The sequence below is a fragment of the Antechinus flavipes genome, chromosome 1 (genome assembly GCF_016432865.1).
Source record: "Antechinus flavipes isolate AdamAnt ecotype Samford, QLD, Australia chromosome 1, AdamAnt_v2, whole genome shotgun sequence".
Taxonomy (NCBI): domain Eukaryota; kingdom Metazoa; phylum Chordata; class Mammalia; order Dasyuromorphia; family Dasyuridae; genus Antechinus; species Antechinus flavipes.
Window position 1 is genome coordinate 476,356,383 of NC_067398.1, and position 144,179 is coordinate 476,500,561.

The window sequence follows — 144,179 nt, forward strand, 5'->3', positions numbered from 1 at the left end:
CTGAACTTTCTTCTGCGACCAGCCAGCCAAGTGGAATATATTCTGGAATAGATCTTTCTTCACTGGCCTTATATCTGACTCTTCTGAGAGAATGGGATTATGGGTTTTCTCCCATAGTGCTCTCTGGCCCTAAGAGCTTTAAGGGAAGTGTGAATTCACAAAGGTACAAGGTTTACTTTGTGAATCTGGCAAACTTGTGAACTCCGATGAGTAAAGGTGTAAACACAAGCATTGTACTAATTAGTTCTACTAAGTACCTTGTTTCATGTTGTGGCCCAAAACATCTTCTTGTAAGATTAGATCAACTCTAATTAGTTAGCAGTTTGTAAAGATTCCAACACTTCACCTCCAATCCGCCTCTGCTAGCTGGCTTCCTGTCTGCCCATATTGTTATCACAATCCTTCTTCACCTCTTCACTTCAATAAAGATTGAAGATTTTCCCCTTAACCTGAATTCCTGACTCTGGCTGATTTTAAATACGCGGTCATCCTTAGTATCAGTTCAGATCAATAATCACCCAAAATACAGCCAGGGATTAAAATACAGTCTTTTATTGTCTCTTCCAAAATCTTATCTCCTTCACTTGGGGCTCAGCAAGTTTTCTGGAGGCCTTCTCTCTCCTTGGTTCCAAGAGCTCTTGCCACTAGTCCTTTGCCTCTGCTCCCTTCTTTTTTTTTTTTTTTTTTTTAATAACTTTTTATTGACAGTTCTCATGCCAGGGTAATTTTTTACAACATTATCCCTTTTACTCACTTCTGTTTCTGATTTTTCCTTTCCTCCACCCCCTCCCCCAGATGGCAAGCAGTCCTATATATGTTAAATAGGTTACAGTATATCCTAGATACCATATATGTGTGCAGAACCAAACAGTTCTCTTGTTGCACAGGGAGAATTGGATTGAGAATGGTATAAATAACAAGGTTTTTTTTTTGTTGTTGTTGTTGTTGTTGTTGTTTGTTTGTTTGTTTTTTCAAGTGAAAAGATGGACATTCAAAGAAATAGAGGATTTTCATGTATTTTTCATGAAAGGACCAGAGCTGAACATATAGAACTCAAGAGGAGCATAAAAAGGTAAAAAGAAAAAGGAAATAAGAGAAAAAAAGAAAAGAAAAATATTTTAAAAATTAAAATTGTTTACATCTTCAAATATAGAACTCAAGAGGAGCATAAAAAGGTAAAAAGAAAAAGGAAATAAGAGAAAAAAAGAAAAGAAAAATATTTTAAAAATTAAAATTGTTTACATCTTTATTGGGAAGATGAAATGCTTAACTCTTGAGAACTTCATATTTGTTAGAGATATACTTAGAGGGGTTAAATATAATTTGACTTCATTGTGGTGAAAGGGGGAAAAAAGAAACTAGGATAGGAAAAGGGAATGTACTGGCAGAAGAAGAAAGGGAAGATAAAAAAGGGGAAAATTATATCACATTGAAAGGCAAAAAAAGATCCCTTACAATTGAGGGAAAGAAAATTAGGAGATAAGCATTGTGTGAATTTTAATCTCATCTGATATTGCTCAACGAGAAAATATCAGACATATTTATTTTGATTTCCACCATATAGTGAAGTAGGAGGGGAAAGGTGAAAAGGAAGGGGGAATCTAATAGAATGGAGAACAGAAGTAGAAAGGGAAAAGGATAAGAAAGGAGGTGGGACTGTAAAAGGGGAGGCAAGATTGAGGGAAGGGGTGATCAGAAAGAAAAACAAAACACTGGGGAGAAGGGAAAGGGAAAAGGAAAGACAAATTCATAACTTTGGGAAAATAAAAGGGTGGTAAATAAGGTTAGTAATTTTAGCTATAAATATGAATGGAATGAAAATAAAACATAAACAGAAGCAGATATAAGACTGAATTAAAAGCCAGAATTCTACAATATGTTGGTTACAAGAAACACATTTAAAGTGGAATGATTCATACAGAGGAAAGGTAAAATGTTGGGGCAGAATCCATTATGCTTCAAATGAAGTAAAAACATCTAGGGTAATGATCCTGATCTCAGATCAGACAAACAACATTATATCTAATTAAAAGAGATAAGGAAGGAAACTACACCTTCCTAAAGGGATCCATGCATAATGAAGTAGTATCAATACTAAACATATATGCACTAATTAGTATAACATACAAATTCCTAGAGGATAAGTTAAGATCCCTGCAGGAAGCAATAGCAAAACCATACTATAGTAGAGAATATCAAATTTGCACTATCACAACTAGATAAATTGAACTACAAAATAAACAAGAAAAAAATTAAGGAGATGAATAAAATGTCATAAAAGTTAGTTATGATAGACCATTAGAGAAAATTGAATGTGGACAGAAATTAATATACTTTTTTCTTGATGTTACAGGAAACCTACTAAAAAACTGAGCCAGTATTAGGTCATAAAACCCACAAAATCAAATGCAGAAAGGCAGAAATAGTAAAGGCATCTTATTCAGATCAAGATGAAATAAAAATTACAGGTAATAAAAGGCCAGAGAAAATGATTTAAAAATTAATTTGATACCACTACACACCTGTCAGATTAGCTAAGATGACAGGAAAAAATAATGATGAATGTTGGAGGGGATGCGGGAAAACTGGGACACTAATGCATTGTTGGTGGAGTTGTGAACGAATCCAACCATTCTGGAGAGCAATCTGGAATTATGCCCCCAAAATTATCAAATTGTGCATACCCTTTGATCCAGCAGTGTTTCTATTGGGCTTATATCCCAAAGAAATACTAAAGAAGGGAAAGGGACCTGTATGTGCCAAAATGTTTGTAGCAGCCCTGTTTGTAGTGGCCAGAAACTGGAAAATGAATGGATGCCCATCAATTGGAGAATGGCTGGGTAAATTGTGGTATATGAATGTTATGGAATATTATTGTTCTGTAAGAAATGACCAGCAGGATGAATACAGAGAGGACTGGTGAGACTTACATGAACTGATGCTAAGTGAAATGAGCAGAACCAGGAGATCATTATACACTTCGACAACGATATTGTATGAGGACATATTTTGATGGAAGTGGATTTCTTTGACAAAGAGACCTGAGTTTCAATTGATAAATGACGGACAAAAGCAGCTACACCCAAAGAAAGAACACTGGGAAACGAATGTGAACTATCTGCATTTTTGTTTTTCTTCCCGGGTTATTTATACCTTCTGAATCCAATTCTCCCTATGCAACAAGAGAACTGTTCGGTTCTGCAAACATATATTGTATCTAGGATATACTGCAATATATCCAACATATAAAGGACTGCTTGCCATCTAGGGGAGGGGGTGGAGGGAGGGAGGGGAAAAAAAATCGGAACAGAAACGAGTGTCAATATAAAGTAATTATTAAATAAAAAATTAAAAAAAAATAATTTGAAATTTAAAAAATCTAATCTTAAAGAATGAATAGGTGAAACAAAAAATCAGAGACACAAGTGATACTTTCCTCCAACGGAATAACAATAATTAGACAACATACTAAAATCTGTAGGAAGCAGCCAAAGTCATTCTTAGACAAAATTTTATATCTCCAGATGCTTACTTGAATAAAATAGAGAAAGAGAAGATCAATAAATATGGCATACAAACAAACAAGCTAGAAAAACAACAATTTAACAACCCCCAATTAATTAGCAAATTTGAAATTATGAAAATAAAAGGGGAGATTAATAAAATTGAAAGTAAGAAAACTATGGAGTTAATAACCAAAAAAAAAAAAAATGGTCTTATGAAAACACCCAGGGAAATAGATAAACTTGTAGTTAATGCAATTAGAAAAAAAAAATCAAATTGTGAGTATCAAAAGTGAAAAGGGCAAACTTTTCACTAATGAAAAAAAAAAAAAACAAAACAATTTTTAGGAGTTGTTTTGCCCAAGTGTATGGCAGAAAATATGACAATCTTATAAAAAATGAGTGAATACTTACAAAAATGTAAAGTTCCAAAATTAAAGGGTCAAGAGGAGGTAATAAATTATTTGAATAGTCCCATTTTAGAAAAAGAACTTGCACAAGCAATTAACTCCCTAAGAAAAAAAAATACCTAGGACCAGATGGATTTACAAATGAATTCTACTAAACATTTATAAAATGATCAATTCCAATCTTATATAAACTATTTGGAACAATAGAAAAAGAAGTAGTCTTACCAAATTACTGTTATAATACAGATATGTAGCTTATACTTAAATCAGTAATGTCAAAAGAGAGAATGAAAATTATAGACCTATTTGCCTAATGATTGTGGTTGCAAAAACCTTAAATAAAATATTAGCAAAGAGATTACAGCAATTAATCCCCAGAATAATACACCATGATCAAGTAGGATTTATTTCAGATATTCAGGGTTGGTTCATATGAGGAAAACTGTTACTATAATTCATTTTATCAATAACCTAACAGAAATTATATGATTATCTCAATAGATGCCTAAAAAGCATTTGACAAAACCCAACACCATTCCTTTTAAAAACGCTGGAGAGCATAGGAATAGAGTTTTGTTTAAAATGATCAGTAGCATCTATTAAAATAGATAGTTTTATAATCTATTTATAAATCTCTTTATAGGTTTAGATTCATAAATAGATTATAAAACCATCAGCATGATGAATGTTGGAGGTGTGGGAAAACTGAGATACTAATATATTGCTGGTGGAATTGTGAACTAATCCAACAGTTTTGGAGAACTATTTGAAACTATGCTCAGAGGGTTATCAAACTGTACGTATCCTTTCATTGAGCAGTGTGTCTACTAGGCCTTTACCCCAAAGAGATTATAAAAAAGAGAAAAGCACCCACATGTGCAAAAATGTTTTTGGCAATCCTTTTTATAGTGGCAAGAAACATGAAACTGAATGGATGTCCATCAGTTGTAGTATGGCTGAATAAGTTAAGGTATATGAATATTATAGGATATTATTTTTGTATAAGAAATGGTCATCAGGATAATTATAGAGAGGCCTGGAAAACTTACTCAAAATGATGCTAAATGAAATGAGTAGAACCAGGAGATCATTATACACAACAACAACAATATTATATGATAATCAATTCTGATGGATGTGGCTCTTTCCAACAATGAGATAATTCAGGTTAATTACAATAAAATTGTGATAGAAAGATCCATCTGCCTCCAGAAAGAAGACTGTTGGGACTGAATGTTGATACAACATAGTGTTTTCATTTTTTTTCTCTTATTTTTTTTCCTTTTTGATCTGATTTTTCTTGTGCATCATAATTGTAGAAATAGCTATAGAAGAATTGCATGGTTAACATAGATTACTTGTTGTCTAGGGGAGCAGATGGGAGAAGGGAGGGAGAAAAAAATTGGAACACAACGTTTTGCAAGGGCAACTTTTGAAAATTACCTTTGCATATATTTTGAAAATGAAAAGCTAATAAAATATAAGGGGATATATATTTCCTGAAATTCTGGACCTCTGTGACACAGATGCAGCAAAAAAAAAAAAAAAAATCATATGTTGAGGACCAATTTCTAATGAAGATCATGACCTTCATATATTCTTATTAATGGAAGACATGTTATTGATTATGTCAAGATTCAAGATATAGAAGAGCCTTCTGGAGAGATCTCTCATAGCTCAAACTAGTTTGGCCCAATCATTCAAATTACAAAGTTGAGAGTTAAACAATGTTGATTATTCCCATTTCAGAGAATCAGAGAGAAATAGAAAGTGCTTTTACAACATGAATTAATTTATTCATTAAACATGTGCATATATGAATGCATATAGATGGGTTTTTATATGTCCATCCATGTACATATAATGCATATGAAAAATGATCTAGATCCACCCTTGAAAAGAAAAGAATTGAAGCTGGCTTGCTTTGGGGAAATTGAAAAGCACTGTTATAGATCCCAAATTTTCCATAACAGAAAAACCTCATTTTAATAATAACTAAAAATGCTTAGACTAAAATGTAACAACAAAATATGTGTGGCAAAGTTGTAATTGAATTCTCAGATTTTAAATGGAAAACAAAGAAATCAAAGAAAAACTCAGTTTCTTTAGCACAGTTTTTAAACAATTTCCAAATTCCAGGGAGCTTCTCTGCTTTGTATTCTCTCATTGTCTGAGTCCTTCATTCCCTTCATTCCCTTTTCAACTGTTTTCTCTGTTCTTAAACAATTATAAAACAGAGGAATGCTACTTCAGCTGCATAGCTATTTCCAAAAAGTCACTGGAAGCCAATTTATAAAAATAGTCTTTAAATGTGAGTCCTGTGTTCTGAGTAATTTGAGTGATGATGACCATTAGCAATGCAAAATAGGAATAAAAAATAACTATACTCCTGAATGCATCCTTTTCTATACCAATGTTTTATCCCCATCCATAATTTATTCCCTTTAGAATACTTCAAAAGCAAACTGAGTCCTAAAAAGTGCACCATGTAGAATGTATAGAAGACTTAAATTATTAGAAATGAAAGTACACTAAAACTAGAAGGTGGAAAACAAAAACTAGCCTTAAAAATGTAATTATTAGCAATCATATAATTGTTTATGATTCAGGAAGTAAAGATATATCATCTTACTTTGATACAATTATCTTCAAGGCACTGTTTGAACATCTTGATACTACAATGTATAGAATGCTAGACCTGGAATCTCAGCCATACTAATTGATCTGATTTAATCTGTCTCAGCCCTCTAGTTTAGGTCTGATATTAGAACAAAATGACACACTTGAAAGTCTTTCAAAAGTTTCTTACAATTAACATTTTTGTGAGTTTATAAGTAATTGACAAAAATACATTTATTTGGCATTAGCATGAAAAGGATATTAAAACATGTTAAAAATTGAAGACACCTAGAGTTAATTCAGATAAGTAAAATTCCTTGCCTGCTTCCTCCACTTAGATCTAATAAACAAAGCTCTGAGATTGTCTTCCTCCCTTTAGTTTCCTCCTGATCTCAGTACTCTAGCAATGAAGAAGTGGTAACAACATTTGAGTCCGTACATCCTAGAATCAACAAAATATTTTCAATACCTTTTATCAGAAGACCAGTTTAAAGTGTTAATGCAAGCTTTTAACAGTTTTGTCTTTACACATCTTTACACACACACACACACACACACACACACACACACACATGTGCGCGCATGCACTAATATAAGAGAAACACTAGACATAATTCTTAACATATGTAATCATTTTATTCATAAAAATGTGCAAATAATAGAAACAATAAGAACAAATCACCATCTGAGACTTAGAATTTCTAGTAAGCATCTTGAATACCAGGAAAGTTTCCCTTTCTGTCCATCCAAAGTTCTTACATCTCTCTCCAAAGTGACAGTCACTGATAAATCTCAGTTAATTAGCACTGTCATGAAGCAAAGTCAGATTTACTCATGCCTCAAATGTAGGGAAGTACAGGCCCAGTCCTTGTTAGTACCTAAGACAACTTGATGCCTGGTGATGTATTTTTATTAAGCTTATAGCCCTCAGTGTTCTGAGTTGTTTACTATGTAATTTTATTAGGGTTTTACTTTTTAAAAATACTAATAACTTTGGTTAAAATATGTTTTTTATTAGTAGCCTAAATTATCAGATTCGTTGATCAAGTTCATTAAGAATAAACACATTTCATTTACTCCATCAAGCTACATAAGTGCTTATCTTATTATTAAAAAAGCAACTTATAGAAAAATTATTCAAAAAACCTTAATCATAAAGTAGAATCAGTTATTCTAATAAAATGAAATTGATTTTTTTCACTAAAACTAGTCTAATCTTTGTGGGAAAATTAGTTAAAATAGTATCACCAAAAATGCACAAAGAAAGTCTTAAATAAGAATATAAGTTTATGTTATACCCTGAAAGGTATCGTAGGGCTAGAGAAATTAAGTGACCTATATAAAGTGACCTAGTTTCTCGGTGTCAAAGAATAGACTAGTAGACATATCTCTTATATCCTGATTCAGTAATCTACCAATTCTATGATACCTGTCAGTATACTATAAAGAAAACTTGAATGAACAAACTATTTAGTATTGAACATAAAGATTTTGAACTCTAATGAAATAAATTCAAAGTCATAGTGGCCAAGATAAATTGTATTATTATAACACTTGGGAAAAATCTTGTAATTAAATTTTAAAAATAAAAATCATTATCCTTATACATCCTCAGATTTTAAAATATGTCTTTCAACATTTAATCTAACTCTTATGGTGTGGAACTGACCCTGAGTTCTTAAAGGCTATACCAGTGGATTGCAAACACCAGCATAATCAATCAAGGTGAAAAGATTTAAATTTTAAACCTTGTACTAAGCATTTCATTTGTACTAAACAGTAACCTAGAACTTTTCATAGAATGCTATGATTGGTAAGATTAATGCCAGGTGATAAATATGGGGAAAGATATAGCAAATCAAGAGGACCATATACACAATTTTTGAGAAAGTTCTGATATTTATCTGAAAAGGAGAATACAAAAATATGACCTAAAGAATCTTTTTTTTTAATATTGAAGTAAAAACTTTTATGTGAAAATATTTGTTTGTAAACATATTTATGTAAATCATCAGTCTTTTGGAAATGAACAGTTGAAAACTGTTTTTATACCAAACCTTGCAATTGCTTTTGTGGTTCATTGCACAGAATAAATAGCATGCAAATGATTGTTGGGGGCATATAGCAGCTATCATATATCTCATCTAAAATCACTCATTGTATTCCCTGAATTGGCTATTAGAAAGCTTTTTAAAGATGTCTTTTATATATTATAACTGAGTGAAATATAGATAGATTACTACTCTTCTAATAAATAAAATTTGAGCTTGAATCTTGCTTCTCACCCTTACTAAGTATGTTTTCCTGAGCAAATAATTCAAGCTCTATCAGCCTCAGTTCATTTTTTAGATAATAGGTGTAATGAATCACTAGTAAATTTATATTTCCAATCTCCTTACACTTTACATCCTTCCACATATTCTATGATCCAGCTAAATTGGTCTTCTGGTTCTTCTTCTTACATAATCCTTCATCTATGACCATCATCTCTTCATGGGCTATCTCCCATGTCAGGAAAGTTTAAGATGGTACATTAAATATCTTCCTATAAAATTCAACTAAAATTTAACCTTCTGCAAGAGGCTTTTCCTGTCATCCCAACAAAGTCTAAGTTCTTCCATCTATGAGAAAGAAAGATAGACATCCACCCCCCATGCATACACATAGAAAGAGAGAGGGGTAGGAAAAAGGAGAAGGAAAGTGAGAGGGAGAGACAGAGATTCAAAAACACACACAGAGAGAGTTACAGATAGATGGATAGATATGGATTAATATCTTGTTTATCCATAGTAACAACGAGGTTTTTTATTAGTGTGAACAATGAATCTAGATATGTGAACATCAATTCAAATTCACACTTTTGGAAGGCAAAAGTAAAATTAAGTAAAATATAATAATTGTTTTTAGATCAGTGAAAATATGTAATGTAAATCTGAATAATTAAACCATTTCTCCCTTTATTTGTACTAATAGAAATCTGCTAATATTTGAATGTTATCTCTAGAATTACAAGGCAAACTCTCTGAAGATGGAGAATGATGATAGCTTTTTCATTGTTTCTTGTTCTCACCATTCCCCCAACAGTACTGTGAATAATGCATTTTAGATGCTCAAAAAAGGTTGTAGGGTAACTCACTGGGGTGTTTTGAAACTCAAATGAGGATATATATAGCACATGCCTTGCAAACCATAAAGTTTTATGTATATATCTGTATCTTTCTACATATATATTAGCTATTATTGCTATATGGATCATAATGATAGGAGAAGACAATCTCCTCTAGTTCTAGTTTTGTTATAGTTATGCTGAGACAATGTGATGAGAATCAGGGACTCAAAGATGGAATGGCTCTTAGAAATGCTCAATCAAGCTCCTTGATTTAAAAATGAAGAAAATAAAGCACAAAGATGTCGTATATGTAAAGCACTTTGAAAAGCTTAGCGTGCTATGTAAATAGCTTTAAACCCTCTACTCAAAGCCAAAGCTTTAAGGTACTCATAGTATTCATGAAATAAAAGTTATGGCATCAAAGTTAAAAGATCTAGGTTTTCATTCTGTCTCTCATTTACCAGTCCTATGACCCTCAATAAATTATTTAACTGTTCAAATGTTAAATATCCTTGTTCATTTATTAAATAGTATTAGAGGATTGTCATATAACTTTGTAAACAATAACATTATATATAAATTGTTAACAATTTATTGGTTTCAAATATTTTATTTATTTCTTAAAATTTATTTAATATTTTCCCTTGTTACCAATTTTTTAAACTTTTATTTTTAAAACATTTGAGTTCCAGATTTTCTCCCTCATACCCAATCCTTAACTCTTATTAACCTGTGAAATAATGCAAAATAATTTCCAGAACATCCTCCAAAGAAGAGAGAGAATGATTCAATCTGTATTCAGATAGAATCATTTCTCTGGGCATGAAGAGGATTTTAAATCATTAGTCCTATAGATTAATTGTGGATCATTGTATTACTGAGAATGACAAAGTCATTCACAGCTGATCATTTAAGAATATTGCTATTACATTGTTACTGACTACTCCAATGTTTTAAAGTCCTCTGTTTCATTGAATAACCACCTTTTCCTTTGAAGGATTATACCCAACAATTTTTAGTTGGGTAGGTGATTTTTGGTTGCAATCCTAGCTCCATTGCTCTCCAGAATATCATATTCCAATCGTACCAATCCTTTAATGTAGAAACTGAAAAATCTTCTTTTATCCTGATGTGGCTGCTGACTATTATCCTGACTGTAAATTGTTTGTTTTGAGATGCTTGCAATATTTTCTCCTTGACTTAGGAGTTCCAGAATTTGATTATAATATTACAGGAATTTTTATTTGGGGACTTTTTTCAAGTATTGATCAGTAGATTCTTTCCATTTCCTTCTGATTCTAGACTATCAGGACATTTTTCCTTGATAATTTCTTAAAAGATGGTGTCCAGACTGGTCATGATTTTCAGGTAGACCAATAATTTTTAAATTATCACTCCTAGATCTATTTTTCAGGTCAATTATTTTTGTTTATTTGTTATTTGTTTTTTTCAAATTGTCCCCATTTTTTTTCTTTTTTATTGTATCTTGATTTCTCATAAAGGTATTAGCTTCCATTTGCTCAATTCTATTTTTTACGGAATTATTTTCCTTAGTGAACTTTTCTATGTTCTTATCCAATTGTCCAATTTTGTTTTTAAGGCATTCTTCTCCTCATTAGCTTTTTTCTATTTTCTTTTGCACCTCTGTTAATTCTTTCCCTATTTTTCCTCTCTCTTTTATTTGATTTTCAAAGTTTCCTTTGAAGGAGCCAAGATGGCTGAGAAGGCACATACGACTTTCTAAGCTCCTCTCATTCCCCTCATAACCAACTATTTAATTCAGCCTCAAAAATAGCTCTTCACTGCTTAAATTCATGAAGATTAGAAGCACACAATTTACCAGCAGAAGATAATCTGGAAGATTGCCAGGACAGGTTTGTCCTGAGGGGCTGGGAACAGAATAGCACAGGCAAGGAGAAACTAGCCTCCTGAGAACACCAGGGGTGGGGGTGATCTCTGTGGCTAGCAAAGTTATAGAGATGACTCTGCTATAGGCTAACTGCTCTGTCTTGATTACAAAGCTGTAAACTGGCAGAGAAATTAAAGCCTAAAACAGAGGGTACTCTAAAAATTGCCAGAACCTAACAAGATCTGGCTGTAACCACTCAAACCCAGAAGTGACCCAGGCAGACCCTTAACACATCCTTGCAGCCATATCCTGCAGTTCCAGGCTTTTGCAGGGGCAGTTACAAATCTGGATGGCAGAGGGACACAGCCTGGACAGCCTCTAATCTGCACAGTGGGGGTCTTGGCCTGGGGCAATAGAACTTCCCCAGAAGACTGTGCTTCCCCGGGCAGAGATACATCCAGTCCCTGTTGGGCCATTCACTACTCAGCTGTTAATACTCACAGTCCCAGGGCAGGCTTTGGCTTGGGATAGTGAAACTCTCACTGCTCAGCATCTAGCCCCAGGGCAGTCGTTATTTCACACAGCAAGGGTTCTTTGCAAGGCACTTTCCCAGCTCTGCCCTGCAGGCCTGGGTTACTCCCTGGTGGGGAACTCTTTCCCAGAGCACTGCAGTACCTCACTGCTTTTTGTAGCCTGGTGGCAGGACAGCTACCTCTCCATACACCTATCACTGCTCTGCAGAGGAAGCTGGTAATCTCCTGGCTCTGAAAGCAGACCCTACAGGGTTTAACAAAATTAGTAAAAAAAAAATCAAAAGTATGATTGATAGTTCTATACAGAAAGAGAGCAGCTTTTCAACCCTGAAGAGACTAATAGCAGACAGTCTCCAGACAATTGTTGGTTCCCAATACAAAAGGCTCTCCTAGAAGAGACTATTAAAAACCTTAAAAGAGAACTAGAAGAAAAATGGGGAAAGGAAAGAGAAGCTATGCAAGAGAGCAACAACTTCCTGCAATGTGAATTGGAAAAGGTAAAAAACTCCCAAGAAGTTCAGGGAAACAGAATTTATGAATTGGAAAAGGTTAAGAATTCCCAAGAAAGTGGGATTTGTGAATTGGAAAAAGAAATTAACTCATACACACACACACACACACACACACACACACACACACACACACACACACATATATATATATAGTGAAATGGAAAAAAAATTCCATAGAGCAAAACAACTCATTTAAAAACTCAATTGGACATATACAAAAAGAAGTAAAAAAAAGCTAATAAAGAAAATAACTCACTAAAAATCAGAACTGAACAAATAGAAATGACTGATGCATTGAGACATCAAGAATCAATCAAGCAGAACCAAAAAAAAAAATGAAAGATTGGGAAAAAAAATGTCAAATATTTACTTGGAAAAACAACAGACCTGGAAAATAGATCTAGGAGAAATAACCTGAGGATCATTGGACTACCCAAAAATTATGATGAAAAAAAGAGCCTATATATTATTTTATAAGAAATCATCAAAGAACTGTCCAGAAGTGATAGACCTGGAAGATAAAATAGGTGTTGAAAGAATTCATCAAACACCTTCTAAAAAAGAACCTAAAAAAAAGACACTGAGGAATATTGTGGACAAATTTCAGAATTTTCAGACTAAAGAAAAATATTAGAAGTAGCCAAGAAAAAATGATTCAAATACCAGGGTGCCACAATAAGGGTCACACAAGATCTGGCTGTCTCAACATTAAAGGATCAAAAGGCCTGGAATCAGATATTCCAAAAGGCAAAAGAACTTGGAATGCAGCCAAGAATAAACTACCCAGCTAAGCTGAGCATTTTCTTCCATGGAAGAAGATGGACATTTAATGAAACAAAGGAATTCCATTTGTTTCTAAGGAAAAAAACAGACTTAAACAAAAAATTTGATCTTCAACAACAGGACTCAAGAGAAGTAGAAAAAGGTAAAAGGAACTCTTGAGAACTGTATTTCTGTTGTGCATATACATAAAAACCATAGGTATAATTTGATTTTACTGATATAACATAAAAAAGGACTTCCGGTTAAGATGGCGGAGAGGAGGCTCACAGTTGCATAAGCTCCACGCTTTCTCTCACTATCCACTTCATTACAAGCCTCTGAATCAATGCTTGACTGAAAAAAACCCACAAAAAGTTACCAAGAGAAGCCATCCTTGAGATCCGCCAAGAAAGGTCTGTCTTTACTGGAGGGCTGGGGCGGTTTTAGATCGGGCACAGGCTGAGGGCAGCGGCAGTGAGAGCACGGGAGCAGACTGGAGAGGGGTGGAGAGTGATCGTAGCCATTTCTGCAGGGAGAGCTTCGCTACAGGTTTGGATAATTTCCTCCGGCAGCAAGTCAACAGCCCAGCAGAAAAGCTAAAAACACCGGGCTGAAGAATACAACCGCAAACAGCTGAAGTCTCTCAGGACCTGCCCCCCCCCCTTCCCCCCCCCTCAGTGACTCAGCACGCTCTGGGATCTCAGAGCGCAGGCGCAGCACAGTCCTGCTAGTGCCTCACTGCTGCCACCTGCAGTCTGTAGAGGAAGCTCGATAACACACCCAGCCCCCCCCCCAAAGAAAGACTCCAGTTTTTTTCTGTTTTTCTTTGGTAGTTTATCTCTGATTAATAGACAGAATGAGCAAGAAGCTGAAGAGGACTTTAACCCTTGACAGCTTCTATACAGATAGAGAGCAGACTCTAAATCCTGAGGAGACTAAAAACAGGCAGTCCCCAGGTGATTCCCCAAAGGAGGAGATCGGCTGTTCCTCAGCACAGATGAACCTCATAGAAATGATTAAAAAGGCTCTCACAAGGGAGCTAGAAGAAAAATGGGAAAAGAGTCTGGAGAAAGTTAAAGAGAGAGTGGATAAAGAAGTAAAATCCTTGAAAAATAGGATTAGTGAACTGGAAACAGAAAACAGCTCTCTAAAAAACAAAATTGGCGAAATGGAAAAAAATTCCACAGAACAAAAGAACTCAATTGGACAATTAGAGAAAGATTTTAAAAAAGTGAGTGAAGAGAATACTTCACTGAAAATCAGAATTGAACAAGTGGAATTGAATGACTCGAGGAGACAAGAAGAATCAGTCAAGCAAATCCAAAAAAATCAAACAATGGAGAAAAATGTGAAATACCTTCTGGGGAAGACAACAGACCTGGAAAACAGATCCAGGAGAGACAATCTGAGAATCATTGGACTCCCAGAAAAACATGATGAAAAAAAAAGCCTGGACACTGTCTTCCAGGAAATTATCAAAGAGAACTGCCCAGAAGTCATAGGAACAGAGGAAAAAATAAACATTGAAAGGATTCATCGATCACCCACTGAAAGGGATCCTAAAATCAAAACACCAAGGAATATAGTGGCCAAATGCCAGAACCCTCAGGTGAAAGAAAAAATATTGCAAGCGGCTAGAAAAACCCAATTCAAGTATCAAGGAGCCACAATAAGGATCACCCAGGATCTGGCAGCATCCACATTAAAAGATCGAAGGGCCTGGAATATGATATTCCGAAAAGCTAAGGAACTTGGTATGCAACCAAAAATAACTTACCCAGCGAGAATGAGCATCTTTTTCCAGGGAAGAAGATGGACATTCAACGAAGTAAGCGAATTTCATCTATTTCTGATGAAAAAACCAGAACTTAACAAAAAGTTTGATCTACAAATATAGAACTCAAGAGAAATCTAAAAAGGTAAAGATTAATCTTGGGAACTATATTTTGACTATATAGATGTATAAAGAATACATGTATACCTTGTTCTAGAAATTGATGTGGAAAGGACATTGTACCAGAAAAAGGGTAAAGTGGGGTAGTACATCTCATGAAGAGGCATAGGAAACCTATTATATCTGAGAGAAAGAATGGAGGGGGATGAATATAGTGGGTATCTTACTGCCTTCAGAATTGGCTTTAAGTGAAAAATCTTAAGACATATTCAATCTATGGTGAAACTTCTCCCATCTCATTGAAAAGTGAGAAGGGAAAAGTGGAAAGGGAAGGAATAAGCTAAGGGGAAGGGAATACGGGAACTGGGAGGGAAAGGGGTAAGATAGGGGGAGGAACTCTAAGGAGGGGGGAGGATACTAAAAATGGAGGGCTGTGAGAAGCAAGGGGTGCTCACAAGCTTAATACTTGGAAGGGGGGAAAGGGGAAAGAAGGGAGGAAAGCATAAACCGGGGTTAACAAGATGGCAAGTAATACAGAATTGGTCATTCTAACCATAAACGTGAACGGGGTAAACTCCCCCATAAAGAGAAAGCGGTTAGCAGAATGGATTAAAAGCCAGAATCCTACAATATGTTGTTTACAGGAAACACACCTGAAGCGGGGAGATACATGCAGGTTAAAGGTAAAAGGTTGGAGCAAAATCTACTATGCTTCAGGTGAAGTCAAAAAAGCAGGGGTAGCCATCCTGATCTCAGATCAAGCTAAAGCAAAAATTGACCTAATTAAAAGAGATAAGGAAGGACACTATATCTTGCTAAAGGGTAGCATGGATAATGAAGCACTATCTATATTAAACATATATGCACCAAGTGGGGTAGCATCTAAATTCTTAAAAGAGAAACTAAGAGAGCTGCAAGAAGAAATAGACAGTAAAACTATAATAGTGGGAGATCTTAACCTTGCACTCTCAGAATTAGATAAATCAAACCAGAAAATAAATAAGAAAGAAGTCAAAGAGGTAAACAGAATACTAGAAAAGCTAGATATGATAGATCTCTGGAGAAAATGTAATGGAGACAGAAAGGAATACACTTTCTTTTCAGCAGTTCATGGAACCTATACAAAAATTGACCATATATTAGGACATAAAAACCTCAAACTCAAATGTAGTAAGGCAGAAATAGTAAATGCATCCTTTTCAGACCACGATGCAATGAAAATTACATTCAACAAAAAAGCAGGGGGAAGTAGACCAAAAAATAATTGGAAACTAAATAATCTCATACTAAAGAATGATTGGGTAAAACAGCAAATCATAGACATAATTAATAACTTCACCAAGAAAACGATAATAATGAGACATCATACCAAAATGTATGGGATGCAGCCAAAGCGGTAATAAGGGGAAATTTCATATCTCTAGAGGCCTATTTGTATAAAATAGAGAAAGAGAAGGTCAATGAATTGGGTTTGCAATTAAAAATGCTAGAAAAGGAACAAATTAAAAACCCCCAGTCAAACACTAAACTTGAAATTCTAAAAGTAAAAGGTGAGATCAATAAAATTGAAAGTAAAAAAACTATTGAATTGATTAATAAAACTAAGAGTTGGTTCTATGAAAAAACCAACAAAATAGACAAACCCTTAGTAAATCTGATTAAAAAAAGGAAAGAGGAAAATCAAATTGTTAGTCTTAAAAATGAAAAGGGAGAACTCACCACTAACGAAGAGGAAATTAGAGCAATAATTAGGAGTTACTTTGCCCAACTTTATGCCAATAAATTCGACAACTTAAATGAAATAGAAAAATACCTCCAAAAATACAGCTTGCCCAAACTAACAGAGGAAGAAGTAAATATCCTAAACAGTCCCATCTCAGAAAAAGAAATAGAACAAACTATCAATCAACTCCCTAAGAAAAAATCCCCAGGACCAGATGGATTTACATGTGAATTCTACCAAACATTTAAAGAACAATTAACTCCAATGTTATATAAACTATTTGAAAAAATAGGGATTGAAGGAGTCCTACCAAACTCCTTTTATGACACAGATATGGTACTGATACCTAAACCAGGTAGGCTGAAAACAGAGAAAGAAAATTATAGACCAATCTCCCTAATGAATATTGATGCTAAAATCTTAAATAAAATATTAGCAAAAAGATTACAGAAAATTGTCACCAGGATAATACACTATGACCAAGTAGGATTTATACCAGGAATGCAGGGCTGGTTCAATATTAGGAAAACTATTAGCATAATTGACTATATCAATAACCAAACAAACAAAAACCACATGATCATCTCAATAGATGCAGAAAAAGCATTTGATAAAATCCAACATCCATTCCTAATAAAAACACTTGAGAGCATAGGAATAAATGGACTTTTCCTTAAAATAGTCAGGAGCATATATTTAAAACCATCAGTAAGCATCATATGCAATGGGGAAAAACTGGAACCTTTCCCAGTAAGATCTGGAGTGAAGCAAGGTTGCCCACTATCACCATTATTATTTAATATCGTATTAGAAACACTAGCCTCGGCAATAAGAGTCGAGAAAGATATAAAAGGAATTAGAGTAGGCAATGAGGAAACCAAACTATCACTCTTTGCAGATGATATGATGGTATACCTAGAGAACCCCAGAGATTCTACCAAAAAGCTATTGGAAATAATTCATAATTTTAGCAAAGTAGCTGGCTACAAAATAAACCCCCATAAATCCTCAGCATTTTTATACATCACCAACAAAACCCAACAGCAAGAGATACAAAGAGAAATTCCATTCAGAATAACTGTTGATACCATAAAATATTTGGGAATCTATCTACCAAAGGAAAGTCAGGAATTATATGAGCAAAATTATAAAAAAGTCTCCACACAAATAAAGTCAGACTTAAATAATTGGAAAAATATTAAGTGCTCTTGGATCGGCCGAGCGAACATAATAAAGATGACAATACTCCCTAAACTAATCTATTTATTTAGTGCTATACCAATCAGACTTCCAAGAAAATATTTTATTGATCTAGAAAAAATAACAACAAAATTCATATGGAACAATAAAAAGTCGAGAATCTCAAGGGAATTAATGAAAAAAAAATCAAATGAAGGTGGCCTAGCTGTACCTGATCTAAAATTATATTATAAAGCAGCAGTCACCAAAACCATTTGGTATTGGCTAAGAAATAGATTAGTGGATCAGTGGAAAAGGCTAGGCTCACAAGACAGAATAGTCAACTATAGCAATCTAGTGTTTGACAAACCCAAAGCCCCTAACTTCTGGGAAAAGAATTCATTATTTGATAAAAACTGCTGGGATAATTGGAAATTAGTATGGCAGAAATTAGGCATGGACCCACACTTAACACCATATACCAAGATAAGATCAAAATGGGTCTATGACCTAGGCATAAAGAACGAGACTATAAATAAATTAGAGGAACATAGAATAGTTTATCTCTCAGACTTGTGGAGGAGAAAGAAATTTGTGACCAAAGATGAACTAGAGACCATTACTGATCACAGAATAGAAAATTTCGATTACATCAAATTAAAAAGCCTTTGTACAAATAAAACTAATGCAAACAAGATTAGAAGGGAAGCAACAAACTGGGAAAACATTTTCACAGTTAAAGGTTCTGATAAAGGCCTCATTTCCAAAATATATAGAGAACTGACTCAAATTTATAAGAAATCAAGCCATTCTCCAATTGATAAATGGTCAAAGGATATGAACAGACAATTTTCAGAGGATGAGATTGAAACTATTACCACTCATATGAAAGAGTGTTCCAAATCATTATTGATCAGAGAAATGCAAATTAAGACAACTCTGAGATACCACTACACACCTGTCAGATTGGCTAAGATGACAGGAAAAAATAATGATGAATGTTGGAGGGGATGCGGGAAAACTGGGACACTAATGCATTGTTGGTGGAGTTGTGAACGAATCCAACCATTCTGGAGAGCAATCTGGAATTATGCCCAAAAAATTATCAAAATGTGCATATCCTTTGATCCAGCAGTGTTTCTATTGGGCTTATATCCCAAAGAAATACTAAAGAAGGGAAAGGGACCTGTATGTGCCAAAATGTTTGTAGCAGCCCTGTTTGTAGTGGCTAGAAACTGGAAAATGAATGGATGCCCATCAATTGGAGAATGGCTGGGTAAATTGTGGTATATGAATGTTATGGAATATTATTGTTCTGTAAGAAATGACCAGCAGGATGAATACAGAGAGGCTTGGAGAGACCTACATGAACTGATGCTAAGTGAAATGAGCAGAACCAGGAGATCATTATACACTTCGACAACGATATTGTATGAGGACATATTTTGATGGAAGTGGATTTCTTTGACAAAGAGACCTGAGTTTCAATTGATAAATGACGGACAAAAGCAGCTACACCCAAAGAAAGAACACTGGGAAACGAATGTGAACTATCTGCATTTTTGTTTCTCTTCCCGGATTATTTATACCTTCTGAATCCAATTCTCCCTATGCAACAAGAGAACTGTTCGGTTCTGCAAACATATATTGTATCTAGGATATACTGCAACATATCCAACATATAAAGGACTGCTTGCCATCTAGGGGAGGGGGTGGAGGGAGGGAGGGGAAAAAAAAATCGGAACAGAAATGAGTGTAAATATAATGTAATTATTAAATAAAAAAATTTATTAAAAAAAAAAAAAAAAAAAAAAAAAAAAAAAAAAAAAGGTTTAATTCAGAATAAAAAAAAAAAAAATCAAGAAAATTTGTTAGGATAGATGTTTTAAGTAAACCCAAATTCTTTTTACTCAAAGCAAGAAAAATATTTTAAAAACTATAAATGAAATGGATTCAAACTCTTAACATGGTATAAAGCAGCCTGAAAAAATACCAAAAATCATTATGTTTATGATGCCAAAGAAATTGTTTTTTTAATGTATAACCTTTTAACTTTTCTACTGCACTGGTTTTGATTATATATGTATCTATCACTTCCCATTTGCTGCCTCTAGAAGGTGAACAAAGGATATATGTCCCAAATAAGAAGTTCTTTTTTTTTCTTCTTCCAAATAATAAGTCTTGTAGCTTTCTCTGTCATTACAAATGATTATTTCTACACAAATCCTGGGAGAACATAACTGGTTCATACAAGTACAATCTCCTTACATTTCTTAATAAAAAATATCATGAACTTAAAAGCACGAAAAAAAAAAAAAAAAAAAAAAAAAAAAAAAATAACATAAAAAAAGGGAAGTAGAAATGGAAAGGGGAGTATCAGAAAAAGGGAAAGGGGGAGCTAAAAAAAGGGAAACAACATGTGACTATGAGGCAAAGGAAACCTATCATATCTGAGGGAACTTAGACGGGGGAAGAACATTGTGTGAATCCTACTTTCATCAGAATTGGCTCAAAGAGGAAATAATTGACATATTTGTTTTAGAGAGAATCTTCTCTCACCTCATTAAAAAGTGGGAGAGGAAAAGGGAAAAGGAAAAAGAGTAATAAGAGAAGGGTACAAGAAAGGCAGAGGGATTCAAAGGGAGGAGGGAGAGTTCCTAAAGAGGGAGAGCTGCGTGACACAAGTGGGACCAATAAGTTTAATTCTAGGGAAGAGGGGAAAGGAGGTAAGAAAAAGAAAAGGATAATCTGGGGATATTAGAATGGCAGGAAATACAGAATTAGTAATTTTAACTATAAATGTGAATGGGATGAATGCTCCCATAAAGAGGAGGTGGACCGCAGACTGGATCAAAAATCAGAACCCTACAATATGTTGTTTACAGGAAACACATTTAAAACAGGGAGATACATACAAAGTAAAGGTAAAAGGCTGGAGCAGAATCTATTATGCTTCAGGTAAAGTCAAAAAAGCAGGGGTAGCCATCCTTATCTCAGATCAAGCAAAAGGAAAAATTGATGTCATTAAAAGAGATAAGGAAGGAAACTACATCTTGCTAAAGGGTACTATAGATAATGAAGCAATATCAATATTAAACACATATGCACCAAGTGATATAGCATCTAAATTCCTAAAGGAGAAGTTAAGAGAGTTGTGAGAAGAAATAGACAGCAAAAGTACAACAGCGGGAGATCTCAGTCTTGCACTCTCAGATTTAGATAAATCAAATCACAAAACAAATAAGAAAGAAATTAAAGAGGTAAATAGAATATTAGAAAAATTATGTATGATAAATCTCTGGAGAAAACTGAATGTTGATAGAAAGGAGTATACGTTCTTCTCAACAATTCATGGAACCTACACAAAAATTGACAATATATTAGGACATAAAGACCTCAAAATTAAATGCTGGAAGGCAGAAATAGTAAATGCTTTTTTTTTTTCAGATCACAATGAAATAAAAACTACATTGAACAACAAGTTAGGTGTAAATAGACCAAAAAGTAATTGGAAACAAAATAATCTCATCTTAAAAAAAAAAAAAAAAAAGAATGATTGGGTGAAACAGCAAATTATAGACACAATAATTTCACTCAAGATAATGACAAGAATGAAACATCATATCAAAACTTGTGCAATGCAGTCAAAGCAGTAAGAAAGGGAAATTTTATATCTTTAGAGGCTTACTTAAATAAAATAGAGAAAGAGAAGAAGAGAAAGAAAAAGTTGGGCTTGCAACTAAAAAAGCTAGAAAAAGACCAAATTAAAAACCCTCAATCAATTACTAAACTTGAAATTCTAAAATTAAAATGAGAAATTAATAATATTGAAAGTAAAAAAAAAAAACTATTGAATTAATAAATAAAACTAAGAGTTGGTTTTATAAAAAAAAAAACCAATAAAATCGATAAACCTTTAGTAAATCTGATTAGAAAAAAGAGAGGAAAATCAAATTAGTAGTCTTAAAAATGAAAAGGGAGAACTTTCCACCAATGAAGAAGAAATTAAAGAAATGATAAAGGGTTATTTTGCCCAACTTTATGCCAATAAGTTTGATAACCTAAGAGAAATGGATGACTACCTCCAAAAATAGAGGCTTCCCAGATTAACAGAGGAGGATGTAAATTGCTTAAATAGTCCCATTTCGGAAAAAGAAATAGTACAAGCTATTACTCAACTCCCTAAAAAAAAAAAAATCCATAGGACCAGATGGATTTACTTGTGAATTCTACCAAACATTCAAAGAACAATTAGCCCCAATCCTTTATAAACTCTTTGAAAAAAATAGAGAATGAAGGAGCCTACCATATTCCTTTTATGACACAGACATGGTACTGATACCTAAACCAGGTAGGTTGAAAACAGAGAAAGAAAATTATAGACCAATCTCCCTAATGAATATTGATGCTAAAATCTTAAATAAGATGTTAGCAAAAAGACTACAGAAAATCAAACCCAGGATAATACACCATGATCAAGTAGGATTTATACCAGGAATGCAGGACTGGTTCAGTATTAGGAAAACTATCAGTTTAATTGGCCATATTAATAACCGAATTAACAAAAACCATATGATCATCTCAATAGATGCAGAAAAAGCATTCACTAAAATCCAAGATACATTCCTATTAAAAACAGTTGAGGGTATAGGAATAAATGGACTTTTCCTTAAAATAATCAGTAGCATCTATTTAAAACCAGCAGTAAGCATCATATGTAATGGGGACAAATTGCAACCATTCCCAATAAGATTAGGAGTGAAACAAGGTTGCCCACTATCACCGTTACTATTCAATATTGTATTGGAAATGCTAGCTTTGGCAATAAGAGTTGAGAAAGAGATTAAAGGAATAAGAATAGGCAATGAGGAAACCAAATTATCACTCTTTGCTGATGATATGATGGCATACTTAAAGAACCCCAGAGATTCTACTAAAACATTATTCGAAACAATCCACCCCTTTAGCAAAGTTGCAGGATACAAAGTAAACCCAAAAAAGTCATCAGAATTCTTAGATATCACTAACAAAACCCAACAGTTAGAGATACAAAGAGACATTCCATTTAAAGTAACTACTGATTGTATAAAATATTTAGGAATCTATCTGCCAAGGGAAAATCAGAAACTTTATGAGCAAAACTACAAAACACTTTCCACACAAATTAAGTCTGATTTAACCAACTCGAAAAAAATATTAAATGCTCTTGGATTGGGTGAATAAATATAATAAGGATGACAATACTACCTAAATTAATCCACTTATTTAGTGCTATACCAATCAGACTCCCAAAAAACTCTTTTCATAGAAAAAATAACAACAAAGTTCAAATGGGAAAACAAAAGGTCAAGAATTTCAAGGGAATTAATGAAAAAAAAAATCAAATGAAGGTGGCCTAGCTGTACCCGATCTAAAATTATATTATAAAGCAGCACTTACTAAAATCATCTGGTATTGGCTAAGAAATAGACTAGTTGACCAATGGAATAAGTTAGGTTCAAAGGACAAAACATCCAATAACTTTAATAATCTAGTGTTTGACAAACCTAAAGACCCCAGTTTTTTTGGGATAAAAATGCATTATTTGACAAAAATTGCTGGGAAAATTGGAAATTAATATGGCAGAAACTAGGCATTAACCCAGACTTAACACCGTACACTAAGATAAGGCCAAAGTGGGTTCATGACCTAGGCATAAAGAATGAGATTATAAATAAATTGGAAGAGACAGCATAAGATAGTTTACCTCTCAGACCTGTGGAAGGGGAAGGAATTTATGACCAAAGAAGTACTAGAGATCATTATTGACTACAAAATATAAAATTTTGATTATATCAAATTGAAAACTTTTTGTACAAACAAAACTAATGCAGACAAGATTAGAAGAGAAACAATAAACTGGGAAACCATTTTTACAGTCAAAGGTTCTGATAAAGGCCTCATTTCCAAAATATATAGTGAATTGTCTCTAATTTATAAGAAATCAAGCCATTCTCCAATTGATAAATGGTCAAAGGATATGAACAGACAATTCTCAGAGGAAGAAATTGAAACTATATGAAAAGATTCTCCAAGTCATTATTAATCAGAGAAATGCAAATTAAGACAACTCTGAGATACCACTACATACCTGTCAGATTGGCTAGAATGACTGGGAAAGATAATGCGGAATGTTGGAGGGGATGTGGGAAAACAGGGACACTGATATATTGTTGGTGGATTTGTGAATACATCCAGCCATTCTGGAGAGCAATTTGGAACTATGCTCAAAAAGTTATCAAACTGTGCATATCTAGCAGTGTTTCTCTTGGGCTTATACCAGAAAGAAATCCTAAAGAGGGGAAAGAGATCTGTTTGTGCCAAAATTTTTGTGGCAGCCCTGTTTGTAGTGGCTAGAAGCTGGAAAATGAATGGATGCCCTTCAATTGGAGAATGGTTGGGTAAATTGTGGTATATGAATGTTATGGAATATTATTATTCTATAAGAAACGACCAGCAGGATGAATACAGAGAGGACTGGTGAGACTTACATGAACTGATGCTAAGTGAAATGAGCAGAACCAGGAGATCATTATATACCTCAACAATGATACTGTATGAGGATTTATGCAATGGAAGTGGATTTCTTTGACAAAGAGAAGATCTAACTCAATTTTAATTGATCAAGGATGGACAGAAGCAGCTACACCCAAAGAAAGAACACTGCGAAATAAATGTAGACTGCATGTATTTTTGTCTTTCTTCCCAGGTTATATTTACCTTCTGAATCCAATTCTTCCTGTGCAACAAGAGAACTGTTCAGTTCTGCACACATATATTGTATCTAGGCTACACTGCGACATATTTAACTTGTATAAGACTGTTTGCCATCTGGGGGAGGGGGTGAAGGGAGGGAGGGGACAAATTGGAACAGAATTGAGTAAAAGGGATAATGTTGTAAAAAAAATTACCCAGGCATGGGCTCTGTCAATAAAAAGTTATTTAAAAAAAAAGTCTCCTTTGAGCTCTTCCATGGCCTGAGCCCAATTTTCATTTTTCTTGGAGGCTTTGGGTGTAGAACCTTTGACCTGTTATCATCTTTTATGTGTTTGTTTTGTTCATTTTAGTCACCATGATAACTTTCAATGATCAGAAACTTATTTTCTGCTCATTTTCCTATCCTATTACTCTGCTTTTAAATCTTTGTTAAAATAGGATTCTGTTTCTGGGGTGGAGAGTGTGTTGTCTGTCACAAGCTCCAAAGTTTTTGTGTAGCTATTTTCAGAAATCCTTCTAGGAATCTGACCATAAGTACTCTTTTCTGCCCTGGAGCTATTAGTTGTGTCCCCCCTCCCCACTGTAGCTGTTAGATCTAGTGTGTTGGTGGAGGCTAGGGCTCTCCTGATTGGATCTTCAGTGACTGGGTGGGACAGCACATCAGACTTTCACTCCATTGCCCCTCCACTGACCTTAGGAGTCCTCCCTGATGTTCCTAGGCAGAGAGCTCCAGAAGCTTTTAGCACTATTGCTGATTCAGAGTTCCTGTCTCATTGATGCTGGGGTCAGGGCCAGAGCTGGGGCCAGAGCCAGACCTGCACTGGGATGGCGCACGGGCCTCTTACTCTCTGAGCAGAGAGATCTGGAAACCACCAGTAGTGCCTTTGATTTAGTACTGCTCCATCTTTTTGGTGTTCTAATACTTTAAAATCTCTTTATAGTCATTATTTAAAAAGAATTTGGAGCAGTTTGGGGAGAGGTTAGGCAAGTTCCTCCCTTTACCCCTCCATCTTGGCTTTGTCCCCTCAGTCAAAACATTTTATAGATAAATAATAAATACATGATTATTATTAAAGCAGATAAAGAAATAGTAATCTATCACTAAGTGTAATAATGAAAATTAACTTACTATAATATCTTTTTAAAGTGACAAAACATGTTAAGCTTAAGTCCTCTGTGCTAAGAAATTTGAGAGAAAGAGTAGTACATAAACTAAGAAACAAATTTACAAATCAACCAACAAGATTTAGGGAAAAGAAGATGTCCTGAGGCTAAAACTCACTCTAGAAATTGGTGCTATGCCCAGCATGTTATTTGTAATGACTGAGAGCCAAGCATTTAGCAAATATGAAAAATTTAAAAGAAGTTTCACAGAAATCTACCCTGGAGATCTCAAAAAAAAAAAAAAAGAGTTATAGCCAATTTTAAAAAATCACAATTCCAAGCCCCAATAAGAGAGTTTCTTCCTATGTTGTTGGAAAAATGTTTTTGTTGAAGGAGGGAAAGGAAGAGAATAGGATAAACCACTTTATTTTTTCAAGAAAAATGTCTCATACAATATAGCTCAGTGCCAGTAGGATTGCATTTAAATTATTTATCAATTCTAAGAAGACATTCCATTTAGTAGAACAAAGCACATTGAGACTCTTTGAAAAGACACTCTTCACATGTACAATGAAATCATTCACATCTGGATGTCAGAAATATCTATTGAAAGCCTTGTTCATAAGTATTTAAATGAAGAAAGATAGAAAGTCTGAAAAGCTCTTTCTATCTTGCTTGTCAGACTCTTGGATGTTGTATTGTCTTTTGCAATTTTGTTTCAACAGTTAACTTTCTCTCTTGTATCTTTAAATATCACCACTTACTCTTTTCCTTTTGTATTTAAGTATGCTAAGAATTCTTTTATGTTAGAAATAGGGAGAGATATCTGTGATTTCCTTTATATAAGGAAGTCCCAGATAATGAATTTAGGCCTATTATTGCAGTTTAGCTCTCTTGCAACTACTTATAGCAATGTCTACTTCACTGAGTCATTTGCCCAGGATCACGTCTCAGGTATTTCTTGAGCCCAAATCTGCTTGGTTTTGAGGTAAATTATCCATATAATATGCCAGGCTTCTATTATCATTTATCTTAAAAACAAAACAAATAATCTTATCCTCAAATCATCTTTTAGAATAATATATCATATAGAATTGTTAATTTAATTGTGAAGTTGTTGAAAGAATAATAGTCAATATATTTATTGGGTTATAAAACTGTGAATACACCTTTATTAAGTAATCCTTCTACTAATAGGTATGTATCACAAAGTTAACAAAGAACAAGGAATGGATTTTTATGGACAAAAATATTTACAGTGACTTTGTTTTGCAGTGGCAAACAATTTGATGTTGGGAAGATGTTCATCTATTGGGAAATAGCTGAATAAATTGTGATATGGTATTGTGAAGGAATACCATTGTACTATAAGCAATGTAAAGCAAGCTAGTTTCAGAAAAAAAATATGGGAAAGCTAATAAACTGATGCAAAATTAAGTGTTCAAGATCTAAGATGACATGAACTCTAATTAACTCTCATCCAAAATTACTTTAAAACACCTCCTCAAAAAGAATTCTGAGACAACAGAAGCAACAAAAAGACAGGATTAAATCAATTTTCCAGACCAAGATTAAATGTAATATCAGCCAAAAAGGCTTGACTCACTGGTGTGAGAGTAGAATACAGGGTACACCATAAATAAGTAGCAGCAGGACTTGAGAGCAACTGAATCAGCAGTGGCAGTGTACAGATTTCTCAATCTACAAATAATAAAGTACAAATAGTGTTCAGAAGAAGATAACAAATTAGCCTTTGCTGATACTGAAAGCAGGACTAAATTGCATATCCTAAAAGCCATTTGGGGTCACAATCCTAGAGTAAGGAAGAACATTAACAGGAACAAGCATGCTGCTCATAGTTCTAATGTAGAAAAGAGTACTTGTGGTTACTCACAGATCATAGCAGTCTGCAAGATATTAGTGACCACAACACTCCTTAGAAATTACAAACTTGGAAAAACTGAAAATTTATAGATCCACCAAACATATTAGCAATATGAAAAATCTAAAACTGGAAAAAAAAATTGCAGTTTGCTCTCCATCAAGGGAGAAGAGCCCAAATTTAACATTAAGTTAAAAGTTAAAGAGATGAGCTAGAAAAATAAGCAAACAAACAAACAAACAAAAAACACATCTTACCATAAAAAATTATTACGTTGATAGGGAAGATTAAAACTAAAAAGAAGACAACGGTGTCAAAACAACTGCATTCAGATTCTCAAAGGAAATATAAATTGGTCTTAGATTTATGAGGAATTCCAATAAAAATACAAAAGGATTTAAAAATCAAATAATAGAGAGAAAGAAAATTTTGAAAAAAGAAATGAGTAAAGCAAGGAAATCATGGGGAAAGAAACAACTCATAGGTAGAAGAGGCATTAAAACTACTGAAGTAAATTTTACACATGCACACACAAACACACACACACTCCAAAATTATCCAAAGGAGAGATGAGGCATAAAATCTCACTAAAGAAATAATTTCTTTAACATGAAATTGGGAAAGTATAAGCTAATGACTCCATGAGACATCAAGAAACAATAACAAAATCAAAGAAAGAAAAATAAAATAAAATATGGGCCATGCTGTTGGTCTGGAAAATAGATTGAGGAGAAATAATTTAAAATAATTGGACTATATAAAAATGAACAAATAAAAATGTCTAGACATCATATTTCAAGAAATTATTATGAAAATGTGTCCTGATATTCTAGAACCAGAGGGTAAAACAAAAATGGAAGGAATCCATTGATCAATTCTTCAAAGAGGTCACAAAATTAAAACTCCCAAGAATATTACTGCCAAATTCCAGAATTCCCAGGTAAAGGAGAAAGTATTGCAAGCAGCCAGAGTGAAACATTTTAGATATAATGTAACTACAGTCAGAATAAGGCAAGATTTCACAAGTTACATTAAAGGAATAAAAAGCTTAGCATATGATATTCTGAAAGGCAATGATGATAGGCTTGGAACAAAGAATGATCTACTCAACAAAAATGACTTTAATAAGTAGTTTTCTTCTTTATCTCTTTTAATTAGCTATATTTTCCTTTGGCTTTGTCTTAGCTCAGGACTTCTATCCCTGCTATTTTTTTTTAAACTTCAGCTGAAGCATAATATATTCTGCTCCAGACTTTCATCTTTACTTTGTGTGTATCTCTCTGTTTCAAATTGTCTTTTATAAAAAACATATCATAGGACGATGTTTTTTAAGCCATTCTTCTTTCTGCTTTCATTTTGGGAAAGAGTTCATTTCATTTGCATTCACAATAATGATTGCTCTTTATGTATCTCCCTCAATTCTATTTCCCATCCCCAATTATATTTTTCTCTCTCTTGATACTTATCAAAAGAGTTTTACTTCCAAATACTGCTTTGCTTAATCTGCCTCCTTCCTCTTCTTTCTCTTTTCCATACCTACTTCTACCCTGCCTTCTGTCAACCCTTTTATCCACCTGCTCCTACTTCTTTCACCTTTCTTTTCCTACTTACTTCTAATATAAAACAAATTTCTCTACCCATCTGAGTGTATATGTTATTTCTTCTATGTGTCAGATCTAATTGTGAGATTCAAACAATGCTCACCATCCCTTCATTCTGGTTACTGTAATTTTTTTTTTTTGTATGTGTGTGTGCACATGTACACATGGGCAAGTCTTCATGTGATATAATTTATTCTTTTTAACCTGCCATTTTTTCTTCTTCCAATACATCTTTTTTTCACCCCATATTTTTATATCATTGGATGCAAGTCAACTCATACTCTTATGGCCTATCTATGTACACTCTTTCTCACTGCCCTAATAATGTTATACTTCTCAAAAGTAACAAGTATCATCTTCCCATTTTAACAGTTCAACTTTACTGAATAACATATTTTGTCTTTCCCATTTATATTTTTATGCTTCTCATGAATCTTATATTCATGATCAGATCATGAATGATCAGATTTTCTGTTCACCTCTCATCTTTTCATCAGGAATGATAGAAAATTGTCTACTTAATTGGATATCCATCATTTCCCCTTAAAGATTATATATAATTTTCCTGCATAATTTATTCTTGGTTGTTGTCCAAGCTCCTTTACTTTTTGGAATACCATATTCTAAAGCCTCTGATCATTTAATGTAGAAGATGCTAATTCCTATGTATTCCTAACTATTTCTCTATATTTGATTTATTTCTTTCTAACTGCTTGCAGTATTTTCTCTTTGTCCTGTTAATTCTGAAATTTAGCTACAGAATTTATTTATTTATTTTTTTAATTTTAAAAGTAAAATTTTTATTTTGTGATTCTTTTTTAGGAGGTAATTGCTGGATTCTTAAAAAAAAAAAACATTGTCCTCTTTGTCTATTGGATACCAGGGATGTTTTCCTTAATAATTTCTTCAAAGATACTGTTCTTGCTCTTTTTTGATCATCACTTTCAGGTAGTCTAATAATTTTTAGATTATCTCTCCTGCATTTATTTTCCATGGCAGTTGTTTTTCCTTTGAAATACTTAATATTTTCTTTCTATTTTTTTATTCTTTTTATTTTGTTTGGTTGCCTTTTGATATATCAAATAATATAGAGATGGTTAAGGGCAACCATAATTTTAAAAAATGAACGAATTTTAATTTTTAAATTGTGCATCCAAATATTTTCTAGTCAAAGAAAATTTTTGTGGATAAAAGAATATACTTACATGTTGTTTTGCTATAATTGTCTGATAAATTTATGTCATATCCCATGATAATTGTACTCCTTTTAAATAATATCTTCAGATGACACTACTATTTATTTGTGCTTCCCTTCCTCTGTATTTCTCCGCAATATTTACAAAAAAAATCACTAAACAAATTTCGCTTCATTACAACCTCTCCCTGATGTGCATATTGAAGCACAATTAGCCATCCTTTCCTTTCAGATGTTGCATTCTGTCATTGTGAAATTGATTCTAATGAGGTATTATTGCTTAGAATAAAAGAGGCATACAGTTATTTAATACTCTTTTAAATCTATTCAGGTGCTTCTTGCCTTAGGCTCCATTTCTCAGCAACATTCTTTGTGATGGGTATATAGAAGTATTATTTCTTTTTTTTCTCTCTCTTTTTTAAATTTTTATTTAATAATTATTTTATATTGACACTCATTTCTGTTCCGATTTTTTTCCCTCCCTCCCTCCACCCCCTCCCCTAGATGGCAAGCAGTCCTTTATATGTTGGATATGTTGCAGTATATCCTAGATACAATATATGTTTGCAGAACTGAACAGTTCTCTTGTTGCATAGGGAGAATTGGATTCAGAAGGTATAAATAACCCGGGAAGAAAAACAAAAATGCAGATAGTTCACATTCGTTTCCCAGTGTTCTTTCTTTGGGTGTAGCTGCTTTTGTCCGTCATTTATCAATTGAAACTCAAGTCTCTTTGTCAAAGAAATCCACTTCCATCAAAATATGTCCTCATACAATATCATTGTCGAAGTGTATAATGATCTCCTGGTTCTGCTCATTTCACATAGCATCAGTTCATGTAAGTCTCGCCAGTCCTCTCTGTATTCATCCTGCTGGTCATTTCTTACAGAACAATAATATTCCATAACATTCATATACCACAATTTACCCAGCCATTCTCCAATTGATGGGCATCCATTCATTTTCCAGTTTCTAGCCACTACAAACAGGGCTGCTACAAACATTTTGGCACATACAGGTCCCTTTCCCTTCTTTAGTATTTCTTTGGGATATAAGCCCAATAGAAACACTGCTGGATCAAAGGATATGCACAATTTGATAATTTTTTTGGCATAATTCCAGATTGCTCTCCAGAATGGTTGGATTCATTCACAACTCCACCAACAATGCATTAGTGTCCCAGTTTTCCCGCATCCCCTCCAACATTCATCATTATTTTTTCCTGTCATCTTAGCCAATCTGACAGGTGTGTAGTGGTATCTCAGAGTTGTCTTAATTTGCATTTCAATGATCAATAGTGATTTGGAACACTCTTTCATATGAGTGGTAATAGTTTCAATTTCATCCTCTGAAAATTGTCTGTTCATATCCTTTGACCATTTATCAATTGGAGAATGGCTTGATTTTTAATAAATTTGAGTCAGTTCTCTATATATTTTGGAAATGAGGCCTTTATCAGAACCTTTAACTGTGAAGATGTTTTCCCAGTTTGTTGCTTCCCTTCTAATCTTGTTTGTATTAGTTTTATTTGTACAAAGGCTTTTTAATTTGATGTAATCAAAATTTTCTATTTTGTGATCAGTAATGGTTGATCTTTGGTCACAAATTTCTTTCTCCTCCACAAGTCTGAGAGATAAACTATTCTATGTTCCTCTAATTTATTTATAATCTCGTTCTTTATGCCTAGGTCATGGACCCATTTTGATCTTATCTTGGTATATGGTGTTAAGTGTGGGTCCATGCCTAATTTCTGCCATACTAATTTCCAATTATCCCAGCAGTTTTTATCAAATAATGAATTCTTTTCCCAGAAGTTAGGGGCTTTGGATTTGTCAAACACTAGATTGCTATAGTTGACTATTCTGTCTTGTGAACCTAGCCTTTTCCACTGATCCACTAATCTATTTCTTAGCCAATACCAAATGGTTTTGGTGACTGCTGCTTTATAATATAATTTTAGATCAGGTACAGCTAGGCCACCTTCATTTGATTTTTTTTTTCATTAATTCCCTTGAGATTCTCGACTTTTTATTGTTCCATATGAATTTTGTTGTTATTTTTTCTAGATCAATGAAATATTTTCTTGGAAGTCTGATTGGTATAGCACTAAATAAATAGATTAGTTTAGGGAGTATTGTCATCTTTATTATGTTCGCTCAGCCGATCCAAGAGCACTTAATATTTTTCCAATTATTTAAGTCTGACTTTATTTCTGTGGAGACTTTTTTATAATTTTGCTCATATAATTCCTGACTTTCCTTTGGTAGATAGATTCCCAAATATTTTATGGTATCAACAGTTATTCTGAATAGAATTTCTCTTTGTATCTCTTGCTGTTGGGTTTTGTTGGTGGTGTATAAAAATGCTGAGGATTTATGGGGATTTATTTTGTAGCCAGCTACTTTGCTAAAATTATGAATTATTTCCAATAGCTTTTTAGTAGAATCTCTGGGGTTCTCTAGGTATACCATCATATCATCTGCAAAGAGTGATAGTTTGGTTTCCTCATTGCCTACTCTAATTCCTTTAATGTCTTTCTCGACTCTTATTGCCGAGGCTAGTGTTTCTAATACGATATTAAATAATAATGGTGATAGTGGGCAACCTTGCTTCACTCCAGATCTTACTGGGAAAGGTTCCAGTTTTTCCCCATTGCATATGATGCTTACTGAAGGTTTTAAATATATGCTCCTGACTATTTTAAGGAAAAGTCCATTTATTCCTATGCTCTCAAGTGTTTTTATTAAGAATGGATGTTGGATTTTATCAAATGCTTTTTCTGCATCTATTGAGATGATCATATGGTTTTTGTTTGTTTGGTTATTGATATAGTCAATTATGCTAATAGTTTTCCTAATATTGAACCAGCCCTGCATTCCTGGTATAAATCCTACTTGGTCATAGTGTATTATCCTGGTGACAATTTTCTGTAATCTTTTTGCTAATATTTTATTTAAGATTTTAGCATCAATATTCATTAGGGAGATTGGTCTATAATTTTCTTTCTCTGTTTTCAGCCTACCTGGTTTAGGTATCAGTACCATATCTGTGTCATAAAAGGAGTTTGGTAGGACTCCTTCAATCCCTATTTTTTCAAATAGTTTATATAACATTGGAGTTAATTGTTCTTTAAATGTTTGGTAGAATTCACATGTAAATCCATCTGGTCCTGGGGATTTTTTCTTAGGGAGTTGATTGATAGTTTGTTCTATTTCTTTTTCTGCGATGGGACTGTTTAGGATATTTACTTCTTCCTCTGTTAGTTTGGGTAAGCTGTATTTTTGGAGGTATTTTTCTATTTCATTTAAGTTGTTGAATTTATTGGCATAAAGTTGGGCAAAGTAACTCCTAATTATTGCTCTAATTTCCTCTTCGTTAGTGGTGAGTTCTCCCTTTTCATTTTTAAGACTAACAATTTGATTTTCCTCTTTCCTTTTTTTAATCAGATTTACTAAGGGTTTGTCTATTTTGTTGGTTTTTTCATAGAACCAACTCTTAGTTTTATTAATCAATTCAATAGTTTTTTTGGTTTCAATTTTATTGATCTCACCTTTTATTTTTAGAATTTCAAGTTTAGTGTTTGACTGAGGGTTTTTAATTTGTTCCTTTTCTAGCATTTTTAGTTGCAAGCCCAATTCATTGACCTTCTCTTTCTCTATTTTATACAAATAGGCCTTTAGAGATATGAAATTTCCCCTTATTACCACTTTGGCTGCATCCCATACATTTTGGTATGATGTCTCATTATTATCATTTTCTTGGGTGAAGTTATTAATTATGTCTATGATTTGCTGTTTTACCCAATCATTCTTTAGTATGAGATTATTTAGTTTCCAATTATTTTTTGGTCTACTTCCCCCTGGTTTTTTGTTGAATGTAATTTTCATTGCATCGTGGTCTGAAAAGGATGCATTTACTATTTCTGCCTTACTGCATTTGAGTTTGAGGTTTTTATGTCCTAATATATGGTCAATTTTTGTATAGGTTCCATGAACTGCTGAAAAGAAAGTGTATTCCTTTCTGTCTCCATTACATTTTCTCCAGAGATCTATCATATCTAACTTTTCTAGTATTCTATTTACCTCTTTGACTTCTTTCTTATTTATTTTGTGGTTTGATTTATCTAATTCTGAGATTCCCCTTTACCTTCGATCCTTCTTCACCTCCACTAAGAATAAAGATCAACAATTTTCCCCTAACCTGAATTCCTGACTTCGGCTGATTTTAAATACATGGTCATCACAGTTGGTGCCCAACATGGGGCTGTTTTTCATTCCCTGTGGCAAAACTGTCCATTCATATCTTTTATAAGGCTCAGCTAAGTTAACACTAGGCACTGAAAAGATGTGGAAAGGACATTATATCAGAAAAAGGGTAAAGTGGGGGTAGTACATCTCATGAAGAGGCATAGGAAACCTATTATATCTGAGAGAAAGAATGGAGGGGGATGAATATAGTGGGTATCTTACTGCCTTCAGAATTGGCTTTAAATGAAAAATCTTAAGACATATTCAATCTATGGTGAAACTTCTCCCACCTCATTGAAAAGTGAGAAGGGAAAAGTGAAAAGGGAAGGAATAAGCTAAGCAGAAGGGAATATGGAAACTGGGAGGGAAAGGGGTAAGATAGGGGGAGGAACTCTAAGTCGGGGGGAGGGATACTAAAAAGGGAGGGCTGTGAAGGGAGAAAAGCATAAACCGGGGTTAACAAGATGGCAAGTAATACAGAATTGGTCATTCTAACCATAAATGTGAACGGGGTAAACTCCCCCATAAAGAGGAATTCCAAGGACTTAGAGAAGGTTGTAAGTGCCCTTGGTCAAGCTGTTCTTGTACTATATCTAATAAGGCCTGAATTTTATCGCTACTTAAGGCCTACTGTTCTATCCACACTGGTGTATTAGTTTTCCATTAGATAGGAACATGTGAAAGTGTTGGCAGGCCTTCAACAACAGCCCTGCTTAAAAAAACGAAGTACTCATTTTTAACCCTAATTGCTGTAAAACATCTCTTCCCCACAGATTGATGGGGTTTTTTTCAACTATAAAAGGAGTAAAAACTCCTGTTTTGCCTTCAAAAGTCCATCTCATAGAGGCAGCAATAACTTCAATGGCTATTGATCTTCCTACGCCAGACATGTAGGTGTCTGATTTAATCTTTGGCCAGTGACTGGGCCAACTGGCATCTCTAATGACTGTATGATCTGCACCTGTGTCTACCAATCCTTCTAATGGTAGGCCATTTATATAGATCATGAGCATAGGTCGGTCAGCTGTTACAGCTGCTGTCCAGTATATTCCTGGATTTTGTGGTCTGGAGTCAGAATCTGGGTGATTGTCAGCAGATTGCTTATTAGGATTCTGTATGAGTAAACCTGATGCTACTACGTCTCCTGGGTGATAAATCACACATTGTCTACCTGTATTAGTGACTGGGATATTATCTATACATTCCCCAGTTTCCCACATCAGTGTGTGGATGGACACCATTTTGTACTTACAAAAAGGAGGTGAAATGGTCAAGCCTACTGTGCCTGGAGGCAGGGGATCCACAGGCTGGAGAGGAACAGATTTCACCATTCCAGGGGGAATTTCAGTTGTCCCAGCTGCATACAACTCTATTCTCCCCAATTGCAATTCCTTTCTCCCATCAGGTTGCTTCCTGGCTGATTGATTGTGTAATCCCTTTCTCCCATCATATGACTTACTGGCTGAGTCATGTCTGGGTACTGGACTTCTACACTCTCTGGGTGCACCATTGGCTGCCATCATGTCCCAAGTGTTTTTTGCCGTGGGCCCTGGGGCTGGGCCCCTCATCCCGTTTCTCTGAATTGGTCTACATTCTGAGGCCCAATGGAAGACTCTGTTGCATTTTGGACATGGGGTATTGGGTCTTATTCTTCCACCCTGTTTCCTCATTCTGTCTCTATGCCAACACTGAGCTTTGCAGATGCCCTACTTTACCACACTGAAAGCATTGATGAGTCTCTCTGGAAGTCCCTTGCCAGAAGGGAACCTGTCTTCCCATGTTGGGATCTTGGGAAGTCTGCATCATAGCCTAGCTATAAAAGGCATTTGTGCCCACTGTGGCACAGCGTCTTATGAGCTCCTCTAAAGGAGCATCCTTGCACAGTCCTAGTATAACTCTTATGCAAACCTCATTAGCATTTTCCTTAGCAAGTTGCCTTTTCAAAATGTCTGTTATTGCATTGTCCCCATTAGTTCTTGTGATAGCTGTCTGCAAACATCCCACAAAGTCAGCAAAGGGTTCATTTGGCCCTTGTGTTATTTTTGTGAAGGCCTCACCCTTGTTGTCTTTATTGTGGAGAGAAGCCCACACTTTGATAGCATTAGCAGCGATTTTCTCATATGCTGCTATGGAATAATTAATCTGTACTGTGACATCTGCATAGGAACCTATACCTGTTAGTAGGTCACAGGTGATTGCAGCATGAACTGCACTTTGACTATTTTGTTGGGCTTGTATCCTACAGAACTCACTATATATCAGACATATTGCACACTTTTGTGCACAGTATAAGATTTTACACACCACTGGCATACTTTTTAGTCCTCAAGGACAGGCAAGAGTAGAGAGGAGAAACAGAGATATTAAGATGCTCCTCCAAAAACAAAAGAAAGGGGGAGCCACAAGTAACCCTAGAGAATTTCTAAATCTAACCCTTTATACTATTAACTTCTTGATTTTTGACAAAGATGCACTGGCTCTGGCAGACAGGTTTTATAACCCACCGAAAGGACAGTGTCTGGTGCAAGTAGCTCCACTATCTTTAGATAATCGCCAGGTGATGTGGAGAGACCCAGAAAGTGGTGAATGGAAGGGACCAGATAGGCTAACTGCTTGGGGGAAAGGGTTTGCTTATATCTCTACAGGTGGAGAAGGAATTAGATGGGTGCCAATGAGCTGTATTTGCCTTGTCCATTGCAGAGAATCAGAGCAGATCCTTGAAATGAAGGAGAAGACCCAAGAAATATTGGGTGGTTCTGTTGCTGATTGTGCTCACCATTGAAAGAGTGTGGCATTTATGGCATTTGTCTCATAGACATCGAAAATTGTTAGACTTCAAAACCCTCAGAAATCATTGGATTCTCTGAGACATAAGACTTGAAAGCCCTCAGGAATCATTGGATTTTCTGAAAAATGATAGGATTGTTACAAGACTTCAAAGTCTGCTGGAATCATTGGATTTCCTAACACATAAAAAGGATTTTGCAGGACTTCAAAAACTTGGGGGGATCATTGGATTCCCTGATATGTGAAGCAATGGACAATAGATTGGTTTTGAACTATTTCTTGTCTGCTGAAGAAGGCATATGTGTGACTACTGTTCACATACCTTCCTTCTAGGACTTCTGGCAATCTTTTACAACACCATGTTGATTTATATTGTTTGTTATACTGTTACTTGTGTGTACAATTCATGTTTGTTACACCACATCAAGCCTGAACTGACTGTGGGGAGAGTCATCACTACTAGCCTCTGTATTATTGCTATGTGCTTGTACCTCCCATACTGATGGGTTTGTGCATAATAAGACCCTTCAGCCCAGAAATCTGCTAGCAACCCCCACTTCTCTTTGGTGCTTTTCATCTCTCCTCCTGAGAAGTCAGGGGGGTCATGATCACCTCCTTTTCAGTGATTTCACCTCCTTTACTGAGAAGTCAGAGAGGGTGTGGTCATCTCCCCTTGGGGGCTCTGACCTCCCTGAGGAGTCAGGGATAGCATGACCACCTGTGTTCTAAAACAAAAGAAAGTGGAAGATGTAATGGGATGAGGCTCAAGTTGATGCACTGAGGTCCCAAGCGCGTGAGGCTAAATGGTAATTGGACCATACTCTATTAATATATGTGCACTCCTTAATATTAATATATTGCACTCTTTGTGCAAGTCCTGATGTGTTGTATAGGAAATGACTGCTAACATTGCTATCGTGATCCCCCTTCACCTACAATCCCCCTTCACCTCCAATTCCCCTTCACCTTCTATCCTTCTTTTCCTCCACTAAGAATAAAGATCGACGATTTCCCCCTAACCTGTTGTATTCCTGACGTTGGCTGATTTTAAATACACGGTCACCACAGATACCTAAACTGGATAGGTTGAAAACTGAGAAAAAAATTATAAACCAATCAAGTTGAATATTGATGCAAAAAATCTTGAATAAAATATTACCAAAAAGATTACAGAAAATTATCCCCAAGATAATACACCATGACCAAGTAGGATTTATACCAGGAATGAAGGACTGGTTCAATATTAGGAAAACTATTAGCATAATTTGTCCCGTCCACCGGGATCTAGTCGTGGGGTGTAGAGGAAAATGACTTAAGACCTGCAAGAGAAACGAGCGAGAAGGAGGAGGGAGACAACATTGCGGTGGAAAAGTCTCATTTATTAAAAGGAGGTGCTTAGTTATATATGATTTGACTGCCTGTGTTTTCTGGGTGGGGGGTTGCAATGTAAAGAGAAGAATGTCAGACCACAGGTGTGGCTGACATCACGGGGCATACTCGTTATCTAGTTCCTGGGCGAATATGGCCAATTTCCTGGGACACACATTATCTTGTCTCAGGAATTTAGGACGTATTGTTTGTTCACAATAAGGTTTTAGCTAACCGTATCAGAGTCATGCACAGGTAGTCACGTTCTTCTTGGCTCTTTGTTTCCTGTCTCCAACAATAATTGACTATATCAATAACCAAATTAACAAAAACATGTGATTATCTTAATAGATGCAGAAAAAGCATTTCATAAAATCCAACATCCATTCCTATTAAAAATACTTGAGAGTATAGGAATAAATGGACTTTTCCTTAAAATAGTCAGTAGCATCTATTTAAAACCATCAGTAAGCATCATATGTAATGGGGATAAACTGAAACCATTCCCAATAAGATCAGGAGTGAAAGAAGGTTAACCACTATCACCATTACTGCTCAATATTGTATTAGAAATGCTTGCCTCGGCAATAAGAGTCGAGAAAGAGATGAAAGGAATTAGGGTAAGTAATAAGGAAACCAAATTATCACTCTTTGCAGATGATATGATGGTATGCTTAGAGAACCCCAGAGATTCCACTAAAAAGTTATTAGAAATAATCCACTGTAATGGACTGAGGCTTGAGTTGATGCACTGAGGCCCCAAGCACATGAGGCTAAATAGTAATTGGACCACACTCTATTAATACATATGCTTGGAGAAAATTGGCCCCCGCCTCTCTCTTTGTGCAAGTCCTGATGTGTTGCATAGGAAATGACGATTTTGGTGGGTGGAGGCAGGGGAGTGGAAAAGGAAGGGGAAGGAGAGACTGCTTGCATTGCCATTGTGATGAATTTTCAGCTCAGATCCCCCTCTGTTAGCTGGCTTCCTGTCGCAGCTGTCCATGTTGCTATCGCAATCTTTCTTGCCCATATTGCTATCACAATCCTTATTCACCTCTTCACTTCAATAAAGATTGAAGATTTTTCCCTTAACCTGAATTCCTGACTCTGGCTGATTTTAAATATATGGTCATTACAATCCACAACTTTAGCAAAGTTGCAGGACACAAAATAAATCCACATAAATCATCACCATTCCTATATATCACTAATAAAATCCAATAGCTAGAGATACAAAGAGAAATTCTATTTAAAGTAACTGCTGATAGTATCAAATATTTAGGAATCTATCTGCCAAGAGAAAATCAGGAACTATAGGAGTAAAACTACAAAATGCTTTCCACACAAATAAAGTCAAATCTAACCAATTGGAAAAAAACAAAACAAAACAAAAAAAAAAAAAACATTAAGTGCTCTTAGATAGATAGGTTGAGCGAATATAATAAAGATGACAATACTACCTAAATTAATCTAGTTATTTAGTACTATACCAATCAAGCTCCCCAAAAACTATTTTAATGACCTAAACAAAATGACAACAAAATTCATCTGAAGAAGAAAAGGTCAAGACTTTCAAGGGAACAAATGAAAAAAAAAAAATCAAATGAAGGTGGTCAAGCTGTAACTAGATCTAAAACTATATGATAAAGCAGGGGTCACCAAAACCATCTGGTATTGGCTAAGAAATAGACTAGTTCATCAATGGAATAGATTAGTTTCAAAGGACAAAACAGCCAATAACTTTTATAAACTAATGCTTGAGAAACCCAAAGACCCCAGCTTCTGGTATAAGAACTCACTGTTTCACAAAAATTGCTGGGAAAATTGGAAATTTTTATGACTAGGCATTGACCTACTCTTAACATCGTACACCAAGATAAGATCAAAATAGGTTCATGATCTAGGAATAAACAATGAGATTGCAAATAAATTAGAAGAACATAGGATAGATTACCTCTCAGACCTGTGGAGGAAGAAGGTATTTGTGATGAAAGAAGAACTAGAGATCCTTATTGATCGCAAAATAGAAAATTTTGATTATATCAAGTTAAAAAAAATTTGTACAAAGAAAACTAATGCAGACAAGATTAAAAGGGAAGCAATAAACTGGGAAAACATTTTTACATCAATGGTTCTAATAAAGGTCTCATTTCCACAATATAGAGAGAATTGATTCTAATTAATAAGAAATCAAGCTATTCTCCTATTGATAAGTGATCAAAGGATATGGACAGACAATTTTCAGGTAAAGACATTGAAACTATTTCTAGCCATATGAAAATATGCTCTAAATCACTATTGTTCAGAGAAATGCAAATCAAGACAACTCTGAGATATCACTACACACCTCTCAGATTGGCTAAGGTGACAGGGAATGATAATGCAGAATGTTGGAGGGGATGTGGGAAAACTGGGTCAGTGATACATTGTTGGTGGAATTGTGAATGCATCCAACCATTCTGGAGAGCAATGAAAAGTTATCAAACTTTGCATACCCTTTGATCCAGCAGTGTTAATAGTGGGCTTATATCCCAAAGAAATCTTCTAGAAGGGAAAGGCACCTGTATGTACAAAATTGTTTGTGGCAGCCTTATTTGTAGTGGCTAGAAACTGGAAATTGAATGAATGTCCATCAATTGGAAAATGGCTGAATAAATTGTGGTATGTGAATGTTATGGGATATTATTGTTCTGTAAGAAATGACCAGCAGGATGAATACAGAAAGGCCTCAAGAGATTTACATGAACTGATGCTGAGTGAAATGAGCAGAAACAAGAGATGATTATACACTTCAACAATAATACTATATGATGATCAATTCTGATGGATGTGGCCCTCTTCAACAATGACAAATCAGCTCCAGTTGTTCAATAATGAAGAGAACCAGCTACATCCAGTGAAAAAACTGTGGGAAATAATTGTGAACCACAACATAGAATAGCACTTCCACTCCTTCTGTTTTTGTCTGTTTGCATTTTTATTTTCTTTCTCAGGTTATTTTTCCCTTATTTCTAAATCTGATTTTTCTTGTGCAGCAAGATAATTGTATAAATATGTATACATATGTTGCATTTAACATAGGGAAAAAGTTGGAACAGAAAGTTTTGCAAGGGTCAGTGTGCTACAGAATTACTCATGCATATGTCTAGTAAATAAAAAGTTATAATTAAAAAAAAAAAGAAAAAATGGTTGCATTAGTTTTGTTTGTGCAAAATCTTTTAATTTAATGTAATAAAAATTGTCCATGTTTTCTATTTATTCTTTGTAATGGGCTGAGACTTGAGTTGATGCACTGAGGTCCCAAGCACATGAGGCTAAATAGTAATTGGACCATACTCTATTAATATATATGCTTGGAGAAAGAATGGCCCCCACCCACTCTTTGTGAAAGTCCTGATGTATTGTATAGGAAATGACTTTTTTTGGTGGATGAAGGCAAGGGAGTAGAAAGGGAAGCGTAAGGATAGACTGCTGGCTGGCATCTTGACACAGCTGCTGGCATTGCTATTGCGACGGCCCTTCATCTCCAATCTCCCTCTGCTAGCTGGCTTTCTGTCCCAGCTGCCCATATTGCTATTGCAATCCTTTTTCGCCTTTTCACTTCAATAAAGATTGAAGATTTTTCCTTTAACCTGAATTCCTGACTCTGGCTGATTTTAAATACGTGGTCATCACATTTGGTGCCCAAGTGTGGGAACCAAGGACCCTACTTTCACTGAAGAAGTCTCCAGTGACCAGGAACTTACGTGAGTATAATAGACTAAACTAGTAACCTTTTTTGGCTGAAATGGGACATATGCTAGCTAAAGATTCTCCATCCCCCACCCCAACCCTCCCATCCCCAGCCCCATCCAGGAGTGGCACTATAGAAAGCCTGCTTAAGCTGATAGAAGATCAAGGGCTACTTATAACTTGGGAACAGGCAGCTAGATTTCTTGGTACATTAAAATACACCTCCCCTTGGTTCTTAGAGGAAGAGCAAATCTCTCCAGATAATTGGGCATTGATTGGTCAACAGCTCTCTGCATATTATAATGAAAATGGTCCTCATTCAATTTCCATCAAGGCATTCTATTTATACAATATAATACAGTTGGCCTTAAGAAACTGTCTAAATTCTAGAGGAAAAGGAAAAAACTCTAGGAATAGCCAAATGGGGAAGCCAGAGATAAAGGAGGAAGACAAAGAACAGATTAATGGCCATATCCCCACAGGGCAGGGAGACTTAAGTGAGGCTCAAGGGTGGGGTGAATCTGAGGCAGCTTCAGCCCCACCTAAGGAGCAGGTAATTGACTCTCCTCCATCAACTCCACCCTCTGGGATGGAGGGAGGAGGGATAGTTGGGGGCGGGGGAGTGACAGTACCAGCACCTTCCCCCCAGCATCCAGCCACTCCTATGATTAGATTGCAAAAGGGACTAATTAAGGCCAAAGTGGAAGGGAGAAATGTGTTAGAATTTCAACACCACATTTTTCTTGTAATTCAACAGTTTAATTCTTCAGGTCAAGAAAGTAGAGGGTATGCTCCTTTTGATATAGAAATCCTCAAAGACCTGAAAAAGGCTTGCACTCTTTATGGGGCTACATCAGCTTATGTTAAGATGTTATTACAGAATCTGGCTTTTGAAATCTTGACCCCTAATGACTGGAAATCTGTAGCAAGGATATGCCTAGAAGGGGCAGCTAGATGGCGCAGTGGATAGAGCACCAGCCCTGAAGTCAGGAGGACCTGAGTTCAAATCTGACCTCAGACACTTAAGACTTCCTAGCTGTGTGACCCTGGGCAAGTCACTTAACCCCAAATGCCTCAGCAAAAACAAAAAAATAAAAAATAAAAAATAAAAAAATAAAAAAAAAAGAAGGATATGCCTAGAATCTGGACAAAACTACTTGTGGCTTTCTGAATATAGTGAGCTCTGTAGGATACAAGCCCAATAAAATAGTCAAAGTGGAGTTCATGCTGCAATTACCTGTGACCTACTAACAGGTGTAGGTTCCTATGCAGATGTCCCAGTACAGATTAATTTTTCTATAGCAGTATATGAGCAAATTGCTGCTAATGCTATCAAAGTGTGAGCTTCTCTCCACAATAAAGATGACAAGGGTGGGGCCTTCACAAAAATAACACAAAGGACAAATGAACCCTTTGCTGACTTTGTGGGACATTTGCAGACAGCTATCACAAGAACAAATGGGGAAAATGCAATAACAGACATTTTGATTAGGCAGCTTGCTAAGGAAAATGCTAATAAGGTTTGCAGAAGAATTATACTAGGTCTGTGCAAGGATGCTCCTTTAGAGGAGATCATAAGGTGCTGTGCCAAAGTGGGCATAAATGCATTTCATAGCCAGGCTATGATGCAGACTTCCCAAAATCCAAACATGGGAAAACAGAGTCCCTCCTGGCAAGGGACTTTCAGAGAGACTCATAGATGCTTTCAGTGTGGAAAAGTAGGGCATCTGAAAACTCAATGTTGCCATAGAGATAGAATGAGAAAACAGGGTGGGAGAACAAGACCCAATACCCCATGTCCATTCCATTGGGCCTCAGAGTGTAGACAGATTCAGGGAAACGGGATGAGGGGCCCAGCCCCAGGGCCTAAGGCAAAAAACCTTTGGGGCATGATGGCAGCCAATGGTGCATCCAGAGAGTGCCTAGAAGTCCAGTACCCAGACATGACCAATTAGCCAGAAAGCTGGTACTAATTTTAATGTTTTTTTTCCCTCAATCTTTGACCTTTTTGTGGCATTTGATACTATTATTCATTCACCTTCTCATGGCAGCTCTTTCCTATCTGGGATTTAGTGATGCTATTCTCTTGGTTTTTCTTCTGCCTTTCTCACCAATCATCAGTCTCTTTCATTTGTTTTTCTAGAAAATTCATTTATTTTTAATAGATATTGTTTTATGAGGCATGTTGGGAAAGAAAAATCAGAATAAAAGGAAAAGCAATGGGAGGGATGAAAAACAAAACAAAACAAAACAAACAAACAAACAAACAAACAAAAACCAAACAGATAAACAAAAAGAAGTGAATATAGTATGTGTTGATTTACATTTAGTCTTAGTTTCTTTCCTGGATGCAGATGGTATTTTCTGTCCAAAGTCTATTGGGATTGCTTTGGATTACTGAACCACTGAGGAGAACTAAATCTTTCACAGTTGATCATTTCACATTCTTGCTGTTGTGGTGCACAATGTATTCCTAGTTCTGCTTATTTCATTCAGCATCGGTGTGGGTAAACCTCTCTAGTTCTTTCTAAAATCAGTTTCTTCATTATTTTAGAAATTAATAATATTATTTCAATACCTTCACATTCCGCAGCTTGTTCAATAATTCCCCAATTCATGGACATCTACTCCTTTTCCTTTTCCTAACTTTTAAATAATATTATCTACTTTCCCCTGGTTATTTCTGTGCTTCCCTTGAATCCTGTGTTTGTAGATTAAATTTTCTATTTAGGTCTGTTTTTTTCAATAAAAATGCTTGAAAATCTCTCACTTTATTGAAGATCTATTACTTCCCTTGAAAGAAAATGTTAAGCCTCTCCTAGTAGTTAATTCTTGGTTGTCCTTTGCCTTCTAGAATATGGTATTCCATGCCCTCCAATCCTTTATTTTAGGAGCTTTCAAATCTTGGGTAATCATGATTGTTGCTCTTTCATATTTGGATTGCTTTTTCCTGGCAGTTTGCAGTATTTTTAACTTGAGATTGTAATTCTGGAGTTGTGCAACAATGTTCTTTGGGGTTTTCATTGTGAGATCTCTTTCCAAAGGTGATTGATGGATTCTTTCAGTGAGTATTTTCCCCTCTGTTTCTAGAATGTTGGGGCAGTTTTTTTCTATAATCTCTTGAAGAATGCTATCCAGGCTCTTTTTTTTTTTTTTTTTTTTTTTTTTATCATGGACTTCAGATAGGTCAATAGTTTTGAAATTGTCTCTTCTGTATGCACTTTCCAAGTCATCTGTTTTTCCAATGAGCAAGTTCACATTTTCTTACACTTTTTTCTTCCATTAATTTATGTTGGTGGATTCTTGCTATCTTATAGAATTATTAGCTTCCATTTTCCCTGTTATAGTTTTTAATATTTCTTCAGGAATCTTTTATATCTCTTTTTTCCATTTTGTTAATTCTATTTTTTAATTCTTGTTTTTAATTTCTTCTTGTCTTCAGACAATTTTTTTTCTTTCCTTTTCCAAGGTGTTGACTCTCTCATTTCCTTTCTCATGTTTTCTTTTACCTCTCTTATTTGCTTTTGAAAGTCTTTTATGAGCACTTCCAAGAAGCTACTTTGGGATTGAGACCAATTTATATCACTCTTCAAGATTTCCTCTGTTCATATTTTGTCTGCCTTGGAGTTGATGTTTGGTGTTTTGGTCTGTCCTGCCACCATAATACCTTTCTATGATCAAGGTTGTTTTCTGCTTCTTGCTCATTTTCTTTTCTTTTGATATTTCATATTTCATATTTCTTTTCTTTTCTTTTCTTTTCTTTTCTTTTCTTTTCTTTTCTTTTCTTTTCTTTTCTTTTCTTTTCTTTTCTTTTCTTTTCTTTTCTTTTCTTTTCTTTCCTTTTATAGTTGAGCTTTGCTCCTGGACTAAAGGAGATGCTATCCCTAGCTTCCTGTGCAGATCTAAACCTTGGCTTTGAGCACAGGGCCCCCTTGTGTTTGCAGAAGATAGCTTTGTCTGTTCTTTTCAGGAAACAGTCTGGTTCCTCAATGTTTACCTTCTGAGCTGGGACTTGAGGCTATCCCACTGATCTGTTTTTCTACTGAGCTAGGACTGAAGGTCTTAGTTGCTGATTTGCTACAACTAAGACCCTCTCACTGGCTTTCCCAGGGTCTATCTGAGCTGAGGTGAATACCATTTTCACCAGTGTCACTGACCTTTCTTGAAGTTTTTTTCTAGTCTATCTTCATTTGGAGAGTAGTTGCATTCTGTCAGACTCTGTTCAGAGGCTTGGCCATGTGGTTTTTAAAGGAAACTGGAAGACCTCAAGCCAGTTCTTGGCTTTACTTTGCCATCTTGGCTCCACCCCCAAAGTCCCCTGACCTCTTTCAATTGTTCTTCATTGAGATTATAATCACTTGCTCCCTCAAAATAATGTTCTCTCTCCTCCTCCATCCCTTATCCTTTTTCTTTTCTTTATACTTTCTTATTTCACCATTTCATTATATCCCTTTAGTTCAATTATAATCTTCATGAAGATACTTCCACACCAAAATAGTCAGTCCTGAATTCATTTGAGTTCTAGCTGATCGTCAATGACCTCTTGATCATTGTTATCAATCTGTTTCTTTTTTCAGTTGTTTCAAATGCAATGATCTTACTTCAAACCCAAATATCATCAATGATTCTACAATCAATCCCATAAATTGAGATTAAAGCTGAACTGTACATGAGATCCTATATTGAAGGAAGTATGACAGACTGCTGATATGCATTGCCTATTATGAATACCAAGAAAGAATAAGTAAATTAAAATGGAAATATAAATAAATTGGAATTTACTAATAATGTTACCCTATCAAGCCATAGGCTTGAGTTCTGATGAGCCATCAGAATATAAAGAAAAATAGTTGAAGTTTATTCATATGAGAAAGAAGAGGTATAGCTGGAACCTCATTATCAAATAGGATTTCACTTCCAGCAGAAACTTTTCATGATACATATCACTTTATTGATGTCTTGCATTTCTTCTGTGTGTTTGTTTGTGTGCGTGTGTGTGTGTTCATGGGTGCTTTTCTATTCTTTCTCTTCTCAGATATCTCTGTTTTTGGACAAGTATTTGAAAGGTACAATTCAAGAACATTTTCTTAGTTTTTTGGAACATTCATTTTATTAATTCTGTGGTAGCTTTGATATTTCTTCAACATTCTATTTATCCTTTAAAATCTTGTTTGACATATATTGTATCTAGGATATACTGCAACATATCCAACATATATAGGACTGCTTGCCATCTAGGGGAGGGGGTGGAGGGAGGGAGGGGAAAAATCGGAACAGAAATGAGTGCAAGGGATAATGTTGTAAAAAAATTACCCTGGCATGGATTCTGTCAATATAAAGTAATCATTAAATAAAAATAAAAATAAAATAAAATAAAATCTTGTTTGAACCATGTCCTTACTCCCGCCCACCTTCAGTGAGGTTTTTTTTTTTTCCTTTCATTCTGTGCCTGTTAATTGTGTGTCACTCTTTTATAGGCACTAGATATTATTGAATGATAATTATATTGTCATTTTGACCAGAATTCCACAAACTTCATATCAAAATGTTTTAATTTAATGAACTTAGCAGAAACATGTTTGAGTAGCAGAGATGGGAAAGCCTTCAGAATTGCAAGCATCAAACTTTGCTTGCTAAAGTAACTACTTGTAGAATTGGTTTTCCAGCCCAAGGCAACCTGATGTTGAATATATACCAAAGGCACTGTTATCAATAGTAAATAAAAAGTTGACATTACTGGAAAAGAAATGTCTTTTTCTCTACCTCTAATTGCTTTAGTTCTATCATTTAGGAACAATTGCTCCTTCTAGAAGAAAAGTCTGTATTAAAGATACAATAAACAAAATGTTATGATACAAGTGGGATTGTAGGGAATAAGAATATATAATTGGTTTTCTATGATAAATTATGAAAAATGACAATATCACTTCATCAAAGAAAGTAAATCATTTATTAATTATTAAACCTAATTATTAATTAGATTTCCATACACATAGTAGTGCTTCATAATCAAATTGATCCACACTTTATAGATGATGATTTTAAGTGATTTTACATAAGTCAAAGAAAGAACAAATGATAGAATCCTAAAGCCAAGTCTTCAGAATCAAATTTGAATCACATGCAGATATATACTTGCATATATATGTGTGTGTGTGTGTGTGTGCATACAGATGAATATAGATATTTTGTGTATACATAAATTTTATATAAGCATACATATTATCTGTGTACATTTGTCTATATACTAAATTTAATCATGTACATATTACATGTTTAATTTACATATATACACATGTGTGTATCCCTCCCTCTGTATGTGAGTATATAATTTTAACCCATTGCTAACCATCAACAAATACATTTTTTTAAAATATACAAAAAACAAAAGGTATTGTGTAAGAACCTAAAAATATATGATCAGAAAAATACAGATTTAGAATGTGTATTCAATTTGACAAGATAATTCTGTGTATCACACCCTGATGTTATTCTTCTCTTGAGTGAAATTATTTATTATTTCTATGATTTGTTATTTGAACCTGCCAGCTGGGGGAAGGTGAGGGGAAAAGTTGGAATAGAATGTTTTGCAAGGCTCAATGCTGAAAAATTACCCATGCATATATCTTATAAATAAAAATCTATAATAGTAATAATAATAAAAAAGAAATGTTAGGTATAAATCTTTGAATGAGAATAGAAAGAATATACCCCTTTCTCAGCAGTACATGACACCTACTTAAAAACTGGTCATGTATTAGAGTACAAAAACCCCACAATCAAATGTAGAAATGCATAATATTAAATGCATTCTTTTCAGATTATGATGCAATAAAAATTACCTGTAAAAGGGCACCATGACAAAAAGTTTATCTCAGCTTCTTAACTATCAGGCAACACTAGACTATCATAGATAAATTGGGCCAACCTAGATAGGCTCAAATTAGGACCTAGGACTCACTGTATTTCTATTGTCTGAGGATAAACTATCAGGGAGCCTTTTTCCAGAGATTAGTAAGCAATTATTTATCTATAGAATACAAGAAAATAAAAAAAAAATAAGGAATTACCCTAAATCCCTTGTAGCTTTCTTATTCCATTGCAATGGTGATGAAGTTATTGAACAGGATATTGGAAGTATTAAGACTTTTAGACACTATTCAAACATAATTCTATCTTTGTTTGGAATGTCTCTTAGTAACTAAGTAGATACACTATTTTTAAAAATGAGCCATGCGCACATTGACATTTTTGCCAAAATTGAGCCACAAAAAAATTGTTGGTAAAACAAATAAAACTGGCTTAATCATATGCTTAAGAGCAGCAAGACTACAAACTATTTGGCTATATATTCTATAAGAGACTTCCTAGTTCTACTTTAACAGTATCATAATTCTAAATGTTGTTAAAAATGATAAATAAAATTATTTTTAAAATATCTAACCAAACTGAAATCATTTCACCATTCAATTGGGTATTTGTTAATTCAGTGTTAAAGGAAAAAGAAGGTAGAAAAGGAAGAAATTAAATTTTAAATTTTCATATGAAGTTGAAAAAGGAAAATTTTCAGTCTTATTGAGTGTTGAGTAGCCTTAGGGAATGCCACTTTTTAATTAATTAGCATTCACTAGCATTTGAAACTAAAACTGACTATAATTTAATGTTTTAAAAAATCCCACCTAGTAAGAAAATGAAAGTGACAATCATTTTAGAATCAACTAAGTAAATAGATAGACAATCACATACATGTATGTACATGTATACACATATATGTGTGTATATATGCCCATGTGTATGTCTTTGTGTGTATATGTCTTTTTGTATGGGTATGTGTTCATCTTTTTTGAAAATTTAATTAGATTTATTTATTTTTTAAAGAGTCCCTTTGGAATAGTGTTGGGAGAGAAAAATCAAAACAAAAGGGAAAAAGCATGGGAGAAAAAGAAACAGAAAAAGAAGTGAATATATTATCAATTGATTTATATTCAATCTCCATTGTTCTTTTTCTGGATGCAGATGGCATTTTCTATCCAGAGTTTATTTGGATTGCCTTGATCTCTGAATCACTGAGAAGAACCAAGTCTCTCATAAAAATTGATCATTGCATATTCTTGCTGTTTCTGTGTACAATGTATTCCTGGTTCTGCTTGCTTCATTCAGCAAACAGTCCACGTAAAACTTTCCAGGACTTACTAAAGTCAACTTGCTCCTCATTTTTTGTAGAACAATAATATTTTATTTTTTCATATTCCATAACATATTCAGCCATTTCCCAATTGATGGGCATGTACTTATTTTCCAATTCTGAGGATTTTACCAAGGAAAAGTGAGCTGCAAATTGGGTGCCACACAAGAATTGATGGGATACTTACTGCAGGAGGGAGCTATGAAAAGATTTATGTAAGAAACCAAAGCAGGAAGAATGACTACATACAGCTTGAAGAGGTTAGAAACTGCGAAATTTCACTGGGTAAGTTGCTTTTCAGAACAAGAAAGAGTTCCAAAAGAAAGCTTGGAAGTCTCCAAAAAGGAGAGTTTAGGTTGTAAGATAATCAGAAGCTAAAAATGACAAAGCCAGGTCAATACCAAGGAATTTATTGTCTTGGAACTAAGACCAAGTCAGCTTCAGTCAGTTCTCAGTCATCTGTGTTTGCCACATCAAAGATTAGTTCAGATGTTACAAGACACTTTTCATGATTTCTCAGCTATTGATGCCTTCCATTGCTTTCTCTGTGTCTTCAGAGCACGGGCTCTGGAATCAAGAGGACATAAGTTCAGACACTTTCTAGTTGTGTGGCTCTAGACCAATTACTTAATGCAATGTACCTCAGTTTCTCATCTATAAAATGAATAGCAAATGAGTCCAGTATCTTTGCCAAGAAAGCTACAAATGAATTAACCCAAATCAGACATGACTAAAAAATCCAATAAGAACAAAATGTATAATAACAACAAAATATGTACAATTGTGCATATACAATACATTAATGTACAAGTTTATGTGTATATGTATGTAGTCTTCCAGATAAATATAAGGTACTGAAGTCAGCAATTTTCTTTTTTTTTTCCCAATGTCTAGAAAATTGAATGCCAAAGTATAAACATTTAGAAAATACTTGGCAAAATTATTGCCCACATTTTGATTTTAATTGACAGAATTCATTGCTATAATTAATACCATAATTTATTCAAGCTTAATCAAAACATAAAGTGCAAATTTGAATAATATCATGTCATGGAATACATTATTGACAGTAATTGAGACCTATCTAACAATGCACTTCTCAAAAGTATCCTTGATGAAAACATTAAAATAAATCAATCTCCCAAAAATAATCTTTACAGAAGACTCTCCCTTTATCTTATTAACTAACAACAGAAACCTAAAGGACTGATGCTTAAATATCAATTGAAGAGACGTTTCCTAATAAATGTAGAAGTTCTTCTTTGAAAATTTCTAGGATAAAAGACTTTATAACTGTGGTGTTTTTCTTCTTTATAATAATAATGGCTCTCTCTGGGAGCAGGTTTCTTGGGGAGGTTTTCTGGAGGTAGCCTTTGTTTCAGTTAAAAGTAAATAATCACTCCAAACAAAAGCCAGGTGATAAAAATGCAAATGTTTACCAAAATAGCCCAGTTAGTTTTTCTTAGAGGCCTATCTTTCTGCTTGGTTCCAAGAGCTCTCTCTGAAAGTCTCCAAATCCAAAGGTTTGTCTTTCAGCCTTCAGCCAGCACAAAGGTGGAAAATGGAATGCAAATCTCTCTTGCCTCTGAGAGAGGGCTTGTGGGCTTCCTCCCAGAGTGCTCCTCTCCGACCCCTGGCAATGTTCCGAAGTAACTCATTTGACTGGCTCCCTGAAGCTCTATTCATGCTCCTTCTCCAAGAGTGGGATTGTGGGATAAGAGAGAGTGGAATTATGGGTTTCTTCCCAGAGTGCTCTCTGGCCCTAAGAGCTTCTTGCTTATATGAGCTTTCTAAAAGTGTGAACACAAGCATTATTGTCTTTCAGTTCTACTTAGTACCTTCTTTCTTCTGGCCAATAACATCTCCTTGTAAGATCAGATCAATCATACTGAACCATGCTAAATTAGATAATTATTGTCTCTATCAATTCTAATGACTTAACACTTTGTAAGGATTCTAATAATAACCTATGTCACATACAATTGTTTAATATTAAGACAATATTGCCTACACATATTTACCATGAATCTTCATTTTTCTTTGAAAATTCCTTAACTTCAGATTTTTATTATCATAAATACAGGTTCTAGAATGTGACTCATCACTGCATAACTTGTATAAATTGAATGCAAAGAGGAAAAACCAAAAGAACAGAAAATTATATTTTTATAGGCTTATGGCACCATTACTTAAAACAAAATGAAATCTTCAGAAACGTCACAAAGTTAGTGAAGAGATAGAGTTTTAAAGTTAGTGAAGAGATAGAATTTTTTAATGATTGGCAATAACAACTATCCAGATAACTGTTCTGGTTGTTACTTTGATAGACACAGAGGAACTGTCAAATACTTGATTAATCCTGGTAGCAATTTTATCTTTCAAAAGGAAGAGGAAGTCACAAGAGAATTTTCTATTTTGTCTTTTATTCTTATCATCAAGGGTACATCTTGAGGAAAAAGAAATGACACATACCATGGGAGAAACATGACAATGCTATCTATCATAGTATTTGTAATAGAGAGAAAAGCTAGTCATAATTACTCTTGTTCCTTCTAATCTCCTTCATCCTATCAGTCTATCATTTATTAAGTTTCTATTATGTGTCTAGAAATGTGTTATATGCTTGGTATACAATGAAAGTAAAAATCAAAGAAAAAACAACTATTCTCAGTTTCAAATAAATGTGTTTGAAACTTACCTCCCCATCATGTAATAAGTTTGTTTTAATCTTCTCTATTCCAGAAATTACTCTCTGGAAGAAAAAACAAAAGCCAACTAAGAGGTAAATGGCCCAATCTTCTCATTTTCACTTTTAATCACTATGATTATATATTAGCAACAACAAAAATAGCATAAATAATAACATAAATAAACTATTGGTTAATTGAGTTTAAAAAAGGAAAGAAAACCAAATTAACAGTATCAACAATTAAAAGGGTGAATTCATCATTAATAATTATTAATTTTTTATTATATGCCAGTAAATCTAACAATTCAAAGAAATGGATAAATATTCACAAAAATATATAAATTTTCCAGATTAATGGAAGGGTAAATGGAATAAGTCAGTAATCCAACATTAAAGAAAGCAATTGTAGACACCATTGATGAATCCCCTAAGAAAATATGTTCAGGCCCAGATGGATTCATGAACAAATTTGTCAAAAATTTAAACAATTAATCTTAATACTATATGAACTCTTCGAAAATCCAATAAAGAAAAAGCCCTTCAAAATTCCTTTTATGTCATAAATATAGTACTGATAATTAAACCTAGAAGAATAAAAACAGAGAAAGAACTATGTAAAACAAATTCCTAATGAATGTTGATTACAAAAAATTTAAATAAATACTAGCCTAGCAAGTATACAACAATATATCATAAGAATCATATATTATTAGCAAGAGGGATTTATATCAAGAATTCAGGATTGGTTTAATATTAGGAAAATTATCAGCATTATTGACCATATTGATTCTATTATCAATAGATTATATGATTATAGCGAAAGATGAAGAAAAAAGCCTTTGACAAAATACAGTACTAATTCCTTCAGAAAAACAGAGAGTATAGGAATAAAAGCACTTTTGCTAAAATGATAAGTAATATCTATTTAAAATCATAAGCAAGCAATTTCTAGAGAGGTGAAAAACTACATGCCTTCCCAATAAATACATGCAAGAGCAAAACAAGGATTTCCATTACCACAACTATTTTTTAATATTGTACTAGAAATGCTAACTATAACCATAAGAGAAGAAAAATAAATTAAAGGAATTGATATAAACAATGAGGAAACAAAATGATCACTCTTTGCATAAGATACAATAGTATATTTAGAAAACCCTAGAGAATCACTACAAAATTAGTTGAAATAACTGACAATTTTAGCAAAGTTGCAGGATATAAATATAAAATACTTTGGAATCTACCTGTGTAGACAAACCCAGAAACTATAGGAATATAATTACAAAATTTTTCACAGAAATAAATTCAGATTTATACCATTGGAAAAATTATTTAACATGCTTGGGTTGACCAAGCCTGTACAATGCAAATTTCTTTTGGATACAGACCCAGTAGTAGTTGGATCAAAGGGTATGCAGAGTCTGGTTACCATTTCGGCATAGTTTCAGTTGCTCTCCAGAAGAGTTGGATCAGTTCACAAGTCCATCAACAATGTAATGGTATTCCAATTTTCCCACACTTTCTGCAACATTTATAATTTACCTTTCCTATCATATTAGCCAATCTGATAGATATAAAATGATACCTTAGAAATGTTTCAATCTGCCATTCTCTAATGAAGTGTCTTAAAGCAATATTGGTTAGGAAAATGTAAATTAAAATACCTCTGAGGTATCACACCCATGTGTTAATTTGACAGAATAGAAAAAATGATAAATGTTTTTGGGAATTTGGGGAAATTGGGACAATAATGTATTATTGGTGAAGTGGTGAACTCATATAACAATTCTGGAGAGCAATTTGGAACTATACCCAAAGGGTTTTAAACTGTGTAAACCTCTTAATACAGCAAGGAACCTATTTGTACAAAAATATTTAGAGCACCTCTTTTTATGATTGAAGACAGGGTCATCAATTGGGAAATAGCAGAAGAAGTTGTGGTGTAAAGAGCATTATTGTGCAAAAAAATATATGAATGGTTTGATTTCCGAAAAACATGAATTTACAAGAACTGATACAAAGTGAAATGAATAGAACCAGAAGAACATCACAGAGAGCAATAGCAGTATTAAATGATAAATAAAAAATGACTTACCTTTCTGAGCAATTCAAGGATCTATGACCATCCCAAAGGACTCATGATGAAAAATGCTATGCACCTCCAGAGAAAGAATTAAGTTATCTGAATACAAATGAAAGCATAGAGTCTTTCATTCTTCCTTCCTTCCTTCCTTCTTTCTTTTCTTTCTTTCTTAAAAGAAAAACCATCATAAAGACTCTATGGATTTTGGAACAATTGTGCCTGTGTGTTTGTGTGTATACACCTACTAAGGCTTGATTTTTTTAACTGTTTTTCCTAGTGTTAGCATTAATTTAGTTTTTCACCATTAAGAGTACCAATCAAAAGTCACTTCCTCTAAGCCAGATTTCAATGATCCTCTGTTTCATATCTTTAACTATAACTGCAGAAGTTAAAAAAAAAAAAGCTAAATAAACTCTCTGGTCACAAATTAGATTTATATGTTTTATCTCACTTTGAAATGTTCTTCATTGCATGAAGCTTTACTGAATATTCTTTCTGGTATTAAAATATAATTTATCAGTGGAAGAAAATAAAATACTATTAATGAGATAAACTCTTTTGGAATGTAGCTATTCAAGCCATATGAAAACACAACAATGCAAATTTTTATTTTTAAACATGTAGATGTGTATTCACAACTTAAAACAATTAAAAAAAAACATTTTGTCCAGAGCATTTCTTTAGATTGTTTATAATTATTTCCACTATGCAGCAGGCTTGCCTCTTGGCCTTCACAGGTAGTTCAACCATTTTTATCTTTTGTGGTAACTTTTCTGACAGGCTTATTTTAGCAGAAAAAAAAAAAAAAAAACAAGAGTGCCTGCTTGTAACTGTACTATGTGACAAGACTACTAAATACAATATTTTACTTGTAGACTAAAAGAAAACTTGTCAGAAAATTCTGATGTGTGTGTGTGTGTGTGTGTGGTGTGTATTATTTCCCTCGTGTTATTCCCAGAAATACCTTTGATTCTTTTTTGAAGGAAAAATAGAATGTCATATGGAAAAGAAATTCACATCTGAGATTATTGTTACTGACACCAAATGCTCTTAATGTTTTAAGAGAGCTTATTTGGAAAGGTTCCAAGTGAATGATATTCATTAATATTAAAAATATATATATTTTTCAGAAAGAATAAAAATAATCTTTATTTTCCTCCTTTAATTAAGATGCTTTCCCAAAGGGAGCAGGAATCTACTGAATGGTATGTGAACGAGATGAGGTGAGATCTTTCAAGACAGTTGTGAAAATCAAGTAAGACTTCATCTACTTCAGAGTTTGCAGAGGCCTGAAGGACTTTAACGATTGAATCAAGGGCATACCTAAGTCCCCTTCCTGCTATCCAATGACATCAGTTTCTCCCTATTTCCGTCAAATATGGGCAACTATGTACTTAATTGGTCAAGCTCAATTTCTTGGGTAATTCCTGCTTTTAGAATGTAAGATCCTCAGCCAATGGGGATGAGGGTCAGTGGTGGGAGGGAGGTATTTGCGTTAGGGATTAAAAGTGTTCACCCTGCAGAAGAAAGAGCTTCCTCCCTTTGATTGTCTGCTCAATGGGTGGGACACCCTTCTTGCCAGAATGTATAATAAACTTTGCTTTGCTTCTAGAGATCTCTCCAGCTTTTTTATTAAATGGTGACCCTCACCATTTCTGAACCTCACAGTTTGTGAATAGTTTGTAAGGTATTTTTCATTCCTCTTCACATCAATTATCTTCTCCTACTCCCTACATTGTCTGTTCTTTCTTCTTTTTCTGTGCAACTCAAGGATTATTTATCTGATCATTCTACTATCAGATTCATCTTTTACAAGATTTATCAAGTCATCTCTCTTCCAATGCCTCAGCTTTTCAGAATCCCAATCTTAATGTCCAATTTTCCCATGGCTAATTAAGAAAAAATGTTCTCATTTTTTTTTAAACAAGAGGAAAAAAGGAAAATCATTGCTCAGTTGTACCATTTTATCTTCTCACTTCTCTGACTTTTGAAATCTTAGGTGATTTTGCATTTTGATTGTAAACATAGCAGTCTGAGTCTGTCAACACAAATTTATAGAAAGATTTGAGGCTATTTTAAGTATTTTCCTCAAGTTATCTATGCCATTCCTGCCCCTTTAGCTTGTTGGTAGAATAACCCACTTAATTGTTTGTTTAAAAAATATATATTGCAATGTATAAACCTCTTTTCTGCAATTCTAAACATCAATTCTCAATATAAACAAATGATAATTTATTATATATTTACTATGTGCTAGACAGTCTGCTGTAATCATCTCCTATTACCTAAGACATCCTATAGATGGAGTATGACTTTATTGTAAGTCCTTTACTCTGCTTTACTCAGTCTTATTGATTTCAGTAGCTTCAAATGACCCTCAAATTAACATATCCAACTCACATTTCTAGACAGTCACTAATTGTCTATTGAATATTGAATACATAGATATCCCATAGGAATATCAATTTCGATAAATATAAAACAAAACTTCTTTTTTTCACCACTAACTGCACACTTCTTCAATTCCCTATTTCAATCATGAATACCACCTTCATTGCTATCATTCAATCTGTAATTCTGGAGTCATTTTCCCTTCTTTATTCTCCCTCAAATCTCATTTCTAGCTACCAAATCCTATAATGTTTTCTTTTTCTCCCTTCACAAAGTTACTCCGTAGCTTAAAGGTTCTCCTTCTACTTTTATTATTGTCATAGTCTCCTAATTGTTCTCACTTCCTTCAGCCTTTCTTCACTTTACTCTGACCTCCATAGCTAACAGATATATTCCTAACATAATATTCTGATCCTATCATCTTCTCTAGAAATTTCACTGGTTTCCTTTTCCTCTATAATAAAAGGAAAACTTCTCTGTTGGCTTTAAAAGTCTTTCACAATCTGTTCCATTCTATTTTTGCCATACTGATTTTTCATTATTCTCTTGACTTACTTTGTGTTCCAGTAAAACTGACTTGTTTTTTAATAATCACTGTCTATGATATTCTACCTCCCACTTCCATGATTTCACACATGATTTCCCATAAGCTTAAAATACTCCATGAATTTATTTCCTTAAATCCCTAACTCCTCTTGAAGTTTAGTTTTAATATTACCACCTACACAGGGACTTTCCTAAATTATCAGCTATCAATGTTTTTTTTTAATTACTTTTTGAATTTATTAACATGTGTATATATGTATGTGGTTATACATATATACACATCTATATAATTTAGATTTTATCTGTATATGTGTAATTTATATATATGTATATCATATGTGTGTGTGTGTGTATATATATATATATATATATATTATATATATAATTTAGATAGATAAATAAAAAATGTAATAACTTTTTTATAACCAGAAAAATGGAATACATTTTTCCCCTGACCAACTCCTAACACTAGAACAAGATTATTGAAGAAATTGCCTGCTTCCTTTTTATCTTTGTATCTCTAATACATAGCACAGTACCCAGAATTCATTAGGTTTTTAATAAATTCTTTCACAATTCAATATAATACCCTTTAGAGGATGTAGTACCAGGTATATATTTATTCACAGAGAAAGAAATTGGGACTGTGAGTACTGAAGTGGTTTATCTGGGATCCCAGAGCAATTCTGTGACACAAAAGTCAACAGTTAGCAAATTATTCCTAATTTTAAATGCAAAACTCTTTCTACTATACCCCATGGCCAAGATAAGCATGAAAACCCAATTGTGAAATAGAATCCAAGCAAAAATTCCAACTTATTTTGAAATCCACAAGGTATCTTGTGGATATTGATTTGGTGGAAGAAGATGTGGGGTATGGATCAAGAGACCTAGAATCTATCCTAATCTCTGCCACTAACTAAAATGATTCTGTCATTTTCTTTCCACATGTTAAAATGAAAAGTTTGGCTTTGGTCATCTTAAATGCTCTTTCTAGAACAACAATATGATTACCCAAATGCAAATGAATACCTACAAATGAATAAATGAGAAAATAAGTAAGTGAAAAAAAAAAAAAAGATTAATCACATTACATTGTTAACATTTGAAATAGCCCAGGCAATAAAATTCAAGCCAGCCACAATGAGGAAGATTTAGAATTTATTTGGTACCAAGCTCCTACGGAATTCTGATCAAATTTGTACCTTACAGAACTAAAGACAGCTTTATAAGCATTTCTATTCAGTTTGTTACATTTTAATCTGTGATTCGCATTTTACAACAGGAGGATGGGGGCAGATATTTTAACATAGATAGATCAGTTTCGAGTACCGTCTGAGTACCACCCACCCGGAACAGGTACCCTTAAGGGCATTGTTGAGCTGGCCTTTTGAAATGCAAAAGAAATCCCCCAATCTAGCTGAGCAAACTTTCTTCTGCTGGCCTGAGGCGGAAAGGAGGGATTTGTCCATTTCACATTAGGAATAGGATACTATTCTCATGAGGGGATGAAAAGTATCAGAACTCTCAGAATAGGAAGAAAAGTTCCAGTAAATTATAGAAGATAAAATAATATTATCTTAATTTAAATAATAAGACATGAGAATGGAAGAGTAATATAGTTTTCTAATGATTTTTATTGGATTAAAAAAAAACACAATAGAGAATGACTAATATTTATGATGTAATGTGATAATGTGATTTTGTAGTCCCCTGACCTGAGGGAGTGGGGGGAGCGGGGTGTTGTGCTTCTGTTCTAGTGGATCAGTGGGCCTGGTTCTTTTGGCTTTGGAATCTGCCTCAGGAAACTACCCAATCTATCAGATTCTGACCACTCCTTAGCCAGATAGCTTCTGGCCTCAGGAAACTCCCACAGATCAAACTACTGAGACAATAGTGAATAAGACCACCTTTAATTCAGAGGAGATTACTCCCTAACCCTACACTGGGCTCTAGAATTAACATACCACTGATAGACTCCCTAGCCCTTTGAGCCATAGAATCAACATATCTATGGTAGAAGCTGGGAAAAAATAACTCCTTAATTTTGTTTCTTTACTGAATTCCCTTACTATTCAGTCTGCTTAATAATGATATCATATTACTTTCAATAAATTTTGCCTCTTGACTTAGGAGATGGGTTCAAGTCTGCAAATTCTTTTTAGACACTGCATGACACTGGTCTAGAACTTTTGGGGTATATGTATGTTTATATATGCATATATATGCACAGAAGTGCAGTGTGCAAATACATTTTTATTTTATATGCATGTTCATTATTTTGCATAGTTTTATGTCTGTTACATATTAGTTTATTTTAACATTATTTTCTCAGATTGTGTATCACCCTCTATGACTACCTAATTGTCTTATATATAACTGTAACTGCCTGGGCAATTCAAATTCCAGGAAAATTGAGTTGTTTAAGGAAATCTGTAAGATTCTATCTATCTTAGCTGGATAAGAAAAAAAAAAGCTTTTCAAGACCTTTTGTCATGGATAATTTAGTAGAATACATTGCTGATGGAAAATTGATGACGTAAAAAAAAAGAAATTACATTTTTTCTGAATAAATTATAACTATTTTTTTTTCCTTACATGTTAGGAAAACACTGTGAGCTTTGAAGGATGAAAGATCACCTCTCCAGGGCTGAATGGATCAAAGGCATTCTAAACATAGACAAACTCTATTAAGTAGTCATTTAAGATTTTGTCTATAAAATTCCTTTAACTCAATGGTTATCATGAAGAAGCAGATTAGAATTTTTTTTCTATATGGCACCAAACGGAAGAAATGGAAGTGAATGGATAGAAATAGCAAAGACACAAATATAGGCTTGGTATAAAGATTAGTTTCCTAACAAGTAGAGCTAAGCAAAAATGAAATAGGCTTCCTTCTTATGAAGTAAGAGGCACTTATTCAATGAAAGTCTTCAAAGAGAGACAGCATAATTTCTTCTTGTAGTTTAGATTGCATTTATGTTATGAATTAGATTGCAAGGTTACTCTAGTCCCTCCAAATGCTAAAATTTTATGATTCTTGTTTCTGCTCAAATTAGTGAAAATTAGAATCAAATTATTTTAATACCATTGAGACATAATTTACAACAAGGTTCTTAAACTTGGGTTGCAAATCCATGTAGGAGCATGTTACTGAATATGAGAGTTGCAAAAATTATGAATTATTATCTCTAGATGTTTGATTTGTATACTTATTTATATAGCCAGAGTTGCAAAATAACTTCTCAGGTGAAAAGGAGTCATGAGTTGAAAAAGTTTAGAAGTTTTGATTTATATGACACCTGCACCCCAAATTCCTTGATGAACTTGAAGTAAAACACTTCTTTACATATGAGCAAATTAGGTTGGATAGATATAAATGTGAAATCATCTATCAGCTGGAACAGGGATTTTAAATTATTTTTTCTTTTTCATTTATGCCTTTTGCAGGCCAGCAAAGTTTATGGATTCCTGCTCAAAAGAAGATTTTTTTAAAACTTGAAATGTGTGGAATAACAACAACAACAAAAACCTTTATGTTGAAGTATACTCATCAAAATATTTTAAGGCAAGTTTGAAAACCCCAGATTAAAAGATCCTGTACCTAGAGCTTAGTCAGGGCTCACATTTCATTGCCAAAGCATCCTTCCCTTATATAACAAAACATATTGAACTAGCTTCTTGATAATTACCCAGTTTGGGGCAAATAATGTTCTATTTTCTTTAGGTACACATTAACATGAACTACACTATTCAAACTGTCTTTTTCCTCTGATATGGTAGAATCAATGTGCAACATGTCAACCGCAGAGAGAAAGTTTAAACTTTTCTTACAAGAAGTTAGAATAGATCCATAATTAAATAGGTATTAAACTCCCTCTAGAAATGAATCCCAAGATGGAGTCCTTGTAGTTTAATAAACTGTGTGGTTCAGAAATGATGAGGGATCACCATTTAATAAAAAAAAGCTGGAGAGATCTCTAGAAGCAAAGCAAAGTTTATTGTGCATTCTCTTGGGAAGAGCGTCCCACCCTTAGAGCAGACAATCCACAGGAGGAAACACCTTCCGGGGCAGGGTCAACGCTTTTAATCCCTAAGGCAAACACCCCCTCCCAACACTGACCCTCATCCTTATTGGCTGAGGATCTTCCATTCTAAACGCAGGAACTACCCAAGAAATTGAACTTGACTAATAAGTACATAGTTGCCCATATTTGACTGAAATAGGGAGAAACGGATATCATGGGAGGATAGCAGGAAGGGGACTTAGGTATGCCCTTGACTCAATCTTCAAAGTCCTTCAGGCCTACTCAGACTCTGAAGCAGATGAAGCCTTACTCGATTTTCACAACTGTCTTGAAAGATCTCACCTCATCTCCTTCACAACTAACACAATGAACTACTAATCCCCTGAATTCCCTTATTACGAAGGTTAACAATTCCACTTATTCCACTGATCCCATTCCATCTCATGTCCTCCAAGAGATTACACTCTGTTATCTTTACTCTTTCATTTATTTTGAAGTTAAGAATAATCCTTACTATATTTTACTCCACAAATTTATTTCTAAAACATATAAATGGAAGTTTTGAAGCATCTTTCTTTTTTTAAAAAATTTTGATGCATATTGCTTTATGAAACATGTTAGGACAAACAACAACAACAACAACAACAACAACAACAACAACAACAACAACAACAACAACAAAAACAAACAAATCAGAAAAGCCATAAAGGAGGAAAAAAAAGGAAAAAAAGTGAACATAGCATGTATTGATTAACAATCAATTTCCACACTTCTTTTTCTGCAATTTCCATACAAAGTCTATTGAGATTGCCTTGTATCACTGAATCACTGAGAAGAAACAAGTTTTTTTATGGTGAATAATCACACATTTTTGCTGCTATTGTGTTCAATGTATTCCTGGTTTGGCTTGTTTCACACAGTATCAGTTCATGTAAATCTTTCCAGGTACTTTTAAAATCAGCTTGTTCATCAGTTTTTATAGAAGTGTTATTCCATTACTTTCATAAGCCACAACATCTTGAGCCATTCCCTATTTAATAAGCATCTACTCATTTGCCAATTCTTTGTTACCACATAATGAGTTGCTAAAAACATATTTTCATATATGTGTGCTTTTCTCTCTTTTATGATTCCTTTGGAATACAGACCCAGTAGTGGCACTATTGGGTCAAAGTATGAACAGTTTAATAGCCTTTTGCACATACTTCCTACCCAGAGAGAGAACTGTGGGAACTGAGTATGGATCACAACATAGTATTTTCACTCTTTGTTTTTTATTTGCCTCCACTCTGTTTTTTCTCATTTTTTTTCTTTTTTGATCTGATTGTTCTTATACAGCATGATAATTGTATAAATATGTATACATATATTGGATTTAATATATTTTTACCATATTTGACATATATTAAATCATTTCCCATTTAGGGGAAAGAGGGAATTTGGAACACAATGTTTGGCAAGGGTTAATGTTGAAAAATTATCCAGGCATATGTTTTGAAAAAAAAAAAAAAAAAAAAAAAAAAAAAAAAAAACAAGATCATTATTATAGGAAGCTCAGGACAAAACCGGCTTGCTGAACTTTAGCTCTGAAAAACAGGTTGTTTATAATATCTTGACATATACCCATATATATATAGCAATAATTTTGTGGTACAAAAGAATTCATAGCACATAGTATATCTATTGGAGAATGTTTAAAAAACATGGTAATTCAACATAATGAGATTTTATTTTCAAATAAAAAATGAAAAATTGGAGATATAGGAATAATATAAATGAAGCATATGATTTTGAAGATAAATATTGTTTTTTATTACAGATACTTGATTTTTAAAGGTATTCTTTTATTTTTTAAGTTGTCTTTTTTAAGAATTTAATTTGCATAATTATTCTAAGCAGACTTTTATTTCTTTTGTTTAAGCTGTGATTTTACATAATTCATTTCTTATTTTGTTGATTTAATTTTCTTCTCTCTGCTTTTAAAACAAATTTCCTTGTCAAAGTATCTAATTTTTGTTCTACCATTTCTTATAAAAATATTTTATTCATATTTTGTTTTTATATGAATTGAATTTCTCAGAAAAGTCTTTCTATACTAATTGCACTCAAAGAACAATTCTATGTTATAAATTATAATTATAAAGAAAAAAGAGAGATAAAATCAACATTGAATATTTCCATTTTTTCATATTTGTAAATTTGGTGTCTACAAGGGCAAAACTCACATGGTTTTAATTTATATTTATTTTGATAATTTGAGTCAATTATTTGAGGCATTCTTTCATTATGTTTATTAAAATTTTCAGTCCTTTGGTCTTTTATTCATATACACTTACAACTTGGCTCTTATAGGGTTATGCCATAGTCTCCTTGAACTGTTCTACCTCAGTTTCCCTGCATTACTTTCCCTGAATTATAATATCTCAATTTCCCTGAGTTAGTATGCAAGCCCTGCTTTTCTCTTCATTAGGGCTGAGAAAATTAGGGTTGTACAGACCTGGCCACTCCAACATTCCAAAAGATAAGATTCCAGATGTCCTACTTCAGATACCTAATTGACATCCTCTATCTCTATTTCCCCAGACTTACTAGCTCTAGTTCGTCACCTCCTTAATTCCCAATTAATGAGAATTTATACTTCTCATCTCCAATCTGTCAGAACCAAATTTGGTCTGTCCCTGAAAATTCCTGCTCTTTGCCTGCTGCCTTTGTTTCTCTTCTCACTGAAGTCCTATAAAAATCCATGGAGACTCACATTCAATACTGGATACTTTGAGATGAGAGTCTGATCCAGGCAATCAATTAAGCTCTCCAATAAATAAAATATTAAAACTCTCTAATTTCTATCTTGCCTCAGTTTCTCTGCCATTACAACAGAAAGGATTTTGATATCATTATGATGATGACTATGACAATGATAACAACCACAAGAATGATGATGCTATTACTAATTATGTATGGGTTTTAATTTTACAATGAGCTTTACAAATTTATCTCATTTTATCCTCAAAACAATTTCTTCATATAAGTATTATTATTATTCCCAATTTACAGATTTTTTTTTAAAGCAGACAGAGATTAAATATCTTTTTCAGGTTGTTAACAAAAGAAATAAAAATCAGAGGCTGTACTTTAACTCAGATCTTTCTGACTCTAGGCCCATTGCTCTATTAATGATACCTTCTTTTGTTAGGAATTTATTAATTTTGAATACAAAACATGAATCCAAGAAGTTGTTGATAAAGATGTTTCCTTTTACTTTGGTTTTATTGAGTTGGTATTTTACCTTTTTTTTTAGTAAAATTATCTAAAATTTGTCAATTTTGATACACTTTTTGAAGAATATATTATTATACTTCATCTTTTTAACACTGTATTTTTTGTTTCCAGTTTGTATATGTGGTTTCTAATTTTTAATATCTACTTCTTTTGGTTTGTTTTCCTTTTATTTATTTTTGCTTTGCTACAGTTGAAAGTGAATATTCAAGGAACTAATCTTCTATTTTACTGACATAAATATTAGCAAAATTTTCCCCTAAGAACTACTTTAGTTTTAATCCCAATTTAAAAAAAATTTCAATAGTATATTATTTTCCAAATACTTGTTAAATAGTTTTTAGCATTTATTTTTATAAGATTTTGTGTTCCAATTTTTGTTTCTTCCTTCTTTACCTCCTCCCTCCCTCTACTCCCTTCACTCAGCATCAGTTCATATAAGTCTTTCCAGGCTTTTTAAAATCAGCTTCCTCAATATTTCTTAATTGTAATTGTAATTTTTTTCCTCAGGGAATTTCCTCATTTATAGTTGTTCAGCTTCTTTTTTTTCTAAGATAAGGTTACTTAAATATTGTATTTCATTTTCTGTTAATCTGGATAATTTAAATTTTCTGTAAATATTTGCCCATTTTATTTAGTTTGTTTTGCTCACTTGTGATTGGGCAAAATAGCTTTACTTTCATCTTCACTTGATGATATATTCATTCTTTTCAATTTTGGATTAGGACTAGAGTCAGAGGTATTTGGGATGAAGGTTAAGAATGTAAGGCAGTGGCACAGTCCTAGGCATCACACATTTGCCCATTTTATTTTTAAAACTAGTTCTAAGGTTTGGGAAGTTATTTCTAAAGAGGAATGATCTTGGGAGAGATGTGTTCACTGCCCTCCTGGTCTGCATTCTGATTTTTTCTCAAGAAGTACTCCTGATCTCTTAGGATTACAATCAGTATTGCTCTGGCCCTGTTACTGTGGAAGCAATACTATTCTTTAGGGTCACTGGTCCCTTGTGACAAGGGGATATTATTCTTCAGATACAGATTTGCATAATCTGTCCTGCCTCTAGACTAAAAGTGCTTCTTTCCATTATTAGGTAAGTATTTAGACCTGCATGCAGTGATAGCCCAGGAGTCCTTGGTAATCGTTTTGCCATAAAATTTTGCCAACTCAAAGTAGCTGGATACAAAATAAATCCCCATAAATCCTCAGCATTTTTATACATCATCAACAAAACCCAAAAGCAAGAGATACAAAGAGAAATTCCATTCAGAATAACTGCTGATAGCATAAAATATTTGGGAATCTACCTACCAAAGGAAAGTCAGGAATTATATGAGCAAAATTACAAAAAAGTTTCCACACAAATAAAGTCAGACTTAAATAATTGGAAAAATATTAAGTGCTCTTGGATAGGCCAAGCGAATATAATAAAGATGACAATACTCCCTAAACTAATCTATTTATTTAGTGCTATACCAATCAGACTTCCAAGAAAACATTTTAATGATCTAGAAAAAATAACAACAAAATTCATATGGAACAATAAAAAGTCAAGAATCTCAAGGGAATTAATGAAAAAAAAATCAAATGAAGGTGGTCTAGCTGTACCTGATCTAAAGTTATTTTATAAAGCAGCAGTCACTAAAACCATTTGGTATTGGCTAAGAAATAGATTAGTGGATCAGTGGAAAAGTTTAGGTTCACAAGACAGAATAGTCAACTATAGCAATCTAGTGTTTGACAAACCCAAAGATCCTAACTTCTGGGATAAGAATTCATTATTTGATAAAAACTGCTGGGATAACTGGAATTTAGTATGGCAGAAATTAGGCATGGACCCCACTTAACATCATATACCAAGATAAGATCAAAACGGGTCCATGACCTAGGCATAAAGAACAAGATTATAAATAAATTAGAGGAACATAGGATAGTTTATCTCTCAGACTTGTGGAGGAGAAAGAAATTTGTGACCAAAGATGAACTAGAAAACATTACTGATCACAAAATAGAAAATTTTGATTATATCAAATTAAAAAGCCTTTGTACAAACAAAACTAATGCAAACAAGATTAGAAGGGAAAACATCTTTACACTTAAAGGTTCTGATAAGGGCCTTATTTCCAAAATATATAGAGAACTGACCCTAATTTAGAAGAAATCAAGCCATTCTCCAATTGATAATTGGTCAAAGGATATGAACAGACAATTTTCAGATGATGAAATTGAAACTATTACCACTCATATGAAAGAGTGTTCCAAATCACTATTGATCAGAGAAATGCAAATTAAAGACATCTCTGAGATATCACTACACACCTGTCAGATTGGCTAAGATGACAGGAAAAAAATAATGATGAATGTTGGAGGGGATGCGGGAAAACTGGGACACTGATGCATTGTTGGTGGAGTTGTGAACGAATCCAACCATTCTGGAGAGCAATATGGAATTATGCCCAAAAAGTTATCAAATTGTGCATACCCTTTGATCCAGCAGTGTTTCGATTGGTCTTATATCCCAAAGAAATACTAAAGAAGGGAAAGGGACCTGTATGTGCCAAAATGTTTGTAGCAGCCCTATTTGTAGTGGCTAGAAACTGGAAAATGAATGGATGCCCATCAATTGGAGAATGGCTGGGTAAATTGTAGTATATGAACGTTATGGAATATTATTGTTCTGTAAGGAATGACCAGCAAGATGAATATAGAGAGGCTGAAGAGACTTACATGAACTGATGCTACGTGAAATGAGCAGAACCAGGAGATTATTATACACTTTGGCAATGATATTGCATGAGGATGTATTCTGATGGAAGTGGATTTCTTTGACAAAGAGACCTAACTGAGCTTCAATTGATAAATGATGGCCAGAAGCAGCTACACTCAAAGAAAGAACACTGGGAAACAAATATGAACTATTTGCATTTTTGATTTTCTTCCAGGGTTATTTTTATCTTCTGAATCCAATTCTCCCTGTGCAACACAAGAACTGTTCGGTTCTGCAAACATATATTGTATCTAGGATATACTGCAACATATCTAACATATATAGGACTGCTTGCCATCTAGGGGAGGGAGTGGAAGGAGGGAGGGGAAAAATCAGAACAGAAGTAAGTGCAAGGGATAATGTTGTAAAAAAATTACCCTGCATGGATTCTGTCAATATAAAGTTATTATTAAATAAAATAAAAAAATTAAAAAATATATTTATTGAAGAGAAGGAAATGCACAATGTTTATTTTGCTTATATTTTCTCTACCAAATGGGAGAGGGGTAATCTTTGAAAAAATAATGAAGAAATGTATATCAAGTTTAATCTCCAAATCAATAAGGAGATACATCATTGAATTGCATTCGATAATTCAAATCATCAAGGCTTAATGAATTATGTCCAAAAATATTTAATAAACTGGCATAAATTATTACTGTACTAATGGCAGAGATCCTTTAAAAATATGTGTGATGACAAATGTCTTAAACTGGATAGCCAATGTCAAAATTCTTCTTCATTTTCAAAGTACAGAAGAAGATGATATCTATAAACTAAAGACCAGGGAATATAATATGATGTCCAATAAAATTCTACAATTAGTTGTTAAGAATTGATCATAGACATTAAGAAAGAAAAAAAGAGATCAAAAAGAAGTAGCCTGACTTTATCAATATGGATCAATTTTTTGGAGGAGAGTGGACTGTTGCTTAAATTTCAGAGAGATCTGCTGAACAAAATAATTGTGTTCATATACTGTATTTACATCTAAGAAAGAGAACTGGCAGGCATTCAATAGTTTAATAGATTTTAAATAGTTTGTACTGCCAGATCCAATGCTGTCATTGAGTCAGCATAATCTTGGAGGGAAATCTCTAGTGGAATGCAAAATGACATATACTGTTCAAAGCTTTTGGTAACAACTTGGAAGAATGAATATAAAATATGCCTGCCAATATGGTTAAGACTTGGTTAAGAGGTACATAAGTTAAGAGATGGTTAAGGGATGGTTACATGGTTAAGAGATAACAAACACTTTATGTCAGTCAGGATCTAAAATAGTTTTTAACATGCCAGGAATTTGATAGCCAACCCTAACAAGGTAGAATTTATCTGGGATAACTATAGTCACAAAATGTTGGGAAATAAATTTATGTAAAAACAAACAAAATCAGTATTTGGTTAAAGAGAACACATAATAGGCAATTAGATATCTGAATTTTATAAGATCTTTGAACATTTATTGTGTCCACCAGAAGCTGTAATGAGTGATTTGGAGTTTACATTATCCAAGTTATTTTAGTTCAAGAGAAATTCAGATGGTGCTTCCCCCTTCCCCCATTTTATATTCCATTGTAATAGCTCTTCCTAGCCTCTTTTATGGGTGAATTCATCCCATACACATTCACAGCTATGATCTTTACCTCTTTTTCCCCGCCCCTTTTCCTTTTCCTTCATCTCTTCCTGATGTGTCTTTCAGGAGTTAATTGAGAGATTCTTTCAATTTATATATATTTTTTCTGCTTCCAAGATAATGGGGCAGTTTTCCTTACAAATTTCTTGTATTGTGATGTCTAGATTTTTTTTCTTTTTTGGGGGAAGTGTCATAGCTTTCAGGTAATATGATACTTTTTGAATTTATGTATTCTTACTTGATTTTCATGGTCACTTGTTTTACAAGTGAGAGATTTTACATTTTATTCTTTTGACTGTTGTTTATTTTCTTGAGGTCTCATATAATCAGTAGCTTCCCCTTGCCCAATTTTAATTTTGAGGAATTATTTGGTTTCTGAGATTTTTATTTCTTATCCATTTTGCCAATTCAGTTTCTTAAGTGTTATTTTCTTAAGTATTTTTTGTTTCTCTTTCTAGCTGTTAATTATCTGTTTTATAATTGTCTTGTATAACTCTCCTTACTTTTTCCAAATTTCCCTCTTTCACAATTATTTATTTTGAAAATATTTTAGTTCAAGACAGAGCCAAGATTATGGAGAAGGCACACATGACTTTCTAAGCTCCTCTCATGCCCTCACGACCAACATTAAATTCAGCCTCAAAAATAGTGCTTGACTGGTAAAACCCATGAAGATTAGAAGTACAACAACTCACCAGTCAAAGATAATCTGGAAGATTGCCAGGAAAGATTTGTCCTGAGGAACTAGGAACAGACCAGCACAAGCAGGGAGAGACTAGCATTTGGGAGCAGATCAGGGGCAGAGGTGACCTCTGTGGCTAGAGACAACTCTCCCATAGGCTAACTGCTCTGCCTTAATTATAAAGAAGTAAGCTGGCAGAGAAATTAAAACTAAAAATGGAGGGTACTCTCTAAAAAACACCAGAACCTAACAAGATCTGGCTATAACCACCCAAAATTGGAAGTGACTCAGGCAGACCCATAACACAGCCCTGCAGCCACATTCTACAGTTCACCGCTTTTGCGGGGACAGACACAAATCTGTCCAGCAGGGGCCATAACCCGGGGCAGCCTCTAATCTGTGCAGCATGGGGCTCAGAGTGGGTCAATAGAACTTTGGCAGCACAACTGTGCTTCATGGGGCAGAGACACTTCTGGTCTCTTATATATCACTAACAAAACCCAACAGTTAGAGTTACAAAGAGAAATTCTATTTAAAGTAACTACTAATTGTATAAAATATTTAGGAATTTATTTGCCAAGGGAAAATCAGAAACTTTATGAACAAAGCTACAAAACACTTTCCACACAAATTAAGTCTGATCTAACCAACTGGAAAAATATTAAATCCTCTTGGATAAGGTGAGCAAATATAATAAAGATGACAATACTACCTAAACTAATCTATTTGTTTAGCACTATACCAATCAGACTCCCAAAAAACAATTTTAATGACTTAGAAAAAAGAACAACAAAGTTCATATGGAAAAACAAAAGGTCAAGAATTTCAAGGGAATTAATGAAAAAAAAAAATCAAATGAAGGTGGCCTAACTGTACCAGATCTAAAATTATGTTATAAAGCAGCGTTTACCAAAACCATTTGGTATTGGTTAAGAAATACACTAGTTGATCAATGGAATAGGTTAGGTTCATATAGCCAATAACTATAATAATGTAGCATTTGACAAACGAAACACCCCAATTTTTGAGATAAGAACTCACTATTTGACAAAAATTGATGGGATAATTGGAAATTAGTATAGCAGAAAGTAGCCATTGACCCACACTTAACACCGTCACCAAGATAAGGTCAAAATGGGTTCATGACTTAGCCATAAAGAATGAGATTATAAAGAAAGTCGAAGAGCATAGAATAGTTTACCTCTCAGACCTGTGGAAGACAAAGGAATTTATGACCAAAGAATAACTAGAGATCATTATTGATCACAAAATAGAAGATTTTGATTATATCAAGTTGAAAAGTTTTTGTACAAATGAAAGTAATGCAGACAAGATGAGAAGGGAAGCAATAAACTGGGAATACATTTTTACAGTCAAAGGTTCTGATAAAGATCTCATTTCCAAAATATATAGAGAATTGACTCTAATTTATAAGTAATCAAGCCATTCTTCAATTGATAAATGGTCAAAGAATATGAACAGACAATTCTCAGATGAATAAATTGAAGCTATTTCTAACCATATGAAAAGATGCTCCAAGTCATTATTAATCAGAGAAATGCAAATTAAGACAACTCTGAGATACCACTACACACTTGTCAGATTGGCTAGAATGACAAGAGAAAGATAATGTGGAATGTTGGAGGAGATGTGGGAAAACAGGGACATTGATACCTTGTTGGTGGAATTGTGACACCAGCCATTCTAGAGAGTAATTTGGAACTATGCTCAAAAAGTTATCAAATTGTGCATATGCTTTGATCCAGTAGTGTTTCTACTGAGCTTATATCCCAAACAAATATTAAAGAAGTGAAAGGGACCTACCTGTATGTGCACGGATATTTATGGCAGGTCTCTTTGTAGTGGCCAGAAACTGGAAACTGAGTGGATGCCCATCAATTCAAGAATGGCTGAATAAATGGTGGTATATGAATATTGTGGAATATTATTGTTCAGCAAGAAATGACCAGGATGACTTCAGAAAGGCCTGCAGAGACTTATATGAACTGATGCTGAGTGAAAGGAGCAGGACCAGGAGATTATTATATACTTCAACAACAATACTATATGATAATCAATTTTGATGGACGTGGCCCTCTTCAACAATGAGATGAACCAAATCAGCTCCAATAGAGCAGTAATAAATTGAACTAGTTACACCCAGAGAAAGAATTCTGGGAGATGACTATGAACCATTACATAGAATTCCCAGTCCCTATATTTTTATCCGCCTGCATTTTTGATTTCCTTCACAGGCTAATAGTACACTATTTCAAACTCAAATTCTTTTAGTACAGCAAAATAACTGTTAGAACATGTATGCTTATATTGTATTTAATTTACACTTTAACATACTTAACATGTATTAGTCAACCTGCCATCGGCAGAAGGGGATAAGGGGAAGGAGGGGGAAAATTGGAAGAAAAGTTTTGGCAATTTTCAATGCTATAAAATTACCCATGTGTATAATTTGTAAATAAAAAGGTATACTTTTTTAAAAAAAGAAAATATTTTAGTTCTTCTAGGAATAATTATTGTGCTTGTATCCAATTAACATTTGGAGACTTTGTATCGATTTTGGCATCTTTGTCTTCCTTTGTTTGTGTCTTGAGCTTCCTTATCATCATAGTAAATCGCTTTTGTTGTTATTTTATAAACAGGTTATTTTGTTGCTGTTCACATAGTTTTCCAACCCAGTTCTTGGCTTTCTACTTTATGTTAAATTTGGTCTTTCTCACCTGCAGTATGGGTAGAGAAACTGTGCCAAGCTTCAATCTTTACTGTTTTCAGAGTTAGTTCTGGGACTTCAGATTTTTTTTTAATGCTTCCAAAGTGCTGTGGTTTGAAGGAGGTACAGTTGCTGCTGTTCTAATCTGTACTCTGTCTCTGTTCTGGGGAGGGCTCCAGATCTCTTGCAGTCACAATTGCTATTGCTCTTTAGCACTCTTACTTCATTGTGACCACAAACATTGTGGCTCCTCAGATTCCTTAATTTCTTTGTGACCAAAAGTGTCCCTCTACACTTCAGATCTACAATCTAGAAATTGATATGAGCAATGAAATTGCCAAATAATTCCTGTCAATCTCTCTGTGCTAGCATCTTTTTCTGATTGGGTTGTTCAACCTGTATTCTGTTGCTGGGATGAATGTTCTCAAAACTGCTTCTGCCACTGCCCCAGTCACCAAGTTCCATAAGTGGTTTTACTGCCATATGTGCTCTGAGTTATTCCCCACCCCAGTATTAAAAACTCATCATTCTGATCTCCCAAGTTAATTTGTATTAGAAAATGTTTCACTCCAATCTTTTTTGGTTGTCTCTCTAGAATTTGATTTGAGGATCGTTTTAATGTTGTTTGGCAGGAAACACTGAGAAAGCTTATCCATAGTGTTTCCTTGATTCTGCTATCTTTGTTCCACTTCTGGTAGGTTATATTTATCTTTTATCTATTCCACTATGGCACACACACACACACACAAAAAAAAAAAATCCTTCTCCAATTTCCCTGATTATCTCCCCTATTTATCATTCATGTAGTGATATCTATTTGGGAAAACTTCCTATTTGTAATGACAACAAATTAAATTTTGTAATGATCTAATTGCTGTAAATGGCTGTTTAATAAAAAGAAAACTTCAACTATTTAAATGAAATTGAGGTTGAAAAGCAACAAAATTAATGCAGGAAAATTTTCAGACACTTCCCATTTGAAAAATTTCCAGGCTTCACAGGCTCATTTGAGTAAAAAAGAGTAAATATTTGGATAGAAATTAATGTAAATATGTTCTCAAATCTCCATTTTCACCATCATTGATTTTATTGTTGTATAAAGTTAATATCAATTAAAATAATAATGTCTGAGACCTCTACATGAACATTTGAAAACCTTAAAATTTCACTTGATTAGCATGGCTCTTTCAGACATTTACGTCAATGAACCAATAGACTGAAATTTTTGGGAAAGTGATAAATCCAGATATGAAGATATTCGGGACATTATTTGGTTGTCAGGAAACTGAAAAGGAAAAGAGGGAAAGAGAACAAAAAAGTGTCTTTATAATGTGTGTTGAGTCCACTTACACATTTAAGCCAAGGAGGCATGTTCCAGTTTTGAGCCATTCTATGAGTTCAGTGTCTTTTTATCTCTGTAACACAAAAATACTACAAGATTTGTTTACTTTTGTGAGACAGAAGACACATTAGGAAAAAAAAGCAAATTATATATAATATAATACCAGTATAAATAAAGTGACAAAAATTTGAGACATGTAGAAGATGTACTATTTATACCACTTTTAGTTATGAAAATAAAAATACCATGTGGCCAGAAACACATAGGAATCACAAAGAAACATATATGAAAGGGAAAAAAAAACCCACATAAATAGGAATTCTTAGATTCCTCTGTTGTGGATATGTATGAAACCAATCAGGACACACAAGAACATTCATGATATAATAATATTAATGATAACAATAAATTATTATTATTATATGTGTGCATATAGATGCATGTGTGTGTAGGGGTGTATGTGTGTATTAGCTTCTGGAAGAACATGGGAAGGCTGCTTTATGCATGACATTTGTTGATAAGAATTATTAGGGAAACAATAGATTCTAAGAAACAGGAAGGAAGAGGTAGTACATTCTAGTCTTGAAAGACAAAATAAACTGGAGGTAGAGTGCAAGAACAAGCAGAATGTGAGTGTTAGAAACTCAAAAACCTTAATTAGAACAATTCTGCTTCACTAATTACATGTCACTGGAAGAGTCACTAAACCCTTATCAGACTAATTCTTCACCTGCAACATGGAGATAATAACACCTAATGTATAGAGTTGCTGTAAGGATCCAGTGAAAGTGTGTGTGTGTGTGTGTGTGTGTGTGTGTGTGTGTGTGTGTGTTTATGTGTGCAAGTGTGCATGCATGAAAATTATTTCTGGAGTTTTCCAATTATTTGTGATAATTAAATCCAAAGAAACTAAAAACACCATTGAATGAGAGACTAGACTATAGAAAGAGAATAAAAGAGTGAGGTAAGCAAAGAAGAACAATATACCAATAACTAAATATTTACAATACTAAAAGACATTGGAACTGATTAATTCTAATAACCAATCTTGTTCTTAAAGAACAGAGAAAACAGTCTTCTCTCTTTTCAATAAAGAAGTGGGGACAAAGGATATATGTCAATTGTGGTTGTTGTGTTACTTTATTTTAACTTTTTTTTTCATATTAGAAAGCAGATTTCAGTGAGATATGTTGGGAGGACAGGACAGTCTTTATGATATGACTGATATAAACACAAATGGCAATGAAAAGTGTAGCATCTAAAGTTAATCATAATATTCCATCCCTTTTGGTTGCTTCTTTAAAATATTAACTCCTATTGAGCATCCAATTCTCTAAAAATCTATGTATTATTCTAACAAACTATTCTTTGATTAGAGATGTATTATCCTATATCTATTAAGCTGATTTTGGTACAGTGGGAGAGGAAGGTGAAGAAGCACTTATATAAAGTTTGTTATATGTCAGCTACAGTTTTAAGTGCATTATAAATGTTTCATTTGATCATTTTAGTAATTCTGCAAGATAGTTGTTTTTACATCCATTTGATTGAGGTAAACAGATTAAATGATTTGCCTATAGTAACAGAGTTACTAAGTTTCTCAAGCCAGTTTGGATGCATATCTTCTGACTCCAAGTTTATTGCTCTATATACTTCATGAACTAGCTTTTAGACTCTGCCTTAAGGTTCAGTTCTCAAAATTATCTTAAGTATGGAGTACAGATATTATACTCTACATTTTATAGATGAAGAAATATAGTCTTGATAAAGCCAAATTCAAATGTGGTTCTTTAGGTTACAATTCTCTTATTCTTTTTCATCTTTTGTATTTGGATCTAATTTGTGATATTGTTGAACCTGTGTTTTGATTAGAGTATGTTCTATAATCTTTATATTTTATTTGATTAGATTAAGCCTTGTGTTTTGATCTGACAAGATCTTTTAAATGACAGTTCTGTCATCAAGCAGAGAAGCTATAACTCTCATAAAGTATACAGTATAAATTAATAAGAATGCAATCCAGACCTTTATTTAAGTAATTATCAAAGTCTTGAACAAAGCAGTAATAAACAAAAAAATTTTGACACTTTACTAAACTTCCTGCTTCTGGCTGACATTCCTGCATATATCATTGTACTTTGCTTTTTAAAATCCTCCTAAGTCTTGTGTCATATTATTTATGTATGTCTATTCCAAGTGCAAGACTATCATGAAGAAGGAAGCATGCAAAGAAGCATTGATCAATTATCTGCAGGTCTCCAGATACTACTAAAAATGTTTTATTAATATTGTCTCATACGTGCCTTACAACAACTTTTTAAAACATTTTGCAGTTTAAGAAACGGAGGCAAACAGAAATGAAATGACTGGGCTGCAATCACACAATATTCTTCTGATTCCAGAATCTAGGCCTAACATTTTATCCACTGTGCAACCTAGCTGGTAATCTCACAAAGATTTTAATTAATTGTCTGGTTAAAAATCTAGTATGCTGAACAGATGACTATTCCTTAATCTACCATTTAGCAATTTTGTCCCTCCTTCCCCCCCCCAAAAAAAAAGGAAACTTGTTATCATGGCACAACACCTTTCTGATGAACTTCTAGCTCAAAGTAAACATCTCTTTATCTTCTAAATGCATATAAAAATATCAGTCATCAAGTAATTGTAATTTCAGTACTGTGGAGATTTTTTCCAATAGTGTAAATTTCAACTGATTCCTCAATTATAGTCTTAGTGTTGTCTGAGGTTAAGGTGGCTAAGCAAGAGATTATCACAATCATACAACTATCAGCTTATGTAATAGTTCTTTGAATTTTTTCCCAGAAACTAGGACCTAAGTGGAAACTTGTCAATTATGGAGAAATTGCCCAAGAGGAAGGAAAGAAAAGATTCCCACAAAAAGATAAAAGATATAAGGGTCCTGCAATAACAAAGTCATGATGTCCTTAGCCAAATATATGCCTTGTTATCATTGTACTTTAATTGTGAAAACTTCAAAGTGACATGATGTTTTTGTGGGAGAATGTATTCTGTAGTTATGGAAAGGAGCTATTTTGCTATTGGTGTTATTACTCTGGCATCTAAATAAATTTTTCTTTAAGTTCATTTTTAAATTGGCTATTAACATTATACTCACCAGTAGTATCTTATGACCTTTAGTAATGGATTCCAAATAAGTGAGAAGCCTTTATTTCCTGAGATAATAGCAACATTCCATAGAAGTCAAATGTGCCTGATTGATGAGGTGGTGCCCATAAGAGATATGTATATAGTAAAATGATATAAAATTTTTGATATATTTAATCAATCCATTAATGAACATTTATTATATTCCTGCTATATACCAAAAACTATAAGGGATGTTTTAACAAACATTTAAATATTAACATTAAGTAAAGCATAAAACAAGGATATGTATTTACCAAAAATTGTAATAGTTATCAAAGAAAAAATACAACTGAGAATGATATAATGGACACTATCATAGATATGTATGACTTAGAAAAAGAGGTGGGCCACTCATATAGTAAAAATAAAGGATACCATTGGAAAACAGAGCTTTTCGAGATATCAATTCAATGTCAAAAGAGTTTACTGAAGACTACTAATATATTAAGTTTTCATCTATTGCTGATAAATGCAAAAACATGAACAACAACCACACACTATGAAAAACAGGTTGAAAGTTGCAGCACTGGAGGGAATCTGCATGTGTAGGAAATCACACAGAAAACAAAAATTTCCAAATATTGTTTGATATATCATGTGATTATACCAAGAAAACTTCCCTCATTCCCAAGTATATAACATGTAATTCCTCATGTTACATACTTCCTTTGACAACTTCCATATAGTCATTACATTATTATATGTTTCACACTTAGTAGCATTGGCATTTTATTGTCCTGCAAATGAAAATCTCTTGACACTCAGAGATTGTCTTAAGTGGTATCTACAAAATGTGGTAAGTAGAAAATGAATAAATATCCATCATCCATCATTATTCTAGATTGCAAGGCCCATTGAGGACAGATTGTTTCTTTGTATCTTTGTAACCTCATCATAAACATGGAATTTTTAACAGAGAGATTAGTAGACAATAAATATTTGCAGATTTTATTTTAATAGTTGTGCTGTGATGAAGTCTTTATTGCCCAAATCACACTCTTATATTTACAAAGAAAATCTAGTTATCTTCAAAAAGGTTGTGTAGCTACTAAACATTGTGAGAAAAATGTCAAATCCTACTTTTCTTATGTCGTGTGGAACTCATTTAGAATGCATTTTCTTTCAGTAAATCCTTTCCCAAAATATTCCAGATTTCTCCAAAGTACAAGCCGTTATACTTCTTAAAATCATCCAGCCAATAAATCTTCAAATTTTATCTCTTTCAAAAAATTTTTCACATCCACTGTATAGACTTTGCATATCACAGAGAACAAGTGTGGAGAATACCTTCTGCTGGGATTCACCCTAAAAGTGAAGAAGACGAAAGATGTCAAGAAAGCAACCAAGCATGTTTTGATGTTGAAATATTCAAGTCAGTTTTGCTAGGTTGGTTGGAAACAGATCATTTCATTTTGACTTTTATACTTCAATTGCTATTTTAAAATGAAGTCCCCAAAGTAATTTGTGCTTAGCCTACCTACATTATCTCTTGTCAGCAATTTCATCAAAGCAAACTACAAACATTACAGAAGCCTGAGGCATTAACTTTTATTTGACTTTTATCATTTAGCCTCTCCATCAACTGCACACTGCAAGGAGTTATCTGCCTTCTTCGATAAGTAAGAATTATGATGATATTCAAGGAAACAGCTCTTATTTACCGGATCACAATCTATTTTTTTCCCATAATTGAAATTTCCTAAAAATGTTTACCAGAGATCTTTGCCCCAGGAAATGTTTTTTAGGGATTTTCTAGTCCAAGTTCTAGTATCCAACTGAACATCATAGACTCGACTTTGTGACTCATTAAAGTCACAGAGATATGGGTAATGGCAGAGATGAGACCAGAAACAAAGTATCCTCCATTCATAGTGAAGCAGCACTATGAAACTCAAACTTTTCAGGCTTTCTGAGAAAGATAATGATAAATGGTAAAGCTTCTTCTTTTTTTTTTTTTTTCTGTGTTAATAAACATCACAGATTTGACATTGGTCTCCCTGGGGTAACAACATGTTTTCAGTGAAAAGAATATCATATTCAAAGTCAGAATACCCAGCTTTAATTCTTTTTTTTTGTACTTGTTTAGATTTTTTTTTAATTTTTATTTAATAATTACTTTATATTGACACTCGTTTCTGTTCCGATTTTTTTTCCCTCCCTCCCTCCACCCCCTCCCCTAGATGGCAAGCAATCCTTTATATGTTGGATATGTTGCAGTATATCCTAGATACAATATATGTTTGCAGAACCGAACAGTTCTCTTGTTGCATAGGGAGAATTGGATTCAGAAGGTATAAATAACCCGGGAAGAAAAAAAAAAACATGCAGATAGTTCACATTCGTTTCCCAGTGTTCTTTCTTTGGGTGTAGCTGCTTTTGTCTGTCATTTATCAATTGAAACTTAGGTCTCTTTGTCAAAGAAATCCACTTCCATCAAAATATGTCCTCATACAATATCGTCGTTGAAGTGTATAATGATCTCCTGGTTCTGCTCATTTCACTTAGCATCAGTTCATGTAAGTCTCGCCAGTCCTCTCTGTATTCATCCTGCTGGTCATTTCTTACAGAACAATAATATTCCATAACATTCATATACCACAATTTACCCAGCCATTCTCCAATTGATGGGCATCCATTCATTTTCCAGTTTCTAGCCACTACAAACAGGGCTGCTACAAACATTTTGGCACATACAGGTCCCTTTCCCTCCTTTAGTATTTCTTTGGGATATAAGCCCAATAGAAACACTGCTGGATCAAAGGGTATGCACAATTTGATAATTTTTTGGGCATAATTCCAGATTCCAGCTTTAATTCTTAAACCTGATATTAACTATGTGTGTAATCTTTCTCACATGACATAAGCTTGCTAGCTATAAATTTCCTCATCTATAAAATGAAATCATTACACTAGATAACATAGATGATCCTTTTTTAGTTCTATGCCTTATGAGTATGCTTAATATCCCCCTAAATCTATCTAAGAGATTGAATATATATATATATATACACATATATATGTATATATATATATATGTGCATATATACATACATATGTGTATACATGTATACATATGCATAACATAATATATACATATTATATATGTGTGTGTGTATTTCTTATATGTATATATTTCCAATTACCCACTATATATGCATATCTAAGTTGTATTACATAGTAGCATATCTACTATTTGCAGGGCTTTGTATTAAGAAATATTAATATCAAAATAGCAAATACTTAGCAATTTTATAGCAGTAGCTAGATGGCACAGTGGATGGTCTTTGAATCAGGAAGAACTAAATTCAAAATTGACCTAAGGTACTATTGGTTTGAACTGGGTATATCATTGAAGCTCTCTTTTTATCATTCCTCTCAATTGTAAAATGGGGATAATAATAGCACAAATCTTTAAAGATTGTTGTGGGAATCAAATAAATTATTATTAGTAAAATGTTCCTCACAGTGTCTGGAGCAAAATAGTTGCTATAAAAATGCTTATTTCTCTTCTCCTTTAGAGCCTGTAAGGCAATTTCCAAATTAGAATTAAAGGAGAATTTGTAATAATATCTATTTTTTTTTCTAGAATATAAACGTGTTGGTTGTTTGGAAAAGGGAAAAAGCACAATGATCACTTCCCTCCATCTTTGCAATAGACTACATTATTATTGTAAGTATTGTTATATAAAAACAATACTAATTTCTGATGTTTTCAATTTTCTTATATAACTCAACCAATTTAAATAGATATATAAATATAAACAATTTGCTGTATAAAGATTTAATTTATTTAACATTCAAATAAAAGCTTAGGACACTAAATGATATTTCCATATTTCTAACCTTCTATGGATCAACAGTCTCTTTAATAAAAGTTGTTCTTATTAACGATTCAGGTTACAATTAAAAAAGCACTGAAAACTTAATAAACAACAGCAATGGGGCAAGACAGTATGTCAACTGCTAGAAATAAATAGAAATTTAACCATACCTAGTTTCAGGAAGTTCACATTCTATTCTTTCAGGGGAGAGAATAGTTAAAAGTATACATAACTTCTTATACACTAAGATTCTTGGCAGAGTCAAGATGGTGGAGAAGGCACACGCAACTTTCTAAGCTTCCCTCATGCCCTCACAACCAACTATTAAATTCAGCCTCAAAAATAGCCCTTGACAGCTAAAATTCACAAAGATTAGAAGCACAACAATTTACCAGCCAAAGATAATCTGGAAGATCACCAGAGCAGGTTTGTCCTGAGGGGTGGAAACAGACTAGTGCAGGCAGGGAGATAGGACAGACTAGAGTACAGAGCAGACCAGGGGCAAGGGTGACTTCTGTGGCTAGAAAAGTTATAGAGATGACTCTGCCATAAGCTAACTGCTCTGCCTTGATTACAAAGCAGTAAACCAGCAGAGAGATTAAAGCCAAAGACAGAGGGAACTCTAAAAAACACCAAAACCTAACAAGATCTGGCTATAATCACCCAAAACAAGAAAGGAGTCAGCACAGACCAGAACACAGCTATGAAGCTGCATCCTGCAGACAGTTACAAATCTGCACTGTAGTGGGGCACAGCACGGGGTAGCCTCTAATCTGCACAGTGAGGAACTTGGCCTGGGGCAATAGAACTTTTGAGCCACGATCATGCTTCCCTGGGCAGGGATTTCTGGTCCCTGCTGGACTATTTGCTCATCAGCAGCTAATACCCACAGCCCCATTGTGGGCTTTGGTCTGGGATAGTGACACTTTCACTGCTCAGATTATAGCCCCAGGATAGTCTTTAACTCACACAGCAGGGTGCTTTACAAGATCCTTCTGCAGCTCAGCTATGCAGACTTCAATTACTTCCTGTGGGGAATACTTTCCTAGAGCACTCCCATATCTCATTGCTCTTTGTAGCCAGTTGGCAAAACAGCTACCTGTCCATACACCTATCACTGTTCTGCAGAGGAAGCTGGTAACCTCCTGGTCCTAAAGGCAGACCCTACAGGCTTCAAAAAGAAAATGAGTCAACAACGAAAAGGACTATTGATAGCTTGCATACAGAAAGAGAGCAGGTATTCAACACCAAAGAGACTAATAGCAGACACTCTCCAGACAAATGTTGGTCCCCAACACAAAAGGCTCCTCTAGAAGAGACTATTAAAAACCTTAAAAGAGAAGTAGAAGAAAAATGGGGAAAGGAAAGAGAAGCTATGCAAGAGAACAATAACTTCCTGAAATGTGAATTGGAAAAGGTAAAAAACTCCCAAAAAGGGCAGGGAAACTAAATTTGTGAATTGGAAAAGGTAAAGAATTCCCAAGAAAGTAGGATTTGTTTCAAGCCATTCTCCAATTGATAAAGGGTCAAAGGATATGAACAGACAATTCTCAGATGAAGAAATTAAAACTATTTATAGCCATATGAAAATATGCTCCAAATCATTATTAATCAGAGAAATGTGAATTAAGACAACTCTGAGATACCACTACACACCTGTCAGATTGGCTAGAATGACAGGGAAAGATAATGAAGAATGTTGGAGGGGATGTGGAAAAACAGGGACACTGATATATTGTTAATGGAGTTATGAACACATCCAGCCATTCTGGAAAGCAATTTTGAATTATGCTCAAAAAGTTATCAAATTGTGCATACCCTTTGATCCAGCAGTTTCTATTGGGCTTATACCCCAAAGAGATACTAAAGAAGGGAAAGGGACCTATAAGTGCCAAAATGTTTGTGGCAGCCCTTTTTATAGTGGCTATAAGCTGGAAAATGAATGGATGCCCATCAATTGGAGAATGGTTGCATAAATTGTGGTATATGAATATTATGGAATATTATTGTTCTGTAAGAAATGATCAGCAGGATGAATTCAGAGAGGCTTGGACAGACTTACATGAACTGATGCTAAGTGAAATGAGCAGAACCAGGAGATAATTATATACCTCAACAATGATACTGTGTGAGGATGCATTCTGATGAAAGTGGATTTCTTCGACAAAGAGATCTAACTCAGTTTCAATTGATCAAAGATGGACAGAAGCAGTGACACCCAAAGAAAGAACATTGGGAAATGAATATAAACTGCTTGCATTTTTGTTTTTCTTCCCAGGTTATTTATGCCTTCTGAATCCAATTCTCCCTGAGAAAACAAGAGAACTGTTTGGTTCTACACACATATATTGTATGTAGCATATAATGTAACCTATTTAACATGTATAGGACTGCTTGCCATCTGGAGGAGGGGGTGGAGGGAGGGAGGGGAAAAATCGGAACAGAAGTGAGTGCAAGGGATAATGTTGTAAAAAATTACCCTGGCATGGGTTCTGTCAATAAAGTTATTAAGAAGAAAGAAAAAAAGAAAGAAAGAAAGAAAGAAAGAAAGAAAGAAAGAAAGAAAGAAAGAAAGAAAGAAAGAAAGAAAGAAAGAAAGAAAGAAAGAAAGAAAGAAAGAAGGATTTGTGAATTGGAAAAAGAAAAAACTCACTAAAAAAATGAGTACAATGAAAAAAAAAAATTCCATAGAGCAAAACAACTCATTTCAAAACTCAATTGGACATATACAAAAAAAAAAAAAAAAAGTAGAAAAAGCTAATGAAGAAAATAACTCACTAAAAATCAGAACTGAACAAATAAAAATGACTGATTCATTGAGACAGCAAGACTCAGTCAAGCAAAACCAAAAAAATGAAAAACTAGGGGAAAAAACATTAAATATTTACTTAGAAAAACAACATACCTGGAAAATAGATCTAGGAGAGATAATCTGAGGATCATTGGACTTCCCGAAAATTATGATGAAAAAAAGAGCCTATATATTATTTTATAAGAAATCATCAAAGTAAACTGCCCAGATATAATAGAACCAGAAGGTAAAATAGGCCTTGAAAGAATTCATCAAACACCTGAAAAAAACTGTAAAATAAAAACTCCAAGGAATGTTGTGGCCAAATTTCAGAACTACCAGATTAAGGAAAAAATATTACAAGCAGTCTGGAAAAAAACAATTCAAATACCGAGGTGCCACAATAAGCATCACTCCAGATCTGGCTGCCTCCACATTAAAGGATCAAAGGGCCAGGAATCTGATATTCTGAAAGGCAAAAGAACTTGGAATGCAGCCAAGAATAAGCTATCCAGCTAAGCTGAGCATTTTCTTCCAGGGAAGAAGATGGACATTTAATGAAACAAATGAATTCCATTTGTTTCTAAGGGGAAAAAAAATTGATCTCCAATCATAGGACTCAAGAGAAGCAGAAAAAGGTAAAAAGAAATCTTGAAAACTGTATTTCTATTGTGGATATACATAAAGACTACATGTATAATTAGATTTTACTGATATAATATAAAAAAGGCAAGAAGAAATGGAAAGAGGATAGTGTAAGAAAAAGGGAAAAGGGGAGATAAAAAGAGGAAAACTACATGCCATGATGAGACAAAGGAAACCTAGCATATCTGAGGGAACTTAGAGAGGGGGAGGAACATTGTGTGAATCTTACTCTCATCAGAGTTGGCCCAAAGAGAAAATAATTGACATATTTGTTTTACAGAGAATTTTCTCTCACCTCATTAAAACATGGGAGAGGAAAAGGGAAAAAGAAAAAGAATAATAAGGGAAGAGTACAAGAAAGGGGAAGGAATTCAAAGGGAGAAGGGAGGAATCCTAAAGAGGGAGAGCTGTGTGACACAAGTGGGACCCATAAGTTTAATAATAGGGAAGAGGATAACAGGTGGCAAGAAAAAGAAAAGCATAATTTGGGGATATTATGATGGCAGGAAATATAGAATTAGTAAATCTAACCATAAATGTGAATGGGATGAACTCTCCCATAAAAGAGAGGCAGATAGCAGACTGGACCAAAAGTCAGAACCCTACAATATGTCGTTTTCAGGAAACATATTTAAAGCAGGAAAATACATACAGAGTAAAGGTAAAAGGCTGAAACAGAATCTATTATGCTTCACATGAAGTAAAAAAAGCAAGGGTAGACATCTTTATCTCTGATCAAGCAAATGCAAAAATTGATTGATTTAAAAGAGATAATGAAGGAAACTATATCTTGTTAAAGGGTACTATAGACAATGAAGCAATATCAATATTAAACATATATGTGCCAAGTGGTATAGCATCTAACTTCCTAAAGGAGAAGTTAAGAAAGTTACAAGAAGAAATAGACAGCAAAACTATAATAGAGGGAGATTTCAACCTTGTACTCTCAGATTAGATAAATCAAACCACAAAACAAATAATAAAGAAATCAAAGAGGTAAATAGAATATTAGAAAAATTAGATATGATAGATCTTTGGAGAAAACTGAATGGAAACAGAAAGAAATATACTTTCCTCTCAACAGTTCATGGAACCTATACAAAAATTGACCATATATTGGGGCATAAAAACCTCAAAACCAAATGCAAGAAGGCAGAAATAGTAAATACTTTTATTTCAGATCATGATGCAATAAAAACTACATTCAACAAAAAGTTAGTAAATAGACCAAAAAGTAATTGGAAATTAAATAATCTCATCTTAAAGAATGATTGAGTGAAACAGCAGAGATTATAGACACAATTAGTAATTTCACTCAATATAATGACAATGATGAGACATAATATCAAAATTTGTGGGATGCAGCCAAAGCAATATTAAGAAGAAATTTTATATCTTTAGAGGCTTACTTGAATAAAATAGAGAAAGAGAAGATCAATGAATTGGAGTTGTAACTTAAAAAGCTAGAAAAAGACAAAATTAAAAACCCCCATATTAAACTTGAAATTCTAAAATTAAAGGGAGAAATTAATAATATTGAAAGTAATATACATATATATTAAATTAATAAATAAAACTAAGGTTTGGTTTTATAAAAAAAAACAATAAAATAGATAAACCTTTGGTGGATCTGATTAGAAAAAGAAAGAGGAAAAGCAAATTTTTGTCTTAAAAATGAAAAGGGGGAACTTTCCACCAATGAAGAGGAAATCAGAGCAATAATAAGGAGTTATTTTGCCCAACTTTATGCCAATAAATTTGATAACCTAAGTGAAATGGATAATTACCTCCAAAAATATAGGCTTCCCAGATTAACATCTCAGAAAAAGAAATAGAAGAAGCTATTAATCAACTCCCTAAGAAAAAATCCCCAGGACCAAATGGATTTACATGTGGATTCTACCAAATATTTAAAGAACAATTAGCCCCATTGCTACATAAACTACTTGAAAAAATAGGGAATGAAGGAGTCCTACCAAATTCCTTTTATGACATAGACATGATACTGATAGCTAAACCAGGTAGGTTGAAAACAGAGAAAGAAAATTATAGACCAATCTCCCTAATGAATATTGATGCTAAAATCTTAAACATGATATTAGCAAAAAGACTACAGAAAATCATCCTCAAGATAATACACCATGATCAAGTAGGATTTATACCAGGAATGCAGGGCTGGTTCAATATTAGGAAAACTATTAGTATAATTGGCGATATTAATAACCAAATTAACAACAACAAAAAAAAATTATCATCTCAATAGATGTAGAAAAAATATTTAATAAAATCCAATATCCATTCCTATTAAAAACACTTGAGAATATAGGAATAAATGGACTTTTCCTTAAAGTAATGAATAGCATCTATTAAAAACCAGTAAGTATTATATATGATGGGGATAAAATGCAAACATTTTAAATAAGATCAGGAGTGAAACAAGGTTGCCCACTATCACCATTACTATTCAATATTGTATTAGAAATGCTAGCTTTGGCAATAAGAGCTGAAAAAGAAATTAAAGGAATTAGAGTAGACATTGAGGAAACCAAATTATCGCTTTTTGCTGATGATATGATGGTATACTTAGAGATTCCCAGAGATTCTACTAAAAAGCTATTAGAAAAAAATGCATACCTTTAGCAAAGTTGCAGGATACAAATAAACCCACATAAGTCATTAGCATTCTTATATATCACTAACAAAATCCAATAGTTGAGTTACAAAGAGAAATTCCATTTAAAGTAACTACTGATTATATAAAATGTTTAGGAATCTATCTGCTAAGGGAAATTCAGAAAGTATATGAGCAATACTACACAACTCTTTCCACCTAAATAAAGTGAAATCTAACCAATTGGAACAATATTAAATTCTCTTGAATAGGGCAAGCAAATATAATAAATATGACAATACTAACTAAACTAATCTATTTATTTAGCACTATGCCATTCAGACCCCTAAAAAACTATTTTAATAACCAAGAAAAAGTAACAAGAAGTTCATATGGAAAAATAAAAGGTCAAGAATTTCAAGGGAATTAATAAAAAAATAAATAAATAAAATGAAAGTGGCTTAGCTGTACTAGATCTAAAATTATATTATAAAGCAGTGGTTACCAACATCATTTGGTATTGGCTAAGAAATAGACTAGTTGATCAGTGGAATATGTTAGGTTCAAAGGACAAAACAGCCAAGAACTTTAATAACCAAATGCTTGACAAACCCAAAGACTCCAGATTCTGGTGTAAGACCTCACCGTTTCACAAAAATTGCTGGGAAAATTGGAAATCTGTATGGCAGAAACTAGGCATTGATCCACACTTAACACCATACCCTAAGATAAGGTCAAAATGGGTTCATGACCTGGGCATAAAGAATGAGATTATAAATAAATTGGAAGAGCATAGTACAGTTTACCTCTCAGACCTGTGAAGAGAATGGAATTTATGACCAAAGATGAGCTAGAGATCATTATTGATCACAAAATAGAAAAAAAAAATGATTATATCAGATTGAAAAGTTTTTTGTACAAATGAAACTAATGCAGACAAGATGAGAAGGGAAGCAATAAACTGGGAAAACATTTTTACAGTCAAAGGTTTTGATTAAGGCCTCATTTCCAAAATATATAGATAATTGACTCTAATTTATAAGAAATCAAGCCATTCTGCAGTTGATAAATGGTCAGAGGATATGAACAGACAATTTTCAGATGATGAAATTGAAACTATTTCCACTCATATGAAAGAGTGTTCCAAATCACTATTGATCAGAGAAATGCAAATTAAGACAACTCTGAAATACTATTACACACCTGTCAGATTGGCTAGAATGACTGGGAAAGATAATGCAGAATGTTGCAGGGGATGTGGGGAAACTAGGATACTGATATATTGTTGATGTAATTGTGAATACATCCAGCCCTTCTGGAGAACAATTTGGAACTATGCTCAAAAAGCTATCAAAAAATGAGACCTTTGTCCCAGCAGTGTTACTATTGGGCCCATATCCCAAAGAGATTTTAAAGAAGGGATAGGGACCTATATGTGCAAGAATCTTTGTGGCAGCCCTCTTTGTAGTGGCCAGAAACTGGAAACTGAGTGGATGCCCATCAATTGGAGAATGGATGAATAAATTGTGTTATATGACTATTATGGGATATCATTGTTTTGTAAGAAATGACCAACAGGATGATTTCAGAAAAGCCTCTAGAAACTTACATAAACTGATGCTGAGTGAAATGAGCAGTACCAAGAGATCATTATGTACTTCAACTACTGTATGATGATCAATTCTGGACATGGCCCTCTTCAACAATGAGATGAACCATATCAGTTCCAATAGAGCAGTAATCAACGGAACCAGCTACACCAGGGAAAGAACTCTGGGTGATGACTATTAACCACTACATAGAATTCTTAATCTCTCTATTTTTGTCCAGCTGCATTTTTGATTTCCTTCACAGGCTAATTGTAAACTATTTTAAAGTCTGACTCTTTTTATACAGCAAAATAACTTTTTGGACATATATACATATATTGGATTTAACTTATATTTTAACATATTAAAACATGTATTGGTCAACCTGCCATGTGGGCCAAGGGGTACAGGGAAGGAGAGAAAAAGTTGGAACAAAAGGATTTGCAGCTGTCAATGCTGAAAAATTACCTATGCATATATCTTGTAAATAAAAAGCTAAAATAATAATAATAATAAAGATTCTTGCCCATGCCCCTTAATCATCCACAGGAGTACTACTTAATATGTTGACAGCCTGCCTATAGGACTCTTGGGTTTTTATGGGTATCAAGGGAGAACAAAATCTTTATTGTCTTTATTAGTATTGTTATTATTATTTCTTATTAGATCCCAGCTATCACTAACCTACCTCCTTTTTTTGACATACATCTCTTTAGCAGTTTGACTTATGCTACTTGCTTTGCCCAGTTCTTCACTAATATATTATTAGTACATTGTTAGTACTTAGTATATATGGTTACTAGTTAGTACAATATATTGTAGTCTGCTAATATGAAACATGTGTCCATTAACCTTGTTACTCACAACTTTAATTCTTTAGATGTTGTGATATTCCATATTGAATATTCGTGAAGCAACAATATATTGATTTTATAAATTGTAATATTTCAATTCAAAATAAAATTTGAACAAAAATCAAATCTCAATAGCTAAGTGATCAAAGTATGTGAACTCTTGCCAAAATAATTTGTAGCTATTTAAAACCACATTTAAAAACCTTCTAAATCATTAATCATAAAAAAAAAAAAAACTGAGGTTTTGTTGGTCTTTACAAACTGTTAAATCATTAGAGTTGATAGAGACAATAATTATCTAACTTAACATGGTTCAGTATCATTGATCTGATCTTACAAGGAGATGTTTTGGGCCAGAACCTGAAACAAGGTACTAAGTAGAACTAATTGATACAATGCTTATGTTCACACTTTTACTCATTGGAGTTCACACGTTTGGGAAATTTCAGTGTTTAGTATGAGATATCCAAATTCACACCTCCCTTGAAGCTCTTAAGGCCAGAGAGCATGCTAGGAGATATCTCACAATCCTACTCTCTCATATATAAGAAACAGACAGAAGATCTTGGAGAGAGTGCAGCTGAATTAAATTGAGAGGGGAGTGTCAAGTGAGTTCATCCAGAAGCCCTCTCTTGGAAGAGAGTTACTTCGGAACACTAACTGAGGTCGGAGAAGAGCACTCTGGGAGAAAGCCCACAAGCCCTCTCTCTGAGGCAAGACAGATTCACCTTTGTGCTGGCTGAAGGAAAAACCTTTGGATTTGGAGACATTTGGAGGGAGCTCTTGGAACCAAGCAGAAAGATAGGCCACTAAGAAAAAGTAACCGGGCTATTTTGGAAGGAGAAAATTAATGTTTGCTTTTTACCAGTTGGCTGCACTTTGGGTGATTATTACTCTTAACTGAAACTAAGGCTGCCTCCAGAAAACCTCCCTGAGAAACCTGCTTTCTCCCAGAGAGAATTATTATTTTAAAGAAGAACAAGAATGCCAATATTTTGGCGCCCAACGTGGGGCTGACAGACCCTTCAGTGGATTTCAGTGGAAAATCTCCAATCCTGATTTCAGTGGAAAAGCCTGTGATCCTGATCCAATGAAAAAGTCTCTTCAACCCAGAAATTCGGGTGAGTACAACAAAGAAATTTTGTTAAAAAAGTTAAAGTAGAATTTCATCTAAGATGGGACAGATGTTTAGAAAACAGCCTTCTTTTTCTGTACAAGGAAAATGTTTAGAGAGCATTGTCAAAGCTATGGAAAGCCAAGGTTTGATTATAATTTTGGAGCAGATCATTGAACTTTTAGAAACTGTTAAGAACATATGTCCTTGTTTCTCTCTGCGAAAAAAAAAAAAATGGATTTAGACGAGTGGAAATTAATAGGAGAAAAACTGGGTGGATACTACAGACCCAATCTAAATTCAATGGAGTGGAAATTAGAAGGAGAGGATCTTTGTCAATTCTGCAATAAAAATGCAATTTTCAAAGACATACCTAATACATATAATTTAATACAACTGGCTTTAGGAAATTTTATAAGTATTAAAATAAGGGGAAAAAAAAAGAAATAGTAGCAGGGAGAGGTCCCAACTAAACTAGGTGAAAATCAGCAAGAATCAGATAAGAATGGAGTTAAGTACAATTCTGAGTGTGATACTTCACAGCAGGAGGAATTAGATCATTCCACATCTCATGACCCTCCCCCCTCAATTAACCCTTCAATGGGTGGAGGAAGAAGGGGGGAGGGAGAGAGGCAGAAACACAGTCAGCATCTCCTGTGAAGCAGAATATGACAAGATTAGAAGAGGTATTAATTAAAGCAAAAAATGAAGGAGAAGATATATCTGATTTTATAAATGCATATCCTGTGATTGAAAATTGAAAACTCTTAACAAAGTTAAGGTCAAAACAACAACAACAACAAAATACACTCCTTTTAATTTGGAAAAAATTAAAGATTTGAAAAACAGTTGCATTCTTTATGGGGATATATCCTCTTATGTTAAGATGTTATTAGATAATTTGTCTTATGAAATCTTAACCCTGAATGATTGGAAGTCCATATCTAGGACATATCTAGAATCTGGACAAAATTTGTTGTGGCTCTCGAAGTATCATGAATTATGTAGGATTCAAGCCCAATGCAACAGGCAAACAGGAGCTATTGGACAAATCACTTTTGACCAACTAGCTGGTGAAGGTCAGTATGCAAAGAATTCAGAACAGATTTATTATCCCATAACAGCGTATGAGCAAATTTCTAAGGTTGCAATAAAAGCTTGAAATTCTCTCCCTGGACAGAAAGATGGAAGTAAAGCTTTTACAAAAATAGAGCAAGGTCCCACTGAACCTTTTGCTGATTTTGTGGGATGTTTGCAAACAGTTGTAGTAAGAACCATTGGAGATAATGCTGCCACAGAAATAATGACCAGACATCTGGCTAAGGAATATGCCAATGAGGTTTGCAAAATAATTATAGGGGGACTAGACAAAGATGTTCCTTTAGAGAAAATCATAAGGCACTATGCCACAGTGGGCACAAATGCTTATTATATGCAAACTATGATGAACATGGAAAGATAGAGTCCTTCTTGGCAAAGGAATTCTAGAGAAATTCATCAATGTTTGGAAAAATAGGACATCTTAGAGCTCAGTGTAAATATGGAGATAGAGTGAGAAGACAGGGTGAGAGAAAACCCAAAACTCCATGTCCAAAATGTAACTGAAGCTTTCATTGGACCTCTGAATGTAGATTGACCCAGAGGAATGAGAGACAGGGTCCAGCTCCAACGTAACAATCAAAAGATAAGTGGGGCATGATAGCAGCTGAGGTTACACCCAGAAGGTCTTTAGAAATTCAGGACTCTGATGTCATCAACCAACAGAAAAGCAATCAGGATTACAGTTGGGGAGAATATAGATTTTTTTAACCCAACAAGGCAGTATCCAGTGCAAAACAGTTCCAAATGCAATTACCAGATGATAAGGAGAAATCCCAAAAGTGGTAAATGGAAAGGAATTAGATAGGTTAACTGCTTGGGGAAGAGGGTTTGCTTATATCTCTACAGGAGGAGAAGGCATCAGATGGGTGCCAATGAGCCGTATTTGCCTTGTCCATCAGAAAGAAACAGACAAAGAGAAAAACCTCAAAGCAAAGGAGATTTAAGAAACATCTGACACTGAAAGAGAATGGCTGACAATGAGACTGTTAAAAGAACGTTAAAAAATCTTCAGGAATCATTAGATTTCCTAACACAAGATGAGACTGTTTTAGTACTTGAAAAATCAGCAAGAATCATTGGATTCCTTGAGATGAAAAATTGTTGATGAGACTATTGCAGGACTTCAGAGCTTACAGGAACTATTAGATTCCTGGCAAATGAACTAATGGACAATGGATTCCTTTTGGACTATTTCTAGGACTTATGGACATATATAAATTCTCATGTTGATTCATGTTGTTTGTTACATTACTACTAGCCTGTGTTACATTGTTATGTGCTTATGTAAATTATGTGTAATGCCTCCCATATTGATGGATTTATGTATACCATGTATATCTGTTTCAAGTTCTGGCCCATATTGATGGATTTATGTGTACCTGTTTCAAGTGAGCCCCTTCAGAAACCCGCTAATCTGATTTGACTTCCTATTTCCTTTGGTGTTTTCATCTTCCTTCCTGAGATGTCAGAGAGGTTGTGACCACCTTCTTCTTATGGTGTTTTCACTCCTTTTTTGAGCAGTCAGGGAAGGTGTGATCACCTTTTTGGGGTTCTCACCTCCTTGAGAAGTCAGGGAGGTCATGATCACATTATGTTCAAAAACAAAAGAAAGAGGGAAATCTTGGAATCTTTACAAACTGTTAAGTCATTAAAGTTGATAGAGATAATAATTATATAATTTAGCATGGTTCAGTATCATTGATCTGATCTTACAAGGAGATGTTTGGGGCCAGAACCTGAAACAAGGTATTAAGTAGAACTAATTGATACAATGCTTATGTTCACACCTTTACTCATTGGAGTTCACATGTTTGGGAGATTTCACGGTTTAGTATGAGATATCTGAATTCACACCTCCCTTGTAGCTTTTAGGGCCAGAGAGCATACTGCAAGATATCCCACAATCCCACTCTCTCATATATAAGAAACAGACAGAGGCTCTTGGAGAGAGTTCAGCAGAATTAGATTGAGAGGGGAGCATCAAGTGAGTTCAGCCAGAAGCCCTCTCTAAGAGGCAAGAAAGATTCATTACAACTTCCACTTGGCTGGCTGGAGGCTGAAGAACAAACCTTTGGATTTGGAGACTTTCAGAGGGAGCTCTTGGAACCAAGCAGAAAGATAAGCCACTAAGAAAAAGTAACCGGGTTATTTTGGAAGGAGAAAATAAATGTTTGCATTTTTACCAGCTGGCTGCATTTTGGGTGATTATTACTCTTCACTAAAACTAAGGCTGCCTCCAGAAAACCTCCCCAAGAGGTTTCTCCCAGAGAAAATTATTATTTTAAAGAAGAACAAGAACTTCAACAAGGTTTCATCTCATAAGTGGCAAATTGACAATAGTGACACATTTTGGGTGACTTGCAGGATGATAGACCCACTACTGCATTGTTAGTGGTAGTGGTGATTGGTGGTTGGTGGTGGTTTGTTTAAAATAGTATGACCATTTTGGAAAGCAATTTGGAATGATGAAAATAAAGTGCCTAAAATATCCATACTATCAGATCCAGAACTTCTTCTATTAAGCATTTACTTCAAGGAAGTAATTAATAAGAAGAATTAATAGTCTGTCTATAGTTCTTTAATTTTGCAAATTATTTATATATTTTTTTCTTATTTTATCTTAACAACAACAATGAAAGGAAAGAGATAAGTCAGAGAAACATTCAAGTTGAATGTTACTGTGCTGCATAAGAACATATGTAATAAATATAGAGAACAAGGAAAGTCTTAATAAACTATCATAGAGCTAATAGAATTATTACTATAATCTATTAATTGGAAAGACAGCAACCACAAAACAATCAAAAATAAACATTATAAAATTATCCCTAACAAGGAAGATATTTGTTAAAGACCTCTCCACTCCCTCCCAACATACAAATAGAGGTATGAATACTACAAATTCAGTGTAGAAGGTCTGTAGGTAAGAAACATTGATATATTTCCAGATTGTTCATGATTTATTTAAAAAGTCTTGCTGATTTTAACTCTTTTTAAATAAATTGTTAACTTCCCTCCTCCAAGACACATTAGGCAGCCATTAAAATGAGCTCACTAAGGAATATTTGTGCTTATAGAAAATCATTTTGAAAACTGGTTAAAGGATGGATTAGAAGAGTGATAAACGAGGTAGTAAAACTAAGATACTGTTACAATAATCTGAGATAGAGGTGCTGAGCTCTTTTCTAAGAAAATAGTGTTATGAATAGGGAGGGAAAAGGTATCAAATGTGAGCTCTATTGTGGACGTACAAAAGGAATAATTTGGAAATGAACTGGATAAATGGGACAAAAGAAATTGAAGAGGAGAGAATAATACTAAAAAATACATTATATAATTCATTGTATTAAATTTTGTCAATTCTGCTTCCACATCTCTCACATATCCCTAATTTGGAGGTCACTATTTTAGTTCTAGTTTTCATCTACTCAAGTCAAGGATGTTACAATTTCTTCCTAAATGATCTCATTTATTCAAACTTCCTTCCCTTCAACTGATTTCATTCACAAACCTCATTCCCTTCAAATCCTAAACCATGTCTTTTCAAATAATTCTAGTCATTCCTCATTAAAATTAGTACAAAATATAAACTTTTCTGATATTAAAAATCTTAAAATGTCTGATCTAAGCCAATTGCCCTGAATTATGTATTCTTCTGCTTCACATATTCCATGATCCAGTGAAAATAGTCTTGCTAAAAAGAATATATTATCCCTGGTCTTTTTTGCAATCATGCCTGGCCCACAGACATAAAATTGTTCTCTTTTTAGCTCTCTTCTCCTTAGAATCCTTTCTTCCAGATTTCCTAAGACTTTTTTTTTAAATTAAAAATAAAATTAATTAATTTTTGAAAATTTAAAATTGGCATTGCCTCCTTTCCTGGAATAAATTAATATATTTATTTTATTTAATTTGTATATGTACATTTAAATTTCCTCAATATAATAGAAGCTTCATGAGACTAAAATTTGTTCCTCCATTTTTTTTCTTGTAATCCTAGTGCTTAGTATAGGGCAAGAAAAAAAGCATTTAGACTGTTAGCAGTCTAAATTAAACACTTTAAACATACTACATCATTTAATGAATTAATTAATTTAGCCTTATATCTATAGCGCTACCTGGTTTGAATTCCCACTTTTCAGCTTTCTCTTGCATGTTATCTTTCCCTATCAAATTGTAAGTTTCTGTAAGCTCTCTGAAAGTAGGGCCTTTTTTTTTGTTTGTTTGTTTGAATCCCGGCAATTTTATTCAGTGCTAGTGCCAAAGTAAAGTATTTTTAAAATGTTTAGTGAATTGATTGAATTGAAATACCTAAGTGCTTATCAATTAATTTAACTTACCTGATTAATTAGTTATCTAATTAAGTGTTTAAGTGTATTTGTTGATTGATTACTTAATCAAATATGTTTTTATAAGTCCACATATAATACGTATGGTGAAAGGTACACTCTATACTTCCATTATTCTTATCTTCTGCTTTATACCTTTTCCTATTTTCATCAATTATACATAATGTAAAAGTATTTTTCCCATAAAGATTTTGTAGCAGACATGGTTTTGAAAACATTAATTTCTAAAAAATGAAAGAATTAGACTAAGTAATAAAGAAATAAAATTATCACTCTTTGCAAATGATATGACAGGTTATTTAGAGAATTCTAAAGGATCAATCAAAAAACTTCTAGGATATTTAACAACTTCATCAAAATTGTGGATACAAAATAAATTTACACAAATCGTTGGCATTTCTATAAGTTACCAATAAAGTCCAGCAGAAAGAGAATGATAAATTACAATTAAAATAAGTATAAATAATATAAAATATTGGGGACTTTACCTGTCGAGACAAACCTAGGAACTAAATGAGCACAATTACAAACACTTTTCAAAGAAATAAAGTTAGATCTAAACAATTAGAAGAATATCAAGTGCTCATGGGTAGGTCAAGCTAAATATATAAAAATTACAATTCTAACTAAATTTATCTACTTATTCAGTGCCAAAATAATCAAACTGCCAAGAAATTATAAAGCTAGGAAAATAATAACAAAATTCATCTGGACAAACAAAAGGTCAAGAATTTCAAGGGAACTAATAAAACATATGCAAATGAATGTGGCCTAGCTGTACCTGATAAAGCAACAGTCAAAAACATTAATTTTTTTTGTCCATATTCTTAATAGTGTCAAAAGACATTTTGCCTTGTCTTTTAGATCTGTGAAGAAGCTATTCTTCAAAGGCATGCAAATGGTGGCACCTGAAGCATGATTGATCTCTGCATATTCAGTCTCATCCAATATTCTTTAATACTTTGTCCAGTATTGTTTCTTATTCATCACACATTTGAGAACCATGATTTTGGAGTTCCAATTTCTTATCACATTTTCATTGATGAAGAAAATAGTATTATAGATTTTAAAGAATGAATTGTTTATTTTTTGACTGTTTGTCTCTATTTCTTTTTTGTCCTTGAGTGTCATTGGTATAATATAATTATTGTTTCTCTCAAAGAAAGTTCTGTAAGCCTTATTTTCCTGCTTTTTCTCACTGTTTTATGAAGTAATTTTATTCAAATTTTTTTTTTACTATTCTCCAAGGTAAAGTTTTAGAAGTGAATTCATACTATAAACTTGGTCTTTTGCTTACCCGCCCTCTTGCTCTATTTGTCAACAAAGAAAAGCTTACTGAGGCAGTTTTAAAACTCTTTTTAGTCTCCTTGGAGTGATAATTGACTTATATTAGTTAAATTTTATTATAAAATTATGGTATTTTTGTGTGGGCCTGTTCTAAATAAGTAATAAATAAAATATTCTCATGTGTTTATAATATATAATATGTTCCCTTATATAAATAATTATTGGAAGGCTCATGATGCATTGGTGTGGATTATTTGAGTGTTCATAGTTTTATCTCAGTAACTATAATTTCAGAAAATGGTACCTTAAGAAAGGTACTATTTCCTTGAAGTATCAAATTTTATCTATATAATTTTGCTATCACTGTTCCCTAAATCCCAATTCAGGACTGAAGACCATAAACAAATACATAATGCTTTCCACAAAGAAGAAAAGGAAACTTAGGAGCTCAATTTTGCTAAGTATTAAAGTCAAAATTGCTGAATCTCTTAAAAATCTGAATATAGTCAGCATATTTTGAAAGCATTAGGGCAAGGTTACTAAGCCATATAAAGTAGAATCAAGGTCTTTTGCCCTCATACATTATGCAAATCTCCAGCCTCTGGGAACCACACATCACTGGAAAATAAGCATTGCAAAATGTGAATTTCAGAGTGTGTTTCCCTAATTACAAAGCATTTTGAAAATTATCCCCATCATCAATGAAACCAATGAATTATTAACTTTTTTTAGAAGGTTATTATTGTGGAAAGAACACAAGAGAATTGGGTTCTAATTCTAATTCCTTATGAGGAAAAAATAGTTATGTGATATTGAAGTAATTTTGCTTGTCTGGATTTCAGTTGCATTTTTTATAAAATGTGCACAATGGATTAATCAACTTTAAAAGCTTCCCTTAGTCCTAAAATTCTGTGGTCCTCCAATTCAGTTTATACTTCTTTCCCATGGTTACCAAGAAAACATCCATAGGCTTTAGTTCCAATTGTGAGGAAACCCAATGATAAATTCCCTATATTTCCTTATATTCCCTAATGCAGTTCAAAAATACCTTCTGAATTAAGAAGATAATTCAGATTTAGATACTCATTTGTTTAGTATGCAAGTAGACCCAAATGATGCCAGTTTTGAGATGGTAAAGCCATTGAAATTGATGAAAAGCAAAAGTGATTTTTATCTGTCATGTTTTTAAATGAGTAAAGTGTTTTTTTTTTTTTTTCACAGAGTAGTCTGGGCAGCAAATTTTAAAGTCTTACTTTCTGACAAAAATAGACACAAGCTTAGTTGATTTTTTAGTAGGAATATATTTTTGCATGATCCAGTATGGAAGGATTCAGAGAAAGATTAAATCTATTTATTTCCCCCAGTTTTTTTCCCCTATAAACAAACAAACCTATAAACTGAAATCTCTCTCTCTTCACACCTTATCTTCAAATATTAAGTAGAAATGTTTTTCCTGCACTCTAACTGAGCATTGGTCATTTTCAGCATCATTGATGTCTTCAATCTTCCCTGTCTATCAAAAGAATATTAGTTTAAGCTTGTTGATATTAGTTGTCTATACATAGACACCATCTGGTGTTAACTATCAACCTGTAGTTGCTGGATGGGTCCTGATTGTAGGCCACCTTTTCAACTTTCCACTGCCCCTCAGTTCTTGTTGAAAAAGGAATCAATCCATTAAGCTCCCCTATGACTGTTGTCATAGTTGTGATTTCAATGTCTTTGCAGACCCATTCTGTGTGATTATTTTGAAAATTGCCAGATTTATTATATTTAAGCCATTGTGTATAGGATATAGATTTTCCACATTTCAATGAACTTTTGAAAGTATGTAAATACCATGGGAATGTATGGAATGATTATGAATTATTTGTCACCCTTATCTCACAGTTAAAGTCCTTTTTCCAAGCAATTTTTTTTCTGATGATATTTATTCTGTAAAGTACCACTTTGACAGTCAGGAGGACCTGAGTTCAAATCTGACCTCAAACACTTAACACTTCCTAGGTGTGTGACCCTAGGCAAGTCATTTAATCCCAATTGCCTCAGCAAAAAAAAGAAGAATACAAATAAAAATATGGTGGAAGAGCAGAGCAATAACTATCTTTTATGCTATAAAGATAAAGGATAACTAAATATGCTTAGCACAAGCAATATGAAAAGTGTTGTAACCTCAAATCAACTTGTAAAGACATTTCAATAAAATTGAGAAGATGAATAATGAAATCACTTCAGAAAGGAACTTAAAACCTTTTATACAAATGATCTTATAAGAAAAAGACATTGGAAATATTTCTTGTAAAGGGACAGAGGGAGAATTCCTTGAAGTAAGTGTTAAAAAAAAAATCACAATTAGGGAAGAAACAGTGAAAAGCTCATTTGGGTTGGCATTATGATTGTATCTTCTTATCTGAATGCATTCTTCTGATGAGATTAAGGTTCAAACAATGCTCAACCCCCTCTCTTCTTTTCCTCAACTATATATTTTTTATATCTTCACACAATATAATTTACCTCATTTTACCCCTCTTTCCTTTTCTTGTAGCACAATCCCTTTTCCAATCCTGTTTTTTTTTTTTTTTTATATCATCACCTTAAAGTCAATTTATATGTACAGTCTCTAGGTATAACCCTAACAAAGATACAGTTCTGAGAGTTACATGTATCATCACCCCATGTAGAGATGCAAACATTAAAAAACAGTATTTTTCTTCTTTTTTCACTTTCCTATACTTCTCATTAGTTTTATATCTGAAGATCAAATTTTATGTTCAGTTCTGGTCTTTTTATCAAAAATAATTGAAATTCCCCTATTTCATAGAATGTTCAACTTTCTTTCCCAAAAAAAATGAAACTAAGTGCTTAGTTTTTTGGGGTAGTTGATGCTTGTTTGCAGTTCAATCTCCTTTGTTCTCCAGAATATCGTATTCCAAGCCCTTTGATCCTTTAAAGTGGAAGTTACTAGGTCCTGGGTAATACTGACTATGGCTCCTTGATAAGTTGAATTGTTCCTTTTCTCCTTGATTTAGTAGTTCTGGAATTTAACTACAATATTCTTTGGAATTTTTATTTTAGGGATGCTTTCAGGAGGTGATTGGTAGAATTTTTCAATGACTAATTTACATCTAGTTCTAGGATAAAAGGGAAGCTTTCCTTGATGATTACTTAAAAGATTTTGTCCAAGCTCGTGTATTCATTATAGTGCAATAACTCTTAGATTATTTTTTCTGTATCTATTTTCCAAGTCAGTTGTTTTTCTAATGAGGTAATTTACATTGTTTCCTAATTTTTTTTTTTTTTGGCTTTTTTTTGACTGATCCTTGATGTCTCACTGAGTCATTCACTTCCATTTACCAATTCTAATTTTTAATGAATTATTTTCTTCAATTAGCTTTTTTTAAATTCTCCCTTTTTATTTGATCAATTGAACTTTTAAAGGGGTTGTTTTGTTCATTGAATTTTTTTTTCCCATTTCACTAATTCTATCTTTAAGGAGTTGTTCTCTTTTTTTTCCATTTCATCAATTCTATTTTTCTTTTTTTTTAATATTTTTTTTTATAATAACTTTATATTGACAGAATCCATGCCAGGGTAATTATTTTTACAACATTATCCCTTGCACTTGCTTCTGTTCTGATTTTTCCCCTCCCTCCCTCCACCCCCTCCTCTAGATGGCAAGCAGTCCTATATATGTTAGATATATTGCAGTATATACTAGATACAATATATGTTTGCAGAACCGAACAGTTCTCTTGTTGCACAGGGAAAATTGGATTCAGAAGGTAAAAATAACCCGGGAAGAAAAACAAAAATGCAAATAGTTCACATTCCTTTCCCAGTATTCTTTCTTTGGGTGTAGCTGCTTCTGTCCATCATTTATCAATTGAAACTGAGTTAGGTCTCTTTGTCAAAGAAATCCACTTCCATCAGAATACATCCTCATAGAATATTGTTGCCAAAGTGTATAATGATCTCCTGGTTCTGCTCATTTCACTTAGCATCAGTTCATTAAGTCTCTCCAAGCCTCTCTGTATTCATCCTGCTGGTCATTTCTTATAGAACAATAATATTCCATAACATTCATATACCACAATTTACCCAGCCATTCTCCAATTGATGGGCATCCATTCAATTTCCAGTTTCTAGCCACTACAAACAGGGCTGCCACAAACATTTTGGAACATACAGGACCCTTTCCCTTCTTTAGTATTTCTTTGGGATATAAGACCAATCGAAACACTGCTGGATCAAAGGGTATGCACAATTTGATAACTTTTTGGGCATAATTCCAGATTGCTCTCCAGAATGGTTGGATTCGTTCACAACTCCACCAACAATGCATCAGTATCCCAGTTTTCCCGCATCCCCTCCAACATTCATCGTTATTTTTTCCTGTCATCTTAGCCAATCTGACAGGAGTGTAATGGTATCTCAGAGTTGTCTTAATTTGCATTTCTCTGATCAATAATGATTTGGAACACTCTTTCATATGAGTGATAATACTTTCAATTTCATCCTCTGAAAATTGTCTGTTCATATCCTTTGACCATTTATCAATTGGAGAATGGCTTGATTTCTTATAAATTAGAGTCAGTTCTCTATATATTTTGGAAATGAGGCCTTTATCAGAACCTTTAACTGTGAAGATGTTTTCCCAGTTTGTTGCTTCCCTTCTAATCTTGTTTGCATTAGTTTTGTTTGTACAAAGGCTTTTTAATTTGATATAATCAAAATTTCTATTTTGTGATCAGTAATGTTTCTAGTTCATCTTTGGTCACACATTTCTTTCTCCTCCACAAGTCTGAGAGATAAACTATCCTATGTTCCTCTAATTTATTTATAATCTCGTTCTTTATGCCTAGATCATGGATGCATTTTGATCTTATCTTGATATAGGGTGTTAAGTGTGGATCCATGCCTAATTTCTGCCATACTAATTTTCAGTTATCCCAGTAGTTTTTATCAAATAATGAATTCTTATCCCAAAAGTTAGGATTTTTGGGTTTGTCAAACACTAGAATGCTATAGTTGTCTATTCTGTCTTGTGAACCTAACCTTTTTCACTGATCAACTAATCTATTTCTTAGCCAACACCAAATGGTTTTGGTGACTGATGCTTTATAATATAATTTTAGATCAAGTACAGCTAGACCACCTTCATTTGATTTTTTTTTTCATTAATTCCCTTGAGATTCTCAACTTTTTATTGTTCCATATGAATTTTGTTGTTATTTTTTCTAGATCATTAAAATATTTTCTTGGAAATCTGATTGGTGTAGCACTAAATAAATAGATTAGTTTAGGAAGTATTGTCATCTTTATTATATTCACTCGGCCTATCCAAGAGCACTTAATATTTTTCCAATTATTTGAGTCTGACTTTATTTGTGTGGAAACTTTTTTGTAATTTTGCTCATATAACTCCTGACTTTCCTTTGGTAGGTAGATTCCCAAATATTTTATGGTATCAACAGTTATTCTGAATGGAATTTCTCTTTGTATCTCTTGCTGTTGGGTTTTGTTGGTGATGTATAAAAATGCTGAGGATTTATGGGGATTTATTTTGTATCCTGCTATTTTGCTAAAATTATGAATTATTTCTAATAGCTTTTTAGTAGAATCTCTGGGATTCTCTAGGTATACCATCATATCATCTGCAAAGAGTGATAGTTTGGTTTCCTCATTGCCTACTCTAATTCCTTTAATCTCTTTCTCGACTCTTATTGCAGAGGTAGTGTTTCTAATACAATATTGAATAATAATGGTGATAGTGGGCAACCTTGCTTCACTCCAGATCTTATTGGGAAAGGTTCCAGTTTTTCTCCATTGCATATGATGCTTACTGATGGTTTTAAATATATGCTCCTGACTATTTTAAGGAAAAGTCGATTTATTCCTATGCTCTCAAGTGTTTTTATGAGGAATGGATATTGGATTTTATCAAATGCTTTTTCTGCATCTATTAGGATAATCATATGGTTTTCATTTGTTTGGTTATTGATATAGTCAATTATGCTAAACATTTTCCTAATATTGAACCAGTCCTGCATTCCTGGTATAAATCCTACTTGGTCATAGTGTATTATCCTGAGGATGATTTTCTGTATCCTTTTTGCTAATATTTTATTTAAGATTTTAGCATCAATATTCATTAGGGAGATTGGTCTATAATTTTCTTTCTCTGTTTTCAGCCTACCTGGTTTAGGTATCAGTACCATGTCTGTGTCATAAAAGGACTTTGGTAGGACTCCTTCAATCCTTCTTTTTTCAAATAGTTTATTTAGCATTGGAGTTAATTGTTCTTTAAATGTTTGGTAGAATTCACATGTAAAATCATCTGGTCCTGGGGATTTTTTCTTAGGAAGTTGGTTGATAGTTTGTTCTATTTCTTTTTCTGAAATGGGACTATTTAGGATATTTACTTCTTCCTCTGTTAGTTTGGGCAAGCTATATTTTTGGAGGTATTCTTCTATTTCATTTAAGTTATCAAGTTTATTGGCATAAAGTTGGGCAAAGTAACTCCTAATCATTGCTCTAATTTCCTCTTCCTTAGTGGCGAGACCAAAAAACAGTTGGAAACTATATAATCTCATTTTAAAGAATGATTGGGTGATACAGCAAATTATAGACAAAATTAATAATTTCACTCAAGATAATGGCAATGGTGAAACACCATACCAAAATTTATGGGATGCAGCCAAAGCAGTAATAAGGGGAAATTTTATATCCTTAGAGGCTTACTTGAATAAAATAGAGAAAGAGAAGATCAATGAATTGGGCCTGCAACTTAAAAAGTTAGAAAAAGACCATATTAAAAACCCCAATAAATTACTAAATTTGAAATTCTAAAATTAAAAGGAGAAATTAACAATATAGAAAGTAAAAAAAAATCATTGAACTAAGAAATAAAAATAAGATTTAGTTTTATGAAAAAACCAATAAAATTGATAAACCTTTGGTAAATCTGATTAGAAAAAGGAGAGCACAAAATCAAATTAGTAGTCTTAAAAATGAAAAGGGAGAACTTTCCACCGATAAAGCAGAAATTAAAGAAATAATAAGGGGTTACTTTGCCCAACTTTATGCCAATAAATTTGGTAACCTAAGTGAAATGGATGACTACCTTTTAAAATATAGGCTTTCCAGATTATCAGAGGAAATAAATTGCTTAAATAATCCAATTTCAGAAAAAGAAATAGAAGAAGCTATTAATCAACTCCCTAAAAAAAATCCCCGGGACCAGATGGATTTATATGTGAATTCTACCAAACATTCAAAGAACAATTAGCCCAATGCTATATAAACTATTTGAAAAAATAGGGAATGAAGTAGTCCTACCAAATTCCTTTTATGACACAGACATGGTACTGATACCTAAATCAGGTAGGTTGAAAACAGAGAAAGAAAATTATAAACCAATCTCCCTAATGAATATGGATGCTAAAATCTTAAATAAGGTATTAGCAAAAAGACTCCAGAAAATCATCCCCAGGATAATATACCATGATCAAGTAGGATTTATACCAGCAATGCAGGGCTTGTTCACTATTAGGAAAACTATCAGTATAATTGGCCATATTAATAACCAAATTAACAAAAACCATATGATCATTTCAATAGATGCAGAAAAAGCATTTGATAGAATTCAACATCCATTCCTATTAAAAACTCGAGAGTATAGGTATAAATGGACTTTTCCTTAAAATAATCATTAGCATCTATTTAAAACCAGTAGTAAGCATCATATGTAACAGGGACAAACTGCAACCATTCTCAATAAGATCAGGGGTGAAACAAGGTTGGCCACTATCACAGTTAATATTTAATATTGTATTAAAAATGCTATCTATGGCAATAAGAGTTGAGAAAAAGATTAAAGGAATAAGAATAGGCAATGAGGAAATCCAATTATCACTCTTTGCTGAGGATATGATGGTATACTTAGAGAACCCCAGAGACTCTATTAAAAAGGTATTAGAAACAATCCACCCCTTTAGCAGAGTTTCAGGATACAAAATAAACCCACATAAGTCATCAGCATTCTTATACATCACTAACAAAACCCAATAGTTATGGTTACAAAGAGAAATTCCATTTAAAGTAACTACTGATTGTATAAAATATTTAGGAATCTATCTGCCAAGGGAAAATCAGAAACTTTATGAGCAAAACTACAAAACACTTTCCACACAAATTAAGTCTCATCTAATCAACTGGAAAAATATTAAATGCTCTTGGATTGGGAGAGCAAATATAATCAAGATGACCATACTACCTAAACTAATCCATTTATTTAGCACTATACCAATCAGACTCCCAAAAAACTATTTTGATGACCTAGAAAAAATAACAACATAGTTCATATGGAAAAACAAAAGGTCAAGAATTTCAAGCGAATTAATGAAAAAAAATCAAATGAAGGTGGCCTAGCTGTACCACATCTAAAATTATATTATAAAGTAGCAGTTACTAAAACCATCTGGTATTGGCTAAGAAATAGACTAGTTGATCAATGGAATAGGTTAGATTCAAAGGACAAAACATCCAATAACTTTAATAATCTAGTGTTTGACAAACCCAAAGATGCCAGTTTTTGGCATAACAATGCAGTATTTGACAAAAATTGCTGGGAAAATTGGAAATTAGTATAGCAGAAACTAAGCATTGACCCACACTTAACACCGTACACCAAGATAACGTCAAAATGGATTCATGACCTAGGCATAAAGAATGAGATTATAAATAAATTGGAAAAGCATAGGATAGTTTAGCTCTTAGACCTGTGGAAGAGGGATGAATTTATGATCAATGAAGAACTAGAGATCACTATTGACCACAAAATAAAAAAAATTTTGATTATATCAAATTGATAAGTTTTTGTACAAATAAAACTAAAGCAGACAAGTTTAGAAGGGAAACAATAAACTGGGAAAACATTAATTACAGTCAAAGGTTCTGATAAAGGCCTCATTTCCAAAATATATAGAGAACTGACTCTAACTTATAAAAAATCAAGCCATTCTCCAATTGATAAATGGTCAAAGGATATGAACAGACAATTCTCAGGTGAAGAAATTAAAACTATTTATAGCCTGTTGGAATCCTTACAAACTGCTAACTAATTAGAGTTGATCTAATCTTACAAGAAGATTTTGGGCAGAACCTGAAACAAGGTACTAAGTAGAACTAATTAATACAAGGCTTGTGTCCACACCTTTACTCATTGGAGTTCAATGAGTTCACACCTCCCTTGAAGCCCTTTGGGCCAGAAAGCACTATGGGAGAAAACCCATAATCCCTCTCTCTCGTATCTCACAATTCCTCCCTCTGGGATAAAAGAAACAGACAGAGTCTCTGGGTCAGATTTCAGTGGAGTTACGCCAGAAGCTCTCTCTCCGAGGCAAGGCAAGAGAGAATACATATTCCACTTGACTGGCTGGTAGCAGGCAAAGAGTTTTCAGAGGATAAAGCTACGAGTGGAGAGTTCAGTGGACAACCAGATTCATCTTCATCTCACACCACTATAGCTGGTGGCTGGGCTCCTGCACGCCCCCCACTGAGACCAAGCTGGTCTGAAAGACTCACCAGAAAGCTAGCCGAGCCCCAAGTGAAGGAGACAAGAGATTCATTCCATCTCTGTGTTGGTCGGAGGCTGAAGAAAGCAGAGGCAGAGGCTGAAGGACAGAACTTTTGGATTTGGAGACATCTGAAGGGCTCTAAGTTAAATCGGCTGTGTTTTGAGAAGAACAAGAACTCCAACATTTGAACTCACTACAATAGCCATATGAAAATATGCTCCAAATCATTATTAATCAAAGAAATGCAAATTATGACAACTCTGAGATACCACTATACACCTGTCAGATTTGCTAGGATGACAGGGAAAGACAATGCGGAATGTTGGAGGGGATGTGAGAAAACAGGGACACTGATACGTTGTTGGTGGAATTGTGAACACATCCAGCCATTCTGGAGAGCAATTTGGAACTATGCGCAAAAAAGTTATCAAACTGTGCATACCCTTTGATCCAGCAGTGTTTCTACTGGGCTTATACCCCAAAGAGATACTAAAGAAGGGAAAGGGACCTGTATGTGCCAAAATGTTTGTGGCAGCCCTGTTTGTAGTGGCTAGAAACTGGAAAATGAATGGATGCTCATCAATTGGAGAATGGTTGAGTAAATTGTGGTATATGAATGTTATGGAATATATTGTTCTGTAAGAAATGACCAGCAGGATGAATACAGAAAGGACTGGTGAGACTTGCATGAACTGCTACTAAGTGAAATGAGCAGAACCAGGAGATCTTATATACCTCAACAACGCTACTGTTTGAGGATGTAGTCTGATGGAAGTGGATCTCTTCGATAAAGAGAGCTAAATCAGTTTCAATTGATCAAGGATGGACAGAATTAGTTACACCCAAAGAAAGAACACTGAGAAATGAATACAAACTGCTTGCATTTCTGTTTTTCTTCTCCGGTTATTTATACCTTCTGAATCCAATTCTCCCTGTGCAACAAGAGAACTGTTCAGTTCTGCACACATATATTGTATCTAGGATATACTGTAACCTATTTAACATATAAAGGAGTGCTTGCCATTTGGGGGAGGAAGTAAAGGGAGGGAGGGGACAAATCAGAACAGAAGTGAGTGCAAGGGATAATGCTGTAAAAAATTACCCTGGCTTGGTTTCTGTCAATAAAAAGTTAAAAAAAAAAAAAGAAAGCATCATTTTAAAACCAATACACATAGGTGATGATTGGGGTCTGATAAATTAAACCTGACATTCAAGGGAAGTGTAGGTGCTAAAATATTTCATTGTTGTTTATTCAGTGCTCCAGTTGAAATAATCAACAGTTAAAAAAAGGAAATAGAAGAATATTATGAAAAATAAAATAATATTTTAAAAAATAACTAAAAAAATTTGAAGCAGAAATCGTAAGGTATACCCATGGAGCAATGAAGAGAGGCATGGATTGGATTGCAGATTGAGATGTTAAAGATATCCATGAAAGAACAAGTGAGCAACTTGTGTCACATGAAAGAAATGGAATAATATTGTGCTATAAGAAATGGTCTTATGATAAAAGATGGAAGATAAAGGAATAAGCATTCATGCAGTGCCTATTATGTGCTAGGCACTGTGCTAAGCATTTTACAAATATCATTTCACCCAATCTTCTTAAAACAAAACCCTATGAGTTAGGTATTATTATTATCCTCATTTTACACTTTAAAAAAATTGATGTAAGCAGAAAGTAAGTGATCACACAGGATCACAAATCTACTAAGTATAAGTTTTTTTTTGTTTGTTTTTTTGTTTTGTTTTTTTCATAGAGAGGGAAGGGACAGGAATAACAAAGATAATTTGGAACTCAAAGTTAAATACAGAATGTATTTTTTTTTGTTTCCATGTAATTGAAAAACAAATACATGTAAAATAAAAGAAGAAGAAGAATGTAAGGATAGATTACTCTTCTGAGTAACCTAGATGCCTCCAATGAATAAAGGCAAGCATGGAAAGATCTGTAAAGAATGAGGCAGAACTACTAGGTATAAATACCAAAAGAGATTTTTAAAAAGGAAAATAAGCTATATGTACAGAAATATTTACAACAGCTCTTTTCTCAAGGTAAAAAAAGAAAGAAACCTGAAGGGATGATCATCAATTAAAGAATGACTAAATAAATGTAATATGTGATTATTATGGAATCTTATTGTTCTGTGGGAAATGATGAGAAAGATGCCATTAGATAACCCAGAAAAGTCCTCCATAAAGTCAAGCAAATTACATGCACTTTGTATGAGTAATTTTCATGGTGTTAGATGATCAGTCATGAATGATTTTGATGTTCTTTGCAATACAATATGCCTATCTATTCTGAAGAATTTATGATGAAAAATCCTATCTATACCCGGTGAAAGAACTGAGTGTGTCTGAACTGACTATGTGTCTCTCAATCCAAAAAAAAATCTATTTTATTTTTATTAAATGAATATTTTTAGGGGAGGAAATATATATTTTCTTTCACAACATGACTTATAGAAATGTTTTGCATAGTTTAACATGTGCTTTCTTAATAAAGGTTGGCAGTGGAGAAAGGGGAGAAAATCTGGTATTTAAAGTTTTAAAAACAAGTGTAAAAATGATTTAAATGTAACTAGGGGAAATAAAATATATTTTTAAAGTTAAAAAAAATAAAGAATTAAGGCAGAGTGAATCAAGCAGCACCAAGAAAACAATATATAGGATACAAATATATAAATGGAAAGAACAACCATGTACCCCCCCAAAAAATCTAAAATGAGTATAATATGGATCTATCTCCCAAAGACATCATAATAGAGGGAAAAGAAATCACATGTGCAAAAATGTCTGTAGCAGCTCTTTTTGTGGTAGCAAGGGACTGAAAATTGAGTGATACCTCCCAACCGGGGAATGGCAGAATATTCTATGGTATATGAATGCAGTGAAGTATAATTGTTCTGAGCAGGCTGATTTCAGAAAAGCCTAAAAAGACTTACATGAACTGATGCTGAGTGATGTTAGCAGAATCAGGAGAACATTGTATGGATTAACAGCAAAGTTATGTGATAATCATCTAGGATAGATTTTTTTATTAAACCTTTTTATTTACAAAGCATATGCATGGATAATTTTTCCAACATTGACCCTTGCATAACCTTTTTTTGCAAGTTTCCCCTTTCTTTCTCCACCTCCTTTCCTATCTGACAGGTAGTTCAATACATGTTAAATATGTTGAAATACATGTTAGATCCAATATGTATATACATATTTATATAGTTATTGCGCAAGAAAAATCAGATCAAGAAAGAAGAAAAAGAAAACCTGAGAAGAATAAAAAAATGCAAGCAAATAACAGAGAAGGTGAGAATTTTGTTGTGCTCCACACTGTAGATTTTTTGCTCTTAGCAATTTGGAGATCTATGGCAGTTCCAATAGACTAGGGATGGAAATGGCCATCCACATCCAGAGTGAGAACAATGGAGATTAAATGTAGATTGAAGCATAACATTTTCACCTTTATTTATTTGTTGACTTGTTTTTTTCTTTCCGATAGTTTTTGCTTTTGTGTTCTGATTTTTCTTAAACAAATGTACAAATCTGGAAATATGTTAAAAAGGATTTCACATATATTAACTATATCAGATTGTTTGCTATCTTGGAGATGTATAAGGGAGCGAGGGAGAAAAATTTTGTAATGCAAAATCTTACAAAAATGAATGTATTTGGAAAAAATAGAATGGTATTGTGAAAAATTTTAAATATGAAAAAGAATGTAGTAAATTTTTTTAAAAAATCAACGATGTCTCAGAAACAAAGAGATATTAATAATCACTCCTTTGCAGATGTGGAAATCCAGAAATATAGAATGTTGCATCAAATTTTAGATTTTCTTTGATGTATTGATCACTTTCATTGATTTTTTTTTCCTTTTTCATCTGCCCTTCCCCCTTAAATATATTCTTATGTGAGATAACTCTAATGGATAGAAAGGACATATGCGTGATATGGGGTATCACTCATATGTCCTTTTTACCCATTAGAATTATCTCATTATCATATCATCATTTATCATTAAATATATCAATTAAAATTTATTTTTAAAAAGATAACATAGAGATTGAGATTTGCTAAAAGAATTCAAGATTTTAAATGTTACCTGGAACAGGTAGAAAGCACATTAATAAACTAGTTGGACTTTGGTAATAGCTATGCCAAAGTGAATAATACACAGTTTTGTATTTTTTTTCAAACAATTTAAATGGATAGTTTCTCTAGATACTTAGTTCCCTAAAAGTAAAGAATGTAATTTTTACTTTTTTTTATATTTCCCATAGTAAGAATGAAACTATATGATAAGTTCCAAGTAAATAGAGAATTTGTTAAAGAATCAAGGGGCTAAATTTAGTTTGGGATTCTGCAGCTCTGGCATTATGAAAATACTAAGTAACTGAACATGTAGAGCAGAGACTGAAATGAAAATTTTTTGTGTGTAAAATGTTTTAAGCTTTAAAAGAATATAAATCCCATATATTTTTAATGGCTATTCATGGTAGGTTCACTATGCAATGAGTTCATTAATATCTACTGACTATATGAAAGAACACTACAATATCCTCCATTTACTCAACATATTCCCCATATTCTTTGTAGTTGTGTTTCTCACTTGTGATTTTTTTTAAATAATTTAAGACATAGGATTTAAAGGATCAAACAATACTGACCTTCTTATAGTATGATGATATAGTTTCTATAAACTCTGGTTTTCATGTCACCAGGGAATTCTGACATATCATACTGATATTTGGCTACTGGCCTTCTAAAACCTTAAAAAGTTAAATTTCATTTATTGGCGTATAGACTACCACTGTCTTATTCCCCTATTCCTATACCATTGATTCCAAGTAATATAGCACAGAGCACAACACTTTTCTAAAGCAATATTTGCAGTTAATCATGAAGCATGACATAAAATGGTCAAAATGGAAAGATGAAAGAATTTAAGGGGAACAAAATGCCTTTAGTTCCATTTTATAGCATTTTCCACTTCTTTGAAAAGTCATCAGTGAGTGAAAGATTCCTATAAAGTTCTAAAGGAAAAAAATGCTAGCAAAAAAAAAAAAGGTGATATTTATCACTAAAACCTTTTCAAAGGAAAAAGAAGAAAGTGGTACTTTTCACAATTTTTAACTGTCAATAATTCTTGTTACTTTTATATTATTACCAAGGTACTTGATAGCTTATGGAGAACATGATTAAATTTGCTTGAAAATATTTTAAGGAAAAAATGTTCACAAAATAATGATGATAAACAAGATTTATCACCTATGTTGAAAGAAAATACTGAATATAGTGAGCATTTATTCGTGTATATTATTTCTTAAATGGTATGGTCTTCAAAAATAATTAATATTAGATGAGGCAGGTTAATTACAGCAAATAATGCAACATTTAAAATATTTTACAGTTTCTTATAATTTCACTAATCTGTGTAAATGTCCTTCATTTTTCAAAATATTTTTCAAATTAAACTTTTGTTTACTATCTCTTCTATAGCTCTGAGACAAAAAAAAAAAGGAAAACAACCCCTTTCTGATAAACATGTATAGTTAAAATATTCAAATTCCCACATTGTCCATTTATCTTTTTTTCATTAATTTTAATTTTTATTTTAGCCAGTTCCATGTAAAACATTTTTTTGTTATATACACATATTTTATTTTTCCCTATGAATCATGTTGGGAGAGAAAAATCTAAACAAAAGAGAAAAACTATGAGGGGAAAAAAAAGAAAAACAAACATGAATATGGCATGTGTTGATTTGCAGTAAGTCTGATATTAAAATAAAGTCTCATGAGAGCCATAAGAAGATAATCAAGAAAGGCATATCACAAGAAACTTAATACATTTTGTCTGTTTATATTTCTACATAGGAGGAGGATACTTGTAATTCATTAATCAGAAATATAAATAGGCAGAGGACATAGATGTGAATTGAATATGAAGGGATAATATCTAAAACTGTATAATTAAGGGATGAGAGAAAAATGAATTGGGAGAAAGGAAAAGGGAGACATGGTATAGTATAATTTATCTGCCACAAACGATGTAAGAAAAAGCTTTTATGATACAGGGGAAGAGAAGAAAGAGATGGGTAATGAGTGAACCTTACTCTCTTCTGAACTGCCCCAAAGAGGAAACAGCATATATATGTAATATGGGTATAGAAATCTGTCTTACCAATCAGGGACTTCAGAAAGGAAAGGTATGTGGGAAGGGAAATTTTAAAAGGGCATATTGAGAGAGGAATAGTCAGTAGCAAAATATTTTTGAGGAGAGTCAGTATAAAAGGAGAGAGAGAATAAACAGGGGGTGAAATACAGTTAGCAATAGTATTTGGGAATATAATTTTGAACAAGTTTCTCTGATGAAGATGTCATTTCTCAAATGTATAAAGAACTGTGTCAAATTTATAGAAACATAATAAGAGTCATAAATAATTATAATAAATGATCAAAAGATATGAACTATGCCCAAAGGGCTATATAATCATACAATATATATCCTTTGACCTAACAATGACACTATTAGGCCTGAATCCCAAAAGATATTGTACAAATAAGAAAAAGGACTTATATATCCAAAAATATTTATAGCAGCTCTTTTCTCAGAGTAAAGAATTGGAAATTGAAGGAGTGCCCATCAATTGGAAAATGGTTGATTAAATTGTAGTTTGTGAGTATAATACAATATTATTGTTTTATGAGAAATGCTAAGCATGATGTTCTCTTAAAAACCTGACAAGTCCTCCATTAACCCAAGCAAAATGAAAAGTACTAGGTACAAAGAAATAGCAATGCTGTGCAATGATCAGCTGTGAATGGCTGTTATTCTCAGCAACACATCTGAAGAACTTATGATGAAAAATGCTATCCATGTCCAGAGAAAGAACCGATTGTCTCTGAATACAGATTGAAGCAAGCTCTTTTTTATGTTTATTTTTCTTGAGGATATTTTTGGGGGCAGGAGGATATCTTTATTTTCTTTTACAACCTGACATTTTGGAAATGTTTTGCATAGCTTCACATGTGCCTTCTTAATGGAGGTTGGGAGTGGGGAAGAAGGGAAAGAATCTGGAAATCAAAGTTTTAAAAAGAAATGTAAAAAATATTTTACATATAACTGGGGAAAATACAAATATTATTTTTTTAAATTAAAAAGACAAGTATAATATAATAATATAACATAATAAAAAATATAAATATGTAGAATTAAACAAAACACATTTCTATATGCCATGTCCAAAAGAAAAACAGGATACATACACATGTGCATGTATATGCATACATAAATGTCAAATTTTGCCCTATGAGTCATTGATCTCTCAGGAGGTGGATATCATGTTTCATCATTAGACCTCTGGAATTGCTCTTGATCATTATGCTATAATACTTTGATTGTATAAATTGTTATTTGATTCTATTTACTTCATTCTGAAATTGCATACAAATCTCTCCGTTTTTCTGAAATGATATTTTATTATTTTTATAGTGCAATAATATTTCATCATCTTTACATAAAATCATTTTTATTCATTCCCCAAGTTATGGATACCCCAACAAATTCTTTGCCACATCCAAAAATTTTAAAATATTTTATATATTCCTTAGATAAATTTTATTTTGCTTAGGACAGATCCCTCTCTTAACTCACCCCCACAGTAATTCCTTCTCCATTCTATTCTCTTTTTCTCTTATTTTCCTGCTAAGTTAAATGTATCCCTGATTCCAAATGTATGTGTATGTTTGCATACTTCCTTTGACCTGTTTAGATGAAATAAGTTTCAAATTTCAGGTACTCCTTGCTTCAACTCCTTTGTATAGATAGCTATATGTATTGTCTAATTGTATCAAATAATTTCTTCTAAATCTCCATTCCCTTTGTCTGGTTTTATCTTCCCCTCTCTTGCCATTCTTCTTGTAACATCATCAGAACATAAGAGAACCAGTACCAAGCTTTATGCCTAACTAGAGATCCCTCTATGACTCTTGATTTCCATTATCTTTGTTTATTCTCTTATGATTTTTGTCCATTTTCAAGTTTCTCTTAAATACTTTGTTAGAACTTCAAATTTTCTACATGTTTCTAGTTTGTTTATGAAGAAAATTCTGAAGTCCTAAATTTCATTAAAGGTCTATTCCCTCTTTGCCCTCATATGATTAAAACTCAGCTTTTCTCAGTTAGTTATTCTGGAATATTATATTTCAAGTTCTCTGCTCTTTTAAGTGTGCACTGCTAAATTGTACATGACCCTTACTGTCTCCTTAATACCTGAATTATCTCTGCTTCCTTGCTACATTTTTTTTCCTTTGATCTAAAATGCTTGAGGTTTACCTATAATATTGCCAAGAGTTTTTTAATTATTATTATTTTGGAGTCTTTTAGTAGATAACTAATGGCTTTTTCTATTTCTATGTGAAAATTTTCTATGATTTCTTAATATATAATGTGTAGGCTATTAGTTTTTGGTCATGATTTTTAAGTAGTCTGAATATCCTTTTTTTCTTCTTCTTGATCTGTTTTCCAGGGCCATTGTTTTTTTTTTTTTGTTTGTTTGTTTGTTTGTTTGTTTTTTTGTTAAGAATATCTTTAATTTTCTTTTTGCTATTTTTGTTGTTTAGATGTTTTGTTTTGTTTTTTTTTTTTTTACTTCATTTCAATATTTTTTATCATTTCATGTCTGCTCTCCTAACAATGATCTCCTAATTGCCAAATTCAGTGGCTTTTTCTTAGGGTTTACATTTGGGTAATCCTTGATATTGTTTACCAGTTCTCCACTTTGATACTCTCTTCTGTCTAGGTTTTTAGGTTACCATTCTCTCCTGACTTCTCTGCTATTTATTTGAACACTCCTATGTCACTTTTATTGCATACTCCCTCCATATCAGGATCTCAAACCAAATCAGGATTCTATTCTGAATCCTCTTCTATTTTTCTTCTGTACTACTTACTTTATTTGGTGATCTTATCAGTTCCCATGTATTAAATAAATGACCATGTATGAAATAACTTTATGCTGATGATCCACATCTTTAATGTCTAGCTCCAGTTACTTACCTCACCTCCAATCTCACATATCCCACTGGCTTTTAAACTTTGAGAATTGGATGCTCAAAAGACATCTTAAACTCAAAATGTCCAAAACAAAACTTACTACTATTTTGTTTATACCTTCCCTAATTTTTCTCCTCTCTTAAGAGTAGAAATGCAATATTATTGTCCCAATCCATCAGAGTCATGAGCTAAGAGTAATATTGAATTCCTCAATATCACTCAGTCTCTGTATTCAAGATGTTGCCAAAGCCTATCCATTTTTGTATCCTTAGAACATAGCACAGGCCCTGACATGTAGTAAAACTTAATACATATTTATTGAATTGAATTGTTGTCATTGGATTTTACATAATTCTATTTGGTTTTCAGGTATTTTTTGATGTGGGTAAATTTTTATGCCTCATGCATAATTTCATTTCCAATTATTTCTTCCATAATTCTTATTTATTTCCCATTATTTTTATTGTAACATTCTTTCTTAATTTAAAAAAAAAACTCAGTCTTTCAATCCTTATGTAATCTCTTTCAAGAAATCTAGATGAATTTTTGGACAAATTTGTTTTAACTTGAGGCTTTTCATGTATATCTTTCTGAGTCATTCTAGGTTTGTGAGTTGAACATTTCTATCACCTTGATAATTTTTTATGATTGAATTTATTTCTGTTAATTTATTTGTTTTATGGTATGTCAGCCCAAACGTTAGAAAAAGGTTTCTCAGTAATCAGGTGGTTACATTACCTAGAAATTCACAGCAACATATACTCATAGTGAGAGAATTAAGAATTAAACTGATTCTCAATATATATCAAATTTAGATCATAAGGATATCACTTTATTTGCATAAGAAATAAAATGGTAACAATATATAATATGTTTAAGGTATAAACAGGATATTTAATTCCTAAGAACAAACAGAAATGACAACAGAGACCACAAGCCACAACAACATAAACAAGTCAATAAGCAGTTGTTAAGGATTTACTTTCCTCCAGTCACTGTTATAACCTTAAAGGATAAATAGAAAGTTAAAAAAAAATCTAAGTAGCTCACAATATAATGGAAGATATAACATACAAATATTTATATACAAACAAGATTTATACATGCATACATACACTTCTGTCCTTCAATTTATATGAATGATTTTTCAGAGAGGAACCATTTAAAAGGGCTTAGGCATATTGTTAAGAAAGATTTAGCCCATACAAATTGCTAGGTATTGTTTAAACACTTAGGTGATTATCCAGGGAATGATAGTTGACAAAAAAAATAAGGTCATCTATTTGATAAATAGAAGGTACTGATATTAAAGGGGAAAAGAAACAATTTCTTGCAAAAGAATTTTAATTGGATAGTTCAAGCATTGGGGACAATCAATGAAAATGCATTGAGAAAATGAGGGACATACGATAAAGCAAGCTGCCCACCTTTTGAGATTTAGGGTAAAGGAGAAAATATGTTTTGGACATGATAAATGGAACCATATGTTTTTTTGATTATGAATATTTATTACAAATATTTTCTTTCTATTTTTTTCTTGTTCTTTTCAATGTGAGGAGGTATTAATGAAGGAGAGAATATGTTCATGTAGAGGGAGAGAGAAAAAGAAAAAGAGAAAATATGTATATGTGTGTATATATATACACACATATATATACTCACTTTATTACATATAAAAACTATATAAATGCATATACATGTATATACACACACTCTTTTCTTCTTCCCTCCCATCCCTCCTCAATAAACATGCACAGACAGATATGTGTTTGTTTGTCCTTGTATATACAGAAACAAATCTAGATATGATCAGTTTATCATAAGCAATCAGCCCTAATAACAATTAGACTAGAACCAATATAAGTAGACTAATTTCTGAGATTATGAGATTATGTATAGAAACCTATATGTACATGTATAATAAATACAGCATACACACATACACATACATATACACACTTGAAAATATAAACATATTTTATATATGTATATATTTGTGTGCATGTGTATATATATATATATATATACACATACACACACATATATATATATATAAATACACATTTATGTATATATCTGTGTATAAATCCTTTATCTTCATTAAGATTCTGTAGAGACTCATTTGTTGTTATTGGTCAGTTGTGTCTGAGTCTTCATGACCCTATTTGAGGTTTTCTTGGTAAAGATATTTGGAATGGTTGGCCATTTCTTTCTCCAACTAATTTTATAGGTGAGTAACTGAAGTAAAAGAGTTAAGTGACTATATTAGAGTCACACAATTGGAAAGTGAGAACAGATTTGAACTTAGGAAGATGAATCCAGATCTGACATTCTATCTATTGTGTTACCTAGATGCTGCACAGACCCAAAGTTACCCACTAAGATTATCTATCTAGATATCTATCTTACTTTCTTTCTATCTATCTATACAAACACGTATAAATATATACACATATAGACATATATATGTATATGTGTATATATATATATATATATAGATAGATATACATATATGTATGTATATATGTATGTATGTGTATATGCCTCCTTTTTATTGCCTTTGTACAAGAAAGAGAAAATAAATATAAAAAAAAATCCTTACAAATATTCCTCCTGAAGTCCCAGAATGGTATTCTACAAATCCATAGCTAAAAAAGTGTTTTCTTTCTTTTCACATTTTCATTTTATATATTGGGAGGAGAGGAAGGCAGGGTAGAGATGGGTAAGAATTGTTATTGTTATCTGGGGGTATGTGAGCTTAGAGCAAGCTAAAGATATAACATTGTCCTCTGCACACTATTTTTGTGCCTAAATTCCCAAGAACAGCTGACAAAGGGAGTCCATAGTAAAACCCAAAGAGCCTTACCTTTGGCATCCATCATCTAAGGGTATGCAATGAGCTTACCAATCCAAGGGTATATAGTGAGCTGAAAAAGAATCCAGAATTTCTGGAAAATATTGCTAACAAAAGACACTGTCTGAATACAAAGAACTACAGAAAGTCTGAGTATCATTATTGCCAGCAACCTAGATAACTTTTAACTAATAACTTGAAACCCAGACTTATTCTATATTTTTTTTTTCCTTTTTGGGATATTTTAATAGAAAATACACTGTTTAATTGTTTTTGTCATTCTATGGTTCCTCATTCATTAAGACTACTTCTAACATAATAATTTGAGTGTTTAAATCCAAATGTCAAGTTTAAAGCAAAGGCTTTTTCTTTTTAAGAGCGAAATGCTGCACATAGTATGTTTAGCTTTGCTGATAGATTAGTTCTGCTTCTAGAGAGAGCTCCATCTCCCACAAACTAGGAATATTTTCTTCACACAGTTATGTATCTCCAAACAGTAAGCAAGGCAATATACAATCAAGATTTATGGAAAATCAAATGGCATTGCACTACAGCATATCATTGTTCTCTGACAAGAGGTTCAATAGAGGTCAAAAAAACATATTCTTCAATTGATAACCAAGCTGTTTTTTCCTAACAAAATATTATAAATTCAAATTGTTGATATAAAAAAGCAAATATATTTCTTTCAATGCACATCAAATAAATAAGATCTGGTGCTATAAATCCACATTTCAAAATAATTCAAGAATGCTCCCAACCAAATAATAGACCCAGCAGACTGTTTATGATAATGTTACAATAAAACCAATGTTGAAATATCAGCATCCCACATTTACAATTATCACCACAGGTAACAGACTTCAAATTATGGTGCAGATGTCAGATTAGAATTTATCGTGCATGCCTTTTGTGTGTCTTCTAGGTGCATTTAAACTGAAGATATATTAAATATAGATAAATGTGTCTCATGGCATTGGGCTATAACAGCAAAATATATATGATTTTCTCTAGTTAAATATAGAGTTTCATAGAATCTTAGGACTGGAATGGATGAAAGAGAACCTTTTCAGCTGACATAGGTTAAATGAATACATTGACATTATATAGAACTTTAAGATTTATAGAAGACTTTATATACATTATTTTATGTGAGCTTCATCTTCTGCTTTTTAGAAAAGTAAAGTAATAATTATTAGTTATGGTTAAGGAAATAAAGCCAGTGAAGTTGAGATGTTTTAGTAATACAGATATATAAGTATGGGAAAATATATCATTGGGGTTCTTAAAGTTGTAGTCCAGAATTCTAGTATCAATAAATAATGATGGAACCAGGGAAAATATCAGCATCAGACCCCTACAAAATTAATTTGTAGCAAGCAATATAGCCTGAGGTGACAAATCGCGAAATACTACAATTATTTTCAGGAGGCATAGTCCATCTCACTGGAAAGAAAGAATTTGAATACTGTCTAGACCAAGCCATAGAAATACTGCAACATTGCCATATATCTATCAAAGAAATAGAGGTAGGGGAGAGGTTATTAGAGAGTCACAGGAACTTGAAGTTGCCATTTAACAGGTTAACAATGGGATTACAAAAATATATGCAATCATAATTGATTACCTAAAGAAACTGGAAAGCAGTTTCATCATTATGTAAAGGTCAGAAAATCTTTATCTGAAGTTCTTAGAAAGGCATGAGAAGATTTCAACCTTTCTATACATAGAGGCTAAAGAAAGTACTTTAGAGACTGGAGATAAAAGGAAACTGATAATACAGCATTTGGCCAACACTAGACAGAACTAATTAGGGCAATTTTAAATGATGATTTGTTAGCTGTGAAAAGATTAATTCCAACAACAGAAGTGTTAGGTAACATGCAACACAGATGTGATTGATTTGATCAGAACACAGAGTTAAAGGTAAATGGGGATTTATCCCAAGACATCATAATGTAAAGCATCCAAAATAAATATAATTCCCTATTGTATTATATTTACCAAAGGCAACTTGTATGGCCAAATAGTATAAAGTAAGATAGTAAGGTCCACCCATAGTCTATTGCAGCTGTCAATAATAAAACCTATTACTTTGCCCATAAGTAAAGGTATTGGCATCAGAAAGTACTGTCATTAAAGAGTTCTAAAAATACCTTAGCATACCATATTTTCAGTTATGGAAATACATTTTCTTCCATTATGAAAAGCAGTAAATTGATTTCAATTACTTTTTTTTTCCAGTCATGTGCAACTCAACATGATCTCATTTGAGGTTTCCTTGGCAAAGATGCTAGAGTTGTTTGCTATTTTCTTCTCCATTTTATATAGGAGCTCATTTTATATAGGAGAAACTGAGGTAAATAAAATCAAGTTTTTGCCCATGATCACATGGGTAGTGTCCAAGGCTGAACTTGAACTCATAAATATGATACCGCTGGCCAAAGATGATGAGATTTTCTTGGCAGCAAAGAGTTCAAATTACACAAAAGGCCAGGGTTATAAATCCCTTGAAGTATGAGAGAAGTTCTTCTCAATATACAACTTCCATGTCAGAGTTCTTTCTAATAAAGATCAGGTTTCTAAGAGTAATCACTTCCATGAGATGTTATATAATTCAGAAATATAGAACTATGTCTTAGTGTGGTCCAGGGGTATACTTAGAGAAAATATTTTATTGACATTCTCTTATGAAATGAAATATAAACTTCTTTATAGCAGAAACTCTGTCAGTGTTAATGTGTTTCCCCAGAGCTGAGTACAATACATAATAGATGTATAATAAAAATAATTAAGAGCACCAGCCCTGAAATCAGGAGGACCTGAGTTCAAATCTGCCCTCAGACACTTAACACTTCCTAGCTGTGTGACCTTGACCAGGTTACTTAATCACAATAGCCTCAGCAAAATAATAATTATTATTATGATGATGATGATAATTATTATTATTATTATTTATTATTATTATTATGTTTATGTTTGTTGGTAGATAGAAAAATGTTGATAATATTTCCAAAGGAAAAGACTCAAAGTTAACCATGTGATTTTTTTTCAAATTAATGTGTTACCAAGGACACTTGGGATTACATAAAAGTATTTTATGCTGTATGTTAATTTTAGGCTAAAATCACTGTCCATTAATCTATACTTTGGAATATGGATATAGTTCTGGACTTTGGTTTTAGATCCATGCCTAATATTTTAGATACCTGAGAGAATATCTGACAGACTTGCTACCACCTATTTATGGCCTTAGTCTAGAATATCAAAAGGAACCTTGACTCTGAGAATAGATTGAACATAGTAGAGGAAAGAAAGAAAGAAAGGCTTTCTAAACATTTTCTTCCAAACAACTTTAAAATAACACCTAAAAATAAATTCTAAAACAGCAAAGCCAACAAGAGTTTAAAATGAGACTTTCCCAATATATGACTTCTTAGGGACAGAAAAGAAAAGACTGTGAAAAGGTATAGGGTCTGACTAGGAGCCCACATGGTGGTGGCAACATCAATTGTAACTTTTGGATATTATAACATCAACAACAATAAGGAGTTCTCAAGGCAGAAATAGTTAAGGAATCTCACAACTCTTTAGATAGAAATTACAAGTGACCTCTGAACTTCTTCAAACAGGAAAGGATACATTTCTGGGATACAGTTGAGGATGAGATTAGTGTTACAGTCAGAAGGGAGTAGAAACCCTAAGGTTAGGTATCTCTTTCAGCTGTAAGAAATCAGGAGACATTCATAGTAAGAACTAGAGAGGAGACTAAGGAAGCAGGGACCACACCTCTCCCTGGATAGCACCTCCTTAGAAACATTGAAAAGTTCCAAATCCCCCAAATAAGCTCTGAAACCAGCAATGAAAAAAAGTCCAGTATTCCCTGCTTCCTCTGAATAGAGACTAACTTTAACATTAATTGAAAATTCAAGAAATCAGGATTTCCGGTTAAGATGGCGGAGAGGAGGCACACAGCTGTGTAGCTCCACGCTTTCTCTCACTATCCATTTTATTACAAGCCTCTGAATTAATGCTTAACTGAAAAAAAAAAAACCCACAAATAGTTACCAAGAGAAGCCATCCTTGAGATTTGCCAAGAAAGGTCTGTTTCTACTGGAGGGCTGGGATGGTTTTAGATCGGGCGCAGGTGGCAGGCAGTGGCAGTGAGAGCAGGGGAGCAGACTGGAGAGGGGGTGGGGAGTGATCGCAGCCGTCTCTGCTGGGAGACCTTCGCTACAGTACTGGATACTTTGCCCTGGCAGCGAGTCAGCAGCCCAGCAGAGAAGCTAAAAACACCAGGGGTGAAGAATACAACCCCAAACAGCTGGAGTCTCTCGGGACCTGGCCAACTCCCCCTTCTCCCCCTCCCCCACAGTGACTCAGCACACTCTGGGATCTCAGAGCGCAGGCGCAGCACAGTCGGGCTAGTGCCTCACTGCTGCCCCCCGCAGTCTGGAAAGGAAGCTCGGTAACACCACCCAGCCCCTCCCCCAAAGAAAGACTCCAGTTTTTTCTTCACTAGTTTGTCTTTGATTATTAGACAGAATGAGCAAGAAACTGAAGAGGACCTTAACCCTTGATAGCTTCTATACTGATAGAGAGCAGACTCTAAATCCTGAGGAGACTAAAAACAGACAGTCTCCAGGTGAATCCCCAAAGGAGGAGATCATCTGTTCCTCAGCATAGATGAATCTTGTTGGAATCCTTACTAACTGCTAACTAATTAGACTTGATCTAATCTTACAAGAAGATGTTTTGGGCAGAACCTGAAACAAGGGTAAGTAATAAATGGATACAATAGAATAAATTGGTTTCTGTAAGAAGGTTATGAGGACTAAAAATTAGAATGGGCTGAGGCTGGTTATGAATATTAAGGACAACAAAAAGTTTCATTTGTGGGGGGGATGGGGTTCATTATGTGTGGTGAGCTTTTTCTTCTCAAAATGCAGCCAGGTGATAAAAGTTCAGATCTTTTATTATCTCCAATATAGCCCGGTTAGCTTAGAGGCCTATCTCTCTGCTTGGTTCCAAGAGCTCTTGCCACTTTGTCCTTTGCTTCTGCCTCTGCTTTCTTCAGCCTTCAGAGCCAGCACCGCTCTTCATGTCATTCTGGTGAAATCTCGACTTGTAGCTTCTTCCTCTGAAGAACTTCCTCAATTGGCCCATTGAAGCTCTATTTATGCTCAAGAGAGGAATTGTGGGTTTTCTCCCATAGTGCTCTCTGGCCCAATGAGCTTTAAGGGAGGTGTGGACTCCCTTGAAGTTAGAAAGTGTACTTTGTGAAGCTAGCATACTTGTGGACTCCAATGAGTAAAGGTGGGAACACAAGCCTTGTCTTAATTAGTTCTACTTAGTACCTTGTTTCAGGTTCTGGCCAAAACATCTTCTTGTAAGATTAGATCAACTCTAATTAGTTAGCAGTTAGTAAGGATTCCAACATCTCCCCCTTTCTCAGCAGCCCAGCAGAGAAGCTAAAAACACCAGGGGTGAAGAATACAACCCCAAACAGCTGGAGTCTCTCGGGACCTGGCCAACTCCCCCTTCTCCCCCCCCCCCCCCAGTGACTCAGCACGCTCTGGGATCTCAGAGCGCAGGCGCAGCACAGTCGGGCTAGTGCCTCACTGCTGCCCCCCCCGCCCCGGAGTCTGGAGAGGAAGCTCGGTAACACCACCCAGCCCCTCCCCCAAAGAAAGACTCCAGTTTTTTCTTCACTAGATTGTCTTTGATTATTAGACAGAATGAGCAAGAAACTGAAGAGGACCTTAACCCTTGATAGCTTCTATACTGATAGAGAGCAGACTCTAAATCCTGAGGAGACTAAAAACAGATAGTCTCCAGGTGAATCCCCAAAGGAGGAGATCATCTGTTCCTCAGCATAGATGAATCTCATGGAGGAAATTAAAAAGGCTCTCACAAGGGAGCTAGAAGAAAAATGGGAGGCTTGGCAAAAGAGCCTGGAGAAGTCAGTTAAAGAGAAAGTGGATAAAGAAATACAATCCTGGAAAAATAGGATTGGTGAACTGGAAACAGAAAATAGCTCTCTAAAAAACAAATTTGGCGAAATGGAAAAAAATTCCACAGAACAAAAGAACTCAATGGGACAATTAGAAAAAGATTTTTAAAAAGTAAGTGAAGAAAATATTTCACTGAAAATCAGAATTGAACAACTGGAATTGAATGACTCGAGGAGACAAGAAGAATCAGTCAAGCAAATCCAAAAAAATCAAACAATGGAAAAGAATGTGAAGTACCTTCTGGGGAGGACAACAGACCTGGAAAACAGATCCAGGAGAGATAATCTGAGAATCATTGGACTCCCAGAAAAGCATGATGAAAAAAAGAGCCTGGACACTATTTTCCAGGAAATTATCAAAGAGAACTGCCCAGAAGTCATAGGAACAGAGGAAAAAATAGACATTGAAAGAATTCATCGATCACCCACTGAAAGGGATCCTAAAATCAAAACACCAAAGAATATAGTGGCCAAATGCCAGAACCCTCAGACGAAGGAAAAAATATTGCAAGCGGCTAGAAAAACTCAATTCAGGTATCAAGGAGCCACGATAATGATCACCCAGGATCTGGCAGCATCCACATTAAAGGATCGAAGGGCCGGGAATATGCTATTCCAAAAGGCTAAGGAACTTGGTATGCAACCAAAAATAACTTACCCAGCGAGAATGAGCATCTTTTTCCAGGGAAGAAGATGGACATTCAAAGAAGTAAGCGAATTTCACTTATTTTTGATGAAAAAGCCAGAACTTAACAAAAAGTTTGATCTACAAATATAGAACTCAAGAGAAATCTAAAAAGGTAAAGATTAATCTTGGGAACTATATTTCGGCTATATAGATGTATAAAGAATACATGTATATCTTGTTCTAGAAACTGATGTGGAAAGACATTGTACCAGAAAAAGGGTAAAGTGGGGGTAGTACATCTCATGAAGAGGCATAGGAAACCTATTATATCTGAGAGAAAGAATTGAGGCGGATGAATATAGTGGGTATTTTACTGCCTTCAGAATTGGCTTTAAGTGAAAAATCTTAGACATATTCAATCTATGGTGAAACTTCTCCCACCTCATTGAAAAGTGAGAAGGGAAAAGTGAAAAGGGAAGAAATAAGCTAAGAGGAAGGGAATACGGAAACTGGGAGGGAAAGGGATAAGATAGGGGGAGGAATTCTAAGGCAGGGGGAGGGATACTAAAAAGGCAGGGCTGTGAGAAGCAAGTGGTGCTCACAAGCTTAATACTGGGAAGGGGGGTAAAGGGGAAAAAAGGGAGAAAAGCATAAACCGGGGTTAACAAGATGGCAAGTAATACAGAATTGGTCATTCTAACCATAAATGTGAACGGAATAAACTCCCCCATAAAGAGGAAGCGGTTAGCAGAATGGATTAAAAGCCAGAATCCTACAATATGTTGTTTACAGGAAACACACCTGAAGAGGAGAGATACATGCAGGTTAAAGGTAAAAGGTTGGAGCAAAATCTACTATGCTTCAGGTGAAGTCAAAAAAGCAGGGGTAGCCATCCTGATCTCAGATCAAGCTAAAGCAAAAATTGATCTAATCACAAGAGATAAGGAAGGGCACTATATCTTGCTAAAGGGTAGCATGGATAATGAAGCACTATCTATATTAAACATATATGCACCAAGTGGGGTAGCATCTAAATTCTTGAAAGAGAAATTAAGAGAGTTGCAAGAAGAAATAGACAATAAAACTATAATAGTGGGAGATCTTAACCTTGCACTCTCAGAATTAGATAAATCAAACCACAAAATAAATTAGAAAGAAGTCAAAGAGGTAAATAGAATACTAGAAAAGTTAGATATGATAGATCTCTGGAGAAAATGTAATGGAGACAGAAAAGAATACACTTTCTTTTCAGCAGTTCACGGAACCTATACAAAAATTGACCATATATTAGGACATAAAAACCTCAAACTCAAATGCAGTAAGGCAGAAATAGTAAATGCATCCTTTTCAGACCATGATGCAATGAAAATTACATTCAACAAAAAGCCAGGGGGAAGTAGACCAAAAAATAATTGGAAACTAAATAATCTCATACTAAAGAATGATTGGGTAAAACAGCAAATCATAGACATAATTAATAACTTCACCTAAGAAAACGATAATAATGAGACATCATACCAAAATGTATGGGATGCAGCCAAAGCGGTATTAAGGGGAAATTTCATATCTCTAGAGGCCTATTTGTATAAAATAGAGAAAGAGAAGGTCAATGAATTGGGCTTGCAACTAAAAATGCTAGAAAAGGAACAAATTAAAAACCCCCAGTCAAACACTAAACTTGAAATTCTAAAAATAAAAGGAGAGATCAATAAAATTGAAAGTAAAAAAAAAACTATTGAATTAATTAATAAAACTAAGAGTTGGTTCTATGAAAAAACCAACAAAATAGACAGACCCTTAGTAAATCTGATTAAAAAAAGGAAAGAGGAAAATCAAATTGTTAGAATTAAAAATGAAAAGGGAGAACTCGCCACTAACGAAGAGGAAATTAGAGCAATAATTAGGAGTTACTTTGCCCAACTTTATGCCAATAAATTCGACAACTTAAATGAAATAGAAAAATACCTCCAAAAATATAGCTTGTCCAAACTAACAGAGGAAGAAGTAAATATCCTAAACAGTCCCATCTCAGAAAATGAAATAGAACAAACTATCAATCAACTCCCTAAGAAAAAATCCCCAGGACCAGATGGATTTACATGTGAATTCTGCCAAACATTTAAAGAACAATTAACTCCAATGCTAAATAAACTATTTGAAAAAATAGGGATTGAAGGAGTCCTACCAAACTCCTTTTATGACACAGACATGGTACTGATACCTAAACCAGGTAGGCTGAAAACAGAGAAAGAAAATTATAGACCAATCTCCGTAATGAATATTGATGCTAAAATCTTAAATAAAATATTAGCAAAAAGATTACAGAAAATCATCCCCAGGATAATATACTATGACCAAGTAGGATTTATACCAGGAATGCAGGACTGGTTCAATATTAGGAAAACTATTAGCATAATTGACTATATCAATAATCAAACAATCAAAAACCTTATGATCATCTCAATAGATGCAGAAAAAGTATTTGATAAAATCCAACATCCATTCCTAATAAAAACACTTGAGAGCATAGGAATAAAAGGACTTTTCCTTAAAATAGTCAGGAGCATATATTTAAAACCTTCAGTAGGCATCATATGCCATGGGGAAAAACTGGAACCTTTCCCAGTAAGATCTGGAGTGAAGCAAGGTTGCCCACTATCACCATTATTATTTAATATCGTATTAGAAACACTAGCCTCGGCAATAAGAGTCAAGAAAGACATTAAAGGAATTAGAGTAGGCAATGAGTAAACCAAACTATCACTCTTTGCAGATGATATGATGGTATACCTAGAGAACCCCAGAGATTCTACTAAAAAGCTATTAGAAATAATTCATAATTTTAGCAAAGTAGCTGGCTACAAAATAAATCCCCATAAATCCTCAGCATTTTTATACATCACCAACAAAATCCAACAGCAAGAGATACAAAAAGAAATTCCATTCAGAATAACTGTTGATACCATAAAATATCTGGGAATCTATCTACCAAAGGAAAGTCAGGAATTATATGAGCAAAATTATAAAAAAGTCTCCACACAAATAAAGTCAGACTTAAATAATTGGAAAAATATTAAGTGCTCTTGGATTGGCCGAGCGAATATAATAAAGATGACAATACTCCTTAAACTAATCTATTTATTTAGTGCTATACCAATCAGACTTCCAAGAAAATATTTTAGTGATCTAGAAAAAATAACAACAAAATTCATATGGAACAATAAAAAGTTGAGAATCTCAAGGGAATTAATGAAAAAAAAATGAAATGAAGGTGGCCTAGCTGTACCTGATCTAAAATTATATTATAAAGCAGCAGTCACCAAAACCATTTGGTATTGGCTAAGAAATAGATTAGTGGATCAGTGGAAAAGGTTAGGTTCACAAGACAGAATAGTCAACTATAGCAATCTAGTGTTTGACAAACCCAAAGACCCTAACTTCTGGGATAAGAATTCATTATTTGATAAAAACTGCTGGCATAATTGGAAATTAGTATGGCAGAAATTAGGCATGGACCCACATTTAACACCATATACCAAGATAAGATCAAAATGGGTCCATGACCTAGGCATAAAGAACGAGATTATAAATAAATTAGAGGAACATAGGATAGTTTATCTCTCAGACTTGTGGAGGAGAAAGAAATTTGTGACCAAAGATGAACCATTACTGATCACAAAATAGAAAATTTTGATTACATCAAATTAAAAAGCCTTTGTACAAATAAAACTAATGCAAACAAGATTAGAAGGGAAGCAAAAAACTGGGAAAACATCTTCACAGTTAAAGGTTCCAATAAAGGCCTCAATTCCAAAATATATAGAGAACTGACTCAAATTTATAAGAAATCAAGCCATTCTCCAATTGATAAATGGTCAAAGGATATGAACAGACAATTTTCAGATGATGAAATTGAAACTATTACCACTCATATGAAAGAGTGTTCCAAATCATTATTGATCAGAGAAATGCAAATTAAGACAACTCTGAGATACCACTACACACCTGTCAGATTGGCTAAGATGACAGGAAAAAATAATGATGAATGTTGGAGGGGATGTGGGAAAACTGGGACACTGATGCATTGTTGGTGGAGTTGTGAACGAATCCCACCATTCTGGAGAGTAATCTGGAATTATGCCCAAAAAGTTATCAAATTGTGCATACCCTTTGATCCAGCAGTGTTTCTATTGGGCTTATATCCCAAAGAAATACTAAAGAAGGGAAAGGGACCTGTATGTGCCAAAATGTTTGTAGCAGCCCTATTTGTAGTGGCTAGAAACCAAAAAATGAATGGATGCCCATCAATTGGAGAATGGCTGGGTAAATTGTGGTATATGAATGTTATGGAATATTATTGTTCTGTTAGAAATGACCAGCAAGATGAATACAGAGAGGCTTGGAGAGACTTACATGAACTGATGCTAAGTGAAATGAGCAGAACCAGGAGATCATTATACAGTTCAACAATGATATTGTATGAGGACATATTTTGATGGAAGTGGATTTCTTTGACAAAGAGTCCTAACTGAGTTTCAATTGATAAATGATGGACAGAAGTAGCTACACCCAACACTGGGAAACGAATGTGAACTATCTGCATTTTTGTTTTTCTTCTCGGGTTATTTATACCTTCTGAATCCAATTCTCCCTATGCAACAAGAGAACTGTTCGGTTCTGCAAACATATATTGTATCTAGGATATACTGCAACATATCCAACATATATAGGACTGCTTGCCATCTGGGGGAGGGGGTAGAGGGAAGGAGGTGAAAAATCAGAACAGAAACGAGTGCAAGGGATAATGTTGTAAAAAAATTACCCTGGCATGGATTCTGTCAATATAAAGTAATTATTAAATAAAAATTAAAAAAAAATTCAAGAAATCAGGTAGAAAAATGAGCAAACAATAAAATATAAATCAACCTATTAAAACTACTACTGTGATAGAGAAGCTCAAGACACAAATTCAAAAGATGACAATAATGTCAAAACAATCCAAACCTCAAAGAAAAAATAAACGAATTGGACAAAAGCCCAAAAAGAATTCTGGGAAGAGCTAAAAAGGGTATTCTAAATAAAAGTAAAATGTCAGAGGAAAAATTGGAGGAAGAAATGAGAGCAATGCAAAAAAATTATGAAAATGCAATAAACATCATAAAGGAGACTCAAAAATATATTGAAGAAACAACACACATACACACACACACACACACAGAGAGAGAGAGAGAGAGAGAGAGAGAGAGAGAGAGAGAGAGAATTGGCCAAGTGAAAAATGAAATACAAAAGATAACTGAAGAAAAAATTTAAAAAGCAATTATATAAAAAAACAAAGAAACAAAACCCCCCAAAATAAAAAAAAAACATTGCATTTTTAGAAATTTTCACCAAAAATTCCCAATATCAGATATTTACAAGAAAATAAAATAGAAATTGAAATAGACAGCCAATCACTTACTGAAAAAGATGCAAAAATGACCAATCCTAAGAATATTTTTGGCAAATTCCTGAGCTCCTAGGTCAAGGAGAAATTATTGCAAGCATCCAGAAAGAAACCATTCAAATAATGTTGAGCCACCATCACCTACATACAAAATTTAGCAACTACCACTTTAAAAGAAAGGAGGGTTTGTAATGTTATATGCTGGAAGGCAAAGGAGTTAGGATTACAACTAAGAATAACTTCCCAACTAATTATGTATAATCCTTCAGAAGGAAAATAAAAATTTAATGAAATAGAAGACTTTCAAACATTCTAGATGAAAAGACTAGAGCTGAAGTAGCAAATTTGACTGTGAAATACAAGATTCAAGAAAGAATCATGGATACTTGTGAGGGAGAAGCCTTGAGGAACTTAATAAACCCAAAATATTTTTATTCCAAAATGGGAAAATGATACCCTCAAGACCTTTATTGAGCCAGTTAGAAAGAATCTACTTAGAAAGAAGACATGAGTGTGTTTATTCTCTTAGAATGATATTAAATGAGAAATGAAAGTATAAAAAATAGACACATGCTGCAATAATGGAGAAGGGAGAAGAATAAGGAACATATTTCACATAATAGAGACAAGGAAGAGTTTGTAAAATATAAGGAGATGTTATTTGGATGCTATGTCTTCTGGTGCATATATTGTTAATATTGATATATTTCCTTATGTTTTGTATATTTTAGCTAGTTATAGTTTCTATTCTTATAACTTTTAAAGTAGATCTATTTTGCTACTGCTTTGCCTGAAATCAAGGTTGCTATCCTTGCTGTTTTTTTCAGCTGAAGCATATTAGATTCTGCAACTGCCCCTTATTTTAACTGTTTCTAGTTTATGGGTGTTTCATGTAAACAATCTATTATATTATGGTTCTAATCTGTAATGCTATTTGCTTCTGTTTTATGGATGAATCATTCCATTTTCATTCATAATTATGGTTACAAAATGCACATTTTCTTCCATTCCATTTTCTTCTATTTTTTTCTTTCTCTCTTTTTGCCACATCATTCATTTAAAATTTGTTTTGTTGCTGACCACTACCTCCCTTAATTTGATTTCCATTTTATTATACTCCATCCTTTTCTCTTGTTCCCTTCCTTTCATATCTCCCTTTGAGGTAACATATATTTTCTTATCTACTTGCATACACACACACACACACAGACATATGTGTGTATAAATATATTCTTTTATCCCAACTGAGATGAAAGTGAGTTTCAGGGCATTATCTATACCCTTTACTATGTTCCCCTGATATAAAAAGCTCTTCCTTGAATTCCTTTGTATGAAAGAGAATGTTTTCCATTTTTCTTCCCTTTTCTCCCAATGCAGCCTTCTTTTTCATCCATCTATTTTTTTGAGATCATCAGAACATAATTTACTCATTCCTATATACTGTATATGTAAACCCCTAACTGCTCTTATAAGGATAAAATTCTTAGGAATCTTATATTTGAAAATCAAATGTTCTATTCTTCTCTGACCTTATCACAAAAATGCTTGACAATCTTTTGTTTCATTGACCCACTTTTTTCCCCTGAAGTATTATGCCTAGTTTTAGTTATATTCCTAGGCCCTTTATATTCTGAAATATTATCTCTAATGTATTCTGTTCCTTTTACGTGCTAGCTGCTAAATCTTGTGTGAGCCTGAGACTCATTCTTTTTACTTCATATTATTGTTTTGATGTCCCATGTAATGATTATCTTCCACTTGCCAATCCTAATTTTTAAGAAATTATTTTCTTAAGTGAGAATTTGTACCTTTTTTGCCATTTGGTCAATTCTACTTTTTAAGGAATTCACTTTCTTCTGTATTTTCCTGCTACTTGTGGCAACATGTTAATTCTCTTTTCACAATTTTCTTTCATTGCTCTCATCTATTTCTCATAATTTTCCTCTATTGAATTTATTTGATATTTACATTTTGTGTTCTTTTTCATATAATTTTCAAAGCTATTCTGGCAATTTTCATTGGGTTTGTGAACAAATCTGTATTTTTTCCTTCAAAACTTTGCTAATAAATGTTCATGTTATCACCTTTTTTCTGAGTTTGTGTCTTGAGCTTCCCTGTCTCTGTAATAGCTTTTTTTTTTCTTTTTCTTTTTCTTTTTCTTTTTCTTTTTTTTTTTTTTTTGGTTAAAGACATCTGTTGCTATTGTTCACTTTGCCAGCTTATTTCTTGACTTTGAAGTTTATATCAGTTGCAGCTCTTTTTCCAATTATTTCTAGAGGTTTGTAAGTTTTAGCATTTCCAAATATTTTCTGAGAGAGGTGTTGTCACTTTTTGTTAGAATCCCATTGTTAACTCAATGGAATTGATACATTGCTTATTGGTTCACACCTTAGAGCAAATCCTTACAAAGTAGTGTGAGTTGCCTAATTTAGCATGGTACTTAGCAAATCCTCTAGCTCACTAATGTATTTAAGTACTCATTGGAGTTCACACTTTTGGGAGATTTGCAATTCAGTATTCAGTATGAGATTCACAAGCCAGAAACCCACAATCCCACTCTCAGATCCTATAATCCCACTCTCTCGGTGAAGAGTCAACCTTTTACACCGAGCATAAAAAGAGCTTCAGTGAGCCAGTCAGTCAGTTCAGCAGAAGCCCTCTCTCAGAGGCAAGAGAGATTCATTCCATCTTCCACCTTTGTGCTGGCTGGAGGCTGAAGGGAGCAGAGGCAAAGGACTAGTGGCAAGAGCTCTTGGAATCAAGGAGAGAGAAGGCCTCCAGAAAACTAGCCGAGCCCCAAGTGAAAGAGATAAGATTTTGGAAGAGACAATAAAAGACTGTACTTTAATCCCTGGCTGCATTTGGGATGATTATTGATTTGAACTAATACTAATGCTACCTTCAGAAAACCTCCCCAAGAAACCTGCTCCCAGAGAGAACCATTATATTATTTTAAAGAAGAGAACACCACAACTTTTCTTCATGGTCTTTACTCAAGAAGGTTTCTGATTGAGTTCTCCTCTGCCCTTGAACTGGGAACTACTCCTTCTTCATTCTAGAACTGTGACTAACTCTTGGGTAATGGACAATAAAGTTTTAAACCGTACCCAATCCTGAGCCCCATGTGCAATGCACAGTTATTCTACCTGACCAAATAAAGAATAAAGTTTTTCTGATTAGATATCAAATCCCTCTATCATCTCTGAGTAATGAGACCTCCAAGTACTTCTGTTTCAGTTGCCACCTTCAGGGCCCACAAATAGCTTTGCTTAACTGTGCTTCAGACCAGTCCCCAATCACAGGGCCAAAAATCTGTTGACATTCAAATTTGTTTAGATTAGACAAATGCCTCACTTTACTTTTTTTTTTTTGTTATGCCTTTCTAGAATAACTTTGTGTTATTTTAGAGTGGCTTAGAGGGGAATAATTGGGGAATTTTACCCTTTTCTCCACCATTTTCCTATATTTTCACTTCACTCTTCTTTCTTGAATTCTGTACACATTTAATACTTAGACACCCTTTCTTCTTACATGTCCTCTCCTCTTTGTGCTTTCCTAATATTTTTTCTCCCTTTTTTACTCCTACCAGCCCATCTCATCCTTCAAAGTAGGTCATAATCAATGCCTTGCCTCCCAATTCTAAGGAAAACCCTTAATGATATACTCTGTATTATCTTCTCTTGCAAGATTTTTTTCTCAATGATCTCATTAGCTCTCATATGCTCAACTCCCATCAAATTACTCCCAAATCTGCATATTAAGCCCTAGTCTCTCTCCAGAGTTATAGTTACATAGCACAAATTATCCATTATACATTTTCTAACCAAGCCTTTTGTAAGCCTCTACATATTGTCATTCTACCTCTTTGTGATTAAAACTAATTTACCATTCCTGTTACTCTAAGAACCAACATTTGAAATTTTTATTTCATCCTTGTGACATAAAATTAAATATATTTTAGTTCTAAGGTGTGATTGAAAATTCAAAAACTTTATTTTTTTTGAATGCACAAAGGGGAACATATTAATACTCCATATTTAGCGTTTACATTCCAAAGGTTTTTAAGAATATGATTTATTTATGTAAAATCTAGTTTACATCTTAAATTTCATACATAATCACAAATCAAACAAGTTGATTCTATGATTTTGAGAAAATTATATAGACCAAGAGAATATCAAGTTTCTTATTGCCACTACTTCAAGTGATTTAAGGTTTCCATTTCACACAATGAAAACTTTTATAGTGAGTTTGAATAAGATGCCTTCACAATTTAAAGAATATTTATTAAAAAATCCAGGCATAATCTACCTTAAATAAAAAAAAAAAGAGAGAACTCTAAAATGTTGTGTTAAATGAAGTATGCTACAGTCAAAATTCTACATATGACTAGTACTAAATAGTTTTTCCAATCATGGTATTGAAATTGTGATGACCAAGTGGTAAGTGAGAAGCATTTTATATTTTAAATGAAAAATCCTATTATAAATTTTATAATACTAACTCCCCCTCAGTTTCATATTCATCTTATGATCCTTGTCATAATTATAGTTTTAAATATTTATTTTTCACTAACATAGCTTGAATATGAAATATAATTTGTTATTTTTAAAATTGTATTATTTTAAAATAACCTTCTAAATTGATTTTTATGGCATCAACTTCATATACTTATACTAATAACGACTATGTGGCTCAAAATTGTAGTTATGGATTGTAAAATACAATGGGAGATTGTTTTGTTTTAGTGTAAAACCAATAGATCATTCAAATGTTCTTTATTTGATTAGAAAGTCAGATTTTTCTCCCTAATATCTCCTTTCTTATTGACTTGGAGATATTATTCTCTTCAAATATATCCTAATTTAACAGATTAAATTTGCTAGGGTTACCCATTTTTTTTGAATCATGATCAATCAAGACAATTACATTATTTTGGAGGAAATATTTTCAATTAAGAAATTAGCAACTATTTCTGCAGCGGGCTCTGAAATATTAGCATCATAAAATATGTTATTTGGGGGGGGTTGTTTGTTTTGTTGATTTTTTTAAATGTGGCCCAGATTGGAAGTACAGAAGTTATTAGACATTTTGACTGGCTCCATTTCCAGCCTGTACTCATTCACTGTTCTTTAAACAACCTCATTTCTCCCTACTCTTAGGATTAGTGATATTAATGCTAACCAGTGCAAACATTCAATCACTTTAGTCCCACTCTAGCTTAGAATTTCAGAGATTAGTTCTAACAACTTCAAGTATCATAGTAAATCGGTAAATATTAATTAAAAGACTACTATATTCTGGGTATTATGATAAGAGCTAAGATGCAAAGAAAGGCAAAAATAATCCTTACTATCAAGAAACTAACATTTTAATGGAGGAAACAACATGCCACAACTATATACTCACAAGAAATCTACAAGATAAATTGGAGATAATTAATAGAAGGAAGGCAATAGCATTAAGGAAATTGGGTAAGACTTTTTTTGTAGGAGTTGGTATTTTAACTGAGACTTGTAAAATTACAAGTGTACACTATGATGCCTCATTTTATTTTATTTTATTTTATTTTTTAATAATTTTTTATTGATAGAACGCATGCCAGGGTAATTTTTTACAGCATTATCCCTTGCATTCATTTCTGTTCCGATTTTTCCCCTCCCTCCCTCCACCCCTTCCCCCAGATGGCAAGAGTCCTTTACATGTTGAATGGGTTGCAGTATATCCTAGATACAATATATGTGTGCAGAACCAAACAGTTTTCTTGTTGCACAGGGAGAATTGAATTCAGAAGGTATAAATAACCCGGGAGGAAAAACATAAATGCAAGCAGTTTATATTCATTTCCAGTGTTCTTTCTCTGGGTGTAGCTGCTTCTGCCCATCTTTGATCAATTAAGGCTCTCTTTATCAAAGAGGTCCACTTCCATCAGAATACATCCTCAAACAGTATCATTGTTGAGGTATATAATGATCTCCTGGTTCTGCTCATTTCACTCAGCATCAGTTCATGTAAGTCTCACCAGTCCTCTCTGTATTCATCCTGCTGGTCGTTCCTTACAGAACAATAATATTCCATAACGTTCATATACCACAATTTACTCAACCATTCTCCAATTGATGGACATCCTTTCATTTTCCAGCTTCTAGCCACTACAAACAGGGCTGCCACAAACATTTTTGATGCCTCATTTTAAGAGGACCTTTTCATAGTTCATTCCTGGTTTTAATAAAAAGTTATTATGGCTCCAACCTAGATGCAATAAATATTTCTGATGAGTAACATTCTCTACCAATGTATATGTCTCTTCCATTGTTCTAAAATCACCATGAGCACTGAAAGGTTAAATTCTGTGTCCAACATTGTACATCAGATTAATGTCCTTGGTGGGGCATTTTTCCATGATCCCAAGATCACTTTTCTAGGCATTATATCACACACTCTCTCTTATTCACTCAGAAATTATTTTAGCCATAATACATTAAAAATGTTTTACTATGATAAATGATCATGGTTAATTACTTTTTATTATTGGTACTATTAAAATATATATCAAAATATTACAACTAGCATTTACCCTAGACTTGGAAGTAAGTCACTTTAAATATATGATTTAATCTGATCCTCAGAATTTTTATGCCATTTTCACAGATGAGGAATTGCTGGCTCATAGAAGTTATGGTTTCTTCATGATCAAACAATGAGAAATATCAGAGAAAAGATTCAAACCTAAGAATTTCTGATTCCACAATCATCACTGCAACTACTATTGTCTCATCCATTAGTTAATTTTACTTCATGTTCACATACCCTTCTTTCTTCTTTTATTACAAACTTTCTTTTTTGGTTATTTTTTCCCTTTTCATAGATCTTCCAGAATCATTATTTTCTGTTCCACTTTCTGAACTTTCTGAAAAACACTAGAGACTCATTATAACATTAGTTTTTGGTCCCATACTATAGTATCTCCTTTTATAAAGTGAAGTCCAGAAAGATCTCATTATATATTGAAGATAGTCACAGAATCCCCTAAAATAGAGCACAAAACTAATTTCCTTCACTCTCAATTTCAATCAAAAAAATTTTAACAAAGTTTCCAGTGTGTGTGTGTTTTTTTTTTTTTACCTTACTTTTCTCTACGACCTATTTTTGTTGGAATTCACAGGAGAGCTGCTAGGATACATGGGAGCCACCTGACAATGGCTGCTGGAGGTCCAATCCAGAATGGATCTCCTCTTGTGTGAGGATGATACAAGGAGCCTGAGTGGCAGTTGCTGTTCTCTGACCTCTCTGCTGAGAGCCCATTACTTGTTTGACCTCTCTACTCTTCTCTCTGCCTCCAATTTATCTCATTTCTAGTGCACAGCATCTGTGTCAGCAAAGGCTACCCCACAACTCCTTCAGATGTTATGATCCACAGCTGTGGAGGCTCTCGGAGAATTGACCTGTCCCCCAACATCTTTCTTTACCTAAAGCACTACTAACCAAATTTTAACCTTGTTGCTACTCTTTCCCAACATTGCTTTCAATCACTGATATTTCCTTTAATGTTATTTCTTTTCATTTTTCTCCAATAAATAGTCAGGTCTGGGAGTGGCAGCACATTGTTTAAAAGGTCAGTCTTGACACAAAAAACACTTAGTTTTAAGTCCCACTTTTCATACTTAAGATTATACAGCTATGGGAAAGTTATATTATCTCTCAGTTGCCAAGCAATTTCTTTGGGACCATTGATTATAGATTATTTGTATGACAAGAGCCATCTTGATAACCCAAAATTATGAAATGAGAGACATTCTCATAAATTCTTTTCTTCCCATAAATTCACTACAATGGGAGTCAACTTTGCTTACCAAGAGATTTAAACATATTCTGTTCACATTTCATGGAATAACTGTGGCTTTCTGGACCCTTACAAATTATTCAAATTCTCCTCAATCTGAATCCAAACCTACCTTTTAGTTTTTATTTCAGTCTTATTAATAGATGCTATGCTTTAATTAAACTATACTCCTAGGGTTTCCTAAACACTTTATCTTCTCTTTTCATTTGTTCATTCTATCTTCTATGTCTGAAATGAACTTTCTTCTCTGTTTTTAGTTGAAATCTTAACTTTCTAAACAGTCTAAAATCAATTCCATTTCATTACTATCTCCATGATTCTTCCTTCAGTCATGGAAATGATTTCTAACTTTTTAGATGCTTCATAGAACTTTGTACCTCTCTCATGAATTTACATGTATTTTGTATTAATTGTCTGTATATACGCCTTAGACTGGATCTAGATCATAAACTCTATGACATCAAGAATGAGGTCTTATTATCTTTGCATCACTTCTGTCTACAGTATTACTTTTTCCATAGAACTTCATGAGATAGACTATTAAGAGGTTAATTGTTAAAAGATAAATCCTTTGTTCTATCATTTTATCATTTATTATTTTATCTATCCATAGAGGGTAAGCAGATAGATATAATCATCCTTACTGATACTATATTTAGGTTTTTGATCTGGAATGAAATGTTTCCTCAAGGAGAGTTCAGCTATATGGCACCATGGATAGAACACTGGGATTAGAACCAGGAAGATTCATCCTCATGGTCTATTTTTCCCTGGCATGTAATTTTTATTGCATCATGATCTGAAAAAAAACTGCATTTGCTATTTCTATCTTTCTGTGTATAATTTTGAGGTTTTTATGCTGTAATATATGGTCTATTTTTGTATAGGTTCCATGAACCACCAAGAAAAAAAAGATCCTTTCTGTCTTCATTCATTCATCTCATTTTGGAGAGATCTCCAAAGATCTCTCATACCTATTTTTTTTTAAACTTTATTTACCTCCTTAGCTTCTTTCTTATTTATTTTGTTATTTGATTTATCTAGTTCTGAGAGAGCAAGCTTATGATGACCCACTAGTATAGTTTTGCTGTCTATTTCTTCTTGCAGCTCTTTTAACTTTTCCTCTAGGAATTTGGATGCTATACCACTTGTATATGTGTTTCATATATGTTTCATATTGATATTACTTTATTACATATGGTACCCTTTAGCATGATAAAGTTTCTTTCCTTGACTCTTTTAATTAGATCTATTTTTATTTTTGCTTGATCTGAGATCAGAATCCCTACCCTTGCTTATTTTTTTAACTTCACCTGAAGTATCATAAATTATTTTCCATCCTTTTACCTTCACTCTGTATTACTCTGTTTTAAATGTATTTCTTGTAAACAATATTTTGTAGGATTTTGGCTTTTAATCCAGTCTGCTATCTGCTTTCATTTTATGGGAGAGTTCAAACCATTCACATTCACAATTTAAATAACTAATTCTGCATTTTCTGCCATTTTATTTATCCTAAGTTATGTTTTTCTCTTTTCTTTCCCCCTTTCCTCCTCCCAAATATTTTGCTTCTGATCACCACCTTTTTCAAACAGCCCTCCCATTCAGAGCCCCTCCCCCTTTCTTGTACATTCCCCCTACTATTTCTGTTTTCCTTTCTATTAGCCTTCCCCTTTTTTCCCCTTTCCCCTCCCAGTTCCCTATAAGGTGAGACAAGTTTCTCTGTGAAACAAAACATGTCTGATATTCTCTCTTTGAACAAAATCGGATGAGTAAGATTCATACAATGTTCATTCCCTTCCCTTCTTTCCCTCAATTATAATAGGTCTTCTTTGCCTCTTCATGAAAAGTATTTTACCTAATTTTACCTTCCTTTTCCTCTTTTTCCAGTATAATCCCCTTTCAACTTCTAGTTTCTTTTTCATATTATGACAGTAAAATGAAATTATACTCTCTAAGTATATCCATAAGAGAAATATAGTCGAGTTCTTTCCTTTTTACCTTTTTATGCTTCTCTTGAGTTCTGTATTTTGAGATCAATTTTTTTTTCAGCTTTGGTCTTTTCATTAGAAATAAATGAAATTCACCTGTATCATTGAATGTCTATTTTCTTCCCTGAAAGATAATGCTCAATTTAGTTGAATAGTTTATTCTTGGTTATAATCCAAGTTCCTTTGCCTATCATAATATCTGATTCTAGGCCATCTTGGCTTCGCCCTCCCCCAATTTCATATTTAAAATGTTCAACTGAAGTAGGAGAACAAGAAGTAAGGAGGTGAAAGAGGAGAAGGAGCTCCAGATTCAAGTTACCCTAAAAATCCTTTCTGCATTCTTTGGGGGAACCAACAGTGTTTTGAAACCACACACAAGTCAAAGAGAATAGGATAGAAGCCCTAGAAAAAGAGGTACTATGTTATTCTGTTGGAGAGTCTTGATTTGTAATCAGCTTAAAAGAATTCAGAGATGCTCTTGTAATCACACAAAAAGATTCTTAATACAAAAATAAAATAGACTAAGTCTCTAAGAAAGTATGGCGAGTTACAAAAAGTTGGGAGAGCTTTGTTAATGACATCACTCATCTCCTTGATTTGCTCAAGCTCCCTTACTATGCAGAAGAGGAGTGACCTAGATATCAGATAAAAACTAAATATTCCTTAAGCTGGTTGTAGAAGTTTTCTGCAGTATTCAGAAATCAAAAGTTCCTTGCATATTAGCATAATTATCCTAAAACTTCCAATGCTATTAATAAGGTCCTGAATTGTCCAAAAAGAATCTGGAGCACTGATAAAATTATTTCTTAGAGCAGCCAGCAAGAAGACTCTGGTAGAAATCAGTTTAGGTCCATGTTTTCACCCTCTGTAGAGGTAATTCAGTCAGAAATTCACATTTATGTCACATCCCAGAGGTTAAATTTTCCCTGTAAATCTTCTTAAGGTCCACATCATGTTTACTGATGTCAGATCAATAGTCAGATCACCTTGAGTCAGATCACCATGACACTTTGTCTCTTGATGTCTTTCCCTTTACCCCCTCCCCCATGCTACATGGTGTCTCTCCTAATCTTCATGTCGTAGGGGAGTCTCACCTCTCATATCTCACTTCTCTGTTAGGATGCTAAATACTTTTTGGAAGTGTGCTGCAATCTCATGGATATTCCCTTTCTCCTGGCAAATGACCAGTTTCATTAGACAACTTTTCTTTTCCATCATTAATTTTTAAAAACCTCTTTCCTGGCTAACTATATGTTCTTTAATCTATTTCATATTTACCATTTGAATAGAGTATTTATTGTATCTCTTCATTTTGTCTGTAATCTCTACCTAAGTAAACCTACCTTTTGCCAAAGAAAATGGTCACTGGAAATTCTTCAATTGACATTTGGTGCTTCTCCCTTTTTTTTTTTTTTAATTTTATTTTATTTAATAATAACTTTGTATTGACAGAATCCATGCCAGGATAATTTTTACACGACATTATCCCTTGCATTCACTTATGTTTCGTTTTTTCCCCTCCCTCCCTCCTCCCCCCCCCCAGGATGGCAAGCAGTCCTATATATGTTAAATATGTTGCAGTATATCCTAGATACAATACATATTTGCAGAACCGAACAGTTCTCTTGTTGCACAGGGAGAATTGGATTCAGAAGGTAAAAATAACTCGGGAAGAAAATCAAAAATGCAAATAGTTCACATTCATTTCCCAGTATTCCTTCTTTGGGTGTAGCTGTTTCTGTCCATCATTCCTCCAATGAAACTCAGTTAAGTCTCTTTGTCAGAGAAATCCACTTCCATCAGAATACATCCTCATACAATATCGTTGTCGAAGTGTATAATGATCTCCTGGTTCTGCTCATCTCACTTAGCATCAGTCCATGTAGGTCTCTCCAAGCCTCTCTGTATTCATCCTGCTGGTCATTCCTTACAGAGCAATAATATTTCATAACATTCATATACCACAATTTACCCAGCCATTCTCCAATTGATGGGCATCCATTCATTTTCCAGTTTCTAGCCACTACAAACAGGGCTGCTACAAACATTTTAGTATCTCTTTGGGGTATAAGCCCAATAGAAACACTGCTGGATCAAAGGGTATGCACAGTTTGATAACTTTTTGGGCATAATTCCAGATCGCTCTCCAGAATGGCTGGATTCATTCACAACTCCACCAACAATGCATCAGTGTCCCCGTTTTCCCGCATCCCCTCCAACATCCATCATTATTTTTTCCTGTCATCTTAGCCAATCTGACAGGTGTGTAGTGATATCTCAGAGTTGTCTTAATTTGCATTTCTCTGATCAATAGTGAT